The following is a 144,179-nucleotide window of genomic DNA, read 5'->3' as shown; positions in this document are numbered from 1 at the left end:
TTCATTTTCCAAGCCATTGATCTCCTAGTTTTCCTTGTTCGGTTACGCTTTGCTTAATCTAAACATGTGTGTGAGATTTGATTGTGGTCAGTTGTTGTCTAAGATTTACTTAATTTTTTGTGTTATTTGTGCACGTTTTGCACACAGTTTAAAAATAGTGCTCTGGAAAAAATATGAAAAATGTACTTTAAAAATGTAAAAACATTACTTTTTCTGTGGCGACTGTAATCTCTAGAGGAATAATTATCTGTGCCCAGCAAACACATACTCTGGTAAGAAACGTCATTGAGAGGTTAAAATAAAATGCACAGCATGTATTTGTTCAAAGCATCACACTTTCAGAATTGTGTTCATATGAACTCAAGGAACTTTAGGCTCCAAAATTCTTTAATTTTTAAGACGTATGGTAAGCTTGTGTTTGTACTGCATGCAGACTGTTGACATTTATTCTTCTGTGCGGTAGGCAGATTTCTTTAATTCAGTGCGAGTTGTGGAAATGTCTGTTTTGCAGGGTCTGTTAGTGACCAGGAGAGCCAGTCTCAAGGGATCAACTTGACCAGACACACCCTGGAGCAGCCAGGAAACACAACATCCCACAATGAAGCAGGCAAGAGATTTCATTCCCACCCCTCCCCTCTGTGTCTATCAAGCTTCATATCATCATTCTGTTCGGTATCTCTGTAAGCCTCAGATACATACGTCTTATGTCATCCACATACTGTATCTATTTTAGACATGTCCCTCCAGAATCTTTATGTTGCCAGAAAGATAGGCGAACAAATGTTTTTGAGACGTAAGAGTATAATCACTTGATTTGTTTTTTTCCGTTGACCTACAGTAGGGAAAATCTAGCACACAGGGCAAAAGTCTTTCTATAAGGGCTAATGGAACATCTTAAAGTCACGAGTTAGAAGTCGTGGTTCGAGCAAAATCTTCAAAGCTCCAAAGTGGAAATATTTGAAAGAGATTCCATCTCTCCCTCTGTGGCCATGGTCCATATGACACAGTCACTAACAAACCCTTCGTCCAGGGAGTGTAAATTAGCTGAAGTAGAAGGCCTGACATGTAAACTATTTACATTTGGAGATGAGGATCTCCCTCGCCCGGTTTCCGTTTTGACTTAATGAGGGTTGAGGCAGTTAGCTGAAAATTAAATGCTGTTAGTCTGCAGTGGCTAACTGAAAGTACAGGATGGTAGCATGTGGAAACACAGTGATATGTGCCTGTGCTGGACCAACTAAAGGTAAGAGGATTTCTTTATCATGCTGTTATTATACAGGAATCATCCAAACATCCGATTGGGTTATTTTAACTGCACAGTACATTTTTTCTGCGTATCGGAGCATTTGTTAGTGCCATTCTCTGCCATTGGGGCTACAGAACGTACAGTAGTGGCCAAAAGTGATGTCCTGGAAGACATATTTGTACCATTTTTGCTTTTAACGCCATTTCAGGTTGGATTTAACCAAATATGAGATATATGGTACAACAACACTGAACATTGAAGGTATAAGGGCAAACTACAGCATATGAGGTAATATGGCTTTTAGTTCAAGTTTTATTTCTAAAGCACTCAGTATATCAACATTGAACAGTGCGGTACAAACAATAAAACTAAAAACACAGTATGGACAAAAGGCACACTTTTTTATATTCAGACATGCAAGCTTTTTGTTCTTCTATGCATATTTGTAAGAAATAAAGCAAACATTGACTGCACGTTTATTAGTTAATATTTGCTGATCCTCTCTTATAGTAAAATATTGTTGCAATAATCTGTGCATCTGTTTTCCTACTATGGTAGTCAATGGGGTCGAGGAACTGTTTGGTTACATGCAAATATCTTTCTCTCCGTTCAACCAAACAAATAAATATATATATATATATATATATATATATACAGGTTTGGAACAACTAGAGAGTGAGTAGTTCATGACAAGATTTTCATGTTTGGGTGAACTATCCTTTTAACTTCAGTTTATACTCCCATACACACGAAATCAACATGCATGCACAAATTGTAATGCATCTTTAATAATACAGATGAATAAAATGCGAAGAATGGGCAAAAATGGACATCATTGCTGCTAGTCTTTATTGTGTACTATAAAGTTGGTATTGTTTTGATTGTACCACCAGTGTTAAGTGTCTTGTTCTTTCTCTAGAGGTTGGTGTGCAGCGTCGGTGCAGTACAACAGAACAGCACAGCACCCTCTCTAATGACAGGAAATTCATGTTGGACATGCTCTACTCCAAAAACAACACCAGCTCGGGAGGTCTGAAAAGTCCCAGTCTGGAAAGTGCTCTGGAAGACAATACCATCACCAGTGTGGCTGGACGGCTCTCCAGACTGCAGTCTTGCTCCTCTCAATCCTCAGATGACACGTCCAAGCGGGCTGAGTTGGAGAGCCTCGGAGGTAGCACTCAGGCAGCTCGTGCCAGGCTGCAGCTGTGTCCACAGTACAGCATTGAAGCGGAGATGCACTCACAGACTTTGGAGAAGACGATGATGACACCACTGTCCCGGGGTAGTCAGGATGCCTGGGGGCACCTGCAGCCCAGCTCCAGGCCTTTACGCATCAAAGATCTTGACTTCTCTGATTTGATGGAGGAGGAAGATATCGATGTGCTGGATATAGACACTTTTGACAATGCCTTGTCTAACGGAATACCACCTCCCCCTCCCCCAATGCCAGGGCTGGGCTCTGCTATCCCACCTCCTCCACCACCTCCCCCTCCTCCTGGGCCTGCTGGACTGCCTCCACCACCCCCTCCTCTGCCTCCACCCTTTGGAGGTATGAGTGTGCCCCCTCCGCCTCCAGGACTACCTTCTTCGTCTCAGGGGATTGATCCAGCATTTTTGACAAAACGGAAAACAGTTAAGCTGTTTTGGAAGGAGCTCAAACAGCCCGACAGTCCCAGGAAGTGCATGTTTGGGCGGAGCACGGTGTGGGCGACGCTTGATAAGGTTGCAGTTGATACAGCAAAGCTGGAACACCTGTTTGAGTCCAAGGGAAAAGACCTACCTGTAGTGAAGGTGCAACTTGCAAACCTAACTGAATAATTGATGTACTTATATATGAATATGTACAAATAGAACCCCATGCCAATTTACTTAAAGGAACAGTTCATCCAAAAATGAACCATAGTCGGAAAAATAGCTTTCTCTGTTCTGTTGAGCACAAAATAAGATATTTTGAAGAATGTAGGAAGGAAAACTGTTCTGTGGCACTTCTGATTACCAATGTAATTTTTCTACTATGGTAGTCAGTGGTGGCCAAGAACTGTTTGGTTTATAAGCATTCGTACAAATATCTCTGTGCTCATCAGAACTACGACATTTATGCAGATTTGGAACAACTTAAGGGTAAGTAAATTAGTATATCATTAAAATTTTCGGGTGATCTGTCCCTTTAAGTGTATTGAATTACTAAACACTGTTATAATTATGTTAAGGAACTATGGGGATGAGTGCTTTTAATATGCTGAATAGAGTTTTAATTTTTGAAGGTTATGCTATTAAGGAGTTTTTATTTGAATTGCATTTGTGTTTTGTTTTCCACAGAAAGGTCCAGAAGTCAAGAAAGGTGCCATTCTGGTCCTTGATCCTAAGAGAAGCAATGCCATCAACATTGGCATGACTGTTTTACCTGCTTTACATGTCATCAAGGCTGCCATTCTTAACTTTGATGAATTTGCCATCACTAAAGAGGGGATTGAGGTAATGCAGTCCTGATATCCACAGTGGGGCAGTAACAGCACATTAAAAAGACGATTTATCGCTTGCAGTCCAGGGTCCTGTAGCTTTGAAGCCATCTACTGTATTTGCTAATATACTACTAAAAGTGAATAAAAAAACTAAGCTAGAATAAAGAAAAAGATCAACTTTCCAAATTTGAAGCGGTTCCCTATATATTCACTGTCCAATAATCCAAAACTTTAACAAGCCATTTCATCAGGTTTTTTATGTTACAGATGTGAATGGATTCTAAAACGAACTAGAATGAAAACATTTTGTTCTCTTAACAAAACTGAGAAATGTGTTCTTTATAAACATTAAAGTGCCATCTTTTCTATTTAGAAAATTCTGACTATGACTCCGACAGATGAAGAGAAGCAGAAGATTCAGGAAGCGCAGCTGGCTAACCCTGATGTGCCTCTGGGTACAGCAGAGCAGTTTTTGCTCACTCTCTCATCCATCAATAACCTCACAGCCAGATTACAGCTCTGGGCCTTTAAATTGAACTATGACACCATGGAGAAGGTCAGAGCCATTTTTCAAAACTTACTTTTACTAAGAGTGAAAATACTTTGTCATTAAAAGTTCCTTTAAGTGCTAAAACACACGCACACGCCTGTGACCACAAATTCTATATGTATATGCCAAGTTGCAATGTTGCTTGGCAACCACAAACAGCCTGAAGTCAAGCTAATGAAATTTATCAAATTGTAATATTCTCATCACACTGATATATATATATATATAACCATTCTTTTTCAATCTCTCTCTGTCATCATCTTTCCTTCACACATGAATATTGCAGGAGATTGCAGAGCCTCTTTTTGACCTGAAACTGGGTATGGAACAACTTGCCAAGAACAAAACCTTCAAGCGTATCCTAGCAACACTATTGGCCATTGGCAACTTTCTCAATAGCTCCAATGTAAGTGCTCCATTTCCTTGATAGTGACTTCTTAAATGTATATGAGTTAAGGGAGCAATGTTATACATTGTAAAAACATGCATTCAAATTTTCCTAAACATAAAAAAATCTAACATTCAATCTCATTTGGTCATGACAAAACACGCATATGACTACTAGTGATGAGACTCAAGATTCAGTGAGATGTTATTAATGTGCCACCATATTTTGATCTGCACTGTTTTTGACAATGGATATGTGATATAAGACTCACTTAGTAAGCTCAGAATATTAATAGTTTTCTCTCATGAAATACTGTTTTAGTTCAGAGGACATTTCGGATTACTTTAAATGGCCAGTTCACCCAAAAAAGGACAACGAAAAAACGATACTTGGAGAAATGTTTGCAATTTTTCATTCTGGGATATCAACCATTACCATATTTGATAAAAATATTGTATTTTTTTCCATTTAACACAAAATGAGGTATTATGAACAATTCAGGAACAGAATCAGTTCTGGGGCAACTTTGACTACCGTAAAAATTTTCCCAGATGGTAGTCAATGATGTCAACTGTGATTATTTAAAATAACTTAAAATAACGCGTCTCAGGCTATATAAAACGCAGCTTTCACAGCATTCGGTTATTTTAAGACAACGATCAAAACATGAACAGAGTATGAAGGACCCAGATTGGAAAGCGGGTGAGAAACAATATTGTAAATCATAGGACGAATTATTTTGTAGGATATTACCGTGAGTTTTAAATATTTTTCTGTTTTTGTTCTTTTTTTATCTTGATTGCTATCTCGAGATATGTCAGATATGTAATGAACCAAGATACAAATAAGATTTTAATGACAATTTAAGATATTTAAAAAAGTCGAATCACTCACTAACAATATCTTAAATGATAACGCAATTTGTGCGCAACTTAGATAACATTTGATTTAGATTTGTCACCCCGGGGTTTAACATTAGATTGAATTGTTTCCTAACTCTGTTGCAGCACTTTAAAGGGCTGGCAGGTGGTCTTCAGTTCACTTCATGGTCTAACTAAGAGTTAAGCTGAAGTATGGTTCCCTTTTTAAGTGAACGGGAGGGACAGCATACTTTTTGTTACCTTCGCTGCATAATACACGAAGGCCGCGCATGCACATTACACTTCTTGTAGTAATTCCTTTAACCACCAGGTGGCAACCGTCTGCTGGAACTCGATTCAAGGTGGAAGTCCATTCTAAGGGGCGACTAGCAAAAGTACTGATAATGTTTCTCCTCGTCAATATCTCCATTTCTTTCACCATTAGACTGAATTCGCCATCCCTCAATTTCCTCTTCTTCCAGTAGCAACAAACAGAGCAGCATGTCTTTCTACTCCATTGTTGTTGTTCTTCTTGGTCTTGTGCTGCTGTTTCATTTGAAACCTTGTAAACAAGGAGAGGTATTGCAATGTGTCGCAACGTGTGTGTGTCAAAACCTGTATGTTCACGTATGAGTCGAAAGAAGTTAACTTTCCAAGGCTGTTAGGTTGTTTGCGGATCCTTGCATGCATGTAAAAAAAGCAAGCAGGGTCTGTACTGTAAGGTGGGTGGGTTGGGAAACCCTTGGGCAGGCCCTTGGTTTTTTAAGTATCTAATGGTGAACACTTATGGTCTTTTCAAGATCTTTTAAAAAATTATTTTGTGTGTCATGTTGTTTGTTGAGTTCACACACAGACATACACAGATGCCACATTGATTGGTCAATCTTTACATGTGGACCATTAATGGGGTTATTTCCAATAAACTGAATTACATGACATCAGCTAATCTCTTTACTCCAGCTTACATGCAGTTTTCATAATTCTTAATACTTGTATAGAAGATATATTAATTTACTCTTCCCATGCACAGTTCCTGCTTCTAAGGTTGCATTTGTCCACTGCATATGTCATTGAGGTTTATTATTTCAGAAAAGCTACCGTTTTATTTCAAGGTCAGAATTAAACTACACTGATGATACGTCTAAAGATAAATAACTGAAATGTGAAAACCTCAATTGTCACGGTTCTGTCTGTCCCCATGCCTGCCGTCATCAGCCTCGTCAATCAACACTTGATATTAGATTAGATTAGATTAGGTGCCGGCGAAAAGTTGATAATTTGCAAGTTTGTAAGTGCGGGGCCTGTTCCAATGCCCACACAACATACCACAAAATGTTTAATAAAACACAAACATTGTCAAAAAAAGAGCAATCTTCCTCTTCCATTGTCCTTGGGAGTCAAGCCCCCAAGAGGCGGCGTACCTCCCCATGGCACCCAACCCCTTGCCACGCGGGCCAAGGCCTGGCGAGCCATCCCCGGTGTGTCAGATTAGGTTCTGGGTATAATATCTCGAGGATATTCACTCCAGTTTGCTCGTCAACCCCCGCGCTTCCGCGGGGTCGTCCCCACCCGAGTACAGAACTCAAATTCACAAGTTCTGCGCACGGAGTTGAGGAACTTACTGGACAAAGGAGCCATAGAAATGGTTTCTCCAGATCAAACCGAGTCAGGCTTCTACAGCCGATACTTCCTCGTACCAAAGAAGGACAGCGGCCTCCGCCCCATCCTCGATCTCAGACATCTGAATCGCGCCCTTATGAAACAGCGTTTCAGAATGATCACGATGAAGCAGATCCTCTCGCAAATGCGCCCAGAGGACTGGTTCTTCTCTCTGGATCTGGAAGACGCATACTTCCACATCCAGATAGCCCCCCGTCACAGACGATTCTTGAGATTCGCCTATGAGGGGGTTTCATATCAGTACATGGTCCTCCCATTCGGACTCTCTCTAGCTCCCCGCACTTTCACAAAGTGTATGGATGCGGCTCTTTCCCCTCTCAGACAGAAGGGAATCCGCATTCTGACCTACCTCGACGACTGGCTTGTTCTAGCCCAGTCGGAGGACGAGCTACGGTCCCACAGATCCCTCCTCCTCAGCCATTTGAAATGCCTGGGCCTCAGGATCAACCTTGCCAAGAGTGCACTGTCCCCCAGCATATATCGTTCCTGGATACGATCTCTCAGCTGCTAGTAGCAGCCCCGTGGCCCATTCCCCTGAGGCGGGACCTCCTCTCTCAGGCAGGGAACACGATATGGCACCCCCAGCCAGAGCTGTGGGCTCTGCACCTTTGGCCTCTCAACGGGAGCCTACGGACCTCCCAGAGGGCGTCCTGAACACCATATCCCAGGCTAGAGCCCCGTCCACTAGACGTCTCTATGCCCTCAAATGGTCTGTCTTCCCCTCCTGGTGAAGCGGCGCTTCCCCGGTGTCCTGTGACATATCGCTGATACTGTCATTCTTGCAAGAGTTGTTGGATAACAGCCTTGCCCCTTCCACGCTCAAAGTCTATGTGGCAGCCATTTCAGCCTCACATACCCACATCGAGGGAATAGGAGTGGGCAAAAACGACCTCATCGTTCGTTTCTTGAAGGGCTCCAGGCGGCTACACCCCCCTCACCCTCTTACAGTTCCCACTTGGGATCTGCCCACAGTCCTGAGGGCTCTAAAGAGCCCTCCCTTTGAGCCTCTGCTATCTGTGGACCTCCGTTCCTTAACGCTCAAGACCGCTCTGCTTCTCGCTTTAGCGACCTACAGGCTCTCTCTGTGAGCCCATCCTGTCTTGAATTTGGGCCTAACGACGCCAGGGTCATCCTCAAACCAAGGCATGGCTATGTACCTAAGGTGCTCTCTACTCCGTTCAGAGCACAGGTTATTACGCTCTCTGCTCTCCCCTCCTCCGAGCGGGACCCAGAGCCTAACCTGCTTTGCCCAGTCAGAGCATTAAAAATCTACATTGAGCGCTCCGCCCCATTCAGATGGTCGGAACAGCTCTTTGTGTGCTTCGGTGACCGCACCAGAGGGTCTCGGTCTCGAAACATAGACTGTCAAAATGGATAGTCGAGGCTATATCGCTGGCGTACTCTTCCTTGGGCCTTCAATGTCCCACGAGAGTTAGAGCCCATTCTACTAGAGGTATTGCCTCTGCCTGGGCCTGGTCTAGCGGTGTCTCTATGGAGGATATCTGTGCGGCGGCCTGCTGGGCTTCGCCGTCCACTTTTACAAGATTCTACAGACTGGATGTCCCGGCCCTTCAGGCCCGGGTCCTTTCTGCTTTGGATTAGGCTGCTGAGCCCTGGCCGTATAGCCACGCCAGCACCTAATATTTTTTGGGACGATTAACGGACTAGGCCACCTACTAGCTTGACCACCTCCGCCTTCTCAGGGATTCCCTGTTCTACCCCGTCTCCGAGCAAAGGCTCCGAGACAAACTGTGTTTTCGTTCCATCTGTAGCACGACGTGATTATACTGGTTCCCCATAACGTCTTGCTACGCAGTACGAGTGAAGTATCGATAGGGAACGTACTCGGTTACTGACGTAACCTCGGTTCCCTGAGATACGGGAACGAGTACTGCGTTCTTTGCCGTGCTATGAGCTGCATTGTCGTCGCTTCAGTCGAAGTAACCTGAGGACCCTACGGCGACGCGTCGGCTTATATAGCCGTAAGCCCCGCCCTTTCTGGCGGGTACCATCGCCATTGGTCCGGCAGCTCCACTACCATTGGTTTAAAGTTTTACTTTTTTTCCAACCAATGAGCGTGCAGTTTTCACTGCGCTATTGAATTGCTTCTGTAATTGGAGAAAAATGAGTTTTCCCCCATAGCGTCCTGCTACGCAGTACTCGTTCCCGTATCTCAGGGAACCGAGGTTACGTTAGTAACAGAGTATGTTTTCTGTGGTCAGTAGTTAAGTAGTTTGCTGTCTGCTGACCCATTGAACTTTACACACACACACACACACACACACACACAGAAGCTGTCCGCACCACTGCAGATAATATTGTATTGTGTAAATAGTAAACCAGTGATTTTTTTCAAGTAATGCATGCAAGTACATATTTACACGTACATCATTACATATTTACATGAAATATGAAGACAAAACATTTTTCCTATAATATTATCCATGCAACCTTGAAGATATGGATTTGTTGAGATTGCTGTTATTATGGAAGATGATTATTTTGGAAAATTATTACTCTTTCACAGTTTCTGTACTCGCATTAATAGAGACTCAAATGTCCTGTTCTTAAAGGGATAGTTCACCCAAAATTTCTGTCATAATTTACTCGCCTTTAGGTTGTTTTAAACCTGTATACATTTCTTTGTTCTGTTGAACACTAAGATTTAATATATTATAAGATTTAAAATATATTTGGAAGAATGTTAGCGGTTTTCAGTTCTTGGACTTCTGGGACAATATATAATTGTTGAACACAAAATGAGATATTTTGAAGAATCAAGGAAAACAAACACTTCTGGGGCACATTTGACTACTGTTTAATTTGTCCTATGCAAGTCAATGATGTTGAACATTCTTCCAAAATATCTTTTGCTGTGTTAATCAGAACAAAGTAATTTATTCAGGTTTGAAACAACTCGAGGGTGAGTAAATGATGAGAGAGTATTTATTTTTGGGTGAACTGTCTCTTTAAGCTTTGCCCTGACCACATACTGTAGGTGGCATGTGTCTTTAAATCTGGTCGTCAGGAGTGTTATGGTTTGTGATATACACCATCTTTTTTTTTATTACATAAATAAGGCATGTAATGTTATAGGTCATACGGTTAGTAGCACTGCTTGTATAACCATTTAATCTTGAACCAGTGCACACACAGATCAAGCTTACATGACCCAGACTGAATTGAGATTCACATATGAATCTTGCAACCTCATGAAATGAAATAAATCTTTAGTAAATTTTTCATAAAGCAAATGAAGATAAGGTTAAACCATTAACACCTCAAAACCTAGGGATGCATGATGAATTATCAGCCATATCTGTATCAAACGATAAATGTAAATTTTTAATGTTATCGGCCGATAATAAAATGTATGCAGATATATTAAGGCAGATATATTAAGTGCATGATTTTCAGGGAAAAAAGCTAACTAATGGTTACCTTGTTGTCTGCAGTAAATGTTTTCAAAAATGTTGTTTCAGTCTCAGAAAAATGTACATTAATATTTTGACATACACATACTGTATCTTTGGATGGTGTGTGTCTCATGCAGGCTAAGGGTTTTGATCTCAACTATCTGGAGAAGGTAACTGAGGTGAAGGACACGGTACACCGACAGTCTCTGCTTCATCATAGCTGCAATTTTGTAGTAGAAAACTACCCAGATACAACAGATCTCTACTCCGAGATCACTGCCATCACACAGTCTGCTAAAGTAGGTGTCTAGGTGACATATTTTGTGTTTTATTGTTTTTCATGTTACCTCTTTAGTCTTCAACATTATTCATTATTAGCTGAGGAATTTCCATCCCTATTACTAGGCTTTAATAGTTTGGAGCAGCTATAATAGCTGCTCATAGCACATTTCTGTAGCATACTTTAAAAGTTGACATTTAAATATACCTATAATAACCACTGTGCTGCAGATTTCCCATTTCTGTACAGAATGACCTTCAAGGAAAATAAAATGGATCCAAAGAAATGCCGTTGTTAATTGTCTACATCTATCATCTCCTTCCTTTCCTGCAGGTGGATTTTGAGCAGTTATCTGAAAACCTGGTTCAATTGGAGAGAAAATGTAAAATGTCCTGGGACAACCTAAAAATGGTGTCCAAACATGAGACTAAAGCACTTATGAAAAACAAGATGACAGAATTCCTGAAAGACTGTACTGAGAGGATTATCATACTGAAGGTTGTGCATAGACGCATTATTAACAGGTATTGAATTTAGGAAAATTCAGGTTTTAAAATCAAAGTCTGAAGTGTAAAATTTCCATTGTTGTGCATTTTATTCATCATGTTTGTTTATACAGTATAATTACTTTATCTGAAAAGTGTGAAGAAAAGCGCTTATTGCATGAACTGGAGCATCTGTTGACAAGATTCCACCGCTTCTGTTCCCTGACATTGCAGGTTTCACTCTTTCCTGCTTTACCTGGGTCAACCCTCATTCTCGGTGCGGGACACAAAAATAACTCTGTTCTGTAAGATCATCAGTGAGTTTGCCCTAGAATACCGCACCACAAGAGAGAGAGTCCTCAACCAAAAAATCAAAAGAGCCGCCCACCGGGAACGCACTAAAACCAGGGGCAAGCTGATCACAGAGGTGTGTGACAGTAACTCTGACATACTATACATGGGAAGTTAACCAATAAATCTTACATGGGGCCTAAACTGTTAATATGACCTTGTTTTATATTATTAGTATTTATAGTTATCATATAAAGTAGCATAAGAGAGACCAAGAGATACAGTATCTTCATTTTATGTTTTTATTTTTTTTTGCTGTCGCACCATAGGACAAATTTCCATATTAGTCTTTCATCTACCCACATGTACATATCTTAATTTCTTAATGATCTTAATTACTGTAGGATGCACTTGTCTCAAATAACATTAGGTTGAGCTTTTCGAGTTGTTGTGTCATATCACTTGCTCAATACAAAAACTAAAACTTGTTGATAACTAATATTGTGTGAATAAATGTTTACAGACAGAGAAGTTTTCTGGAGCGGTCCCAGCTTTCTCTCAGGACAGCCCATCTTGTGTATCCTCAACACTAGAAACAGAGCCAGCCCAAGAGGAGCATGAAAACATGAAGAACTTGCTCATTGCCAGTGATGACCAGAGCAAACTGCGCAGGAGTCGTGCTGTCAGAAGTAAGATACTGTGAGGTTTTAAAAAAATCACCTGATGCTCGGCCTTCTAGGGGAACGTTATTGTAAACTGTGTTTAGGTCATGTTTTATCTGTATTTTAAAACATTCCTTGTTCCTTTCGTAAAATACTACTACCAGTGCATTAGGTGATGTTGAGCACAGACCGAAATTAAAATCTAGAACTGATTTGGTGTTTTTATTGGGAATTTGAATGTTTATAGAGATTCTGACCTCTGGTGTTGACACTTCTCCCACATCACCAACTCTTCATGTGGATGATGAAGGTAGAGCATGAATGTGTGCACAGAAAAACAGTTTTTGATATATAATAAAACCTAATGAGATTATTAAGGTTGGAACGTTTAATCTTACAGAGGAGTCTTATAACTCTGACAGTTCTCCTACTTCACCAGTAGAGAGCCAAACAAGAGAGGACTTTTATGATGAAGGTAGAGATGCTGTAGTACTGTATTGTTCAAACCGCATGAAGTGGGTTTACCTAACTAATGAATATGTCACATTAGTTGCATCCTTTTCCAGTGAGCGTTGAGAGAAAATAATTATTTTGAAGTGGTAAGTTTGTGTGTGCTAACAGTCTAATCAGTCATTGTCATGTGGATCAATCTGGATGCATTTTAACTCTTAATTTGTCTGTGTGCTACTTTCACAACCCACTGATTTCAGTCATCTTGCCGAGAAGTATTCCCAGCCCTCTGTCATTAGCTCATGCTCGACCTGTTTCTTCTGTTAATGATCTATTAAAATATTTCCTCACAGGTGTAGGCAGACTTAGTACAAACATGTTAGTAGCCAAAGAGGACACTGCCAACTCTCAAGACGACGCCACAGATGAAATCATGGATCGTCTGGTCATGTCTGTCACCCAGAATCCTACCGAGAGGGCGTCTAGCCCCAAAACACGCAAACGTTCAAGGCTTAACAGAAAGTCATGTGAGTAGCCTACGTTTTGAATTTCTGACCACTAGACTTTTTAACTTTTTCTAAAGGATGTTTTAATTCTAAACCTGGGGGATACGATTAAGCATTTAGTTCACTGTTTGCATTCAACACTATCTGTGTCCAAAACACAACATAATCCTTTAGTTTACAAAAGCCCCTAAATCCAAAAGTCCCTAAAGCCACCTCTTCTGTTTGTGCCAGATTCACCAGCTAGAAAGCCTTTTTGTAGCGCACGAGAAAATGAAATGACACAAATCTTCAAATATAAATAAATATTCTACTGTATGCATCTGAAACATTTGCATATAATGTAATACATGGAAGCGGTCTCAATATCGATGTGGCACAATATTATTTCATATTTATTTGAGGTGCTTTGCTTTTTAAAAATGCCTTCAGGGCTGTACGAATACTTCAGCTTTAACACTGATTGTTTTAATAGAAGTTTTGTGTATTAGTTGTAATGGTGTATTGTGTTTGTTGTAGTGCGGAGAACACTGAAGAGTGGGTTGGGTGTGGATATGGTGCAAGCGCTTGGCCTCAGCAATCCTAACGGGAAGGTTTGAAGATGGCAACACTTTTGGAAACACTTGTAGGGCAGCAATGAGGTTATAAAGAGACCTGCTTTAATGACAGGACGAACTGTGGTCACAAAGGGATGTTTACTGAGGACTGTTTCTGGAATGCCTGCAACTAAACCGTTCACTGGATACAGGCAATTGTGTACTTCTGGTTGTTTAGTCTTTTTTAACACACAAAGGTGCATTCAAACGGCATTACTGTGATGGCAAACACATCAGCTGCATACATGCCATCCATAAGACATATCATGTTTAGATTGCTACAATTTTTAATTGCATAGTATTAAAACAAGTCTAAATTTACTGATGTAGCATTGATGCTTATTATTCTGACCAGATGCAGGTGTATTATTTTGTAGAAAGCGTTTGTGTAATACATGGATAGGTGCGTAATGTACAGTATCAGTCAAAATGGACTGATGCAAGGATTTGAAGGGTGCAAGCCCATATAAAGAACATATTTTAAACAAGCAATTTTAAAGATGGGTCTCTTGTAGTTTTCAGATGTGACTTTGCTATTTCTGTTCTAATGGTTTAAGATTGGAAGTCAGAAACTGGTCCTGGATCAGTGCAATAGGGTAACTGAAACACACTGGGTTCTTGGGCAAATTTTATCATGGTGATAATGGGTAAATTTGTGTATAGAAGGCAAACCAATGTGCTTATGGTTAGTATGCAACAGTACATCCTGACTTCCAAAGGAGATCTTGTTTAATAGACGATAAACTAGCTTATGCATTTTATCTTTTATCACGGCTCTCCCTTGATAGGTTTGTTGATACTACAACATATCGCTGTATCATGTTTCTGTCCTATTATTTATTATTGGCTTTTGGAGTCAAGAGAGAAATATGTTCAACTGTTCTCATTATAATTCACCTAAAAAACTGTCTGACACTCTTTATTTTTAGTTATGCCACTGTGACTGTTATAAATGTGTGCATGGACCACTCTGCCTCAGATATCAGTTGTGTTGAAGGCAGAGCACATCTATTGGTGCTTTTATTCTGTTACACCATCCACATTTTGTTTGTTTGTATTGCTTTTTTTGCACAGGGAGTTCTGCAGGAGGAATTGAGAGTTCGGTGTCACTCCATTGTTTTATCAAGACTGTATTACTGGATTGTTTCATAACCTGTTTGCATGAGTGCATGCGTTCTGAATGTATCATGTTTAGTGTTCCAGTAATGTGCATATTCACATTCATCACCACTTCATATTCAGCACCAGTGGAACAGAAGTATAATGTCAGAACATGTCACAACTCTCTGCTATTTAAACATGTGTGAAATGTTGCCCTTGAATCCAAGGACAGAGCTTTGTTCAAAATTTTATGAAAATGTGTTTTTAGAAGCAAGGTATTTTGGTCTTATTTATGAATATTTTATGTATATCCTACAATGTTTGGTTGATGTAGCCTAACAATGTCCAGATGTTCAATGATCTATCTTGGAGATTTATAAATGCTTTTTAAGATGCATTCAGGTTTAGCGTCTTTCTGTAGGCTATGTCATATAAACTCCTCTTTCATGAGGACTTTTTAACGATAACCTGTGGTCCTCGTGCCCGGTTGTATCACGTGTTCACATACGCCAGCTGCACCTTCGCGAGTTACCGGCAAGTGGAGTGTGTTGATGTTGTAAACCGGTAACGGGGCGTCCCGCGGAAGGATTGCCTTCGCAACAGGAGCACATATAAAGAAACGAAGATGACAGACTACTGAACACGGTGGAAAATGCTTCTCTTGAGTCTGCTCCTGTCGTTAACGGTGACCGGCGATGCTGCGACTGACCTTTACGTCACAGGAGCATCGCTCCCGCCGGAGCTGGTGGTCGGTGCCTCATCTCCCGCCGCCTCCCGTTATTCTCCACAAGAGAACGGGCACCCAGGGATCGCGCTCGCCCGGTCCGTGGAGGAGCCGTCGTCCACGACCACGGAGGACGGAGAGTCTTCTCATCACCACGGAGGGGGTTACCAGATAGTGCAGTGGGAATGGAGTTACGTGCAGACACCCTACATTATAGCCAGCTGGCTTTTGGTTGCCAGTGTGGCCAAAATACGTAAGTTGCCACATGACTGACATGATCTAAGACTATATGTAAAATATGTGTTTAAATGGTCGTGTTTCCTGTAGCTGTTGGACTGATGGTAAAATATAGAAGATCAAAGACATAATGTCGCGTGTTTTAATAAAATCAGACCTGCTGTGTGTTTTTTGGCAGAGGAGATGGCAATGAAACCGAAGCGTCGATCGCGCAAGACACCTGCGCTTTCCTTCCACAGTCATTCGTTCTAAAGACGCTGGTGGTTGCCATAGCAATAAAGCTCGTGCGTTTCCCCAGCGACGTGTGGTTCGATAAAACGAGCAGCACCGTAGATGAGTAAACAACAGTTTTACGTCAAGTTATCGTATGTTAAGTGATCGTGGCGCCTTTCTTTGTTTGTATTGGTCGATTTTTACTGTCACTAGACATTTGTGTTGCCTTGAGCTCACCGTGTTCCGACGCTGCACCTCTCCAAGCGGCGCGAGGGTCCGCTGATAGCAGCAGCGCGCTCGGATTGGCTGCCTATGACTCATCATATTTCCTAATCGTCAGTCTCTCTTCGGTTATGTTGTAATGAGTGCCAAGGTGAGAGATCACAGTGGTCAGTCATTTTTAAATCGGATGCTTTTATATACATATGATATATGATGTGTCTCTCAGGCATCTCTCCATGGCTTATGCAGTCATATCTGATCGCTCGATCATCTGTTTCAATGTGATTCATTTAGCACAGTTTATTTAGCACCATCAGAATTCACTCAGAATATGTCTGCATCTGGATAAAGTAGCACTGCGCCATCGGGAGCACTTGCACAATGTTCGGCTGATTTGTAGTGTTGCGTGCACACGGTGTGAACAGGTGTTGAGAGACCGTAAACCATAATGAAAGGTTGTTTTCAACATGTTGGTCACAGCTGCACCGTGTACAGTGTATTTTCATACAAACCTACAGCTTTTTCATGGTTATAGCACCGCTGACGACTATGTGCTTGCTTGGCTAGAATGCCATTGTGTCCACTGTGGTGCTCCCTTCCACTAAACTGTTGTAACTGTTGTAAACGTCAAGAGTTATTCACAAAATAAATTAGCTAATGTTATATTCTGTTACTGACATTGCCAGTCTGTCAGTTTATCCACAGACACTTAATTAGAATTCTGTATGCTTACAAAATGTTAACTTGACCTTTTTTTGTCATATTTCATATTCTTATTTATCAAAGCAGTGCACTCTTTCCACACATTTAGAGAAAAGAAGCACACAAACATTTATGATCACAGTTTATGATTCATGCCAGTACACATTCACCTAATAATAATAATAATAATGGACTGACACTCCACTATTTACTTCTAATTAGCTGTTCAAAGGTTTTTCACTCTATCCCTCTTTGAAAATGAGTATAGTCGGATTAAAAGGGTTTATTCTTTCATTATTATTGTAATTATAGACTGTTTTCATAAGCATGTCGCAGTTTAAAAGCTTCAGATCCTGTGATAGGCTGCACCTGTGTATGATTTGGCGACATTTATTTAGAATTTTCACATTTGAAGGTCACATCTTTTGTAATACAGGGAGATTGGAGTGGGACACCGTGTTAGTATGCGTACATGAATTAAATATATCATGTGGTGTGTGGTTTTAAACATGTGCATGTGTACACACATAGGTTTATGTACCGTACAATGATATACGAATGTTTTGCAGTTTATCATTTGTATGCGTATGCATGTATGGCTTAAGCACTACGTTTCAGTTATTTTCTTTCCTCCTTGTATGAATGAGTCATGGCAGGCAGGGATTGTTATGTTCTTTGGCAGAGGTGTGTACTGTATTTCCCCTCCTACACAAAATCACTCTGAGCGTGGAAACATGAATAATTAGCGCCATTAGTCACTCATTAACCTTTAATGTGCTTTGGGACAAAAGATTACGACAGCGTTTTATTATTTGCTTTAATGTAAGTCAGAGCTGTGCCACAATAATCTTTTCTTCACCACGAGCGTTCTTAATAAACAACAACTTTCTCTCGAACACAACTACATTAAACATCTTCACACATGCATCAAATCACCTTCGTGCAATGTTTGCATGTGCATCTTCATGTGTTTGCTATCATTCTCAAACCTTCTGTGAAACAGATGAGATACCTCATGCTCAGATCAGTGGACCACTGATTCACAGTACCACGACCCTGTAACTGAGCATTATGCCCTGTTCACATTACAAGAGATATTGTCACTGCAAGTCACCAGTGATGAGCAGTTAGGTCGCTAGTGGGAACTGAGTGAAGAATAACATAAGTTCCCATTTTCTCTCCTTTTAGCTGTTGCTCCAAAAATTCTCTACTTATTTGCATAAAGTTCAACATAAAGACACGAAGTGTCGCATCGTTTGACATGCCCCCTCCAGTCGCCACCGGTTGCTACTGCTCGGTTCGGCGGAAGTCACCAGTTCTCCATTGAAATGAATGGGATCATGCCGCTTTGTCGCTTGTAATGTGAAAAGTTTTAGACTGGTGTGTGATTGATCTCTTCTAATAATGAATGGCTTGTTCATTTGATACCGTATGCCTGCTGGCTCCTGGTCATACACTGTCAATTGTTCTTTGCTGACTTCAATTTTTTAAATATAATCAAATTAGCGTTACAAGCCATTTTCAACTTGTACTGTAGTTTTTAATGTTTAACAGTACTTCAACTAATCAAATTCATTAAACTTTTCAATTTCGATGTATTTGATAAGTTACAGCAACTCACCGCTGGTCAAAATTTTAAATAGTAAATTGAAAGGACTTGTGAAGTCTTCTTTGCCAGCAAAGAAATACACTGTAAGTTTTGTTTTACAATTAATTTGTCAGCAGTCAATTCTCTGCACCGCCACCTCTTGATCAGGCCCAAACCCCAACACATGCTCGCTCTCTCTTTCTCCTATCTGAAGACGAAGTTTCCAATGTAATTTCTTCTAAACACCCGAGTACCTGCTTGCTAAATCCCATCCCCACTCATCTCCTCCAGGCCATCTCTCTATCGGTCGTTCCTGTTCTGACCCACATTATCAACTCGTCTCTCACCACTGGTACATTTCCCACAGTCTTCAAAGAGGCCTGTGTTACCCCACTACTTAGGACGCTCACTCTTAATTCTGCACTTTTTAAAAAACTACAGACCGGTATCTCTCCTCCCCTTCATTGCTAAAAATCTTGAACGTGTTGTATGTAAGCACTTTCTCACCCAGAACAACCTCCTGGACAACCATCTGGTTTCAAGAACGGCCATTCCACTGAGACTGCGCTGCTCTTTGTCAGTCAAGCCATGAGACTGGAAAGAGCACTAACTAGTTGCTCTAACTCATCTGTTCTTATCCTGCTGGATCTATCTGCCGCTTAACAACCACATCCTCCTATGTAAACTCAAGGCTATGGGTGTCTCTGGAATGGTCCTACAATGGTTCAGGTCTTACCTCTCAGGTAGATCATTTAGAGTATCCTGAAGAGGTGAGGCCTCTGAGTCCCAACATCTCGACACAGGGGTTCCTCAGGACTCAGTGCTTGGTATGTTGCTATTTTCTGTATACATGACATCCCTAGGCTCTGTCATTCGGAAACATGGCTTTTCCTATCACTGCTATGCAGATGATACACAACTCCAACTGTCATTTCAGCCTGACTATCCAACTGTTTCTGCACGCATCTCAGCATGCCTAGCCATCATCTACTGGCTGGACTTCCAGCTTGCACAACCAAAACCTCTACAGATGATCCAGAATGCAGCAACAAGAGAGGTTTTCAATGAAACTTAGAGATTACACGTCACTCCTCTCTTCATTTAAGTTACATTGGCTCCCTATAGTGGCTCTCATCAAATTCAAGACTCTGCTCCTGGCCTACAAGACCACCACTGATTTGGCACCCACCTCCACTCGCTAATGCAGATGTATGTACCCGCCAACTGAACGACGTCTTGTGTTGCCATCCCAAAAAGGTAAAAAATCACTCTTGCGCCCCTTCCCTTGTTTGAGCCACTTATGTGGAATGATCTGCCCGCTGCTACAAGATCATCAGATTCTGTAGCCATCTTTAGGAATCATCTGAAAACACATTTCTTCCGTCAAAACCTGACCGATCAGTTCTGACTTCTATGTCTTTTCTACTCTACTAAAGTTTTTAGATATTTTACAACTTGGCTCTGTATACTGTGGTAGGCTGTAATGAGACTAGGTTTTTGATTGCATTTGTGCTTTTTGTTTTCCTTATGCAGTTTCAATTGCTTCCATTGTTTACCTGATCTGTATGTCTAACAGTCATTTCAACTTGCTATTACAAAAAACATTTACATTTCAAAAACACTCTTGTCATTTCAAACCTGCATGACTTTCTAAACATAAAAGAAGATATTTTGAAGAATGTTGGTAACCAAGCAGTGGCGATACTAATTGACTTATTGGTTTTGTCTCCATACAATAGAATGGGTACCGCCATTGTTCTGTTACTAACATTCTTCAGAAGAAAGAAAGCCATACAGGTTTAAAATGGCAATTGGGTGAGTAAATGATAACAGAATTTTAAAGTATCACTTAAACTTATCAAATTTTTAGATCTTATTCAACTTATTCTATAAATTAAATCTAGTGAATAACTTATTAAATGTAAAATAATAAACTGAAATTTGATTATACTTAAAAAATTTAAGGCAACAAAAACATTTTTCAGTGTAGTAATGGATATTGTGATAGGTTACTGACACGCTTACTGTGTCATTGTGTGTCTTGAGTTGTGTGACATCTGAAACCATGGTTTGGAATAACAGCATCCACAATTTACAAGCATCTCTTTAAACAAGGCTGCTTGGCTGGCGAGTAGATTGAGCCGTGAAATATTCGGCTGCCCCAGCTGTGTGGTTTATGGAGGTCAATGGAGTTTCTGGCATGTGTGCACCTTGCTGCAGTAAACTCATTGGTTGTAACAGGTGCACATATTTTTATAACCACGTCTATGAAGATTGTAGTGATCATTCACTGAAACGGCTTACATCAAACAGAGCTCAGTATAAATGTGTGCAAAGTCCAAAATGGAAATGATGTCTACTCTATTGGACAAAGTTTTGTAGAAAGCACATTTACTATAGTTATGTCATATCACAGTAATTAATTTGTTAAGTAGTATTTGTAATGTCTGGTTATACTCTTGCCATGTTATCCCTCTCAAAATATCTCTTTTCTCTCTTTTTTTGCTCTGCAATCTTTAGTGTTCCATGTCTCTCAGCGTTTCACCACAGCTGTCCCAGAGAGCTGTATGTTGATTCTGCTGGGTCTGGTTCTGGGTGCAGTGGTCCTCATTGCCAGCAAGACGCAGCCGTACCAACTGGACCCGGGCCTTTTCTTCCTCTTTCTCCTTCCAACTATTGTGGGGGATGCAGGGTATTTTATGCCAGCACGGCTCTTCTTTGACAACCTGGGTGCCATTTTGATGTATGCTGTGGTGGGCACATTGTGGAATTCCTTCTGCACTGGATTCTGTCTCTATGGAGTTAAGATGGCTGGACTCATAGGTGAGTAATTATGTTGAAACCATTTCATTTCATATAAAGAGTTTAAAGCTCTTTGCTTTAAAGGGTTGGAATCCCAAAAAAATTAAATTCACTAATGCTCATAAATTGTTTAGTGGTAAAACAAATTCTCACAAAAATTAAATAGTTATAGACTTTCCACATTAGTGTTCAGTATTGATTTCAAAGTCAAATCAATATTTTATTAGATTGTTTTGTCCAGTGGCAGTCATCACTGGCTTTTATCATTTTTCATTTAATTATGTGACTTCATTTAACCTGAATCTGCTGGAATATGGTTATAGACCCAAGAGAGCTAGTTAGTCATTTAGCCTTCAGTTTCATTCAAAGCAACACCTGCTACAACAGAAACAGCCCATCTAGAGCATCCTGTGGTAAGAAGTATTACTCAAGGTCAAAATAGTGATCTCATCATGTGGGATTCAAACCAACACCCTTTCATCTACTATTCCAAAATGTTAACTGTGCTTTACAAGTGTGTTGTGAAGAACGAAGTCAGATTACGTTAAGTTTGTTTTGTGCCATGTATGTGTGCAGATGAAAAAGTGGAGGGAGGTTTGATGGAGTTTCTGTTGTTTGGAGCTCTGATCTCAGCTGTGGATCCTGTAGCAGTGTTGGCTGTGTTTGAAGAAGTCCATGTGAATGAGACGCTCTTTATCATTGTTTTTGGCGAGTCACTTGTCAATGATGCTGTGACTGTGGTGAGTCAAATGCTTTTGATGATCATCTTTACTGATTTTTTTGTGAACATGTGAGAGTGGTTTAAAAAGCTCAATGAGAGCTTTAAGGGGATGAGCAACAGTGTTTCATGCATTCTGACTTCTTAACAATGCTTCTTAAATAGTAGTGTTTCTGAGCTCGATAAACTCCCCGGCGTTCGTACAGGTTTTTCTGAAAGTTTTTTTCCAACATTAAAATCCGTTTCGTAACAAATTTCCTTAGTCCCTTATTGGATAATTCTCCCGGTAAAGCATGCCCACGCGTCAACCAAGGAGAGCGGGAGAAGGAGCATGCGCACACGTCAACTAAGAGCAAGAGAGAGAGAGAGAGAGCACTGCGTTCGCAAAGTGTTAGTTCACCGCATTTCGGTGAGGAATGTTATATAAACGCTGGATTTGGAGATCGTTTGAAACTGATTGATGGAGCAGACACGGTAGGTGAAACCGAGTCATATGTCTGTATTTTGTTGGAAATGGGTGCGCACATGTTTTATTTCCTGCACCACAACCCCCCGTGCACGAGGTTCTATGTTTTTCAAAATAATCATACATATAATATAATCTGTTTTTCATAAAGAATTTGAGTACTCCAGATTAACATGCATGCAGAAACTGGATGAGTAACAGCCACTTAAAGGTAGAAATGCTTTGTGGTCATCTGTGTTTCACTATACACATCTCTGGTGTAGGGTAACCTTATACAAGAAGACTGTTCTATAATGCTGACATGATTAAGTTATAAGACCTATCCAACAGTAATTTAGTTGCTCTGGCAAAGCAAATCGACAGGTAACTGACTTAGTCCAAGGCATTGCGACTGAACCATCCTCCATTATCCCATATCATTTGTGGATTAATACTCTGTGGATGGCTATGAGCTAAAGTGAATTAGTGTTACTTGTTTATACTGTATATTGTTGTTGAAATTAGATCTGGTTGAGCCATTAAGCTATTGTTTAATTGCTTGATTTATGTGGACTGTATGTAGAATGGTATTGCATGTGTTCCGGAAGATTCAAAGAAATCACATCTGTTTGGTTTGTGGATGTCTAAATCTGTGGAACACCGAAATGAGAATACAGCATGTTAGTGATTTGTGTTAACGCCAGTGTCCACCCTCGCCAATTTCAATAGGAGAAAACAAGATTCTATTAGCTTCTGCCACCATTTTATGGATGTAGACTTTTACACAGTGCTCTATAAATATAAAAGGAACGAAAAACTGCTGTCACATTTGTCTCATTGGCTCATTTTCGCACATAAAAGAAGTTGTAAAGTTACCACAGTCACATTTTTTACAGTTTTCTTGAAAGAGATTTTGAGCTTCTGGTTTCCAGTATAGAAATAACACAATAATTATAATGTGACTAACTGTAGGTTTGGTACTGGAAGATCAGTCAGCACAGAGAGGAGCTGCCTAAAGACTGCAGATGTTCTGATCAATGCTCTAATTAAGTGCTGTTACCTCAGTGTCTCTTTCTAAAAAAAGCACTTAAACTGAAAAAGCAAGAACAGCTTGCGCTTAATAGAGTTTTAATGCCCAGAAGCTGTTGCCACTTGCTAAAAATCCTTTCAATCAAACTAGTCAATTTTTGGACACTTGCCTTTATTGACAGACACCAACTGAACAATAGTACACAGTGCACAGGCATATTATCAAGAAGACGAATAGAGCGTCTTCTGATTAACGGGGTTTAAAAAGACAGCCTCTTCTTATTGGCCTAGTTGTTAACACACAGACTCATTAAGCGCTGAGGAGTACAGCGTCTTTACAAGTGAACAGGCTTGAGTGAAACGCTCATTCACACATAGCTCACAGATGTGTTGTGCTGTATCATTGGGCAGTTGTACTACTCAAGGCTATAAAAAGCTTTGTGAGTGATGCTCTTCACAAAATTGCACATCTTCTGTTTTGCTGCTGAGCTATGTGTCATATTTTCTACAGTTATGAGGATCTTTTTTATCCTCTGCGCTTAGGAACTGTTTTATTGTTTCGTGTTATATTTTTTGTTTCATTATTATTTGATCTTTTGTCCAATTTGTTGAGAACATAGACTAGTTAGTCAAGTGTATATGAGACATGTGCTCATTGTGCATTGTGTGTCTTAACAGGTGTTGTATAAAGTATACATGTCTTTTGTGGAAGTGGGACCAGGGAATGTTCATACTGCAGACTACTTTAAAGGAATCGGTAAGAGCTGAGTTTATATTTAAAAAAAATGTTTGATACCCTGTGGTAGATTTTTTTGAGTATTTTAATTTCCTATTTATGAAAGTGTATATATTCGAAATTACTGTTTTTTTATTCTCTTGTCTATCATCACAGTTTCATTCCTCATTGTCAGTATTGGAGGAACTTTGGTGGGTCTCATCTTTGCTGTTATTTTGGCCTTCATCACTCGTTTTACCAAGAAGGTTCGCATCATAGAGCCGCTTTTTGTCTTCCTGTTGGTTTACCTGGCCTACCTGACGGCAGAACTGTTTTCTCTCTCTGCCATTCTTTCGTGAGTATTAACATTCTATAGAATTTAAAAAGAGTAGTGTATATAAAAAATATCACTAGCTCAGTATGAAATTAATAGAAGTCAATGGACTGTAACAGGGAGTTTGGGTGTGTGTACTGTATATGGGCAGCTTTGTGACATACATTGTGGTAGCTCCCAGTTACAATGATGAGAAGGTAAAATGATAGATAGTAAAGCAGAGAGAAAGAGTAATTCATGTTTTAGGAGTCAACTACAGCGAGCGAACGAAAGCAACAGGGTCAGGGATCAATTATGCAGTGAATAAGAAATGGTGAGTGTCTGTTTTTGTAGAGCTACATGTGTGTCAATAAGGTAGAATGTCTGAATGTCTTTTTTAAGGTCATGTTTCGATTCTTTATTTCTAGTCATCTGAAGATGTAGAATGCATCCGATTATTTCATAAATCTTATACATTTAGCAGTTTCAAGTAGACAAATTATATTAATAATTCTGTTGCTTGGACATTTTAATGAATGTTTGGATTCAAGATGCTTTAGGGACAGAAATCTGTAGTACAGGATCAAATTATGATTTCTTCCCCTTAAGATTCAAAGTAAAAACGTCTTTGTAAGCAGATATGGGTTCAGTGCTTTGAGCGCCCCCTTATGGCTAGAGATGAAGTGTCCTGCTCACATGCTGGGATTAGATAAATGTTATTTATAATAATATTGACTCTATAATTCTTCACTTTCTACTGTTCCGTCACATCGAGTAATTCTTAGTGACTCATGAATGTACAATGAGAAAATAGGGTCTAAATCTGCAGTATTTAAATATGCAAATCTATTATTATCCTTTAAAACCCTTTAAATGTCTAAAGGTCATATTAAAAGGCACAGACAATAAAATAGTTTAATATGTATAAAATGTAATAAAGCACATGAATCATTGTGTGTTATTGTTCTGTCATTATTTTATAATATCTGTGTCACTAGTTTCTTTTGTTATCCATGACAGAATGACATTCTGTGGCATTGGATGCAAGAAATATGTGGAGGCCAATATATCCCAGAAGTCCCGGACCACTGTTAAGTACACCATGAAAACTTTGGCCAGCATTGCTGAGACAATAATCTTCATCTTTTTGGGCATCTCAGCTGTAGACAAATCTAAATGGGCCTGGGACACTGGACTTATTGTCAGCACTCTCTTCTTTATCTTACTCTTTCGGGCAATAGGTGAGAGAGAGCTCTGCTAATTCTATTTTGGTATGTCATATTGAAAAACATACAATAGTGGTTTGTATTCTATATATTTTGGCAATCTTTAATGACCTCAACTCCAAACCTTGTGGTGAACCATTTCATTTACAGGTGTTGTAGGGCAGACCTGGTTCCTGAACTGGTTCAGACTGGTTCCCCTGGACAAGATTGATCAAGTGGTGATGTCATACGGTGGCCTGCGAGGCGCTGTGGCTTTTGCTCTGGTTGTGCTGTTAGACAAAGAACACGTCAAGGCAAAAGATTATTTTGTGGCAACGACCATAATTGTGGTCTTCTTCACTGTCATGTTTCAGGTAACTTCTTTTACAATGTGGTCTATTATTCTGATCAGTTTATTTGTATGCATGTGTGTTTTTTCTCTCTCTCTGCCCTTTACCACACAATTATGTGATGATTAAAGTGTATTTCAGGTCTGTGTTTTATCAGGCTGTGGTTTTATTATTGCACAGGTGTGTGTGCGTCTGTGTATGCGTGTATGATTTGCTGGCGAGGATGACATTTCCCCACTGCTGTGTCAAATTGATGTAATTTCCATTGCTGCTCTGAAAAAGAGATGCTAGTTATGATAAATAGAGTGATTTTGGAGGTGCTGTGTGTGTATCCATATGGCCAATTACAGCCTATTCTACACTCATCAGATAAGAAAATTACTTCATCTTACTTCACACATATAATCTTTTTTTCTTTAAGAGCTACAAGTTTGATATACCATTTTATATATATATATATATTTATGTTTTCAAGAAATACAAAAAAATATAGTGAGGGTTGGGGTGATCGGGAGAAATCAATAGAGGAATCCAGTGCCATGGCAAAGCTTTAAGCATGTTCTGTCTTTTCAGGCACTATTGTTTTAACGTTACGCAATTTATCTGACTCCAAAATATAAAAACCTCAATAATTTTAATAAGATTTGATTATTATTGACTACTTGAACATCCAGGTTGACATTTCTTAAAGGGGTGGTGCAACGGTGTGTCATGGACATGAACCTCACACGAAAAGTGAAACTGATGTCTTTTCTTGACAATGTGTGCGCACATGCTATAGTTCCGCCCCCCCACATGCGTCGCATGTTTTCGGAAATAACCGCACAACTGTATCTGTCTTAATGTGATCAAACTAAAGACTCTGCAGATATTTGAAGGGTGCGATACTATTCTGTAAATACTCAAGATTAACCTGAGATATGCAGAAACTATCTGAGTTATGGCCGCTTTAAGATTATATTCAGATGTTTAAGATTTAAGATTTAATTCATGCATTAATCAATTTGCACATATACATAATCTTACAACAACTCTGGATCAATTGAAATTACAATTTATTTCCAATTACAATGTATTTGTCAGGTAAGAATAACGTGTCAAACAAGCCAATCATTAAAAACAGATACGATAATAGGATGATAAGATAAGAATTGCATACCTGACAAGAGAAATACATAGTGCTGTTTGTATCCAAAGGCACACACAGCACTATGAGTTAGTCTGGCGACAGAATCCCCAATTTAGTGTAAAAACAGTGCTGCATGTCCAAAGGAACATATACAGCACTAAGGGGTTCATCTCAGTAAGAATCCCCCTGAACATTTTGCCAGCTTGAGACCATTGTACCGATCTCACATTTAAAAAAAAATTTAATGATACCAAACATGCATATAAAGATTCTTTGTTCATGTAAGATATGTTTTTTTGTCAAAAAGATGCAAACCCTGTGGGCAGTTCATTGTATTGGATGAAGTTCTGTGTTTACCAGGAAGTGGTGCCCTTTTGGTGTGGACACCTTGGCTCCGGCCTTACAATTTTATGTAATATTGAAATTACTTCAACACACTAAAATCTTCACTACAATTAGAAATGTTTTCATGCTCTTTAAAGGGAGGGTGAGATTATCAGATACCTCACCTGCACCATCTCAGCATTAAATTCAGCATCAGGCAAGATTTAACATGGTCTTTGGGCTGCTTTACAAAATGTGTGCCTTGATATTTAGTTAAAAGATTTCATTGACATTTGCCTAATCCATCTCCCCAGGGTTTAACCATCAAGCCTTTGGTGAAATGGTTGAAAGTGCCACGCAGCACAAACAGAAAACCGACCATTAATGAAGAGATCCACGAGCGTGTAAGTCAATGTCACTCGTTTTACTTAAATTCTGCCTACAGTGTGTTTCTCTATGTCCCACTCTGTCTGACTGTCTTCGGTGAAATGTGTGATTGATGTTAACCTTGCTGTCTGTGTAGAGCTTGTGATGAAACAACAGCGTCACGACTGACAGTCTCTCACTCCAATGAATTAATCATCACAGCTTTTTTTGCCTTTCCACAAATAGATGTGCACACATAGGCAGAGGTCACACGGCCCCTCGCCGTTTAACGATCCTCTTTCTAAAGGTTCTGCACCCTGGGACTCGGGACTACCTGCTGAGCACACTAAAACCTGAGCTAAAGATAGACTGAGAAGTTAATACCTGAGTTGATGGGAACGTTAGTGAGGAAAGTACAGTTTGAGAAGAATTAAAGAGACTACTTTTTCCTGGAAAGGCAGATGTTATCTTTTCTCCGAATCAGAGCGGCACTTTCCTAAAACTCTGATGATTCCGACTTGTGTGTAGCTAAAGGACAGGAAATAGTCATGAAGGCAAACAGGGTTTTACCACCACATCTGACAGGCTAGTGTGCTATAGTTTGAACAGTGAGGTGCTCCACAATTTCTAATGTCCCAATGTCCTCGTTTTGTTGATTTGTCTGCATGTTTGCAAAGATTTTGTTTACAAAATTAGAATAGCCAAACATTATTTACAGATCCATTTAGTTGATTTGTCCTTCTATCTGTAGGCCTTTGACCACATTCTGACAGCTGTTGAGGACATCGCTGGTCTTAATGGCTACCATCACTGGAGGGACAAGTAAGCAAACATGATAACCGCAAACATTCTCATAATATCAGTATGCTGTATATACCTAAAATAATAGTTTTTCTATTGCTGGGCCTAGGTCCAACCAAAGCTATTTTAATCTCTGCTATTTTTGTCCTTTAGGTGGGAGCAGTTTGACAAGAACTATTTGAGCAAGGTGCTGTTGAGAAAGTCTGCATACCATAAGAGTGAGCTGTGGGAAGCATATCAGAAAATCAACATCAGAGATGCCATCAGTGTCATTGATCAGGTAACATCAGCATTATCTTCAAAAGTGATACAAAAGAAAAGTTCCACGGCTGATGTATATCATATATATAAAAGCTTGTAGTAGGGCTTTTGGCAGCTTGTGTATATAAATACTATTTTGTAAGATGTTCCTTTTCTGTATTATTATTGCACTTGAAATCTAGACCGCTAGATGGCGGCCACACTCAAAACTGTATATCTGCTATACAGGTGAAACTTCCCTGCTATGCTGTTTTAAAACCTCTCTTTTTTTCATCTCTATAAAGTGTCTGTTTCCTCTTTCACGCTCATACATACCTGTGGAGTCTAACTGTCAGCATGAAAACACTGAGAATGTATCTCAGTTGTTTGAGAAGAGCGGAGGATAATTCCTCTCTTTGTTAGTTAGACTGACGCTAGGGCGCCTCTGCCAATACTGGCCCTTTGTAAGCACCCGATACCCGTCGACTGCAACATCAAAACCATCTTCAGACATAGCATCACACAGAGAGAGCAAGAGATAGAGAGATACTTCAAAATTAAATAGAAATGTGTATATTCACAGGAAATGACATCTGATTTTTACAACGCAGAGATTCAGGTGTTGCTCTTAAAGATTTTACATTTGATAATACAGCACAGTATGTAGTTGAGAAATCTAATGTTAATTTGTCTTTTTATGATGTAATATTAACATAAACATAAACATGTTACTCTCCTCTTCTTTTTTTAATTGCGTAAAATATTGTGGGAGCAAAAACGTTTGTCATGCAGAACTTTTGCCTCCCAGTGAGATCATTTCCTTGAGTTTCATAGAGCTCAGCTGCCTGAGAGGAGTTATCAAGCTAATATTAGCACAAGATTGAACGATTGGGAAACCTCTGTTCTTCACATCTCTCTCTCTCTCTGTCTCTCTCTCTCTCTCTATTTCTCTAAGACCACCCAGTGAAAAGGCTAGTAATAATTACTAAGCACTAAATTAATTTGAGAAAGGAGAGAACACAAATCTGATATAATAAGGATACATATTTTTATGTTCTTATATATGGTTTACATGTAAAAGTCGTATTCTTTTAAGTTACCAACTGCTTTAAATTACGTGTGTACTGTATATGTATATTTGGTCTGTCAGACGTTTTTGCTGAATGTATTTCTATGCAGTTATATACAGTACAGTAGGTCATTTGGTAATAGAACTGAAACAGACTGTGTTTACTTTAAACCACAGTTCCTGATGCATGTCAAGAAAGATTACTTAGCCATATGCCAGAGTTATTTGTGGTAAGAGAAACTGTCTGTACGGTGAATGTTCAATGTGAATGCTCATATGACAGGATAGCTGGTTTCCATCTACACTGAGCCCTGCTCCACAGGGCACAGCCACGAAGGTCAGAAAGAGAGAGAGAGAGACGACCCTTGTGTGGAAACAGAACATACAGGAACATAACATTTATTTTATATTTTCTTTTTTCATTTGAACACACACACACACACACACACACACACAAAACATTTTAAGAACAGTTCTGGGGCACTTCTGACTATCATTATACCACTATGGTAGTCAATGGGGTCCATAACTGTTTTGCTACAAGCATTCGCCCAAATATCTTTGTTTGTTAACAAATACATTTATACAGATGTGTAACAACTTGAGAGTGAGTAATTCATGACAGAATTATCATTTTTGGGTGAAGTATCCTGGGATACTCCACCCAAAAAGGAAAATCCTGTCATGAATTACTCACCCTCTAGTTGTTTCCTAACATGTATAAATGTGTTTGTTCGGTTGAACACAAAGAGAGATATTGTGGAATAATGTCAGCAACCAACAGTTCTGAAGCACTACCATAGTAGGAAAACATTTTTTGTAATGTTTTGGTTCTGTTGAACACAAAAGAAGATATTTTGAGGAATGTAGGAAAACAAACAGGCCTGGGGCACTTTTGACTACCATTTAAATTCTTCCTACCATGTCAGTCAATGGTGCTTCCGAACTGTTGGTTGCTAACATTATTCCAAAATATCTCTCTTTGTGTTCAACCGAACAAAGAAATGTATACATGTCTGGAATAACTACAGAGTGAGTAATTCATGACAGGATTTTCGTTTTCGGGTGGAGTGTCCCTTTAATGCCATATCTTCAAACTCTACTTCATATGTGTATAGTTTCCAGTGGGCTCAAGTGGGGTGATATTGAATGGAAGACTAGAAAATTTCTACACAGCTCTTAGAAATACTTCATTTTGATTTGCCAGTTATGGGATTCTGCAGCCAATTGTTTTTGTGTGGGTATATTTTTTATAGCTTTTTCTCAACACAGTGTTTTATGCCAATGTGTTTATATACAGTACAGTATTTTTGTGCAATAATGACTGTCTGACTGCACATTATCCCTCATATGATAGAATCCTCTGAACGTGTGTCAGCCTATCAATATCAAGGATTTGGCACTCAGTATTTGATATATTCTCAGTAGAAATGATTTCTCATTCTCAGGGTGGGAACGTGTTGACCTCTGCTAGACTCTCTCTGCCTTCCATGGCTAGCAGAACCTCTTTCCAAGAGGTCACAAATGTTACCAACTACTTGTGAGTATCTGTTATGTGCATGTCTTTGTGTTTGAGGACATATTTTCAGAGGACATTGTGTATTGCAATGTGTGTTTGTGTATACAAAAGTCTTTTCATGTATTTCTCTGGGGCAACTTTTCATGTCTGTGTGTTTGTCCCTTTAGGAGAGAGAATGGCAGTGGGGTGTGTCTAGACCTCCAGGTGATTGACACAGTGCCAGGAGCCAAGATAGAGGAGGAATTAGAAACACATCACATACTCGCAGGAAACCTATACAAACCCAGGAGACGGGTATAAAACACCCACACAGCCTCACCCTAAATCGTGCTGATGTGCTCTCACTCATAATATTGAATCACAGTAAAAGCTTTCCTGTGGCTCGGTGGTTAGATCATGGTGCTAGCAACAGCAAGGTCATGTTCGATCCCAGGGAATTGCACATAGTTAGAAACAAATGTATAATACAATGCAATATAATTGGCTTTGGATAAAAGCGTCTGTCAAATGCATTAATGTTAAATGAGTGACATGTGTAATGCTATGCGGGCATCAGTTAAACGCTCATCTGTTTCTGCAGCACCAGTCCCAATACAGTCGGCACTTTATGACGGTCGGGGACAAGGAGAGGCAGGACAGGGAGGTGTTCCAGAGGAATATGCGTAACCGTCTTGAGTCCTTCAAATCCACTCACTACAAGCGCCATAAGAAGGACCGCAGTCAGAAAAAGGCAAGTACTCAAAAGTGCAAGACCATACACCCGAGTTAGCTGGACCTGAGGGAGGCCTACAGTAGGTAACTTATGAGAAGCAAGAATGTGTGTGTTTGTGTATAGGGTCAGTTACCCATAAGCAATGACTAGGCTAAAGTGTTGTTACTGGGATGTATCATGAATGATGGCTTGCGTAAACCCAATTTATCTTTGTCCTCTTATGTAATTGCATTATTTTCCTCTCACAATCGATAAATATTGAAACATTTTACAGAGAAAAGGGTCAGATGCTAAAGAGCAAGACACCAGCGATAAACCCAGACGCAATGTCAGCTGGCAGGACAAAGGTTGGTCACTGAATCTTGGAGATAATTATTTTCAATCGAATTGTATATACCGTATGTGGTTAATGTGTTTTTCTACACGTGTCGACAGATCCAGTTGTAGTTCCAATGGGGCCTGAGGAAGACAAACACGATGCCTCTGAACCAGATGAGGATGTGGGCATCATTTTTGTGGCACGCAGGGCTTCAGAAACACCAAAAGAGAGGCCAAAATCAGGTAAAATATACCACACAATTCTGGTACCTGAGAATTAATTCTACCTTTCCTTAACATCTATATAACATACCTTCTATTTATTTCTGGTCTCAAAGTGCCAGCTGCTTTGGATGTGTGTCAGAGCCCAGTTGCAGCCCCTCCTTCTCCTACATGCGGAGAAAAAAACCTGCCGTGGAAAAGCGGTGTTGGCTCCCTCCCTCCGTGCCTGTCTGTGGAGGCCACCAAGATTATCCCTGTCGACCTGCAGCAGGCTTGGAATCAGAGCATCTCCTCTCTGGAGAGTCTGGCTTCTCCTCCTGAGCCTCAGCACCCACGTGTTAGCGCCCTGTCGAGGCTGGGAGGACCCATGCGGACCACTGCAAAGGCAAAAAATGCTACAGGATCGGGAAGTACTGCAACAGACTCAAGTTCAGGGCAATTCCAGTTCCTTGTGAGGAAAGAGGAAGAAGAAGGTGTCATATCTCAGCAGCAGCAGGAAATACAGCCGCTAATGGCATCTTTAAGGCCTCCACCGCCTGCTGCTCAAGCTGCTGGAAAGAGGCGGAATCCTTGCGTTTACCTTAGGAGTCTGGTGACAGTGCCAACTTCTGGTGGAGAACCGCACAGCAGGAAGCCTACCCAACTGTAAAATCTCTTTCCTTAAATTTTTTATCTGTTGGCCGTTCAATCACCTTACCTTTTTAGCCTTGGGTGTTTCAGGCCAGACTTTTTGTCACTAAATTGACACAAACTTTTTTTTATTTCATTTCTTTTTTTAGCACTAATAGGTTTAGTGGATTTAGAAATGGTTTGTAGAGTTTGCTAACTGAGGATCCAGGTCTTCTCACATAGCAAAATAAAAAAGTTAAATCCCATGTTTGTTTTTAATTTTAAGTGATCTGCTCTATATTATATATCTCTGCATTAGTAAATGTCAATATATTAACCTATTGGACACATATAAGGCTGAACCACATTGCAAAGAGGTTTTGAATGTGTCTATAAAAACAGTGTTTTCATGTCCTATCTCACTCAGTGAACATCTTTTAATGATTATTCTTAAAATGGAATGAATGTTCTTTCTGCATCAAACAGAAGTACATCCTGTTTGTGCGTCTCAAATAAGCTAAACATAACTTTAACTAGGGTGTTATACGATCGTCTGATCAACGGTGGATGGATATGCTTATAAACCATAAATGCTGTTATATAAGTGCCACCAGTAAAGCTACACACAGAAAATACACAAATGTTCTTTTATTTCACAGCTTTTCATTTTCAAATCAGCCAGTACACTAAATAAATTGAAATAAAAGACATGTAACACATTCTCTTGCAGCTCATTATATAAATAAAGCACATGGGTCACGCAATAAATAAATTAAGTCATAACATCTATATTGATTTTTACATTTTTTTTAGTTAATATCTGATAGCTCTCAAAGATTTTAAATATGCATAGCAAGTCCACATCCACTGCTGTGATGGATATGAAACATTAGATGACAAATAATTTAGGATGATTGCCCCGTGATCATTTACTCTGTGAACAGAATCTATCAGCGTATATGCAGCACATTGTACCTGTTTTTGTTTCAGCAAAATAGCATTGTCTTCAAAATGTGTTTTATTTATTTATGTTTTTATTTATCACTTGTCTTTTGTTGATATGCTTGTTGAATAGTAGTTTTTTTGTACATTAATCTACCAGAGTTAATTGCTTTCTTTTATTTGATATATTACATAATCTTCATTTTATATGCGTCACTATATTTATCATCATGAATATAATCATTCAGTTCGATTCAATGAGCTTTCATGTGCTTTACCAGTAGAAGGACAACCGTATAAATCTGTGTCCCTCATCATGCTGTAGGTCAGAGATGTGCTGAAAAATACCCACATCATTACCTACATGCATTTTTCATGCATTCTATAGCACTTTTTTTTAGGCTATTTTGGTTTAGGCTATTGAGGTTTAGTTTGTCAAGCTATATGCAGTCTATGTGACTTTCGTTTCTTGAATGAATTCCAATGCTATTGCTTAGATAATTAGAAAAAACTTAGATAAATGTGTCTTCATTTATTTTAATGTCTGTTGATGTATCTTAAATTAATATTAAAAATACATTAAAAGCCATTTAGTCCAAAATGGACCTATGATATTTAAGCTACTAACCCTTTATTTTGTATTGCTGTGTTATTATCTGTATGAGGATTATTGTGCCTTGAAGGAGACAGTGCTACATGTTGAACCTGTAAACCGTATGAAGTGATTACATTGTCTTACTTGAACTTATCATGTTAGAAGGAATGTTGGAAATTATATTTCAATTAAATTACTCACTCATTAAATTAACATAGAATCATGTCATGTTTTATGTCAATGTTAATATAGGTAGCCCTATCTATTAGGTATCTATGTGCCAAACAATTATGTTTGCTCCCAGGAATAAAGTGAACAAAAAACATGACAGCACTTGTTTTTAAATATGAAGGTGTTTGTCCATTGCATCTTGATTTTCTGTTTCAAATATTTGCAATTCATATAAATTTACAGAATTTACAGTAGCCTATATATATGTGGTCATCTCAGCTGGTCCTTTTTCTGTTAACAAGGTACTGTGGGTCTTCAGATACCATGGAAAGAAAAGCTTTGGTCAGGGCTTCCCTTTCTGGCACTGCCTTCTGAAGACTGTTGCTCATTTATGTGCTAATGTGCCATTTTTATTTCTTAAAGCCTTGAACTGGGTCCAAGTCATTTAAATTGATTCAACTTTATGATTGGACCTATTTTTTTCTGGAAGTAAGGTGTTTCTCATAAAATACTAATTTATCTGGTTATGAAAAGACATTGCCGTCACTGAATGTATTTTTCCTGCTAGACGTACAGTCGGTTTCATCTTAAAAACATAAACCAAAAGTTAATGCGCATGCGCACTTATGTGACCAAAACTGAACTTTCGTACACATTCTCAAACAATAGAGTACCTGTAGATTATTTCTGATAATAATCAAAAGAAACCGAGAAGAACCGTTTCCTGGCTAAACTTGTCTCTCCAATATTTAGAATTTAGACTCCAGGCTCAACCGCAAGATGTCAGTGTATACGCTTTGTTTCAATGCGAACGAACTAGGATCCATTCCACAAATTGTATATTTAATAAAATAAATATACAACAAATTTCAACAAATCGGCGAAATATTAACACAAATTAATATGAACATATTTACAAATATAAATAGTTATATTATTAGACACCAGCCAAACCCGAACCGGAAGTTAATTTGGGGTCAGGCGCGCGCTCGTCCGATTAAACTGTCTGTAAGGTAGAAATATTCTTCCGCCATGTTGTGTAGTTCCCTGTCACTGACTGCGCGTATGTCCAGTCGGAACTATTCACTTTTATAAACAAACACTTAACGTTTTTAACGACAAATTCGAGCACTCCTGTTGACGTTGGAATTGAACTTACCTTGTTAGAAAACCAGCATCTATGCCGTATCTGACAACTCTGTAGGTGCCTGTTGCCCCAGGTAAAGAACTAGCATCGTTTTGTCTGTATGTTACATCTTTGAAAATTGGACTAACATGTATGTAAAGTAAATATTCACGCATTTGATACAAGTAAAATGTCAATAGAAAGGCGTATTTTAAACCGGCACTTTACAACCGAGCACGTGTAACGTAAAGATAGTGGGATGTAATGCTACGTTGCTTTGACGTTAAATTCTTTGCCGTTAAAAGCTGTCCAATCAATCACAATCATCGTGGGTCATCGTTTGTTTCACCATTGCCATGCCGTGTAAGAAAACGTATAAAGGTCGGTGAAAAGATCATGTGATTTTTTTACTCCTTCAGAAAGTTTTTTTTTTAGATTAGATTCAACTTTATTGTCATTACACATATACAAGTACAGTGTAACCAAATGTAGTTTAGGTCTAACCAGAAGTGCAATTAGCAAGTGCAGGATATACAGTTAGAATAAATACAGAATACAATATTAGGAACATATTATACAGTGGGCTTGGACTATGAAAATATTTTGCAGTAGGTATGTTCTATGAAAATATGACAGTAGGTATATACTATGAACAATATATACAGATGACTATATACTATGAACATTAATGTACAGACGAGGTTAAGCCTAGTGTCAAAATATTCAGCACACATTTATTTCCATTGGCTGTCTTTATGGTATATTCCTTGTGGATAGAGTGATTATTGCGGCAGCAGTGTGTAGGGTTCGCAGTAGCTGCCATTTGTTGTGCAGGCATCCAAGAACGAAGCTATTCTTTTAGGGCTCAATTGGGGGACTGTCCAGGGCAGATCATAAGAGGACAGTGTTCATCCAGCTCACTCTCTTATTGGCTGTGAGAAGATTGTTCCTCGGGGTGGAAACCTGCTGGCATTCTTAACAGACACTTGTATTGATTTGTCACATGTGCAGCAGATCAACGGATATCTGCCAGTGGGACCTCTGAACTGGAACTGGAATTTTCCATGTGGAGCGATTAGAGCTCCACAAGTTCTTTGAACGGCCCTTCTGGTGAATCACAGTGTGTGTTTTTCACGAGTAATGCATTGTATCACAAACATTGTATTCATGTTTAGCAAAGCATTGGCACAGTATGGTTCCTACATCTTTCTCACTCGATTAGCTTCAGTGCCAAAACATTAATGATTACTCGATTTATTGACTTGTATGACATGATTGTCAAAATAGGTCTGTTGTAACATTATGTCATATCATTTCATCATTTTGAAAAGTACAGCCTATGGCCATGTTTGCCCTGACATCTCTTTGCAGGTAATCGGTGATCACCACCTGTGATATTTCTCTCTCTTAGAACTATAATTTCTGGCATGTGTCTACTTGCCATCTAGGAGTATTTTTGCTAGATTGCATAACTAGATTGCTCTTCCTTCTGACATGCCTATGAAGAAGCATAAAGAGCACATTCCTGAGAGTTCCCACTTACATTAATGTGCATTTACTCCTGATTGTGTGCAGTCCAAGAGGGTCCTTTTAAGCCAAAAACCTGTGAAAATGCGAAACGGTCCTCTCTGCTCATCTCTTAAATGTTACGTTGGATTGATCGCAAATAGAAGCTAATCCCCAAACACTGAGGATTTTAACTCCAACAACAGTCTACAGTAGGGCTGTGCAATTAATCGAAAATGAATCGCAATCGTCAATTTTGGCCTCTTCAATTACTAAAACGAAATAATCGAGGTTAACGATTACAGCGCACTTTTTTCTTTACAGTGGTTCAGCAGTGCTATTTTTTACATTTATTTTTCAGTTAAATTCAGAGTTTTAAAGCAAAGTTATTTTCTTTTCTATGTTGTTTTAAAGGTTAATGAGTAATCGTGTTAAATAATCGGGATCTCAACAGTGGGGTAAAAAAAAATCGCGATTGTGATTTCTGTCATAATGGAGCATCCCTAGTCTACATGGCTGGAGCCAGAGGAATTTCAAATATGCATATTTTTGACAGGCAAAAAAAAATACTTCTCCTCAACTTTCCTAACAGGCTTCACATATTGAGTCTAGCAGGCTTTTGTGATGCTGTTGTTCTGCCAGCTTTATAAATCAATAAACCTTCTTTTTCAAGCAGTCAGGTCCAAGTTGATTTAATTTGTAAAATGCTTGTTAGCTGGATTTTAAAATGCCAACGATTTAAAGAGGCCAAGCAAATACAGAAATGTCTATTTCTGTGTTCTTTCCACATATTTGTGAATTCCACGTAGTAGTAATGTAGCATCTTGTTTCTAGTTGAAGGGCTTCTTTATTCTTAAGCTGAGGTGAGTTACTAGCCATGTCTGTCATATCTAAAATATTGAATTGCATTAAATGCAAAATGTAATTTAACAAAGAAAATCATAAAAAATTGCCCAAGGATAGTTTAAGACCTGTTTGGCATATAAATATTTACATTTAGACTAAAAAGGAGTCAGTAAGTGGTTTGAATGTTTTAATGGTGATGTTGCACTTTGTGTCAATGGTAGAGTGATTCCAGAAATCTCTTCCCTCAGGGAGTCCTGGTCAAGATAGCAGCACCAAAAACAACTACAGACATTTCAAACAATCAGCGGATAAATTAAATCATGAAGTTCATTCACATGTTTCATTCAAATGAATCTATATGATTTTCTAAAATATATTGGGCAATAAATTGTATAAGCCAATAAAAGCAATTTATTTGGTTTACAAACAGCCGATTGTCAGGGCCGATATATCCTGTCAATCAAAAGAGGACAGGAAAATACAACTAATTTGTGCCCTGTAGATAGAAAATGTTGATAAACATCACCAGTGTGATGTTTAATATTATTAGTCATTTTATGAAAAAATAACATTCAGAAAGTTACGAAATATTTATCTGATCTTCAGAATGGGTATCAGCAGATATTACTCTGAATAATCTGTTATCGGTATCTGTGGAGAAATGTAGTATAGGTGCATCTCTAGTGTTTATGTACTTTCTGGTGTAGAACATCCAGTGCTACTTATTATTCATTAACTTCAAACCTGTAAATAAATACCCTTAAAAAATACGAACAAGTTATCAATATTATGAAACCTTATTTCATTGAACATAAAAATATATATTCACTTATGTGTGATTGTCAAAACATGTTATGTTTTTCATAATGTTCAGATCTGACACAAAGGATGCAACAGGTTACAGACAGAACTGATGACCAGAACTATGTTGAGAATGTGTTAACTTGCTCCTTTAATAAGCTGTTTTCATAATGGTGAGACATCTGTTTTCAAAGTTGTCAAACATGGTTGTTTACTATCAGTGGACTTTGTTTTTATAATGTCTCTAAATCTGCGGAGTAATTTTGAAAATGTGCAGCAAGTGGAAAGAGCTTTTTTTTAAAGTGTGATGCTCTCTTTCAAGAGTGCCTTTCAAGATCAGACATGGCTTTCTGAAAATCACCACAAACATGAAGCAGACCGGTGCGGTTCAGGGTGAAGTGAGGGTTAGGGGCGTAAAAATAAAGCATGTTGTATTGCTCTTTGAAAGAGGCTTTTGTCCTTACTACAAAAGTCCTGACACTTGCATCTTTAGTTTTTGTCTCTGGTGTTTCTTCTTGGTTGTTAGGCCTTTAAAACCTTTTGGAGTGTGGCACTTGGAATAATGTAGAGGATTTACAGTATAAATAACAATGAAGTCCTAAACCTTCAGCCATGTAGATATTTATAGACCCCCAGACAGGAAACACTCTTAACTTGACACTAGAGCATAACAATAAATCTCTCATAATGTGAAGACCACATTAATGGAAGTTTTGCTTGTTGTAGCAGAACTTTAGTAAAGGAGAAAAGCAGAACACATTGATGTCATCTTCGACCCCCTTTATAAGACAGCCGTCAGCACCACAACTCTCCATTCACCCTCAGTGAAAAACTTAAACTTCAATTTGATGCCTTGTCCAGACCTGTGTGGTTTTCTTGTGATTTCTCTTGTGATTTCTGTGCAAGAATTGATCTGCAGTTGAAAATTATGCATTTATGTACTGTTATGTTTGATACAAGTTCCTAAAAGTATTTCAAGTGATGTGACACCATAAGCTAGGTTTATGTTTTTCATTCAGCATATTCCAATTAAAAAACAACTTTTTGTTGAAATATATAAATTTTTGGTTAAATACCCTTTTACTGAAGTTATAATAATGAATGAATACAATAACATTTCAGCAGATATGTATTGTCTGTATTCTACAGTGACGTGTCTGTTTTAAGTCATTCTGAAAGCAGGCTTCAATAGATCTCAGAATAAGGCTTTGTTTTTCACCTTTTGTATTTCTGTCATATCCACACCTCACATGGGCGATTTCTGTTGACATGCAGTGAAGAGGTGGGTCAACCTGCTCTGCCAGAGTTCTTACACTTTCCATTCATTTTGTGATCCATCAAGTGCACGTCTTAGTAATGTTTACATCAAAAGAGATCTGCCTGTAACTTGTATGAACTTTACCAGCCACAGACTGCGTTGTCTTTCTTTGTATTGGCTGGGATAGTTTCACTGACATGACCGGATTGATGCACAAAAATGGTTGATTTAAAAATACAGGAAGCGTCTTTCAGAAAAGTCGTTTGTCATAAAAGTGAAAGATTTCTTGAAAGATTACTAGCATTACATAGAAGCATCCTGTATTTTTATTTTCTTCTGTTGCTTTCCAATTTTCTTTGGCACAGTTTTCCATCTTTCATCCAAGATTTCATCTTGCTTATGTTAAGGCAAGTGTACGGAGGCAATGTTATGTTAAGGGTTGTATATCAAGACATCTTGTTCGTGTGGACATTTTCACAAAGTGTACATCGTTATTTGAGCATCATAATACTATGTTCTCTTGAGGGGTGTGGTTGGTCTGTGTGTAGTGTCTGTGGTTATTCTAAAAACGTAGTGTAACTTTACAGCACATAGTGCCTCAAAAGGAGAGTCTCGCATGCTCCAACAGGCAGATTTGGGAAGAGTGGGAATCATAGAGCTGAACAGAGGGGTTTACACTCCCCGAGAGAGAGAGAGAGAGAGAGAGAGAGAGAGAGAGAGAGAGAGAGAGGGAGGTTTTACAGAAAGGGAATAGGGAGGAGCATTCTCCGGGTGAGTTACCACAGTGACAGGCAATCCCAGTGCGTGTTTGTGTATGCTCATACGATGTGCATTATCTTTCTCTCTTACATGCTACCAGCATTCCCGGGGAGGGTTTTTGGTATCTGGCTATGTTCTGATTCTGTAGAACTGAAGACTTGGGATTAGTGCAGAGGTGCAGAAATCCACTGAGGGTGAGTGACTCTTACACCGAACTTTCTGTCTGTCTGTGTTTATCTGTTTGACTCTCTCTCTCCACCTGTCTCTGGAATTCCTGCTGTCCACTCGCTCAGCCTGCAGTCAATGCTCTCCATGCCCGAGCAAGTCATCCTGACAGTTTCTTTCCCCCACTTTTGTTCTGCATGCCTTCACTCTTCCCCATCTCTCTTTTTCACTTCACTGAAGTTGCTTGCTCTCTCTCGCTCTCTCTATGTGACTTTGAGTACTAGAAAAATTACAGATAACATGTTTTTTCAACATCAAGATTTTGTTTAAAATTGATATGGATGTGTAAGCGGGAAGTCTGTATTGCAGTTGTAGTGGTTGCTTTATCTTGTATCTTTCTTTAAGATATTAAATCATGTGTGCATTGTGACAAATTCATTTTTAAAAGAACAAAAATTTCATGTGGGCTGAACTAATATGTGTATATGAAATTTAGAAAAATATTCTTTCAAATATGGTAGTACAGCTGTTAAAAAAAATCTGTGTCAAAAAATGAATTACTATTTTCATAGTTATGTGTTTAGGTAAAATTACTACTAACAATATTTCGTCTACCAAATAAAAAGTACGTCGTAAAATATTGAAAACTGGAAAAATACTAGAAAAGATGCTCTGTACTTTTCAAGTTCATAATAATTTTTAAGCAATACAACAGTACATTTGTACAAGTATTTTAGAAATGTTTTTTTTATGTGATACATTTTTTATTACAATGTCTCACTCCTTGATTTTGTTGAAACTCAACAGACACTGGACTGGAATGGCTACAATACATTTAGAAATGCTGCTTAATTGAAAATTTGGAATAGTCTCTTCATTTTTCTGTGAATGGATATCTCTATAAAATATGTAAACTTTCATATTTGATGTTAATTAATCATTTCAAAATAGATTTTGTTTAATTTACTGAATAATTCATAATACCGTACCCATGCATTATCCAGGCAGCTTATACCGTTTTAGTCTATTTAGGATGCTCAGATGTATAGTAGCCAATCTAGCCAACCAGAAAGTGAGTGGTGGTGTTAGTGTTGGAATGGGACGCTGTGTGTGTGCATGGACAGATGCCCACAAGGCTCTGCACAGTGTTATTGTTTCAAATAGCCCTGTTAAGACTTTGTGTGCCGTGACTGCAATGAGTTCACACACCATTAACTTCCCACACGTAAAGATGACTGTTCATACATCAGTCAGGCTAGTCTCAGAGAGAGAGAGAGGAAGAGAGAGAGAGAGAGAGATTATACAGAGAATGAGAGTGAAAGGAAAAGAGCAATGTTGTTCAAATGATATCAAGTTTAGATGAATGGCTGTTGAACATTTGGTAAGGGCAGGAGGGATGTGACTATGTTGATGAAATACTGTTACAGCCCATTTGACAACCCCGTCCAGAGCACTCATAATTTACACATGCACAGTGCATGATGACGGAACCGAGCGATTTCTCTGTGATTCTCATCATGTGTGTAATCTATAGCATAGCTGATCCTAAAACAGGATGTTTTTTAAATACATTCACTGGATAATCTTTACCTCCCAGGTCCTGGATTGACAAATACTAGTTCTCCTCCCACCAGTGCCATTAGTTACACTGAATTAAACAACACAACCCTTACTTTTTTTGTGTATTTGTTTGAAGATATGCCGTTTGTTTAACGATGATGTTAAGATAGGTGCAATGTCTGCATTGGACCTGAAGGTAAAACATCTGACGCAAAGTTTACCGAAAGTGTGGGAACATCCATTTCTTTTGGTTTTGTCTGACAGGCTTCTTTTCAACACTTTTAAAAAAAGACGACCTTGTGAACCTTAGGTGAAAAGGCTTGATTTATGTGTATGACTTACTCGATGAAAAGGTACTGTATGTTTTGCAATTTGAAGTTTGTTAATTGTTGTGGCTCAGTGTGTGGATTGTACAGACACATTAAAAGTATGTATATAGTTTGAAGGCATTTTTTGGACCGCCAGCAGCATCAGAAGTAATCTTATTTTTTTTTTACATTTAGATAAGAGACTGTGTGCAAACTATATGAACCTCTTGACAGGGTCGTTGCTGAAATTGAAATGGACAAAATTTTGTGGTGGGCCCCTTCTGGCCAAATGTGTAGTTCATGCCGGTGGTTATCAAACTTCTTCGTAGTAAGGTCCCCTTTGTTTAGATTGCATCTCTTTGCGGACCCCCCAAATATATGTATAATCTTTAAAATTTATTTTTAATCAAACAAACTAAAATGAGTTCTAGTATACAATGCTGAAATATCAGATCTTTTTAGATAAGATTAGATTCAACTTTATTGTCATTACACATATACAAGTACAGTGTAACGAAATGTAGTTTAGGTCTAACCAGAAGTGCAGTTAGCAAGTGCAGGATATACAGTTAGAATAAATACAGAATACAATATGAGAGAATATAATACAGTGGGCATGGACTATACAAATATTTTGCAGTAGGTATGTTCTATGAAAATATGACAGTAGGTATATACTATGAACAATATATACAGATGGCTATATACTATGAACATTAATGTACAGGTGGATATGAACAGATAATAATTTAGACTAAGATAGTGCAAGTGACTTAGGTATGCATAAATTATTGACATTGGCTATTAAAGTTGCAGTGCAATAGGTGAGTTAATGCAGTTGTTTGAAGTTAATGCAGTTATTAAAGTTACGGTGCAGTATATGAGTTAATGCAGTTAATAGTTTGCAGTCCAGAAGATGAGTTAATGCAGTTATTAAAGTTACGGTGCAGTATACGAGTCAATGGAGTTATTGAAGTTACAGTGCAATAGATGAGTTAATTTTGTTTGGTGGTCTTAGTTTTCTGATGTTTGATTGCATAAAATGTATGATCAATTTCTATATTTCAAAAAATGCCACAAAGTTTGTGCCTCCCCTGGATCCATCTTTGGGCCCCCAGTTTGTGAACCACTGATCTATGCCATAAATGTGCTTTGTGGGCCCCCTCTCATCACAAGGTCCAGAACAATGTTCCAGTTATCCTCCTGATGACAGCACTGCTGCCTGGTATTAGGAGTGGTATTTTAGTATTTTACATAAGCAGACAAATGGACAGAGAGGCAGTGGACAAGAGAATACTGGAGAGACGCAGGCACAGGATATTACAATATGTCTGTTCAAAACAATAGAGTGAGCGCATTGCTCTCAAACTTTAATTTCCTCTGCTAAAGCTCCAACCATCCGCCTTCTTCATCCATATCCCAATAAGCCCTTGTGCATGGAGGTGAGAGAGCCAGAGAAACTCGGGTTATTAAATATGTGCGGAATAAGAAGTGGGTTATCTGAAGTTTTCACTTTTGCCTGGACTCTTTGGTTTTCACAACCTCAGGTTAAATTACTCCTCTATTCAAACAGAAAACATATATTCTCTCGTCTTCTCGCCTGTATTTAATGTTTAGATTAAACAAACAGTGCATTGTTTTCCCCAGTGATAGGATCAGTTCTCATTAGATTTGCGTAACAGGTTGTCTGTGTGTGAATCCTCTGGCTCGATAGGGGAGATCAAGTGGGTCCATAGAACTGCAGACAGGGCCAGAAGAGAGGGAATGTTTGGAGTTGTTCCCGCATGGGTTGTGTTGTGTGCTGAAATAAGGACTTGTTATTAAGTCTGAAGAGTTTCATTTTATCATACTATAGCTCAGTCATTCAGCTTGATACCTGGATCATCCACTTGATTTGATTTTAAATCATGGCTACAGAAGACCGTTTTATGCTGCCGCTTCTGGATGGCGCATGTTTTTCTGCTTTTATTCAATCATACTGTACGGCTGATCTAAGATCAAGTCAGCAGCAAAATCTGTGTCCTATGATAGTTATTCTGTCTGTTAACCTTCTCCAATTTGACAACAAAACCTTTTTGTCCTCAAGCAGTAGCACACGAATGACAAACTTGAGCGGGTTTCTTGGACATGCGGAAAGGCTCAAATTGTGTTAATGGCTACTTGTTGTTTATGAATTTTGCATTATTTGTCTGATAAAAACAAGTCAAAAAAAGTCAAAACACTACAGCACGAGCAAGCAACACATCATCACATGAATCCCTTTGTGTTTTGTGCATTATGTGATTGCCAACAAAACACAAGCGTATGACTTAGTTTGACTTACCGCGTACAGTTCATGTCCAGCATCTTTTAGCACTGCCACCGTGCCATCTATCAATTTCAAACGATCTCCAAATCCAGTGTTATATCCGCTGTTTATATAACATCCATCACTGAAATGCCGTGAACAAACAGACACAACTTAACTTCACTATCGCAAGAGTAACGAGCTGCAGCGCAGTCCATCTTGACGCAGCACAGATAATCTTGACAGTAAACCGTCCGTTGGAATTTGCAATTAGACAGAGGCGTAATTGGGAGGACCTGCTCAATTACTCAGTGATGTAACATTGAGTCTCCCTGTATGTTATGTGATTATAGGCACTCCTCGCTTTCTTCTCTCTCCTCTCTTCTCACTTATTCAGTGGTTTGGTGATTAATAGTCAAACTGGTTTTCTATAATCTTTTTAAACTCGCAGCTTTTTCCAAGAGTGCAGATGTTTAGTATAACATCACTCAGTCACATCACTATTTCTGTCTGTGTCGTTTCAGACTGGTTGTGCATTTTGTGTTGCTCTGTAACATGCACAGAGCCGATCCTTCCTATATGCAGACTACGCAGGTTGTGTAGTACCGAATCAAAAACTTGCATTCAACTTTACAGGAATAATTTCAAAATTTCCTTTTTAACACTTAATTAATTAAATTACCATTACATACTTGGATATCATGCAGTGGGCGGCAGGTAGGCTTGTGCAGGTAGTATATTTTTATGTGGCGCTAATTGATGAAGCTTCTATTAGGTAGACGATTGTATCCCGTTGATAACATGCATTACAAAAGCATAAACCAATATCAGTATAATAGTCTCAAAAACAAATGTTATAACTTTTTCAAATATCAACCAATAATAAGAAATAAAAGATTTGATTGTGTTGCGTGTTATTTTCAACATTAAATCAAAACACTACCATTATTAACCACATAACTAACGATTAGCGCATTCAAGTATTTTATTTGTTAAATTACGAGATGCAAACTTTAGCATAGCTAGCGGACCAATCCAACTCTTCAACTGTCAGGAATGTTAATGGTAATATATAATCCATGCTATTTTGGCGCTTTAGTATGGCTATTTGTTGTGGTATGTGGTATTCAGAAACAAGTAAATATGAGAGGTGGTGTGACATCATTTATATTTATGCGCTCCGCCTTCCCCATTCTTCTCCATGTGAGTGTTATCCAGGCTGTTGTCAAGTGTGCTCGACATTTTTCTAATCATCAACATTGATTTAACGTGCCCGCAATAACACTACCGTGGTATACCGTATTATATGTAATCTGGCTGTTATGCGTGTCTGAGTAAATGATCTACATATGTTAATGTGCTACACGTGTGATGCTTGTGGATTTGTCTGTATCTGCACTGTAGGACGACATAAACACATGCACTTCATCTCCATAGTTGTTCTGAGTTATAGAACAACTATAGTTGATGCTATAGAAAATTGTAGTGCCCTTGATAAAGTGTAGAAAACTCTGTAGTATACTCTAGTAAGGTTCACAAACACTGTAGTATTAAGGAATTTTAAGTTTACAAACTCCTTTAAAAAAATGTAATCGTGTTTTTGTTTTAGTTAGCTGTATTGTATTTAGGCAAAAAAAATGATATGCCCCTAATTTATCCGTATGTCATTTATCAGTTACCCCCTATTCATGTGGTGAACTGCACTTATATACTTTTAATGATGACATCATTTTATGACGTTTTATACTCGTGCTACAACTGTTTGGCCTGTGCTATAAAACTTTAAACCTCTGTAGCACCAGTGCTATGAGCAAAAAAGTTAACGTTAGGGATGCTCTGATCAATCGGTCACCGATCTGTATCGGTCGATAATCACATTTTATGACTCGATCAGTACTTACTAACTTAGCTGATCTCGTGAACCGATCGCAATTTGATGACGTCCAGAATGCGTGAGGACGTAAATGATTTGGTGCCGCAGTCATGTCATCACCTGTGTGGAACTATTACGATGTTTCAAGAAACAATTAAAAATGTGCAATTTGCCTTGTATGTTCCAAATAAATCTCACGTGGAGGAGCATTGTCCAAAGCGGAAAGGGCTCGTGTTTCCCATTCATTACTCATAGACGCCTCGCCCATTCAGGGCCCATTCACCCCCGCGTGGGATCACTGCAGACTCGCGGTGCTGAGCTAGCACCGTGTATATAAACAAGGCATTATAGACTACGACAGCTCACCACTGTCTAATTTGTTTGACCATAGTTTCAAAACAAACTGAAAATCTTTTTACCCTTTTCATAATAACACAAGCGTTTATTCTGGATCTGATTGTGCAATGCATTCATCTGTCACTTAATCAGACCCCTAAGTCGCGTGCTTACACATTCATACAGGCGCGCACAGTGGTGCGGTGTATACAGACTTTTTTCCTACAGAGAGCGATAGCGACTAGCGTAATTTGGATAAACCTTAACTTTTAAGCAAGTGGAAAAAATATTCTCTCCGTTCATTGAGGGGCAGAAGCAGCACATTCATAACCAAACGGCAGCTTAAAGTTACTTTATATGTGAATGAATAAATGATTACAAAACAGCGTTTACAAGAAAATGTCATTGTTGGGCGGCCATAAATATGGGCGGCCTGTATCATTCAGACCCTCACATTGCTGGATATCTTTGAAGATGGATCATTTATCTCTTATGCGTGAGTGATAAGAATCAGGGGTTAATGATGTTTGCGAGTCTTGCTTAAAATGTAAGATATCTTTTTTATTGCCCTTAATTCCGTTTTTTTATAATCAATACTAAAATGTATTCTCTACTGTTGACTCAATAGTTAACCTGCAAAGCATCTATAGAAATAAAAAAATAGAACTGAATCTATACTACTCTAAGAAGATTTGTAATATGTAGTAATTTAGCATATGCTACACAGCTGCTTCCAAAGGGGTTCATTATTTTTCTCAAATTTAGAATAGTGTTGGCTTACAGGATTAGGATTGAACTGTGAAGTGAAATAGACTCCGCAGTCACCTGCCTGCTCTCTTTTTTAATGATAGTTATAGTAAATGTAATAGGATTGTGTGAAACAATTGCAATAGCACATTTTTATTTTGGTCTTTGTGGAGGCTTTAGCTGACAGGCATACTCGTCGATTAACAGAGTTAAAGTCAACATGAATGCCTGGTGTAACCCCATCACCCTGTCTCTGTGTTATCTGGGGAAATCCTCTTTTACAATAGACTGAAAGAGGTTTGAAAAGCTCCAAGAGTCAAATAAAAAAGCCATCGCCCTAAATCTTTGGAGGAGTAAATATCTGATTTATTCTAGTCTTAGCTGTTTCAAAGAGATTTTAGACTTGTTACTGTTTTATACGGATTGAGTGGGACAGTCATAAAGGCTAGAGTACATTAAATCCAACAGTAATTGTAAGATGGTGGGTGGTAAGTAATAACATTTGGAGATGGTAGCGATATTTATGTAAACAAGACAGGTGTTGCTGTATGTTACTCAAGCCCCTTAGCACCAAAAACTGCACATCCCTTTTAGACAAAGGAGTTACCTGGTCAATGTCACAACTGCTTTGATAAGTGCGGCGTCTGACACTGTGTCTACACCAAACGCGATGTGGTGTTGGGATTCTTGTCGCGCCGCATCCAGTGTGGACAAATTTTAAAATGATAACTTATAACTTAATCATAACTTGTATTAGGTGCAGATATTTTGAGATACAGTTTTGTGCATTTCTGAGTTTGAAATTGTGTGGACCCCCTGTGTATATAGGGCCATATATTTCTATGGAGGAGCTGAAGATGTGCTCATTCCTCTAGTCATCATTTGGAAACTGTTATGTTATTGTTATCTAGACAGATGCTGAAGGCATTGATTTCCCTGTGTGTGAATGATATGGGATCCTCTTTTCTTTTTCTGGCCGTTTCTGTCAAAGGCCATGTTGTAACTTGTATTGGGAGTTATTTAATGCCAGAATTTCCTTTATGGTGAGATACATGGTGAGATATATGATCTTAGCTGTCTCCAACTGCGATGGTTCTCGCACATCTTTTTTTTATGAGAACTTTCTTGCTCAACATTTTTACATGAAAACATAAGGCACGCCACATTTATCCGACATTCTCCTCATCAACAGTGAATTTCACATGTGTGTTCTGTAATTCATCTGTTTAATCCTTGTTTTCATTGCTGATAAATCTGGGTGGAGTTCTGTATAGTTTTTGGTCACTGCAGATCACATTATAGAGCGATTCAGTTCTGCATTTGATGGATCATGTTTTTCTCTTTCGCTCTCTCTCCTATTCTCTTGCTCCGTTTGAATAAACAGTATAATCTAATAAATCTAAAAATAAATCTGTTCCTCAGTTCTCTGAGCCAATCAGAAAGCAGAGGGTTTGAGGTTAACTGGTATCAGCAGTGCATTAGTTACTCATGCCAGACAAACTACGTCTCTTTTCATGTCTAATCACTTAATCAGATTGAGTTTGAAGAAACAAAGCAGGACAGTCTTGCGTTTTACAATGTGTACGTTGACAAATGTGTACCTGTTTGTGTAGGCAAAAGATCTGAGACGCAAAAAATAAGACTGTTAAGAAACTGCTGTTTATTTCTTTGAAGGAAGACATTAAAAAATAGTATAAGAAATTGGTGCATGATAGGGAAATATGTAGTAATCTATGTTGGTTGGGTTGTATGGGTTTTTGCATTTTTAAACGCATCATTAGATCAGCTCCACCATTTATTCCTCACTTGTTGGAACTTAGCTCTGAGCCACTGCCAGAGGTCCGAACACCTACAAACACACACAGATTTTTATCTCTGGCATGTCTGGAGAAGCTCATGGCCCTTTTCACCATTATCCACATAAAAAGCAGCTCTACTAGTGACCTATTGTCCCCATCTTTGCCCATCTCCCTCTTCACATTCTCTTTTTTCCTTTTTCTCTGGAACAAAGAATGCTAATTAGTCATCATGTTATCAGACCTGGTAATGCACCCATATATCCATTAAAACAAAACTTCTACCACTCACTCAGTCTTGCCTGTAGAGCTTGTAGATGTTCTCCGGAAATTTTCTGTAAGTGTTAGTAGCTTTTGAGATTTTCTTTGGTGATAAATCCACACTCCCACGTCTGATTGCTTAGTAAACTGAGAAAATATACAGAGATATTCTTCATTTTGGTTCTGTTGAAAATAACGGCTACCTGAATGTATACACTTTTATTTAATACATCAAGTTCCCTTTATTTAGGACAAAAAGTTGCTTGTACTTTGCACAGCCCTATACACTTTAACTCCTAACTTTACATAAACTTGTACAACACCATCCCAACAATAACCAGCTCAACTGTTTCTTTACCTTAATCAAGTGATTTAGTATTTTACTGCAAACACACACACAGACACACGGGAACTGAGAATTACTCCTAATCATTGCTTTAAGTCGTGGACCATTAACAAAGGTTGTAATACTAAAGGCTGTTCTTGCCCCTGGCAGAATATCCACTCCTCTTCACAAAATAACTGAAATAATGTTTTACACATTTCCTGTCATATAGTGACTTTTTGGAATTCATGTCATTTTTTTAATAACAAAACACATCAGCCAAAATGTAGTCTGCAGACTTTTCACACATATTATCAAAATCCATTTACGGAATTTGTGCCACTCGGCAGCCCTGTTTGCAATACCTCTGGGCAGCTATTTCAATCATAGCAAGTCCCCAGTCCTATCTTCTTGAATTGGGGAAATCGCTGGTAAATGTCACAATTAAACAGCATAGTTCTGACCAATAATTAAACATGACATGAATTGTATCATAAATTTGGTTTGCTTTATTAAACAAATAAAAAAATGTTAATGAATTACAGACGTGCTCAAATTTGTTGGTACCCCTCCACAAAAAAGAAAGAATGCACAATTTGTTGTGAAATAACTTGAAACAAACCAAAGTAATTGGCATCCACCATTGTTTATTCCACATTTAATAGAAATCAGATTTTGCTTTTGATTTTTTTAATTCAACATAATATTGTAAATAATAAAAAAAGGGGTACAAACAAATGTGTCCAGGCCAGTTTAGAATATCTTTGCAGAATAAGCAATAATACATCTCTTGCCACAGCTTCTTTGCTTTATTCTATGACATATCAAAAGCATGCAAGTATACATGATACAATAGCTTTTAATTTCATCACTCTTCAGAACTAAAGAAGCATTATTTCAATGAGCTGAAAGGGTACCAACAAATTTGAGCACATCTGTATATTATGCAGTAATAAACAATATGTCAACCCTGCAAAACTTTTTGTCAGAAACTCAACTGAAAAATTATGTTTTTTTTGGTGCAGCTTTAAAGAGCTGTATCTGTGTTCTCTATATGCTTTTGCATAGTGCTGGTTTTAGCAGAGGTGGCGATCATATCACACTGTCAATCCTATCTACGTGAGAGACATCAACCAATAGGCAGAATACAGACAAAAGAATAATTAGCAGCAGTTTACAGGCGATAAGCATTTTCTGTTACAAATAGAAAATTAATTGGCATAATCATTCTTCACAATGGGCCTGTTTTTGCAGAAATTTAAAGGGGTCATTCGACACGGCAAAAACGAATCTTATTGTTTGCTTTAGATGTAATGCAATGTGTATACACGATTTACGGTTTAAAAACGCAGTTTTTTCCACATATCGTGCATGTTTGTATCTCCTCTTTGCTCCGCCTCTCTGAAACGCGCTGATATTTTACAAAGCGCATTCGCTCTGAAAAGCGAGGTGTGCTATGATTGACCAGTTCACTAGTGCCTAGTAATTGGTCGAATGCTGCACGGAAATGTTCCATATTCGGAACATCAGGTTCCAAAACTACTGACAGGTGATAAAATGGCATCGATCCTTTCTTATCAATTCAAGCCTGAATCTGATCCGGAAAATGAAGATCAAGCCGATACAACTTTGCCAGCGTCACTCGAGCAGGATGTAAAGGATTGGTTAAGACAAGGCACACAGCGTCTCCGCGACATGGCTGCGATGTACCGGTACAATGATATTTACAAGACCGCCCACTTTACTTGCGTTTAGATTTGGGTGGTCTTGGTCAAATCATACGGGCTGATGTCAATTAAGTACCTACTCATTGAGTATGCCATTTCAAATTCAGCCAGGGACGTGATTTTTAATACGGATTTCCATATTTTGTTTACCTCGATGGATCACCTGTGTAAACTAGATAAATTAAATTTATTTTAATTTGTGACTGGATTAGAGGGGGTTTGTGGATGTGCATGTAGTCATCACACAGCCGCCCAACAGGATCCTATCTGCGGTCTCTATGTCCCGCACACACTTGTTATAAATGCAGAGACGTAATTTTGCAAGTTATCTTTATGTATCTAGAGAGTCTGTAAAAAATAGACGCCAAACACAGCTGTTTTGGGACTCATTTTTAATTAAGTGAGGAACTGAACAGCGTTTTGTAACTTATACAGAAAATCCTGAGTCTGTAAATTGAGACGTTTATATGATATGCTTTAACATTAAAACATTCAAAAATTATCGATATACATAGACTAAAATAGGCCATTCCACGATTTAATGGCTTCAAACTATACAAATGGCTGATCTAGTCACTGTCTAAATACAAAAAATAAATACAAATACGCGTTTAAGTCTCCATGGAATGCATACATTTAATTGAACTAAAACTACAACATGCAGCATTTGCAAATACCTTTATTACATGCAGATTTTTACCGACAAACGCTGTATGAATAACGTAGATGCGCCATCTAGTGGCTGTGTATGGAAGTCTCTTGAGGCCACAGTATTCTGTTCTTTGTGTGTTCAATTATTGTTTAATGTATTATTGCTGATTACAATTAAAAATTTAGGCCTAATATAAACTACTCAAATGGTGCCATTCGTTAATCCCATTTTATTTGACATGAGCATAAAATCCTTTCTTGTTCTTGTGGCACGATTTGAGAGCATTCCCTGGGCAATCCACTCTCGGGCTTTGTGCAGGCGGTGCTGCGCGGGCCGGTCTCACGGCACAATTTGAGATCCTTCATGGAGCAGTCCACTCTCAGGGTGTGCGCAAGCCAGTCTGCATGTCCCAGCATGGAGTAGAACACACCTATAGAGCTCAATTGACATACTCTTCCAATGTAGACAAAGCAGGTTTTTGCTGGCAGACTCCAAAGTTTAATATTTATCAAAAAATGAGACTGCTTCCATTTGTACCTCTCCAGGCTTTTTAAAGAGTCTGGCTTGTGAGATCCATTTTCCTGTCGAGTTCAGCCCCAACTCTGATAAAACACACCTGAACAAGCTAATCGCGGTTCTTTAGTATCCTACGCCAAGCAATCTGTAGAGCCCCGCATTATAAATCCAAAGGGACATTTTCTTGAAGACTTTGATTGGCTTGTTCAGGTGTGTTTTATCAGAGTTGGGGCAAAACTCTGCAGGAAAAAGTATCTCGCAAGCCAGATTTGAGAATAACTGCTTTATTGATACACGTTAAAAGCACACTGTGATAAAAACCAATAGAAACTATTAAGGTGTTTGTCATATTGCATCTCGCCGTATCCAGTGGCAAAATGTCTTATTATAATGGATTCTATAGTAATATTTTGCATTGCGTCGTGCGTGTGGTGTAGACAGTGTGAAGCCCTAATAGTGTGTTCACACCAAACGCGAATGAAGCGTTAAGTGCGAGTGATTTACATGTTAAGTCAATGCCTGGATGCGATGACCTTCTTGCGGTGCGATTTGCGCGAATGACACGAATTGCACGACTGAAGCGCATGACGAGAGTTGAAAAATCGAAACTTTTGATGAATTTTCACGCCGCGTTAACCAATCAGGAGGTTGCTCAAAACGTTCAAGCGTACAACAACACGTGAATATCGAGATTTACCGCGTTTGGTGTGTACACTCTATAAGTGTGTATTCTGATGCTTTTTTTTTTTAAGGTCCTACGTTGGTTTATGGAGTGTTCAACAACAAGTTTACGTACATATAAGGTGTAAAAACACTTTAATTTTCTAATAATATGCAGTTATTATTACCTTACTTCTTCACTGACTCTCAAATGATTGGTTCGGCGATTCATCTGTCTGATCCCCTCCTTTCTGACAGCCTACTCTGATCGGATTGGTCAGATGGTCTAGTCTGCTGTGATTGGTCTACCACATACATCATCTTAGTGTCACAAATGGACCGTAGGCAGGCATTACACAGAGCGACGCAAATCTGAAATTATAACGATGGATGAAAAATTTGTGTGACTCATAGTCGAGTCCTTTTTTCCCAAGCCAGTAACTTTGTTATTTGTTTATTTTCGTCCGCTGTACAACTTGAGTCACGGTCAAACACAGCAACATTACACACTACATGAAATGTAATTTTAAGGACATTGTAATAGTTACTCTTTAATGTTTGGCATCCGAGCTCTAAAGTGCACATACAACAGAAGACACGTGAAGCTTTAAATCAGTGCAGAATTGTGACGCATGTCGATCTGCAATGACGCAAAAGTTGAATGAAATCCGATATGACCGTTCACACTGGGGTTGTAGGGCTGTGAAATAAATCGAAAATGAATCGTAATCGTCAATTTTCCCTTCAACAATTACAAAAACAAAATAATCGGGGTAAAACGATTATTGTCCTAGATGCCATTTTGAATCCTCTCTTTTCTTGTGGTATAAATACACAGCTCACATTTCCTTCACAGCGGTTCTGATCAAAAGTTTATTTTATTTTTCCTATGTTGTTTCAAAAGACTGAGTAATCGTGTTAAATCGTGCTCAATATTGACCAAAGTAATTGTGATTTCGATTTTTGTCATAATCGAACAGCCCGATGAGACCTGTATCTGATTTAGGACCACATATGGAAGTGGCTCAGATCAGATTGAAAAAGAATGCATTCCATGTGGTTTGTCCTGTTCACACTGTAATGCGATTAAAAAATCTGCTTTTGGTGGCAGTGTAACCATAGTCTTAAGTTTATCTTACTGTGTGAGGAATCTTTCCCCACACGCCATCCTGATGTTACTGTGTACAGCTGGAAGGTTAGTGTGCCTGTTCCAACCACTGCAGAGTGCTTTGGCTCCCCCTGTTTACTGCTTTTAATGCCTTCCCTCAATCTCAGCTTTCTATAGCGCCCAGGAGAAATACAAACTTTTTTTAACATTGCAGTTGCAGTGTCATTTATACAACATTAGTAGCATCAAATAGAACTGCAAAAACACGGTTTCCCAAACACTCTTACCGCCCCTTCGCTTGCCCTTTATTTAACATGGTTAGGGCAGGCAGATAGTCAAAGATTAGTTTAGCCAATGTTGCTATGTTGAACAGGCTGAACAACAATTTTAAAGGTGCCAGTGTTGACACTCTTCATGCAAATCAGCTACAAATGGTATGCATATAGTTACCTCTGCAAAGCTGGGATATAAAAAATTATATTTTAACATGAAAAAATACACGTTTGTCTTTTGAACATCAGCTGGACTTTTTTTGGAAAATAAAATAGCCCTCAAATATATCGAAAAATGTTGGTGCTTTGAATGGTTCATTATGTCTTGCGGTCCAAATGGAACAAAGAGGTCCATATCCATACCGCTATCCACCAAGTAAGGATCACTGATATAAATAGATGAACTCAACCTAGTGATGAAAAACACACAGACCCACATATACTGTACAAATTTGATTTAATATGCTCTTCAGATCAGGTTTATATGTTTACATTTAGGCATTTGGCAGACGCTTTTATCCAAAGCAACTTACTTAGCATTATCCTATACATTTTAACATAGGTATCTGCCATCCCCTGGGATCGAACCCATGACCTTGCGTTGTTAATGTAATGCTCTTACCACTGAGCTACAGGAAAGCTGTTTAAAGTTTACATAATATATGTAAATGTTTGCAGCTTGGTGCCAATTTTCTTTATGTGTTAAAGATCGGTTTCAATAAAGAGGCATTGATTTGTTGTCAGCTACATGTCGTATGTTGGCTGAGGAGTTTGACGCAATCTCAAAACAATGCCCTAAATGCCCTTTTTTTGCATACATTGTATTTCATAGGAGGAAAGAGAAAATCAAACAGTCATTGTGACTAAATATCTCGTTTCCTTGAGTAAGTTCACCCTCTCTGCACTTTGGAAATGAAGATTAAAGGTTGTTAATAAATGTGTACAATTTTAATTTAAGGCTCTACATTAATGAAACTGTGTAACTGTAGATTGAACCACAGATGGAACAGAAAGAGATTTAATTGAAAGGAAAGGGGCCGAGATAGAAATAATTTCTCAATTATAAAGGTTTTTTAAGATTCAAATTAAGTTAAGTGGTGCTTTAATACCTAGAGCAGCTGTGCTTTTGACTGAGGCACTGACCCCCTGTGCACCATGTTCACTTTACCCACATGGCTGGTCTTTCTCATTATTGGCCCTTCTCAGCTCAGACAGGGTAGAGCAGATCAAATGTCACTCACTCATCTTGGACAACATCCTCCCACTAGAGCTGCCTGCTATTCACTGGCAGTGAGGAAGTCAGCAGGGTGTCAGAAGCTGAATGTGTGTGCCTGGCCCACACTCTAATGCCAGATTACTGTGATTACTACAGTTTGGGCTGTAGAAGTAAATTCTATTTGATTTAGTGAAAAATTGGGGCAAACCTATTTATTTATTCATGGATTCATGTGCATTGTGCATTGTGCAGTGCTTTCAAAATAGCACGTTAGCGGCTCACTCCACTCCTCCCCCTTCCTTTCGAAGCACTACGGTGGGTCGGTGGCTGACACAGGACTAAGACGTTGTTACGTTTTCGCTTCTTTACCGAAGGAGATAACGTATATAGGAAACGTGCTCTGTAGAGCAGTTTGTCTGTTTAGGGCTACTGTAGAAACAACACGGCGAATTCCATGTAAGGGGGCGTGTGTTTTATGGAGATAGAAATAGCTAATTCTAAGGTAATAAAAACATAAAGCTTCATTATGTAAGGTCTTTATACATCGCTGAACACATAGTTATGTATATTACACTTCATTTCTCTCAATAGATCCTGCTTAATCTTTCACATTGCACCTTTAATGCAAAATGCATAGAACCAAGCTAAGCCTAAGCTGCTCTGTTTCTGCTCCACTCTGATAATGCAAAACTAGTTAAAGTGAATCATCACTGCCTTGGGTTCCAACAAATATTTGTGTCTGAATTATTTTTTATAAATGTGAAATTTACTTTTTACTTTCTTATTTCATGGTATACTTGTATATGTTTATGCAAATCAGCCAGTTTGTGTATCATTGTTTAAATTCAGCTGTATCTGTTTGCTCTAGCAGCCTTATTCAGAGTGTACTGGGGAGGGGCTTTTTAACTGGGGTGGGGCCAGAACTGTTTGAGTTACATGCAGGCAGGCCGGGCGATGTAAGAGGGGAGGAGCATAGAGTGAGGGGCGGACTCTACCTCGTGAGGCGCTGCAGTGTGTGGGGAGTGTGTCAGTGTGTCGGAGACCTGCAGTTTGAAAGGGCTTGTGAACAACACACGGGCAAACTTGCCCGTTCAGCACACATGTACTCACACACGGACATAGTCGCATCAGCACGGGATGCCTCGGGACTGGCTGGAAAATGAATCTTGTTAAACAAAGTGTTGGAAGGACAATCAGCCTGCAGTATGGTGAGTGCAATCCTGGAGGTTAAAAGAGTTTGGATGGTGGTCCTGAGGTGCTAATGACTTTACCTTACGGGGGTTGTGACGGGGGGAGGGGGCACTGTTACTGTTTTTATAGTAAGGCTGTTTTAAGAGAAACGTCCTACGGCTGAATGCCTGTTTATAAGTTACTCTGGAATTGAGTATGCTGTAAAGGTTGAACTACAGTGAATAGTGATGCAGTTTTCTGCGATTCTGCGTTCCTGACGGTTACATGTAAGCAAGGGTTGTAATTGTTATGTGTGTGTGTGTATGTGTAAGCATTGAATAAGACTGTGTTGTCCTTGAGGCAGGTATAGCAGCGGAGGCGAGGGAATGTGCGAATTCAGCATAAACGAGCTCTACTGAAAGCTGACGGCGTACTAGTGTTTTTTCAGAGAGTAGCCATACTGAATGTGCCTGTGTGTGACCTTTCTTCATGACTATCCAAATCCAAATGTGAATGCGTGTGCGTGTGTTCAGGCATGTCACGCCAGCTGTTCTTTGCTTTACACTCTTCTGCTTTACATCTCTGCGAGCCTATAAAGAGGTCAGCCATGCAGAGAGGAAGTGTTTGTGGATAGAACACTTGTGGCCTTTCACTCCCTTAAAGGTGAAGACTTCCCAACACCATGCTCTCCCATCCTTAAGTAGTTTGGGTGTCTACAGTAAAGGCAAAATATGCTGCTTGGTGCACCATATAGCCACGGCGAGTTTGAATGTATTGTTTAACGTACAACTGTACACAGAGGGATATGAAACGGAAAGTAACTGGAAAAACATCCTGTTGCCATCTGATTGTTGTTGTCTTTGGTGATTCTAACGAAAATTCTGATTTACAGATTTATTGTAGTCTTCATGTCCTATGGTATGTTCTCTGATCATCTGCTATATGACGCTCTTGATCTCTCGGGGGCTAAATGTACACAGGACCTTCCGTTGATTCGCCTGGAAGTTCTGACTTTGTAAGACTACGGTACTGTGTAAAAGTGAGGAACAAAGCTGAAATTAAAATAAGAAACAAGAAGAATATCTAAGTAGAGAGAGTAACCTCATCTAAAAACCATACTCCATTTTTTTCTTTTCATTTTTGTGCATCCATCTGGGATAGAGAACACTGGGATGTGTGGATTCAATTTAGCCTCATCTTCTGTGTTTGGGTTTACTCGAGTTGATTTTGAAAATGGGCCCAGCAAGAATAGTATTGAGAGCAGGAAGAGAAGCAAAAGTAGAGGCACTGAATGTGAGTGTTTACATTACATTGTTATTAGTATACTCATATACTCATTTATCAGACCAAACCACAGCTATTACTCTGTGAGCAGGTTGCTCAGTGCTACATCTGCTTCTTGACCAGAAACATTCGTAGTTCAGACTCTTTATGAGGCACTTCCTCTGACCTGAAGCGTGTCCTTGACTACGAACACGCCGCTCTTAACCCATTTCTTCTCTAACTACGCTACTGGGCCTGTCCTGTTAGCAATTGCTCTGTCCTTGTAATTGAATGAGACGGGTGCAATTTTAAACTGGGTTCGATTAAACGTGCTTTCCCATCACATGCATATGGTTTGGTTTTTCAGGAAACACTGCAACTCTTGCTCGGTGATCTTCGGCTTACAATAACTGGAAACAAATGCTTTGAAAAGAAAAAGCTCCCGGACGGTCTCGCTTGTTCATTCAAAGCCGCTTGTGAAGATGTCAGAGCCCTAAATTAGGCCCATTTATAGTCTCCTTTTCCCTTCATTGCTTTTTTGTGACCAAAGGCAGTTTGGCAGTGAGACGACCTTTAATTCAATCCACCTCGCAGTAGAGACGTTTGTCCAAGGGCGACTGGGTTATCTAGAAGCTTTGTTTGAAGGATTATTCAGTGTGTGTTTATTGAGTGCTCAGAGAAGAGAGGTCTGAGTTTCGTCTGTATCCCTTTTTCAGGTTTTGGACTTTCTTGACCCTGCTCTCATGTGTTAAACTTTAACCCTTCAGAGTCAAGCTGCATGCTTGAAAGATCACATGACTTCACAGGTTTTGTACACTGTAATGGGTTTCATGAGAAAGGCAACATGTTTTTGGTAGAACAGGGGACAGTAATAACAAACACCTTGTCTGTGATATAGAACGTATAGGCATGTGTGTTTAGATGTGTGAGCAGCTGCACGCTGTTATTGTGGGGTCATCAATCAGAGTGTTTACTTTGGAAACACATCTGTCAAATCCTCTGCTTGGAACTGTTGAATAATTATCTATGGAGAAATATATAAAAACTAATTGGGAAATGTGAAAAGTTCTCTAGTAGTGGCAGGATTTGGGTTACAGTTGGTCTAATGTCCTAGTTTAGTTAGCATGGTAAACAAACATGTGTTTGTGTAATGACATTGTGGAAGGTCTGTGAGCTTATTGCTGAGGTAGAATTCTCTCGATACCTCTCCTGATCACACTTGTAATACAGAGTATAAAGCTCAGTGCATTTTTCTCTCTCTCTCTCTCTCTGGCTGTCTGTAATCTGTTTATAACAGATATCGCTGAAGTAAACAAGATTTATGCTCAGCTCTCATAATATCCCATTTTTAGTCCATTCCTGTGATGCCCTAGCATACAGTCACATGAGTAGCTGGAGATTGGTTGGTGGGGTTAGATAGGTCCTGTGATTTATAATTTGATAAGTCTGGTAATCATCAATTAATTCAATGTCACATTCAAATTGTATTAAGCAACAGGTCACACGGGAGGTTACGGCATGTTTAGAACAGCCGATTTACCTTCATCTGCTCAGTGCCTTCTAAACGCTTCTGAACTTTGACCCTGTGATGCTTCATATTCTGTGCACAGATAGCATGCTCTCATGTTGTGAGGTTCAAAGATAGATCACCAGCGTCGGCCTGACTTTGAATAGCTTTTGGTAGAAGGATGCAGCAGAGGTCTGGGTAAAGGTTTATATTGTGAGACGGAGAGAAAGCTGAGATATGTTGACTAAAGACTTTAAGGGTTAATTTTGTCCTACGTGCTTGTAAATCACTGTCCACTGGCTTTCTCTGTGACAACCGTGACATATAAACACAACTCAAGTCGTGCTGTTTAAGGAGCCGTGAGAGAAAAAGCACTGCGCAACACTGAGGGATTTCACCAATCCCATATGTACACTATGGTAAGCTAACCAATTAATGTATGGGATCAAGCCATGGCTTTTTTATTGTGATATTTTCTTTAATGGTTAAGTTGCACTTTACATTTTCTTCCAGATACAATTGAGGTAAAAAAGTCATCCTTTATCTGCACCACATCTGAAGGTATTGTCTCATTACAGTTAGTCAGCGAATTCCATGATACCAACAAACTCATGTTTATATTTATGTACTCATGATTAAAACAGCCTTGTATGTAAAGCAGTTGTTTCTATCAGTTCCAATTTGGCAATTAGTTGACGTCATCGCAATTATTTATTATAACAGCAATTATTGTGAATCCTTAGAAATGGTGATCTGCAGTCACTTTTACATTCAAATGACATTGCTCCATCATTTGAGTTGTATTAACTTTGTATTTATTTGTTGTGTATTTGTTTTGTTTCTAGACTTGCTGCATCTACACGACTTAAAAATTGTTCAGGGAGCAATAAGCGATATGTCATAAAAGAACACTAGTACAATAGGTGCTAATACAAAGTTACTAGTTTCAACAAAAGCTACCTGTTTAGAGAAGAGAGAGGGTTAGTGTACTTTGTTTTTTTCATTTGTCTGTCAAGTATTCACAGAAGAGGTGTGTTTTAAGTAGTTTTTTGAAGGTTGTAAGAGATGTGGTTGACCGGGCCGCGTTAGGAAGAATGTTCCACCAGGAAGGAGTTGTGAAGGAGAATGAGCGGGAAAGCAATTTAATGCCCTTTTGATTGTAAAAGTTGTTAAAACAAGCTTTTAAACTTATCTGCAATATAGAGTTACAAAAACCATTAACATTTGTCATTGAACAGAGCCTATACTATAAAAACATAATTACATTCAGAAGCAAAACTAATCCAAGTCCAAGAAAGGATAAAGGGTAACTAAAATGCCCTTCAAATGTGATCTCATGAAGTTTGTTTATTTTCTTCACAGATGGTACGCATGCATGTGCCAAAGTTAACCATACACAGCCCTTCCACAAAGACCTAACACTGTCACATCCTGCTGAGTTCAGGCCCAGACACCGGAGTCACACAATCCTGCTTTCAGCCAATAGAGTGTCACTTCACAATAGAAGAGATGAGGACTCAATCCATCAGTGGCAGAGGGCCAAAAGTCAAAGTTTTTTTGTGTTTGGCTCATGAATAGGCTTTGATCTCAGCGCAGCCGCTCTGGAGTTGTACACCGCTCTGGAGATTAACCCCAGAGACCCAAGGATTTGAGATTTTGAATTGTGTATTAGTCTGATTATTTGCCAGTGGGTTTAGATAGTGTCCCATCTAAGGGTTTGGATTTCAAGGAAAGACTGATTATAATTAGATGGGATTATTTTGAGAAGACACTTGAAGCTAGGAGCTGCCGGCCCCTGTGAGACTGGACTCCATGTGCATTTGATTTAGATGTGCATGTATCGTTTTGCCTCTGCCACTCAGCCGTGTCTTTACATATTCTCTCGCTTAGGATTCATTGGCATAGTCATAGAAACGTGCTTGTTCCTAAAAATGAATTGGGTTAATCATGGCCACCTATCAAGCTTTAAGATTACCATACCCACCTCAGTATAGGTTTTGTGATTTATGTAAGAATTATGCCACTGGAGTAAAAGTTGCAGATCTCTGAGGGCATGCACATAAACACAAACACACCCCCTGGTCACACTACAAACCCTCAAACAATGACTGTCTCCCAAATGGCACTAATGCTACACAATTGATTGTTTTATGTAGACAGCTGTAGTGGGACAGGGCGTCTCGTGACTTCTGATGGCACACTGTTTCATCCTGACGCCAGTGCCATGGCAGTATGAATCAGAATGAGCACTGCCCAGACGCCTGTGGGTCAGCATGTGGGCCGTCTGATGAGTGTCACTCTTCAAGCATTCAGAGAACGCCAACGGGATACTTCAGAATGGCTGGCGTGATTTTAGAGCAGTATTTGAATGCTTCTGTCACTGTTCATCAGCGCTCATGACAGTTTGAAATCTGGTCTGCAATGCTGGGGAATGAAATGAAGAGAAAATTTGAAAAAAAACAGTTGACAAGAGAGACGGCTGCTTTCTCCATAGCTGAACTGACAGCTCGCTTAGTAAATCAGTTGGAAAGGACATACTGTATGTTTTTTTATGTGTTTGAGGGCTTGAAACAGAGTGGTTTGAACATTTACGGCTTGCGTGAGCAACAATTTTGATATCCTGTGGAATGTCACACCACATTCATTTTCTGCTTTGCTCACACTAGGAATGTGATCACCTCTGCATTAAAGTGATGATAGTTAACGCAGACATGATGAAAGAATTTTCATTTTTGGTTAAACTATCAAAGGTTTGGTGTATGAAATTTAGTGGCATCTAGCGGTGAGGTTGCAAATTGCAACCAACGGCTTACTCCACTGCTCACCCCTCCCTTACAGGCACTACGGTGGCTGACACAGAACTAAGATGTCGTCACGGGACGCATTTACGAAACACGCTCTGTAGAGTTGTCTGTTAAGGGCTACTGTTGAAACAACATGGCACATTTCTATGTAAGGGGACCTTACATCGGTATATGAAGATAGAAATAGCTCATCCTTAAGCCACATTCAGATTGCTTGCAAATATTCGGCGCGAATGTTCGTTGCGATAACATTCTAGAACAATAACAATAGATTATTATGAAGTCTTTCATATAGACTGTGTATATCCGTGCGTGGAAAATACAAAGGTTTTTTTCCGTCAGTGCAACAAATCTTTCCCCATTCGCAAAGCGAAGAAACGGACCGTCCAATTAGAATCGAGCATTTTAAGTTACTCGCCTAGAGCTACTCACTATAAGCTCAGAAAGCTATTGTGAAAGAATGGATGTTGAGTTGTTTTACTGTCGTTGGTGTCAGGACCGACAGAACTTTTTGAAAAAAGTCACAGCGACCACAAAAACCAGGACAAAAAAACCCCATATCTGTTGACCACTTCTGCTGCCAGTACCAGTTTTATATTTACTCATTCAGCTCATCTGCCTGAACCCTTATCCTGTTCTCTTTATAAAAACAGTTTCTCTGGAGATCCACAGGAAATGAATTTTTATGGAAAATGTCTATTAAAGTACCATTTGTCCGGTGAACTTGTGGATAAATATTTCCTGAATGTGTTTTTCTACTTAAATGCTATATTTAAGCGCTAGAAAGGTGTTACAGGTAGATTTGGTTCTGATGTGCTTACTGGGCTTTCTAATAGGGTAAATGGAGCAACAGCTGTTTCATCTCTTCAGGAAATGGTTAGACCTTTAATGTCCTCGTGTCTGGAACCTTATTCTTAACAACCTACAGGGTGAGGAAATGTGTGTGTGTGTGTGTGTGTGTGGGGGGGTTTATAGGTGGAGATAAAGAGTCTTTATAACGTGCTTACATTATATTGATCTCCCACTTAAGTTTCCACCAATGTTCATGTACAATAGTCTGGTCACCTGATGAGCTGGCACAGGACAAACGTTGAAAATGGGAAATATATTGTCGCTCTCTTTCACTGTCATTCTCTTTCACAGTCATGTCTAATGGACAGCTGGTTCATTCTGTCGCTTGTGTTGGGGTAAAAGGGCAGGTCCCCAGTGTTCTGCCCTGCCATACACCATCTCTGGGTTTGTGTCTGTCGGTACTTGCCTGCAAATTTGACCATGTCTCTCATGACTTGCCTGTAGTTTTAACAAATGCAGTTCAAAGAACAAGTCTCTTTCATATTGACTCATATTCTGTAATCTCTATCTATATGATGGAAGATGTAACTGCTGCAGTTTTTGAATTATTCTGTATTTTCATTCAATACCACTTTTTTGTTTTTAAGAACAAGATAGATATTTTGCATGACATGCCCACATGGAATATGCATTTCAGCATTCTTCTTTTTACACAAATTTGAAATCTTCTGGCCCTTATTTCAGGTAATTTGCCTTATTTCAGGTAATTTGTTAATGCTTTCAGTTAACAATAAGAACGTAGTACTCTCAGCTTCTTTACACACGTTGTATATGGTTACATTCATTTCACAAGACTGCACCTTTTCCTTTAGTCAATGCAGAAAAATTCTGCACATTTTATTGGTGACTCCTTATTGTACATGGAAATTGTTGCACGTGTCTTTACAATCCTCACTTGTTTGTGTCTTTAGTTTTTTTATCATAGCACTGTAAGAGTTAAGCAGCCAATAGATTCACTGTTCCCTTGAGACCGACACAATTGATTGTTCACCAGTGAGAGTGTGACCCATAGAGATGCTTTATTAAAGTAATCTAATATTGTCTAGCCAAAGGCCAAGCTGTTGTCTTAAAAGGGGATAGGCTTGATTTAACAAAGCCATATGCCCTGTGCTCCCATGTGTACTCCAGTGTCATGATTATCATTGTCAAAAGAGCCTGTATCATAAATAACAAAATTCCAAGAAGAAAACAACATCCCCAAACAGAAACAGCCCTTATTAGACGACTTATTGTGAGTCATCATTGAGATTTTACAAAATTCATTTGATCGTGCTGTTTTTTTACACTGTAGGATTCGAACACATTTTAATTTGAATCTGTTTTGGGAATTAAGCCGATTTTTTACACAATCAGCACAGATGTGAAAAATGTCTGCTTATTTTGTTTGGGTTCAGTGCAATCTACCCAATGCAATGAAGTCTACAATATATCCCTCTGAAATATTAGCCGGGTTTCCATCACCCTGGTTTTATGGGCATTTTGAAGTTTTGCATCAGAAATGAGTCCGGGAAACACCAAATTTCGGAAAATAAAAACCGTTAATTCACCAAAAAAGTTTTTACGCTCGCTTGAGGTGTTTTTTCTTTTTGCGAACAACAGTTAATGCGAATAATGGAAGATGAAAATGTTTGCTTTGGCACAAAAGAGGAAGTCTGTATTGATTCACCTTTCTTGCTGGGTCAGAGCATAAAGAGTAAAACACACGCCAGACACAGTCATGCTCATGACTGAGCATTTCGTCAGGAGTACATTACATTGACATTTAAGCATTTGGTAGACGCTTTTATCCAATGTGACTTACATAGCATTATCCTATACATTTTTTACATAGGTATTTTTAATCCCCTGGGATCGTACCCACAACCTTGGTTGTTAACGCAATGCCCGTACCACTGAGCTACAGGAAAGCTAGCATGAAACCACTGCCTCCTCCAAGAAAGCTAGCATGAAACCACTGCCTCCTCCAATCAACATCTTCCTCTCATGCTGTGCCACTGTGTTGTCAAGGATGTTTTAGTTGGAGCTCTTAAAAAACTGATATTACCTTGTGATGATGGGTGGTGGTGTGTGTTTTTGTGCCAGTTTAAATGGGGATCCTAATGATGTTATGCATAATTCATCAGAGAAAGTCTGCAGAACTTTTTGTGGGCCCCGAGAGTTTTTCCCCAAGTCCCAGTGCCTCCTCTTTGATTGATGCATTCTTTGCACCTTGGTGGGAACTGTATGAGAGGAAAACCCCTCTGTCTGCTTTTGAAGGCTGTCAGGATGCCAGACTAAAAAAAGTCTTTACTCATCTCAAGTTCCCAGCTTAATGATGTATATAATTGGCTGAGGCTTCTTCGGTTCTCTGTAGCACACTACTCTCCTTTATTCGCACATAATGGAAGCCAAACACCTCTCCATCACACATCGTTTCTATATGGATGCATGATATATCAAATTCTTAATTTTACAAATCAAAGTTGAAAAATAACAAACGGCTCACTCCACCCCCTCCTTGGAAGTACCACGGTTTCTCTCAGGACATAGATGTTGTTGTGTTTTTGCTTCTTTGCCGAAGGAGAAATGTTTTATGAAAAATGCTCTGTAGAGCAGTTTGTCCATTTAGGGCTACTGTAGAAAAAGCATGGCAAACTCAATTCAAGGGGACCCAGAGTGTATGTAGATCGAAAAAGCTTGTTTTAAGGTAATGAAAATGCTTCATTATGTAATGTCTTTATACAGCTCTGAAGACAGTTATGTATATTATATTGCATTTCTGTCAGTAGATCCTCCTAAATATTACTCAAAGCTCCTTTAAAGGGGTCATATGGCACGGCTAAAATGAATATTATCGTTTGTTTTAAATGTAATGCAATGTGTATACACAATTTAAGGTTAAAAAATGCTGTGCATGTTTGTATCGCCTAAACCCCCCCCCCCCTTTTTTACAAAGCTCATCACTCTGTAAAGCGATGTTTGCTATGAATGGCTAGTTAACCAGTGCTTAGTGATTGGTCGAATACTGTCTAATTACATGCATGGGCAAATTATAACACACCAAAGACAACGAAAAACACTTATTTGCGCCATATGAACCCTTTAAGTGTGTCTTACATTTTCTGTTATATTGCACATTAATTGTTACTTAGGCCTGCCATTTATCTGCATCACTAAAAATCAGTTCCACATTAATAACATTAATAAACACATTGATCTGAACTTTATTATGTTGCATTATCCATCATATTGGCAAGTTTGACATGTCACATTTTCTATATTTTATGACGGAATTTTAATTAATAACACGGAATAAAATTCGTTACCACGGAATAAAATGTCAACTGTAAGAGATTGTTTTATTCTGCGGAATGTAAATAAGTAGGCGTAGTGTGACTCGCCACTCTGCAAGTTGGCCGTTATTATGAAAAAAATGTGTGAATTAATTCACCCATAACAAATTATCAAATCAAATACTCTTTTGACCTTCTTTTAGTCTGTAGTTTCTGCTCTAGTCCGGCTCTTGCAGGGGTGCAGTGGTCTGTGCGTGCATATAAAAAAGCTAATTCTCGCATATTTCAGAAGTCAGGTCGCTTTGTAAAGCTGTTAATAGTTGACGCTGAAACCCACATTTTAACTATGGTGAGCAAAAGAGGTGGGGATGAGAAAGAAAAGAGGGAAACTAGATAAAGTGAACTGTGAAACGAACACAGATTTATTGTGAAAAAGGCCATATGACTTACAGCTAAGTCCGCACAATAGGCCATATGACTTACAGGTAAAGCAACCAATCACGTTTCGTTTTGTGCCGCGTCATGTTAAGAGGCGTTGAAATGCCCCGCAATAACTGACTGGTGAAAATTCAAAAGTTTATGCCGTGATGCCATTTTCCCTAATTTTACATCTCCCAGTAAACCATGAACAAATCGGACAACATATGCTACTTTTTCTTTTGGTAAATGAAATGAAATGAATACCTGTGAGAAAACAAGCTGAATGAATGAATGGCTTAGGCAGCAGTGCGGCAGGAAAAACTTGTACCCTACTTCCGGTCGCCGCCACCATATTGTGAAAGAGGCCTGTTACACTAGGTCTTTCAAACTTTTAAAAAATGTATAAGCTTAACAATATGTCTCTGGACAAGCAAAGTTAGTTATGGTGTTGAAGCTCCCTTTGGTCAAAGTTGTCCTTTTAGAGAAAAATGGTTGTTCTGATCAATATGTATTTGGCAAGACATTTCTGTGATCAAATATGTTGAAGACATATTTATCCAGTTCTATTTAGTAATTTGTCATTTATATATATATACCACTTTACTTAGTAGGTGATGTTCATAGTTTGTCTTGTCATCTGAGACTAATGCAATGTAAATACTGATGCAAACTGCAGAATATGTGCCTTTGATCTATTTTCAACCATTTTTTTTGTGCTGTGTTTTCTTTTGTTGTGGCTGGCTATCACATTTCATCCCTCTGTTAACACACGTGTAGACGTGTTTTTTCTTTAGTAATGTTTTTCTGAATTGGGCAGTGTTTTGTGTGAGAGAAATTCTTTCTCATCCCTCCTACATGATATCTCTCCTCACGCATGTTTTTTTTAGTGCTGGTGGAATTAAAATACGTATCCACCGTCCAGCTGTTAGACTGTGATGCTTGCAGCTGTGCCGTGTTTTCCTTCAGTCCTGTCATGTTCTTTGTTTCTTTATCTATTCTTTATCTCTGCTGCAGTTTTACTGTCAATGCAGTCTTACCCCCTACATCACAATCTATGATCAGAAGGTTGTCGGTTCTAATCTCAGTGCCAGCAGGTCATGACTGAAGGGCCCTTGAGCAGGGCACTTTACCCCTGATTGCTCTGCAGTAATGTGCCACTGTATTAAACTACTTGTAAGTCGCTTTGGATAAAAGCGTCTGCCAAATGAATAAATGTAATGTATGTAAATGTTGTTCAAAAAAAAAGAGAAAGAAGGTTTTCTGTTTAATATAATTACATTTTGCTTTAGTTTTTCTGAGCAAAAAGTAAATATCATATATGTTCCCTGATTTACAGAAGACGCCCACTTAAATTCCATTCTGTGTAACAATCTTGTCAGGCATACTTACCACAAAAATCTATTTATGACTTTAAAAGACTATTACTTTCGAAGGAGCCGATGATTTTCTTGCTCTGAAAAGCAAGGTGTCCTTTAATTGAACAGTTAACCAGTGCGTAGTGATTGGTCGAATACCGCAAGCGAGTGACGGAAATCTATCGCCTCTTACCTTATTTGGAACATCAGGTTCAATAGCATGTACGCCCTTACTTGCTTAAAAATTTGGGGAGGCCTTAGTCAAATCATGCCACAAACTAACATAGATTGGTGGGGGTGTGGTTAATCGAGGTGTTTCAGGCCGGTCTGAGTGAGCATTCGCTTTTAGATAGAATGCATAATTTGTTTCGACACTTTAATTACAATTTTACGTGTCTGATACATGCATGGACAACTTATAACACACCAAAGACACAGAAAAACACGTATTCGCTTCATATGACCCCTTTAAAGCACAATAAATTTTAATATGCTCTCTTATTCTTTTACATATTTTAACATACCAACATACTCACCATAAACATAAATTTTCTCACTCTTTGGGTTGAGGAATGAGTGAAAGATTTGGGTCACATCATTGGTGACAGCTCATCAAGTTTGTGTGTATATGTGCACACAGGCTTGTTTGTTGTCATCACCTGGTTACAACTGCATGTTAAATTAACATTACATGTTTAAGACCAGTAGAAAAATATCAGGTATAAACTGATTTGCTGACCACAAGTACAAACAGTACAAACACCTCTTTATTCAACCAAATAGCGTTAAGGGCAGATGATGAGATTATGCTTATAAGAAACCAGCCAAACTGAGTAAAGTTCAGTAGCCTGTTTCCTAAAGTGTGTCTGGAGAGGCTGATATTTTTAGCAGCTTTTTGGTTGGTCTGCAAGAGTCATGTTTCACTGCCGGTTGCTGTGCTCTTCTGAGCTTCCTCATGGTGAAAGGCCCATCATGGAGGCCATCCGGAACGCTGATCAGCTGCTTTCTGAACACGTGGACACAGCAGAAAAAAAGCTTTGCCTGGGCATTGACAGACAAGAACAAGGCTGGGTGATTTAGTGTGCTTTTAAAGTGCATTTGCAGGAGTTGCAAAATATATCTTGCTGTATGTGGTTTGATGGACAGCATTGCGTTTCATGCTGTTAGGATGATCAGTGGCCAACTAAGGTTATCTAGCCTTCTCTTTATGTTACTAGAACTTCTTCTGAAAGTTGAGAGTATTTCTGTGTTTTTCTCTGCAGGACTCTGAATCTCTGGACAGCTGTATCCAGGGCACACTCTCGGCTCTCTACCCTCCTTTCGAAGCCACTTCGGCCACCGTGCTGTGCCAGGTGTTAGACGTGGTCGAGACGACATATCGCGGGGACGGGCTACGCTACATCATTGACTTCCTGGTGCCTGCAAAACACATCCTACAAAGCATTCAACAGGATGCATGTGTAAGTGCCAATGTTTCTTTTCAGTTTAAGAAAATGAATAGACAGATGGAATGGAGTTGGGTTAATCCAGCATGAATTTTCATGTTGGTCCCTGCTGATTTAAAACAGGTTGGGTGTGGGTTTAGCTCATTGATCTATATAAATGACAGGATTGCGCATAGAATGCTAAACCAACGGCAGGAGGTGAAGCAACGGGAAGTGTTTGCTGTCAAAAGTGTGCCATTGACTAGTCAAAATAACGATCTAAAATAACTTGTTTTGCAGCATACCATGCGCACAATTTGTTTTTAATTTACATTACATTAATTTATTGTTTCTTCTTATGTTTTTTCCAAAGTTTATATTCATTTGGGGCAGAATTGTGATGTATTGAAAATGGTAGTTATAAATGTTATGAGCACATATCATGTGTCTCGTCCATCTGCTGATCTGTTATCTACGGTACTGTAATGAAGATGAACTCACTCAGAGATTTTTACTTTACATAAATTAACATTTATATGTCTCAAGACATTTGCATTGTAAGAATGTACTGGAAGACTTCAGTTAGAAAAACAAGGACTGGTGAGGTACTGTGTCATCATTAAGTAAGGGATAATGTACAGGCAGCCTTCGCGATAACAGCGTTTGGTTTAATATAATGTCATATATGTTATTAAAAGACATTGTAAAAAGTGCAGCATCCGGGTTACCATGTGTTATTAGTTTTGAGCGGTTGTTATCTGGGAATAACAAACCTGCAAATTTCTTGTCTGGCCAATCAGAATCAAGGATTCCAACGAGCCGTGTAATAATGTGATAACTCCCTATTAATTAAATAGAATGTTTAAGCATACCAGCATGGTGGCTTCAGTGTAATGATGTTATGAGCAATCCAGTCATTTATATAGCTCAGTGGTCTAGCTACATCACCAAAATAGATGTTTTGTTTGCCTACAAAATATAATGAAGCTATAAGACCAAAATAGACCTGCTGTTAAGTTAATAAGCTTGGCTGGTATGACCATACTAGCATTAAGCCACAATAATGGTTTGTGATCATGAATGCTGGTCTTTTAAACACAGAAGGCAGCGATTGGATGGATCAGTGTATTAGATACACGCAAGCTAATGAAATGTGTAGACAATGCATTCCCATGCCATTAGTAGGATGCATGAGTTACACATTTCCCATTCATTTTATTGCTCCCTCTTACTCACTACTTCATTCATTCTTTTCATTTAAGCATTCCCAACTGTATTGTCTTGGTGTGAAGTCAGGATCTCTTGTTGTGTTCTGTCATGTCCTCCTCTGAGTGTTATGTTTTGTTAGCTGAGCCCCCACTCATCTTTAGTCATCATGAGGGTATATCCAGAACACACATGCATGTTAAACAAAAGCGATGGCAAGCCTGTTGGCCTGAGTGTTTGTGTTAGCTCGTCCTCTTTCGGTTATTTTAGAAGAAGCCCCTAGAAGTTCTATCAGCGTGGCCCTCACGCACAACACACATACACATGTGCTCAACACAGCTGTCCACACACACACACGCAAGCTCTTCACGCTCGATTTTAGCTGCTGGTTCCTTAGTTAAATTTTTCAATGTGACACCCCCATATGCTATACTTGACTGAAAATGACAAAAGGACAAAAGAAAATAATGGGGCTGTGGGGGATTGGCTTGTAATGTTTAGCAAAACTTTCAGCATTTTACAAAGAATCAGTGGGACCCGATGGCTGAGACATCTGAGAGACCCCACAAATACTTTCCATCATTCCTGCTGTGCACTCTCACACAAAGGTCAGCGCAGGTGTAGAGAGAGCTGTTCTTTAGTATGCACCTGAAAGTAGGCCCCTAAACAGAACCCCTACCGGTTTATGTATATCAGTTTTTTGTTCTGTATTTGTGTGTGTGTGTCACCATGTGCATTTATGTTCTCTTGAACACTCTGGGAACAGCTGCAGGTAACTGCACCTGGGGTCAGTGGAGTATCTCCAGATCCGTCTCTTCCTCCTCTGTAGGTGGGGGCCACAACTTGGGCTGAAGGTGAATGAGGATATAGTAATGGGAAACAGAAGCTTGAACTGAGAGGTCTGTGAATAAAGTCCTTTCACCTCCCCCATACCCCGAGCACAAGGCCACACAACTCTCATTCCTCCCTCGGCCTGTTCTGACTTTCAAAGGAAATGGGTCATTTAGCCGACCGGAGTCAAACTTAGAATATTTGTTTCATCTCTGGTATATCCGAAAGCATTTTTCCTAATGTAACATAGAACAATTCAATAGTTAAGTCATTTAGGAAGCAGTAAACTATGGAGTCATTTTGGTATTTAGTGGGACTGTTCTATAGCAAAGAGAACATTAATCACTAAACTTGTTTTGTGGTGAAGTCTTTTTACTGCCAACATTATTTATTTAAATGAAATACACACATTGACTGCAGGGCTCTGAATTGAGTTACAATAAAAGGGCTTATTGTCTAAACTGTCTTGGTGACCTAAAGAAGCATCCGGATTTAACAACAAAAGAACACGTGTCCTTTTATCCCTGTCTTCTCTAATCCCCGACAATTTTATTAGCCTATTATTCACTGTGTTGCATAAATTTAAATGCATACCAAAACATCCTAGAAGTGACCGAATGTTCACATAATATCTATTATGCAAATGATGCAGGCTTAATTGCATTAGTTTAGCTCAAATGTTCTTGAATAGTGCTTTTCACAGTGCATTCACAGTATTCACCGAAGAGCTGTTAGATACGTTGTGCACACAAACAGTCTTCTACAACCAAAATATGCAGAAATCTGTCGGCGCTGAGAGAACCAAATAAGTGACACACCCTCAAGTCAAGGGAACATCTTTTCTAGATTTATTATTTTACAAACAGAGGCTTTTATTCAGCTATGCATCCTTGAAAAATGATATGTAGAGTTTTATCAAAAGAACAGAGTTTTTTTATCAGAATAGAAAGTACTGGCGCTCAGAAGACAAAGACAAAACATGTCTGAAGATCATAATACAAAAATAACATTCGGAACTCCGATCATAAAAGCCATGTAAGCATTAATATTTAACATTGGCCACTTTAATGATTTAACGCTCTTAGGATAACACCTTAATGAGTATAGTTATCATTACAAAAGAGTGTAGGATAATTATAGGGGTGACCCCAAATAGTCAAAGATTTTATGCTTCCATAGGTGAACCCTGATTAGACTACCAATCTCATCTTTGAAGAGGTGTTATGCAATGGCAATCATGCCATTTTGTTTATATGGGCAGTTGCGTAGCAGACGGGCCACCAACATTTTTATTTATGATGTAAAGAAATGGGACATTTTAAGGGTTGGATGCCGAAACCCCAGCGCAGGGTCGCATGACTCGTCTCTCCGGGTCTTCTGTGCTGTGACACCGGTAAAGAGAAGCAGCACATTCCTCACGCACCCGCTGATGATTCGAAAATGAATGTGTTTCCAAACATTTGTCACTTACTAAATGTTTGGGCATATAAATGTGAATTAACACTTTGTCTGTAAATTCACGTAGTTCTTTACTTAGACTGAATTTTTTCGCTGCATGATACAAAAAATAATAATAAAGTAATATAACCTAAATCAAGGCATATAGCAAGCACTGTGCAGACCTTCTGAACTTGTCATTCTCTGCACTGAAAGCAAGCGTACACGTGTCAGGTAGATGGAGAAAGAATGCCCAGAAAAAAAGGTGAAAGGGACTTTTTGACTGTTTAAATGTAAGATGCTTTAATGCATTCCTCATTTACATGCGGTAAATAAATAAACTTTATTGGTAAATGCTAGGTATTCTTGTTTGTAAAAAATAATTCCTTATTTTCATTATCTTTGAAAATAGCTAGGAGGCGAGATCTTCTAGTATTGTATGGCACAGCATTAACTTGAATATTTATTGTGGCTTGTGTTTTGAATATATGTTCAACTGCATTTCAAACATTTTGCCTAAACACATTTATGTTGCACATTGTGATTTGAATCTGGCATATTTTATTGATTGTTTTTATTTATTATAAAGGTACATTGTTCTAGACAAATTCTGTAAATTAATATTTGATTGTTTTTTTTGGTGCATCAATGGTGCGCTGTACCCTTGTTAACCACCTGTATCAATTGACTATATAACAATATGACAATTCTGATTCGCTATGTGCTAATCCTTAGTCGAGGTCACCCCTAGATTATAATCAGTCCACTTGACATTCTCTATCCCGAACTCGGGGTACACTTTCCAAACAAAGTCATTGTCCCACACTCTTAATGGCTCACGCAGACCAAACGTCCACCCCGGCCCCATTTTCTCTTTTTCATGTTCTTTAATTTTCTTTTCCTCTCTAACAGACAGGGGGTGGCAAATGATCCACCTCACCCTATTCTCACATCATATAATCATCATGCGTATGATTTTCCAGTCTCATCTATGGATCAGTGCGATAACCCATCATATGAAAGACATTCATACTTCAATGAATAAAAATCTGTGCAGGTGTGTGATGTTGTATCCACAAAGAACAGAAACTCAGGCCTCATTTTTGGAGCTTGATGTTGTCTGCGCAGTCGGGATAGCCTTCACTATGCTGGCGTGAATGCGAGGTTTAAGGTCTTTCAGAACACCCGTCCGGGTTACAGCAATGACAGTGGCAGGACCCATGTACTTTGATTCTCTGACTTTCACCGCCTTCAGGCTCCGTATCAGGACCTGCTGATTTGGCCCAAAGTTATAAATTGGTTTATTCGTTGAAAGAGGAAGAGTTAGTGACACATCTCCATGAACAGAATTGAATTAATCAACCAAGGCAGCCACGTGATCTGCCACAATGACCTCCATGTCTCCTGCAGGGGAAGCACATGCGTGCAGCCTTTGACCCAGAGGGTCAGGAGAAGACTATCCATCAACTTTACATTTCAATTGTTGACAGCTTAGTGGTTGAGGAAGGATTCATTCTTATCTCAGATAATACAGCGAGCAGCACAGCTACCCGACATTCCATATTTATTCATATTTTAAGATTACATTATTTTAATGACCATTTATGCATTTTCTTTAGCACAGTAGACACTTGATTGAGAAAATTGATTAATCTATGTGTTTCATATATGTCCTTTGTAAATGCTTACTATCTACAGTATATCTGTTAGATTAGCAACATTGTGTTAAATGTTTGAACATTCTTGCGTGCATTATATACCTTTTACTGTGGCATCTTTGGCCACTTTTACCACACGCTATAGATCCCGTTTGCGCCGACGTCAAGATTACGTCACAGCATTAGCTGGATGCACAACAAAGGGAGAACTTGAGACGGCCAATAAAAAACAGCACAGATTCGGCTGCACAAGGAGTTTAAAATATCGTCCTGTGTAGTTCTATTCTCAGTGCATATTTTGTCATAAGGCCCTGAAAGTTGCAGAGGCAAGTTTATTGTAGATTACAAAGATTGACTGTCTTTGATGGAGGATCCAGAAATAAGCAGATTGTTTGCTTATTGGAGGAGGCATGTCTCAGGTGGCAGTACAGTGTCAGCAGCCAGTGAGAACACTTACCCTGGAAGACGTGACCACAAAGAACAGTGTCGTTTAATCCCCTATTGAGCAAGTCTGATGTGACGGTAGCAGGGAAACAAATCTATAAGATTGAAGTTTATCAAGACTGAAACCACTCTAAGACAAGCAGGTTTAAACAAATTCAAGCAGTAATAAAAGGCAAAAAACATGGTGTGTGTTGGACATGTGAAATATTCTGCAAGGTTAAACACTAGCTCCATGTGCTATGCAAAAAACATATCTGGGAGTATTAGTTGAAGATAATGGTTTGCCACACTTAGACATTTTTTCTTAAATTTTCCCATACTTTCCATTTTATCTGATCTTACTGCTTATTATGAGGGCCTGATCAAATAATAATCCTGCCACTATCTTAATTTTTTACTTTTCAGTGTGTCAAAACGTGGAATGTTTTTATTTATTTAAGGCATATAGATGGTTTCATCGGACGCATACGCTTGGCCCGTAGGTAACTTGCACTTTGTAATATTAGAATTAATTTGATATTTAATTTGAATTAATATCAATTTATATCAATATTTTATTGTATATTAATTGTATTTAAATTGAATTAAAACTGATTAACAGTTATTGAATCTTTGCTGATGTCTACCTAAAGTTAAGTTTGGCCCACACAATGTTTGTTTTATATAACTGGCTCCTGTACAGTTCTTGTAGATTACAGTATTTCTGATAACAGAAAAAAAGAAATAACAATTAAATTACATTAGCTAGCAAGTTAGAAGTGTGTATCTATTATTTTGAGTTACAAAATAATACAATAAAATTCAACAAATTTTTTATTTAATAACTATTTTAAACTATTAAAAAAATGTAATACTACAATAAAATATTAAAATGAATATATATTGATACAAATATAAATATGTTTATTATTAACTACTAGCAAGACAAACATAGACTGGAAGTTAACTTCAGGCCAGGCGCGTGCATCCGATGAAATCTCTATAGATGAGCAATGATAGATTCCCAGACTGATAAATTCTCTCTATTCTCTTTACAGTTTCCATATTGTGGTTTCCTGTTTCGCCACGAAGGTTGGCCACTGTGTGTTCACGAGAAGATCATAATCCAGCTTTCCTCTTTGGACTGGCGTGTGTTACGGCCCAGTGACTTCTACTTGCAAGTGACACCTTCACCTAGAAGCCCCCCTCGTATTACAGTGAAGTGTTTGGCAGTCAGCGGGCAGCATGTTGAGGAGTTGCACGTGCCGAAGCTAGCACACAGTTCTCTATTCACTATGGACTGGCTGGACTCCATCAATCAGGAAAGGAGTGCGGTCAGAAGAACCGCCCTTGAACACTGTCTTTTATCAGCAGATAATGACATATTTAGGGTACCATGGGAGGATATTGTTCACCCAGAATTTATCAGCAGACCCCCCAAAGTTTTGGACCAAGGAGCAAGTATGGCGGTGGTCAAAGAGCAAGGAGACAGAGAGAGGAGGAACTTTGCCGGAGATCTGGAGGACAACCCTGTTGACATGGAATGTAGTATTTTTATTGACACTTCCACAGACCAATCAGGGGGGATGGATTGTCAAAACAAGGATGTTAAGCTCCTCCCTGCTCTTGATGAGATCAATAAAGATAACAGTGGGCGGAGCTCCAGCTGCACAGCGGAGGATTCTGAAGGCGAGTACGTGGAGCTAGCCGATATCTCCTTACCGCGCTTTTCCCCACAGAAAGGGTCTCTCACTCAAGCCATTAGCATGAACTACAGAAATCTACATAAACCACAGACTGCCGGGGGCTCCACTAATGCTAAAGCTCAACTAGCAGAGAGTCTCCTGAAGAACGGACCGTGCTCGCAAAGCATGGTGTGTGCCATGTTAATTGAAGAAAATCTGAATGACACCTACAAACCTGTGATCTTAACCCCCACCGTGCCTGCTGTGGTAGAGAGTGCGCATCAGCAAGTGGAAGGGCCTGAGCCCACCTGTGATACAGGTACAGCCCCCTGTGACTGTGTGTTTAAGCATGCGCCTGACAAAGAGTTTTTCGTTCAGCACTCAAACTGTGATTCAGCTCTACTTTTAGATATCCCAGCATGCAACACATCACAATTGGACAGCATGTTACAGGTAGATGACAAACCAGTCAGCACATCACAAGCAGACAGCAAAACAGTTAACACATCGCAACCAGACAATGAGCCAGTCAAGGCTTCACGTCAAGACAAATCAGCTTTCGTATTAGACAAGAAGCTAGTTAGCACTTCAATATCGGACTGCAATACAGTCGACACAACACAACCAGAATGCCATTTATTTAGTGCATCCCAAACAGACAGCACACTGGTCCATGTGGCACATCCAGACAGCAAAGTAGTTAACACATTACAACCAGAAAAGGAAGTGTTAACCAACACTAAAGAAAGTGAAAACTCAAAACAAGCTATTGTTGAATCCTCCATGTCCAATTCAGCTGAAGAACCAAACATCCGTTCTGAATCTGAGCAGATGAGAGGTGACAGTGATTTGGGAAGCTGTTATGACCAGCAGAACAAGTCATTGTCTATTTCTGAGTCCAGCCAATTTCAGATACACTCACACATCCCTACAATACCTGAACAGGACCATGTACTTCCTGTAGTCCAATCAGTCACTACTACAGTAAATAAGTGCCATGAGACATGTAGTGATGCTAGCTATAACACTGATGGTAACGCCAGTGCTGTGGAAGAAGGCTGGCCTGTTTTAGCTGCTCTACAAAGCAAACAGGTAGCCTTGGCCCCTGTCACCCCAGCGCCTGGGGAGGATCTGGTTACGACATTTTCACAAGCTCCGGTTAGGACAGAGCCCTGTGAAGACAGAACAAAGACAGAGGAAGCAATCCCGGAGGTAGACGGTTGCCAGACAAAAGCAGAACATGTAGAAACGGAAGACGTGGAAAAGCCACCTAGCGAGGAGGCAGAACAGGTGGAACTGAAAAGCAATGTAACAGAAGGAAAGACAGAGAGATATATAGTAACCATTAGTACGACTGAGGAAGTTGAGACGGCTCAAACCGGTCTGGTAGATTCCACACCCAAATTTCACTCCACAACAACAAACGTTCAAGTTCACGTGGAGGGCAGTTCCTCTGTAGGGACAGATATGGAGAAACCAAGTGATATCGAAATTATATCAGAGGGCAGTGTTATGAGATGTCCTGTGGTTATGGGTGAGCAGAGGGCCGAAAATAGAGTTGAGCCAGCATGCTCTCAAGTCTCTGATCCAGCCTCAGAGGTGCCAAACACAAACGGACACATGCACCCAGAGCAAATAGACACACACGCTCATGACACAATTGGCATGGGAGAAGAAACAACCACTGCAGGAGGGTTAAAAAGAGAGGAGGAGAGAAAGGGAGAGAAGGATGTGAGGAGAGATGATGAGAGTCAAGAGGATGGCTCTTCAGCAGAGCATCAACAGCAGACTGACATGGAGTCCCATTGCCATCAGCAAAAAGAGCAAGGTAGCGTCATCTTCACCAAAATCAATCTCTGTCTCACCTTTACTTTGTTCATATGCTTCTTTCTTCTGGGAATTTATTTTTATTAGTTCCCTTCCTGATTCAGTTCCTCTAAACTGCCTCTGTTGCATCTAGAGACTCCATCCTCTCCATAAGCTCATGAAGAAGAGCCCACTTCTCTCACCCCTCTCTTCCTGATTCACTTAATTTCATATACCTTTTCACCATCTCATTCTTCAATTATTTCCCGCTTTCATGTTTCGTTCCTCCTCACTTTTGTAATGAAAGTGTTTAATGCGTGAGTTGCACTTTAAAAACCGTCTCAGTAGGCACTCTTCATCTATTGCCATGTCCACCTAGTACATACACAAGGCAGCTGTGATGTAGTGAATGTAAAGGTTTCTTCAGTCGCAGACTTCTTACAGGTTGCAAATTGCTCTAAAATGGCCCATGCCACGACCTGCGATGGCTGCTTTTCTCTTCAGGAGAAAGAGGTCATATACCGGTCTGTAGACAGTTTGTTTTCAAATTTAGACACACACATTCATTTCCAAGATAGACAGGGTTTTAGATGCGAGCTGTAAAAGGAGACGGCAGAGAAGCCGGGGTTATGTGAAGGATTTCTACTTTGTGTGCTTTGCCAATGCAATATTGCTTGAATTGAGAATAAACTCTGTTTCTAGATGCTCAGTGCCGAGAGTATGTTTAAGATGTATGCAGTCTGAGGGAGTTTTGTATGATCTGGAACTACCTGACTGCACACTAGTGTATCTGCAGGTAGGGAGAACACATTTTTTTTAGTATGGTATGGCATTATAAATATCTGCTCAGGTTGTTATTAGAATCCCTCTTTCTCATCATCTTGAACATTTTGGTTGTGCCGGTTGTTCTCACCTGGCTCAGGTGTGAAGTGATATATGAAATAAGGTGAGGTGTGTGGGCTTGAACACAATCCCTGCTGTGGTACCTCAGAAAATGTAGGGGGATTTTTGGTGGTTATGGATGAAGTGTTTAAGTAACAGAGAACGGGTGGGGGTTGTATTGCAGACAGAATCAGTGACAGTGTGTTTGTTGTGGTAGTCTGACTATGATAGATCTTATTCTTTCTCTCTCTTAGTGGGTGGTTCAAAAACCCAAAACACTGTTTGTGTTTCAGTATTAAGTCAGTGCTAATACCGTTAGTACTGAAATGCACACAAAATTTATTGTATGTTTTGTTCGTTTATTTTTTTCAACATCCATCCATTTAGTTTTTTTAGGTGTCAGGTTTGTGTACTGCTAGGCACACTTTCAGCTGAATAAGTTAAAGTCTAAACTCTTACTTTAGGCTACAAATTGGAAATGAAATATTTAGTGTCAGCAGTTTGAAACGTAGGACTTGAGTATGATTTGTTCTGAAAGGCAAATCACCTTTTTTCACAATGTTGTTAAAGGAACAGTTCGCCTTCATCTTTTACTCACCCTTAAGTTGTTCCAGATCTTTATACATTTCTGATGAACACAGAGAAAGATATTTGGAAGAATGCATTTAACCAAACAGTTCTTGGCCACCATTGACTACCATAGTAGGAAAATTAGCTTTGTACATTTCTTCTTCTTTTTAAAGATCTGTTGAACGCAAAAGAAGATATTTTGAAGAATGTAGGAAGGCAAACAGTTTTGGTAGTTATTGGTGCCCAAGAACTGTTTGGTTACAAGCATTTGTCCAAATATCTTTCTCTGTGTTTATCAGAACAGACATTTATACAGATTGGTACAACCCGAGGGTGAGAAAATTATTTTTGGTTGAACTGTCCCTTTAAGCAGTACAAAACCTCTTAAGCATGAAAAGCAGCATAGACTTAATGAGAATTCGGGCTGTGAGAGAGCTGATGAGGTAGGCAGATGGAACACGCATGTATATAAAGATAGAGGACCTAGGTGCTATAAGTAACTATTCCTCCAGGGAACCATATATGACTTGTGGACACTTGGCCAGAGTCTTGTGTTTACGTATGTGTGTCATCTTAAAAACCGACACACGTGCAGTATATGCTGTACAGTACACATTCATAGGAAGGCACCTTTTATGACAATACACATGTCTGTGTTTAAGAGACGTCCCAAATGACGTTCTGGCTCCACGTCAGAAAGGAAATGAAAATCAGATAGAAAAGAGAAGAAATGCAAAAAGAATCAAGTCAGAGTTGATAGCCCGTGGGCTTTTCCAGGCCGCACTCCAGACGTGTGGTGAGCGAGTGTGAAGCCAAAAACCCTCTCCACTCTGCCCTGTCTGGGGCAGCACTCAGGCCCTCAGGGTTTCTTATGCTTGACTTCCCCTTTTGTGTGAGCAATCTCTGACAAGGAGCACATTGGATGGGTGAGGAAAGCGAGAGCTTGCGGGGGAGTATGGGGTATATGGAGAAAGTTTAATAAAGACTTATTTCTCAGATTTACCGTAGCTTCTACCTAACTGTAGAATAACATTCCACTGTTTAGATTCCTCAGAGCCTCACGTCTGCTGTTTCAGCCCAAATCCCTTCTGAAATATAGCAGTCTTGTGCAGATTTTGCTTTAGAACATTGTATTCTTGTTTTCCTTGTCTTTGTGTAAGCTGTTTTACGAGTCCTGCGCTACATGGAATTCCCAGGGCTGCAAATCATGTTTTTGATCTCAGTATCAATTTTCTTCAACAGTAGCGGCAGTGCACTGGAGCAAAGCTTTAGTTTTATGACTCTCGGAAGCAGATCGCTACTTATCTCTGAGCCATGTCAGGCTGTTAGGTATATGAGGCACAGATCCATGCCTCCCTATGGTTCGATGCACAGCATGATACCTGGAATGCTTTGAAATTGGCTGACAGTGTGTGTTTGAGAGAGATGTTGAGGCCAAGCCACGTGCTGGTACAGATTGGGCAAATGCTTACACTTTATGCTTTGTTGGAGGTCTTCTTTACTTTGGTGCTTGTTAGTTGAGGACTTAAGATTTATGGATCCAATGGAATAAGACCGATAGTCTGAACAGTTTTTTATTTGTAATTTTATATGATGTCTTGAGCCAAATAAAATGATCACTTTTTTGTGTGTGTGAGCAGTCAAAGTTCACCACAAACTAACTCACATTGATTAAATCTACATTATCTGTGCTCATACAGAGGAGTAGAAAGATGTGTTGATGCCAAATTAGATGGAAAATAGTTAACTTGTATTTTTTGTATTTATATTTAGGCGTTTGTTTGTGTGTGTGACCCAACTAATCTTCATGTTTCAGCTTGCAGTGAGACAGTAAGCGAAAGCAATTGCAACCTGTCTGATACTCCTTTGTCAGCTAAGAGCCAGAGTGAAGATCCTTCTGCAGCTCCTTTACCACTGCCAGCCATCTCCCAGAAAACCCAATCTGCTTTGAGCAAGACCCATGACATCAATCCTGAGGTCCTGAACTCGGGAGTGCTCTGCCTGCCTGGTGAGGAACTGATTCAAGGACTTACATAGACAAACGTTACTGCGCATGCATGCATTTGTGGGCTGTAGTTAACTTCCGTACACATTCTCAAACAATAGAGTACCTGTAGATTATTTCTGATAATAATCAAAAGAAACTGATAAGAACCGTTACCTGGCTTAATTTATCTCTCCAATATTTTGAATTTAGACTGCTATGCCAAGCTCAACCGCTAGATTTAATTGTACCATACGGTTTCTTTAAATGCGACCAAACTACAGGACCCATTCAACAGTTTGTTTATTTAATAAAATGAACAAAACAAAAATGGTTTAGTTAATACAATTATTATACAATAAAATAATAATTCAAATGAATATTAACATAAATGAAATAAAATATAAACACGAACCGGAAGTTAACTGCGTGTCAGGCGCGCATGTACGATTAATTGCTCTATAGTTAAATATAGGTTTGAGTTCATATGGTCCAAATGTCTTCCTCTTTTTTTCTTAATCATAGGAACAAGAGATAAATCAGGCCATGCACTTGTGACAGTGACGATGAGGAATACTATCTGGTTAAATCCAAGCTGCAACAGTGGAGAGCTGGTGCGGATCATGGTCTACTTCTACACTACACTCAGGTGAACTACTTTTAAGCTGTCACAAATCTAGATGGAAACAAGAGACCTTTGATTTATTAGGTAACAGATATTTGCTGTTTTGAAATTTGGAAAACAACATTTTCCATAAGTGTTTTTATCTGACTTTCATTGTGTGTTACAGAAAAGAAGTCAGTGTCTTGGGTTTGACTGTGTTGGTGGATGCCCGCAGGTGTTCTCCAGTACCTGCACTCTTTAAAGCCTTCAACATCCTCCAGGTGAGAACGCCTTAACTGTATATGATGTGTTAAATAAGGGATATGCACAGACACACCTTGGTTCATATCCTCCAGTGAACACGCCACTCATGTCCTCAAGGCATTTCCTCTTTAATATTTGCTTGAAAACTGTGTGGAATGCACACATGTCATAAATTTAAACATTTTACCTCGACTTCTAATCCTACATCTGCTACTGAGGAATTCAGCAGCCAGCAAACTAAACTGCAAGAAGAGTTTCTATCAACAAAATCACAATTATTATTGGCTAAACCTTGACAGACCTGCTCCCTTCAGGCTCTAGTCTAACATATGAGAGTCATGGATGAGGTAAGAAAAAAGAATCACTAAAATACAAATACATTAATAAATAAATTAGGAATTAATAAAAATTATTGTTTATGTAATAATTTTTATTGTATATATAAACCTTTAAGAGCAAGCGCACGATACTGTGACACACATGCGTTTTATTTCCCAGCCGTTTGTTCACAAAACTGACTACCTTTAATATGGGACTTTTGACGTAATTTTTGGAGAACTGATGGGTTTTAGGGATTATACTTCATGAAAGCTGCCTTGATACACGTTTGACTTTTATCCGTAGCTACTCACAAATAAAAGGATTTAACGCGATTTATAACGTACGTTAACATTTTGAATGTTTTTCAGTATTGTTCGAGTGCTTCATACAGTAATATAGTGCTTAAAGCTTGGGGGCGGAACTAAAGCATGTGAGGATACATTGCCAAGAAAACAGTATCATGAACCGCGTGCTTGATATGAAAACCCAAAATCTTGTACATATTCTGTCATATTTAATTACCTACGTCAGTGTTTATGAAGAAAGGATGGCTTATCTTATATGAGTGGCCTCACCAAATATGCTTTGTTGAGATATAATCACCTCACCAGCCATTTACAAGAAAGACTTGAGGAAACCAGTAAACACTCAAAAACAATTCTTCAGCTGCTGTAGGAACTTGATCCCTGAGCACTTTTAATGGAAGTAGCTTCTGGTTTTGTGCCAAGGACCTTAATGCAGAGTGAGGCCATGCCAAGTCTGACTTCACCAACTGCCCGATTTAAGGAGAGAGTTAAGAATCAGCAATGGAAAAGTAAAATTGAAGAATGTTTTTAATCACAGCGTTGTTTTTGGACAGCTTTGATCTTCGTCCGTATCATCTGTAATCCATGATGAAGAGCATACAAGTGCTGTGTCATGGAAGAGGTGGCTTTACACAGGACAGGGATGATTTAAGCAAGTCCTGAACAATGTAAACGTCAGATGCCCTTGAGTGCATTCAGGGTCAGTGCTGATGCTGACAGATGAGAGGAATCTGAATGAATGCAGTACCTCAGTGGCTGGTCTTTAGAGAACTGACGTGGGCCGATACTATCATTTTATTATAGATGTCCTTTAGAGCTGACAATTACACTTTTTCCTGGGGCTTCGGTATTCATATCAATATGTTTGAAATGTGGCCAACCGACGTATTGATTTTTCTTCTCTTGCTTTATAAATTGATTTGTCAACAAGATAGAAAAGCCCTGGTTTAAAATTATGCATCACTTTTTCCAACCCTTTGATACATTCTAGCTTATGAGATATGATCCTATTATTATCTGTTATTTGCCAGACTTGGGTTTACTTTGATCAAACCCCACATTAGCCATTCCTTATCATCAGCTTTTAAGTTTCTGCATGGCAGAGAAATGCCAGAAACCTGACCCAACCTCAGTCATATTCATACTTTACACGCACTAATGCATACTAAACAATGCTTGGTGAAAGAAACTGCATCAGGGAGTAAATATGTCTCAGCCAAGTTTTTTCCCAAGTTGTTGATGTTTCTGAAACATTCCTCAGTAAATGCTATTGTTTAAAGTTTTTTTCTTGCTACTGTTCTGATGTGGTTATGATCATTTTGCATGACTCATGTATTATGAATTGTAAGAATACAAACAGCCCAGAGTTGACCCGACAATTTTGCCTTGTCTGTTTTTACATAGTGCTGTTTTTTGGTTTTTACTTGCGTTCTAGTGTATGTGACCTGCATAATTAGGCATTATTCACACTGACAGGAGGCTTTTCTCGAGGCTCACGTCTGGTTATATAACCTTTGGAAACTATTGTTGAATGACATGAATCCATTGTAAGGAATAGTATTGGTACAAATACAACTTGAGCTCTATTGAAAGCATCTGTGACAACAACTTTCACAGAAAACGATTATGACTCATTTCTCAGTGTTAAGAAAATCGAAGGTTTAGGACACATGTGCATCACGGGAATAAACATGTAAAAAAACACAAATGTTCATAAATTATGGATTCAGCAATTTGAGCATCCTGTTATTCAACTCACTTTGTTTTAACCTGTTCAGCAATCGGAAAGAAACCACGAAGGATAATGACATAACTATCCACAAAATACTGTTTACATGGACCAAACTCAACCCACAGGAATTATATCGGTCGTCCACTTCTAGTTTAAGCAGCCATCACAGTTTTTAATAACATAAGAATTATTCGCAGCGGATTAGCAATAGAGAGCACGGCTGCAGTTTAGTCAGAGACATGCACCACTCACAAAGCACTTTATTATAAAGTCTACTCAATTTCTGCAGGAAGCCATGCCTGGATGCATTCATACAGTACTGCTGCTGGCTGACAGAGATCTGGCTCTACGCATGGAGAAAGCTTCTTCTGTACAGGTAACATACACATAGGCAAGATTGTTGTATTTTTGACGTGATGCTACATAAGGTGGTAATGGGAGCTGTGTGTTGATCCACAAGTAAGGGAAAGAGACATTCACCAAGGGACTGTTCCTTTAAGGGGGTGTGTTTTGTGTTAGACAGAGGTTCCGGGTTTACCGGTGTGTAGGAGTATACTCTGACTCGCTGTTTGTATATTTATTGTTTTAAGTGGAGAGTAAAGTTGACTCGACGCATCGCCGTCTCTTGTCTCCTTATTTATCGCACTCCACAGCTACATATTTACTATAAGGATGAGGAAAAAACAAACATAATGTAAATATGCTATAAATATGAATAGGAAATATACCGTAGTTAACTCTAGAAGGAGAATTTCCATAGTTCGTTTTAAAGATAAAAGCATGATTGTCTTATTAAACGGTGCTAAAGGGTATTTACACCCGAGAAAGCACAGCATTCAGTTTGATGAAACAAAAACTTCCATCCAGTACAGAGTATTAACATCGGATGTCGATAGGAAAACAAAACGTTGCTGTCTAAAAAAAGCTATTTTAAACACAAGTGTCTAATCAGAGGGCCAAACATATTCTTAGCTGAAGGACTTTCCTGCTTAGCTACAAGAGTCTGTAACTAACAGCTGGACAGGATCTATTTAAACCCATACTGTAGCCAAGATTTTTATCCAAGCTATTCTAACATAGCTTAGTGTTTCAAATAACGCTACAAAACATATATTCCCCTTTAATGCCGAAGCATGTTGTGTGTTTTTTTTGTTTGTCAGGTGGAGTTGTTAACTTCCATGAAATCTCTCCATAAGCATGTGGACATCGCTCAACTTCCCACAGAGTTTGATGGCACTTTCCCTTATTCCCACAGCAGCTGGGTCTGCTTCAGAATGGTGATAAAATCCACACAAGCAAACATTTACAGACATGTTATCAAAAGAAGCACATTTGCAATAATCGTACAAAAAATAATGTAGTCCATTTTTGTCTCTGAATTAAATTTATTTTGCACGTCAGAGGTTGGAACAGTTGACCAGCCATTGTGAGGATGCTGTGAACCTGCTTCAGAACACCATCAGCCAACTGGAGTCCACAGTGCTGCCACCTACAGCAGAGGTACTTCAACAATAAAATGCAACGCTCAATAAAACACTGTGAGACGGCTCCTCTATATCCCCCACACGAAACACTCAGCATTTAATGGATTCCAGCTTGGATCCACAGCTGCTGTTTACACTTTGCTATGATCATTAAAAAAGTTTTAAAAGAGGAGTAAGCGATTCCTGAAATAAATCAACAGATATCAATAGTGTTTCGCAGAAATTGCTTACTGGCCCTTTAAATGCAATGCAGTACAGTACATTACTTGATGGATTCCCCACAGAGTGATCTAGGGAATGTAGCACCATGGCACTGAAACAAATGACTAATGAAATCACTCCAACTTGAACTGGAAACTGTCCATCAGTCTGTACCTCCAACCTTCAGTCTTGAATAGGGCAAACTGAAGCTTTTAAACGATTTGCCTTTTAGCCATTTAGTTGTGTATATTAAAGTCTGTGACACTTAAGCTTTTATGGGCATCTGTATCATTGGTGTGACAGTGAACACTCAGGGCATCACCATGACACGAAGGTCTTCTATTCGGAGTCTGAATGACGTCTGTTATGTTTCCATGAAGTACAGCAGTGGCACCAGTGTCCAGTTTCAGTGATATAGGGACAGATCTATTTAGGAGAGATGTTGAGTTTTGAAAAATAGTGTGTGGTTAGGGTTAGTGTGTCAAGACTTTGACTGGGTTGACCTCTGGCTGTCAGTTGAGGTCATGAGGAACCTTTTTATCCACAGGGTCCGGCCTGAAAGCAGGGCCTCCGGAGAAATAATGATCTCCCAGAGGAGTTTTTTTTTATCTGCGACCATCTTTAAAATCACTTACCGAGGGTTTATTTGAAGAGAGACAGAAAGGGTTTTGTGGGATGGATTTCTGCCTTGAGCTGAATGTTAAAACAGCCTCTTTAGGATGAAATGATGCTTAGATGTTAAATGACTAGAAAACCAGAACAAGCCTCAGCCTGTCTTTTATTCTCTTTCCACTGCTTTGTCTTCGGTCCTCCATCATTAATCTTAATGTGTCCACTTTCCTTTTTCATGCGTTTTACCAATAATTCTAAGAATATATTTTTTCATTGTGTGTTTCCCGATACACCTCACATGTCTCCTTTATGATAGTTAAAATGCCCTCTTATACCTTACTCTTTCTGCAGGAAAGGAGTTTTAAAGCAGTTTTGTACTCTTGAGCAAGTACTTCATGTGATGAGCGCTTATTTTAGAGCAAACCGTATCACCCACAGACAGCTGAAGGTGTGGCAGTAATGTCAGTTACACAGAGAGCAATCGAGTTTAAGCCCATTTGATCATTAAATGAGTACAAACATGACGTGGGATTAGAATAAAGGAGGTGCAGATATTATTTAATGAATAATGTTGTGTGTGTGTGTCTGCGTGGGTGTGTGTGTGGTCCTGGTCAACTTTATAGTGTGAGGACCAAATGACTCCCCACAAAGATAGGAAGACCAGTATTGACCTTGTGGGCTTTTTTGTCCCCATGATGGAAACATCTTATCTATCAAACTAAATGATGTTTATTCGTAAATGTTAAAATGCAGCTTGGGGTTAGTGGATAGAATATACAGTTTGTACAGTATAAAAATCAGTACATCCATGGAAGTCCCCCATAAAACGTGGACATTTTCTGTGGGCGTGAGTGCATAAACAGGTAATAACAGTGTGTGTATTGCTAAAGCTGGCACATGTATTATTCCGTAAGTCCAGGGAGATAATTGTGGGACAGGACCGTAATGATGGGGTGTGCTTGCAGGCTTTATTCAGTGAAAAGAGTAGACGTGATATGTGTGTATAATAACAAGGTGTGCAGGTGTGTGTGAGCAATTTAGGGAATTGGAGAGGAGAAGGGCACACATTACACACTACTGTACCACGTTTCATGTGGTTACCTTTTGATATAAACCTTTATTTTTTAAATGGTTTAAATTGTTTTATAGACCACAGTAGATTTTTAGTCTGTTAGAATTTCTTTACATAACAGTTTTCTATGAATTGTAGTGAATTGTGAAATATTTTTTATGTAAGTGTAGTTTTGCTTTTTTTAAACATTTTATTCATTTTTACATAATTCTCACTTATTAATGTGAAAATGGATTTGTCTGAACTTTGACCATTGATTTTATAATGATAAGTCAAGTGTATGTGTGTGTGTGTGTTTGCAGGAAGCTCAGATCTTGTTAAAAAAGTATAGAGAACTGATGAGAAATGTTCTGGAAGACAGCAGGCTGGTGCGGCTGCAGCTGGAGGGAGGAGCTGCTTTGTCCCGTCTGCGAAAGGAAGAGACCAGCGTCAGCCTAACAGAAGACTACAGGTGAGACAAGACTGTCAAATCGCAAAAAAATGAAAGACACTATATACACTTGAGAAAAAATGGTGATGATGATCAGGGTTGGGTTGCCGAGCAAATATAAATGCCTTTATCTGCTATACATGTTCACAAGTCTCAGAGGTAAAAGTCAAGTCTCTAAAGTGGAGTCCAAGTCAAGTCTCAAGTCTTTAAAGTGGAGTCCAAGTCAAGTCTCAAGTCTTTATTGTGAAGTCCAAGTCAAGCATTGCACGTTATGCAGTGTTAACATTGATAAGTTAAGATTGGCATTAAAAATGTCCGTACTTGCCTTTCTAATGAGTTTCGGGGGACTCGCCTGCAGTCGCCCTTTAAGTTTGCGGCGTTTTATCAGTGATTGTGAAGGAAAATAAGACACTTTGTAAATCGCATGGAGACACAGAATACGTATGTCTGTGCTCCCTTTTTTCCCAGAGCAGAGACTTCTCTCTACCGCTTATATGAGATAAGTAGCACATGAAGCTGAAGTCCGCCAGGTCTGACAAGAATATTTTATATACAAGATGACGAAAATGTCAGTATATTTTTATTATTACAGTTTCTGTTTTAATGCATTCATTTTTATTTAGTTATCGTATCGTTTTCGTCAGTAAAATTAACACTGATGTAAACTATTTAAAGTGAATCATGCATTATCATATCGGCTCCACTTAAATGTTCTGGACAGGATCTACTAAAGTAAGACTTGGCTACATTTTATTTGTTTATATAACTATACCCTTAATGTCTTTGCACATACATAAAAAATATTTAGCATGCGTTTTTTCGTATTTGGCACTCGTTTGTAGTGTGTCTCTGAATTGTCAAAACGCCTCTCAAAATGCTTGCTACAGATGCAAAAAAAAAAAACATCTGATCCAGTCCTAATTTTTTTATGACGGAGGAAAATATCGGAGGCAGTGTGTAAATGTGATTGACACAATGTGAGGTCATATTTATTTTTTAACGTGCAGAAATTGCGGATTTGCAAATTGCGGACTAAATGTGCAATGGCCATTCCTCCAGATGCGTCACGCATGTATATAATAATGCTGACTTTGTGTGTTAAGAGATGAATTGTTGTGACATTTGCTGCAAAACATAATGGATTGGGAATTAATAGAAAAATGTGGTGTATGATGCTGTCATGTGGGAAAGTAAAGGAAGAATGTGAAAGGAATGACTTTTAATGACGTTTTATACAAGTCTCATGAGTCACAAGTCCAAGTCAAGTCTTGAGTCAGCTGTCCACGAGTCCAAGTCAAGTCGCAAGTCTCTCTTTTTGCAACTTAAGGGCGACTTGAGTCCAAGTTGCGGACTCGAGGTTCCATCTCTGTTAACTGCACACAATGATTTTCATCCTGAAACATACACACATAATCTCAAATCCAAACAGACACCAGTTTGCACATGTGTCTGTGTCTGATAAAATGGTCTAGTTTGGATGCAGCGGGGCACTTGTGCTACATCCTGTTTGACTTTGTTTAAACATGCAGGCGTGTATATGTTGGCTTTGTGCCCCTCCTGCTCAGACATACAGTATAAACACTTCGAGCCCAATGTTCATGAGGGTCTCCTGTGAATGATTTCTGTCTCATTCATTTTAATGTCTGTCAACAGTAGGTTCACACAGATCCTGCACACTATTTTACTTTTCGCAATGGATTATAAGAGAAAATGTGTGCAATACTATTATATTAAGAGTATGTACAGTGTGTAATTTCAGCATTGAAAAGAATAGAAACGAACTGTATGGGGCTGTATAACTGAACATGGAAGTTATGTCTTACTGCTCAAATAACCATTGCAATATTGTGATTTTGCTACAGACAGTTAGCATCTGATTTGTCCAAAGAATTATGCACAACTTGCAAGATCTGGATTTTCACAAACTGAGTGAATCGAGTTCCACAAAGGTTTAGTGGATTTGTACGATGTTTCTGAGGTTCAAATGCATATTTGGTTTTTCATTATCACATTTTCCTGGTAAGTTTTGTAAAAGTTTAGTTGTAGGGCTGTGCTTGTTTTAAAGTTGCTCAGTTATTTCCAAAATGAAACCTTAGATCAGGTGTTTTCAAACTGTGGGTCACGACCCACTTGTGTGTCGCACAGTGATATAAGTCACTTGGCTTAAAACCATTTAACTTAAAACCAATTCACACACACACAAGAATCAGAAGTCTGAATCAACACAGGACTCATTGAATGACTCAATGAATAAATCATCTGTTTCATTTGTGTTGAACTGTCACCTGTTCACCTCAGTAACATACGCTGCACTACAGCATTCAAGCAGCGCCAAACAAAACATTCTGCATACGCCAACAAAGGGCGATCTTATTTTCTTCTAAAAAAAAAAGAAGAGTATCTTCGTCCACAAAGACGATCAAAGGCACAACCAGCATCACAGGAAAAGCACTGCGAGCCTCATTTTTAGCTGCATATTGAATCGCTATCCAAAAGGCCACACTCCATTGGAGAGGAGCTTCTTCTGCCGGTGTCCCGGAATTTCATCCTACCCGTCAGATTATCCTACCAGGCATTTGCTCTATAAAATCATCCTATCTGTTTATTTAATAGTGCTACGGTAATCAGATTGTATATTTTCCACGTTAAATCATTCTACATTTATTTAATATTGGTGGTACAACTTGATAGGGTGTTGTGTTGTAAATTATTCCTACATGTTTCTTTTATGCTGGTAGGATTATCTGACGGAGTATTTACGCTGTACATTTATTTGTGTTTATTAAAGATAGTGGGACTAAATGACAGTGTATTTTGCATTATAAAATCATCCTACCTGTTTATTTTGTCAATGTGGTTAAGATTATATTACGTTTTGCTGACATTTTTGACTACTTGAATGGATACATAACAGGCGAGGCCTTACAGTGGGAAAAGTGTGTAGGTATATTTCATTCATATGAAAAATCTCTTGTAAATCTGGATGCGTTTTTTCCGTTTAAAAATAATATGGTGGGTCTTGAGATTGATTGTAGTTGTCTTGGTTGGTCCCGGAATGAAATAATTTGGGAACCCCTGCCTTAGATGAACTGTTCACACACTAGCACATCACCTGAATGCTGACAGACACACAAATACCTAATCTCACAGATGGACAATAGGGAACAAATCCGGCTTGTTTTTTTGCCCTTTTTCTGTGTTGGTGACTGACGTTTTGACACATAACATCTATCAGTCTAGACTTTGTCGTCTTATCACTTCCTTTGGATCCTAAAGATGAACTATGACCTCTTCCCTTTTCACTGACTGAAATGATGGCGCTATTACCAGTGCTTTTGACAACCTGCTGTTTTTTGAAGTTTACATAAACAGGAAACAAAGAACCATTTATTTACAAGTATTTGAAAATGTGCCAAACAGAGTTCCCTTTAACTCACTAGATGTGATTTTGCTTATTTGGCCCAATAGTTTTACATAACTAATGTAGTTACTAAATGTAGTGCTAAATGATCTTTTACAGATAAATAAACACCATGAATATAGTTATTTTTGGGAATCTCTTGCATGGCCTTGATCATTTTTAAGCTACCAGACATTTTGACAGATTCCTTATTCAGGGTCCCAATTGTCAAATTATTTGCTTTCTTTGTAAGTTTTCTTTAAAACTAAAACTACTAAAAAACTTTTTAAAACTACATTTTCCTACACAACAACAGATGTATTACAAAAGTAAACGGAAGTGTGGGTGCAGGTCCTTTTTCCAGTGAAATTACCTCTCATCAACTAAACTGAAATCTTCAATCAACTGTACTTGAAATATGTTGCCTCGATAGTGCATTAGTGCTTATAAGAGGCTTTTTCGCATGCATATTAATTCATTTCACCAGTGTTTGTGAAAGGTTATTTAGTTATACATGTGAATGATGATTTTCACTAGGGTTTGTACAATAATATTTAGTAATACATGTGAATGATTATAGCCAGTGATTGTAAAATATCATAGTAATACATATGAATGACTTCACTAGTGTTTGTAAGATGCATTGCATTAATACATATTAGGGATGCACCGATATGTAAATTTTGACCGATACCGATAACTGATCATTATTTCACACTGGAAGCTGATAATCGATATATTGACCGGTATACAGTATCTAAATATTAATATAACATTTTCTGAGACTGTACCAAAAGGCAAAAAGTTGACAACTGCTTTTATTTGAAAACATTGTATGCAGATAACAACCATTAGTTCTCTTTTTTCCCCCCTGAAAATCATGTACCAATCCTTCTTTAAACTAGTAAACGATTCTTTAACTTTTAAACTTTTCTGGTATGCTTATTCAATAAAAAATGTATAGATGTTCTTCCAGAACTATGTTGTTTTAAGGGTTAATGAGTAATCGTGTTAAATAATCGGGATCTCAATATTTGCCAAAATAATTGCCATTGTTTTTTGTCATAATCGAGCAGACCTAATGTACAGTATATATATTTTGAGACAGATTTGGAGTAAAAAGAAATAATTCAGCTATAATAAAACTTTAATTTTAACAAGCACCAGCACTATGACTAAATGCTTTATTGATCTGGCACTGAGGCCTTTTGATTTTTTATACATCCATCTTTGAGTCTTATCGTTCCCTCTTTTTTGTCATTCTCTGGAATGTCTTTGATATGGCCTGCATACTGTGAAAGGCAGTGTTTGCTTTGGGTGTGTACTGTGAATAATTGGTGGGTCTCAAACTGACTCCGGGGTCAGGGATTAGCCTCTTGTGCCGCTCATTGTGCAGCTCTAAACCTTCAGCAGAACCCTTGCTAACTCTGAAGACTGTGCCATTAAAGTAATCTGTACTACTCAAAATAGTCTAAAATCATGTTTATCTGATCAGGGCCACATTCCTGTTTTGACTGCCAAATATCTTATCAAACATTTGAAGTGTGGATGTTAATATTGACATTCATGTTGCGAGTGATGTGCGAGTGGATAAGCATATGCTTAGATTGAATAACTGTTTGACTGAGTTGCGATATCATTGAGGGGAAACGTTGTATGAATGTTTGACTAGAGCACAATACAGTATTGTGTAAGTGAGCTACAGCAGAGATGAAGTCATCCAGTAGACATCAACCACTGTGGCTTTATACAATGCCTTTGACATTTACACATGCCTTCAAAAGTCACATCTCGCAAATGTACATCCATAAAATTAAGAAATTCCCAGACATAGTGTAGACATGCACTCACAGTCCACAGTCAAGTTTTACTCAATATTTCTCTTTTAGTCTTTGTATTCCCTCTCTCACACACAACACATGCACACACATGGCAGCAGTACAGCATTCAATCTTTGAATGCCTCATCCAATCAATGTGGTCTGTTAGACCGTCTCAGCCAGTGAGATCACAGACCCGCATTCAGTGTTTTCATTCGGTTCCTCTCAAGGACTACTATCAATCTCAGGTCAATATCTGGACAGTTCTTATATTTAATACGCCTACTAAAGACACCCTCTATGTTTGTGTTGTAGAGATGCCATTGAGAATGCAGGACATCTGTATAACCAAGTGGACGAGTTGGTTCACAGGCTGGTGATGCTGTCCAACAAATGCACACAGGAACTGGAATTCATCATGGAGTTTAAGGTTCTGGAGGAGGGATTCACAGAGGTGAGGACTGAAGCTTCGTACTTGTTGTTCTAAATTCTCTTTGTAACTGGTGATAATAACAACGTACTATCCATGCTCGGTGGATGAGACAATATTTCTTAATGTTTCGGGTTAAGATTTATCTAGCTATTAAACAATGTGGTCACATTCCTTAATAGCTAGATAAATCTTAACCCGAAACACAAAGAAATATTGTCTCATCCACCGAGCATGGATAGTTTCTTCATTTCTCATGCCAGCTTGCTTGCATGCACTCATAGAAGCAGAAAGGGGACAAAACAAATACTAAATCCTGTAAATATCTCCAAATCTGTTTTGACTTTACTCAAATTGTTAAGCTGATAATATCATTTGTAATGCAACTTTCTCAATAAGCTTATTAAGCATTTTTAGAATTCGTCTTTGTCTTACCATGACTGCACATGTGCTCAGTTTATGTCTTTTAAGTTCATTTGTGGTTATTTATAGCAATAGTTTTTCCTACATTTTTTCTTAATTGCCTATAACACAATACAAATAGAGAGTACTGGCTAAAATGCTACAAACTCTCATAAACATCCTGGCTAAGATAAACACACACACTCTCTTGTTGACTTCATCTCATTGTTTCAATGACTGATTGTGCCCAGCAGGCAGAAAGTGAAAAAAATATTGGCATGAACATAGTGGAAATTGCTGAACAAACTTTACTGCCACACAGAACACAATGTAACGGAGTCAAAATCAGTCACAACTACACATGCATCATGTTTGAATTCATGTACATTGAGTCATTTAGGCCAAATCTGATGTGTTTGTGTGTGTTGTGTTATCTCTAAGGTGAGTCAGTGGATAGAGGTGGTAGGCGAGTCCCGTCTGAAGACACTCGGTGAACTGGAAGATTCCTTGGAGCAGCTACATCATAAACAGACTGTTTTCAGAGATTTTTACACGGCCGCATACGTACGTCAAGTCTTATTAAACACACTTCACACCGCACCTTTTCCCCTCGCCAGCAAGCCTGCATAGTTCTTGTATTTTCTTAACAAGTACCTGTTTGTATCCAGTGTGAGATCTTAAGGAAAAATCTTACCACAGCAGTCAAACATTTGCTTAATTGTGTCAACACAAGCTTCAGGGTGTTTGTGACTGTTTAAATCTAGTCACCTTATTCATACCGTTTCACTGTGTCATACTGGGTGTGTGTGTGTGTGTTTAGGAGCACTGTAAGAGCGGTGAAGCTCTGCTTAAGCGTTTAGAGAAATGGGAAGACATCTCCTCGGCAGAGCTCCAGGTGTACGAGGTGAAGGTACGTTCTTTCTGGGTCCACCTGCACAGTTTCTCCCAGCGAGTGGAAGACACAAAGGAAAAAATCTACAAGACTGTTCGACTCTACGAGTTCTTTGATAAGGTGAGTGATCATAATATCAGAATATCATATGTGCAACTGCTCATAATCTCCACTGGTTGTTCTGTTTTTTTCTAAGATTAGATTCACCTGTATATAGCCAATAAAAAACAGTTAGCATCGAACCAGACGTGCAAATAACAAAATGTATGTAAATGAATAGAAATCCAATGTGTATATAAGTGTGTATATACAATAAATATTTTTATGGAGTTTTAAGTTAGAAGACAAAGAAGCCGAGACCAATTCAAGGCAAGTGTCTATGAATACAATACCTCTATGAATAGAAGTCTACATTTTCATACTTTCACATTGTTATATCTTTGACACATGGGTTAAAATATATAGTATTTCCTATGAGGTGTATCAAGTATTCTATTGTTAGATTTCCATCAGGCTTTTTGACAGGTGACTAGTCGCCTCTTCAGAGAAGAATGCCGTGATTCTTTGGCACCATCTATTATGGAAATGTCTGACAAGCAGTGATGTCAGGCAAACAAACACACAAACACACACACACAATTGTCTCTGGGATCAGACCATCATGAAAAACTCCTTGTGATTCTCTATAGTGGCACTGGATCAGTGATGCATGCTTTAGTCTTCAGTGCCCCCTCCCTCTTCCCAGCAGGAACAGATGGTCTTGTTGGCTGACCACTACTCGATTTTATCATTAGCATAATCATAGTCCTTTTTCCTGACTCGTCATAACATCCATACACAATCTCCTTGCCCTGTTGGCATGGCGACCTCATCTAAACCTCTCCTGCCATCTGTTGGCATATTCACAAATGTCATCCGCGTGACAGATTTTGTGTTTTGTAACTAGTAACAACAGGGCAGGGAATAAAGTAAAGCTGATTTAGTTTACAGACAGCTGCAGTGTCATACTCAACTCTTAATTCCTGAGGCTGTCTTCACAGGTCTGAGATCAGTGGCATGCAGCACTGCAGAGTCTTTGTGTTGTTTTGTTAAGATGTTTTCAGCACATTGACACTTGTGGAACTCACTGGCATCGTTTTACTTGCTTACTCGCTTATTTTTATTAACACACGCATATCATTGAATTACCACACCAGCTGTGCTGTGCTTTACTGTACTTATGCTTTTCACCTTATGTTTGAATTGAATCACACTGTATAAGTATATCAGACTTGTTTGAGCATTGTGTGAATATAATCGTGTGAATGCGCGTGCATATGTGTGTTACACACGAATGACCATTGACAGTCCAGAGCCTCTGCTTTGGTTTTGTGTGTTTGTTGCAAGTCTCCACATCCAGGGCTCTAGGGTTTGATTTGTCTTTGATGACAGACTGGCCCATCCCAGATTTAGACGATGGCTGTTTAAGCATGTTACCTAGCAACCGGTCCAGCCTGGGTGGGGTTGATTGTGGTCATCCAAGACAACGTGTGATATGACAGCTGAGGCTGAATTGGCCCTTTTCACAATGACGTCATTTAACTTTCGCCTTTTCGCAAAGCAGTGTATCATATCTTCCGTTTCGGGAAAAAAAAGAAGAACTACTTCTGTTTTGCCGTCGAACTAGAATTTAACAACAATGACTGAAAATACGAGTTGTCAAGACATCGGTAAGGTTATTATTGTGTTAAGTATCAGGCATGTTAATACTTTGTAACGTTATTGACTGACAGAACACTTAGTCGAGTACTTATCCTAGCACCTTCGCTACTAGAACACTTACCTTCATAATCAAACAGGTACTGTTCAACAAAGAATTTAAATCCTTTATCTCGCTTTTGATCTTGTTGTTAGCGACTTGTCATCTAGCCGTATTTGTGGCAGCTGTGCAATAAACTTGGAAAACTCCATTCTGAGGCCCTAGTGGAAGTAACGATACACTGCGGGCCTATTAAACCTACAGGAGAGGAGACTTTCATTCTGAAGCTATGATAGGCGGGACAACTATACACAACTTACATAAATGATGGAAAAAATTTACAGTAACACATTTTTCATTATACATGTAGTCTTATTTTAAAACTTAAAAAATTTCCCTGGGATGAAAATACATTTTTTCATCCCAGGGAAGTTGGTGTGTTTAGTTGCTTTAGGATAAACCCAGAGCCGTTGAATATGAGAGTTACGACACGTGTGGTCACGTTGTTCATGAAGCACTCATTAGTTCCAAACAAATCCGCGCTGTCAGGCTATTTATTTTAGCGGGACAGATAACTGCAACTGTATTTGCAAACATTTTGCTCAATATTAGCACATTGTGCACACAGATTACTGACTACATTTGAAACCTTATTATTACACCTTCTCTGTGGGCATGTAGTCCGACTGTCACTTCACCCTCTTTCTTTCATCAAACGACAGGAATCATTCCAGTGACTCCCCTCTCTCTCTCTCTCTCTCTTTCTCTACAGTTTTACACACACAGACCATCTGGAGCAGAAACGATTCACACATCGGCCTCTACTGTATGCAGCATTTTATCTTGGGAGTAATGTGACTATAAGATCAGACTTTGTGTTTAATTTTAACATTTAATTTCAACTGCCAAATCGTTAAGATGTAAAAACATGCAGTTATTTCAGTTATTAAATCCATTTGGGAGACACTGAAATGTATGGGCTTCAGTGCAATGTTTTGAACTATCGGACGTTCTATGATTTCAATTCACAACCTCACCGCTAGATGCCACTAAAATCTCCACATTGCTCCTTTAAGGCATTCTGATCTTTGTCTTCAGATGTTTTCCTGACCCTTCCTTTCTGTGGTTCTTTCAAAGGAAGAATGCCCAAATAATGTAAATTGAAAGAAATTTCACTTATGTGTGACCTATATAGGTTTCACTCCAAACAAACAGCAGAAGTGAATGTGAAAAATGAATTAATTCACTCTGACCTTACCGAGCCCTCTATGAGCTCACTGACACACATTGGGTGACAAACATAATATTGACAATCTATTGTCTGGATCAGAGCCCTGCAGGCAATCACAGCAGCCAGCGGTGCAGAAGGTGACAGGCGAGCTGTGAGCTTGTGCCCCGGGGCACAGGAGACAGTAGAGGCCGAAGTGTGAATCGTTTCTGCTCCAGATGGTCTGTGTGTGTAAAACTGTAGAGAGAGAGAGAGAGAGAGAGAGAGAGAGAGAGAGAGAGAGGGGAGTCACTGGAATGATTCCTGTCGTTTGATGAAAGAAAGAGGGTGAAGTGACAGTCGGACTACATGCCCACAGAGAAGGTGTAATAATAAGGTTTCAACTTTACAGCTCGCAGTTAATGTGGGTTTAGTTGATTTCATCAAGACAGATATGCCAAACATCTTTTCTTTCTCAATTACCTCTGTATGTAGGAGGTAACTTTCCTCATTTGTCCTTTATGGTTTCAGGACAAAACACATACAGTAGCACCACACATTGAAAGGCAAGGGAAATGGCTTCTCTGTGTTTCATTATAATGCATCATTATAATGATAATAAGACAGCCCTTTAGTAAAGAACAGAGTTAACACTCTATAGACCTCTGAGCAAGAGGATTAGCAGATGTATACGTCTCCCTCTGTGGATGAATGGATGAATCGCACGAAAACATGGCTCGGTTACATTGCACCAACTAAAAAATCGATCATTTTAATTTATATATTTGTGCAACATTGTGTGTTTTCCATAAAGGACAAGAAATCAGTTTTTAGGGGCAATGCAGTGTTTTGTTGTTGTTGTTGTTGTTGCTTTTTCTTGCTTGATTATAGATCAACATTTCCCAGTTTTTATTTCCGTATCTAGATCATTTATATTATTAAATACCAGTGGTATTATAATAGTGTTTAAAAGGGTGTATATTTTTTCTGTGAAATGAATTGTACGTCTCTTTTATTATGTTCATTTAATAGTACTTGTAAAATGAGAATTGTAGAAAATATCCTTAACTATCATTTATTTAATGTCATAATGCCAAATTGGCAAAAGTAATAAGTGAATAGAATTGTATTCATTTCAGTTTACAGTGAGTTAATGACCAAGACATGTTTTCCTGTTTATAAAAAGATCCATACAAATACTGTCAGTTTCTGTTATATGACTGAAGACTAATAAAAGCATTGAATGCTAATTTGAGTTTTATTCAAATGTTTATTCATAAAGCCCTGACATATGCAGCAGTTGGTGTATTAGTATTGTGCACGCAACATACTGTGAGCGATTGAGTATTGATCGTGCTATTGATACTTTCATGTCTCCAAGGAACAAACTCTTTCGCCACACGCCTTCTGCTGTTCTCTCTTTAATCTCATTCTAACTGAATGTCAGCAACATAACAACTGGCTCAACTACACAGAAAAATGTATATGCTAATAATACACTTCTGTGTACTATTGAATTCTGAATATTGACCCTTTAATACATCATTTCCTGCAGTTTTGTCATAGAGCAAGCAAGTATGCATCCCATCCGTGTATATCATCACATCTGCTTTGCCTAGCACAATTTTACCTATTCCATCTCCTCTGGATTTTTCACTCATGCGGGTTCACACGGTCCAGTTAGCACCACTGTGCCAAGTTTTGGTCTCCCGTGCTCCCCTCTTTCCTTTGCCCTCTCTAGTGAGGTTCTTTGTAGTGTTGTTGACAGACACCCTCCTGTCCCATCCCCCTTCTCTCTCCGGCTTCGACCCCCTCCGTCCCCTCTAGTGAAGTTGCTGGGGCAGACCCATCTGGTATTTAGACTTGCATTTGCCTGTGAATAGCAGGGAGGTGGGGAGAGGAGAAGAGTGGGCGCCACTTGCTCTCTCTCCCTCAGTTACTTTGTCAGTCGGAGAGAGAGAGAAAAGATGACTGCCGCCGCTCCGTGCTCTGGTCACGGGACCACCGGCGTCTTAGCCGAGCAGGAAAACGGATATATCCATGAAGAGGTAGGAGTTTGCCGAGCTTTGGGATGATAGAACAGAAGAGTTTGTCTAATCTTAAATACTTTTGTGTTGCGTGCAGGAAGTTTTTGAATTATGATGCTTTGACACAAGTGTTATGTTTGTTGTTGACAGTGTTAGTGTTACAGGTCTTTCTCTGTGCTGTTTCTTAAATGCATATGTGTATGATTGTGATAAGGTTAAGAACTCAATTGAACATTCTTTAAAACCCTTTGAATGGAGCTTTTTGATTCCATTGAGAGTTTCTACTCTTTCTACTCTCCACCCCCTCTTTCTCTCTCTCTCTCTTTACTATCTCTCTTCAGTCCCTTGTTTAATCAGGGTACGGTTGGTAAAGTGTGTTGCTGTAGGTGTGTGAACTACAGTGTTTAATAGAGTTTCCTCTCTGCATGCGGTAGTGCCCTGCATTTTTCACACAGCTTACATCGGACTTTGCTGCCCTGGGCAAATGGGTCTCATCAGGGGGTTTATGCCTTCTATTATCTCTGTGTAACTTCACACCTTGTTAGTCAGATCATTATGGAAGTGGATTCTTTTACGGCTTTGCCCCAGGAGCACGTTCATATGAGTGATGATCTACACACAGGCTAATATTCTGTCATTCACATGGTTTTACTTCTGTAGTCTGTGGATGACATCAGTGATCGTAATGTCACTGTTTCCTTACTCCTTTTCCAGCCCAAAGGACTTTTCTGCTGTTGCGTGTCAGTAAGGTTTTGTAAGGCATCCTGTCATGTCATTTGATACTGTGAGAGATCGGTATCATGTACTTTCCCTTTAAAAATTAAGATGAACACAAATATCTATATTACCCGTAACTCTTAATGCATTTTATTGTTTTGGTGACCAAACAATTTACACAGATTATACAGATTCTCTATTCTATTTACATATTGGCCACGTTCATGGGTGCATGTTGTTATACGTGTATCGATATACGTGCAAGACAGCATTTGAAATAAAAAATATTTCTGTTATTTTGTCTGTGGTGCAGTTGCCATCTGCAATCTTTTGTTATTAGCCGGGTTTCCATTACCCCGGTTTGCAGCGCATTTGGAAATTCCAGCATCAAAAACGAGTGATGGAAATGCCAAATTCCGAAATAAAAACATTTGCCAAAAGGTTTTAACGCTTGCCTTTTTTTTTAGGAGGAATGGGAGAGGCAAATTCTGACGTAGCGAACATTAAAGCCACGAGACGAAACGGCTGTAACTGTTCTTTTTATTTACTGTTGGTAACTAGTAGGGCTTGATATCGATTCTGATGTTCCGATTCGATTCCGATTCACAAGCTCTCGATTCGATTAAATTCTCGATTCAAGTCAACGATTATAGATTTAATACAAATCCCATAGATATTTCTAATAAAAGATCAATAAATATCAGATTACAACGAGAATGAAATAATTAAATGAAGAACACACTTAAGTATATTGAAACAGAACAGGTTATTTTCCATGTAAGATACAGTCTAACAAACACAATTTAGTTATAAAGAGAGGCTGCTATCATATGAACCTCTGCCTTTTATGTGAATGTGATGTTAAATTCGACGACACCCGATAGTAGTAGCAATAACATTCACGTTAATGAATGTACAGTGCTTGCAGAAATATGAAATAAAATATCTTTTCAAGGCTTTTGAGAATCGATATTTGATTGACCGCATTTTAAAAAACGATAAATATATTTTTTTGCCCAGCCCTAGTTACTAGGTTACCAATACCACTGTGATCCGCTCGAGGAACTTGATTGAAACGCACCAATTTCGCATTAGTCTTTCGTCCTGTTATTGCAAACTTCGAAAAGATTTGCATCGGTATGGATGGTATTGTCAAAGTGTAAATAAAAAGCTTACACCTTTATTTTCATTAGGTTTTTATACAGAGCTTATTTTCTTGAGCTCAGCTGGCTTTTAGTAGCTATTAAATGGCTTACAGCTTTGCTGTTTTTAAAGGGATTGTTAACCCATAAATGAAAATTCTGTCATCATGCACTCCCCCTTTGAAGACTTTCCTTTAACCTGTATGACTTTCGTTTGCAGAACCCAAAAGAAGATATTTAAAAAAAAAAGTTGATAACTGAACAGCACTGGCAACCATTCACTTCTATTGTATGGACACAAAACCAAGTCAACGGGCTTCCAGTTAACAACATTCTTCAAAGTATCTTATTTTGTGTTTTGAGAATGTAGATAGAAATCGTAGGGGAATCCCTTATTGTCTGATTATTTCCAGCATATGCCCACCTTGATGAATGTGTGTGTCGCATTTAATGCTTTGTGTGTGTGTGTGTGCATTCCTGGCTTTACTTGCAGTCAACGTCTCACGTTTCTTCTTATCATTATTCGCTCTCTAATAACATTTCGAGACCACTACTACTGCTGCTGCTTGACTGGGCTTGAGGTATGTTCCCCCTCCCCAAAATGTTGTACCATCTCTGGACAGTTCCCTCCAAAAACACAGGACCCTAACTCCCCTTTTCTACTCCTCATTACCCTCCGAACCCCCAATGGACAACAGGAGACAGCGTTTAGAAGGACAAAACTTGCCTATGCTCTGTTAATTAGGTGTGTCTGTCTTTTGTAGAGCTTTGACCCTGGCCTCCTGTCTCTGAGTCCTTGTGTCCTGCTCTGTTAGGGCAGAACCTGGGGTTAGCACCTGTGGACACGAAACTCCGACCTCCACACTTGTTCAGCGACAAGAACGAAAGATGATAAACTTATGTGTGCGATGCTTGACCTCCCATGATGTTCTTACAGAACTGGGCGATGAATGGGAGGAAGACTGACAGTCACTTTTCTTCTTACAGCTTGTAATGACATGTTGTTGACTAATCGCTAGTGAGTTTGCACCTTGCACTCATTAGCCACCTGGATAGCATGTGCTGGCTGTAAAAACTCTTTAGCACTCAAGAAGAGTTTAGAAATTGTGTTTTTACTTATGGGTCGAAACACAAAAGAAAAGAAAGAAACACAAACAAAACTCACGAAAGTTTAATTACATTTTATTAACTTATGTAACATATATTTAAAGAATATATACTTTTTTTCTTTATTTAGATTTTTGTCCAAAACAAGAAATAGGCTTACAGTTGAATTCTGTGTAAGCTAAATTTAACTTATTAATTCAAAGTCAATTAATAGTTTGCCCACAGATAAAACTGTGTCATCATGTATTCACCCTCAAGTTTTTCCAAATCTGTATAAATGCCTTTGTTCTGATGAACACAGAGAAACATATTTGGACGAATGCTTGTAGAACCAATTGACTACTATAGTAGGAAAAAACAGTGCCCCAGGACTCTTTGATTTCCTACATTCTTCAAAATATCTTCTTTTGTGTTCGACAGAACAAAGAAATGTATATTCATTTGAACATCTTGATGCTGAGTAAATTAAGACAGAATCTTATTTTGGGGTTGAGTCCCGGTAATTATATTTTAAATGTAACGGCAATTTTCTTTGAATTAAAGCTTTTGGTCTGATTTGAGGATTTTCATTTGTCTTCCTGCGTTGGATAATGTGTATTCCCTTAGGGTATGCCCGTGTTTGCATGACCTAATATCCTTTTGCAGGGCTGTGTGGGTGTGTGCGGGGCATTTAAGTAGCCACTCACTCTGATCAGTATTGTGATTGGTTGTGATTAATGCCACTCTGATAGTTGTAATGCAGTCTGATTGGCTTGCTCTGCAGATTGTGTCTTCCCAGCCCCCTCCAGGGTGCAGTTCAATCAAATTACACTCACTCAGACAGAACACACAACACACCCCTGTGATTTTTGTGCCCACTTGCTACCATGGACTTCTTGTTTTCAAACCTTTTAAGTTAAGTACTTTCTGGGGTCTTATTTACTTCTATGAACAAGCTGGTTGGCCTGAATGTTATAAAACTCCACATAATTGGACATGGATCATCGTAATAACTGCTGAGTACTGTAACTAGTAACAAGTTCCTCTTTTAGTTCAAAATGCAGATCATTTTCATGTAGAACTGTCTGGATCTATGGAAGCATAAAGACACAACTGCCTGTGTTCACTTACGCTGTAGACCCGCACCCCTGCTAAGCAAAATGATTTCCTGTTCGCCTTATAAAGTTGGACTAATGGGCAGACGGTGACTATTTTACAGCCCTCACCTAAGCACGCTGCCAACCAGGCCAGGGCAAAAAAACACATCAGCCCCCAGTCCTCTCAGCTTCATTTTCCAACCCGTCATTACCCCTGATAAAGCCAGCAAACCTCCACTATATTAAAAACAGTCCCTCCACTGTGCAGCACAATGGTTTGTTCCACATCTGTTCTGTATAGACGTACATCTAATGCCGTTTGAAGTATCAAACAAACCAGCTCAAAAGCGTGTCCGCACTCTTTTCTTTTCCTGAACTAGAGTTAAACCAGAGAGGAAATGGAAAGCTCGCAAAAGCCCAGCACTCCAGACAGACGTTCAGTTTGCATTAAGAGTTCATGATCTCCTTCCGTCTGGAGCAGCTGCCGTGCGTCTGCTTCCCAGTGCTCTACATATGCAACATGTGTTTGATTTCTTATAAAGCACACATTCTATTTTAGACCAGAGAGAAGACTATGAGCCATGCTGTTCCACCCTCGTTTGTGTTTGCATGCCATCGCTGAACTCTTCTTTCTTCAGACGGATCGCTCAGGCTTTGACATTCATGAGTCTTTTTAGGAAACACGGAGACGTTCCCCCCGCAGCAGAAACGCGCATACTCGTATGCGTCACTGCTGAGACGCACAACAAAAGAACAAAAAGGAGCAGAATTGCACTCTTCTTATGCGTTCCTCATCTATCATACACCCGCATTAATTGATCGGTGTAAGATTAATGACTTTTATTGGCCGTCAGGATTAGTGAATGTGATGCACCATTATATTACATTAAATTGCATTAGATTGAGTCAGTCCAAATCACAATGGGCTAGTTATCATACAGGTGCCATCTCTCTCTAGCTTTATTATTCCTTCTTTTTATTTGCATTTCTTTAGGTCGGAATCAAATGGAGGATAAGATAGCCGATGGGGCCTGGTTTGTTGTCACAAAGTTGAAAAATATATTTTTGGGAGTTTGGTCATAAGCGGTTTCTCTGTCCTTTTTGAATAGCATAGCAACAGTAAACGGTTTAGCTACTGTTGAGAGGGATTTAAGAGGATTTTTTCTAAGGTACTTGTCTGTGGTTGGTCTTCCGACACTCAGCAGGGTGTCTTCATTTAAAGGGTCTCGCTCGCTCGCTCGCTTTCATTTCCTGCTGACTTTATAGGTGCTCACCCAGATCAACTTATTATGTCTATTAACTATTGTTATCTCAGTCCTTCACATCATTGTAGAAATGAACATCGATTAGCAATAATGTGTGGCCGCAGTGCTGTGTTTCAATCATTTCTTTCAATTGTAAGTTTACGTTAAACAGGCCTGCCTGTAGAGTGCTACTGTGAGTTCAACTCTGTCAGGAATCTTAAGCCTGTGCCTTCTAAATCTCAGTGCGGGTCATACCAGGCTCACAGCAAAAAAATTCTTGGCATCGCTTAGACATGAGATCAGAAACTGGCTGATGTCATGAAAACCTTTACCCCTTTTGCTGGTTTTGTATTAGAGGAAATAATAAAAGACGGTTCCTTTCAAGTTTAAAACGCTCCTCTTGACCCGCTTAAACTGCTAAGAGATTCATTTATGGGAGTGTACAAAAGCTCATTCCAAATCTGTCTCCCGCTATTCTGTTTTAGCACATCAGACTCTCTCCCTCTCTATTGCGCTCTGTTTCTCTAGCTCTTTGTGCGGGGATGAATAGTGTGGGGCCTTCCCTCGGGCAAACTAATTCTGCTCTCACCAATCAGAGGCCTACCACACACACACCATTCACACTTCAAAGAGTCTTACACGCTAACCAACCAAACGATGATGTCATCCCCTGCCCACAGTATTGTGGGTATCATCAGATAGAGTGTGGAACTATATTGAGCTATAGATCAAAGTGTTTGCTTTCTTCCACTAAAGGGGGTTATTATTTTCACCGAGGGGGGCAATCTGAGAACTGGATTGGCCTGTGGTCCTCTGCAGAACCTGTGGATGAGTTTAGCGCCAAAAACGGTGGATGCTGTTTTATAACAGGAACAGAGCGCTTTATATTTGTGCTTCCCGTGTCTGTTTTACACATCTGGGGCCAGGTTCACGAAACCTGGTAAACGTTCTTAAGACGGAACATAAGATTGTTCTTAAGATAAATTATTGGAAGTTCAAAGAATGTTTGTAAGTGCGATTCTCAAACATTCCTTAAATTGTTCTCAAATATTTTCCGAAGAACATCTTAACTTTTGTTGTAAGAATAAAATAATATGATTACACTCGCTTGCTCAAGTGGTAACTGTATATGTTTATCTAACAAACTTTGTAACAAGCACATCGCATTCTTATATAGCCTATATATATTAGCATGCAATGTGTTGAACGGCATTTACGATCGCATGTTAGCAAGCGTTAAAAGAGTAAAATACTTATGACCCTCTCTGTTTTTAGTCACTTTATCCCTTAATAATGTAAAAAGTTGAATAATTCCTTTTGATATTTACTACAACTATGAGGCTGTCGTAATTTTAAGATATTTATGACAGCTTTTGTTTAGAGAATTTGGAATTTTTTACAAAGATCAATCTTGAGAACTTTTTTAAGAACTTTGTTTCAGGAATACATAACATTCCTAACTTTTTTCTTAAATAAGAATTTAAGAACAAACATGGCAGTTAAGAATGAGTTTGGCAGAACAGGAATGTTGATGGAGAATCAGGGATATGTGACGGCACCTGTGATGCAAAGCAATTTAATTGGTCAATTTATTCTGGATTAAAGAGTTTTGCGTTTATAGCATGCTGTCAATAACCACAGAAAATGATTTGTTATTACAAACAAAATATTTTCATTAATTCCTTATTTTCATTACATGGCATTTGCATGTTTTCTGTCTTCTTTGTGGGTCTCTCTCTCTCTTTCTGTTCTCCATTGCTCTGTCACTTTTTGGCAATTTGTATTGTTAGTGTGGACTGCTGACCTCTGACTCTCGCGGGAATCTTTAGTATCTGGGTGCTAGAGGTTTTTACATTGGCATGTGGTCTCCATGTCACCCTAACCTGAGAGTGAGGAAAGAGTCAGTCTGAATAAGAAGGCAAAGGATGTCACGATGTAAAATTCCAGCAAAGAGAGAGTGTTGAGGGGAGAAAGAGGTTTTGGTTGTGAACAGAAATAGATATAAGATGGGACTTTTGCTACTTTCTCAGGAATGTCTAAACACAGGCCTGTTTTTGCAGCCAGCGTTGATATGTGTGGATGGGTGGGTTGAACTTGATTTGTGTGAATCTCCTCTGAGGTTTAACCACTTATTTCACTATTTATTATGCAAACCTGTCAAAAATCATGAAGAATTTCGAAAACCCAGAGGCTGTGTGGCTACAAGAGCTTAGAAAGAGTTAGAAAGGGGCATTTCATTTTTTGGTTAGTACAGAGGTTGGCATTTGTCTTTGTGGCAGTGTTCTGTCACACATAGCTGAAACTATAGTCTGTCCTGCTGCTAAGCTGCACGTTAAAGCCCTCTTACCCAGACCTCCCAGCTCCTGACTAAAAACCTCTTTATTGTCCATAAAAAGGTGCTGGAGGTTTCCCACTCTCTCTATCCTTTCCCCATCCCTTTCTCTATTCTTTCCAGCTCTTTCATTCACATTGAAAACATAGTTTTCGTAAACGCGTAAAAAAGTCTTACTGTAATATATTGCCTTCATTCTCTATATTGCTTTCTTCTCAGAAGGTGCCGTTTACCACACACAAAGTCTTGTTTTCATGTCTTTCTCACAGATTGTTTTTTTCACTTTAGTCCCTTTCATTACATCATCTGACTCATTTGTGCTCTCTCTCTATTTCTCTCTCTCTCAGGCTTACGAATGGGCACTAGAGGGAATGCGTCATTTAGCATGTGTTAGTATGGAGGACTGTGGCACGACTGAGAAATGCCAGAATGTGATCACATGCTTGGAGACCTATAACAGTCAGCATCCACCGATACCAGACGCACGCTTTCAGGAGATGAAAGACCTCGCAGAGGAGCTGAGGAGCGACCAGGGACTCAAGCAGTGGAAGTTTGCCTGGTCCAAGTGTCAGGAGACCAAACAGATGTTTGAGAAGAAGCTGGAGACGGCGCTGCGAACCCGCCGTGAGAGTGACTCCAGATCCTCCTCCAGACGAAACTCGGAAGTTAGTGGCAAAGTTCAAGAACGCAGCAGCAGCATCTCCTTCTCGTGTCGGAAAGTATTTGGTGGAGTTTGGGGACGAGATAGACTTTCCTCTCACTCAAGCACGTCCTCAACACCCAGCAGCCCATCGGGCATCCGTGTGGACGCCCGGGATTCTTCTATCCAACCCTCCAAAGGAAGTCCCTATAGCATTGAGCACAGAATCCCCCACAGTACACCCGTCAGATCCCACAGGCTAACACGCAGTGTCTCAACGGATGACCCTGCACAACGACCACATCCTGAAGGGCAGGAGTGTGCACCTTCATGCTCCATCAGCCCAAGCCTTTCGTCTATAGAACCAAACCGCAGGGTTCTGCGGAAGACTCAAAGCTTTGATACGGCCGGTAGTGAGAGTGTGTCACGTTACGGCACCTGTCAGAGAACTCTAAGTGAACCTGCACGGAGAGGGAACACAGGGGTGTTTATTAAGGGTCTAGAGGTGAGCAGCACTGAGGTGATCGATCGGCCGTACAGCCCACGACTGCCGCCCATGCACGGGTGGTCTTCTCTTGATTTGCACCACAGTGGGAGTCCTGCTCCGGAACCCCGCAACAAGGGCAGGTGGGTCACACAGCGTGCACGTGCAAGCATTAACACACACTCACCTGTTATAACATGAATACAATCGACTGTGGAGGTCTGTGAGATCAGCGTACTGAGAAAAGCATTAAGGATTAAACATAAGACTATATATGACACTGTATAAATGGTGTGTAACAAGAGCACACACACACAATTTGAGCAACAGTGCTGCCAAGACACACAAACAAAAATATTGAACCTGTCTCTCAGGAGAATACAGTAGGAATACTGACAGGTTTGACAGCTGCATGCTTAGAATAGATATATACTGTACAAGAAGGCCAGATTTCAGAAGTTGCACAAGATCACAAAAAAACCACACTTTTCATAGACATACCCTGTTGAACTTTGTCATGCGTGCTAAAGCAACTATAAGGGGATTGTGTGATTATTAGTTTCATATTAGACGATGACAGCCCCCATAATTCTCTGAATCCCTGTGGATGGCTTTTCCAGCTGTGGACCCTTCTGGTCACCTTTTAACCCCCTGGGAAAGAGCCTGATTTCTTTCCCAGGTGGGAGCTGCTCAGCTGGGCTTTGAAGTCGTGGGGAACGTTTTTTGTTCTGCTCCTCCACATAAAGGAGATGGATGAAGTGACTATATAGATCTTTAGAAGCGTTTTTACTGTACATCTGTGTCTCTCAAAACACATTCTTCAGGTTAAGTTTTGTAGATAGATCTAGCATAGAGGAGATGTTGATACAGATTTTTAGAAACAAGGCATTTGGTCCTGTGTGGTCCTGTAATTGTAAATATTTAAGGAAGAAACTGATAATGATACTGTCTATGGTTCATGTCAGGACAATAGTCATGTAATCCTCATTTTGTTCAGTTGGAGCACAGTATGAGCACTTTACTGGTGAGAAGTTAATGTGTGCAGCTCATTTAACATTTTTGTACTAAACATGTTCTGAAAAATCACCCCCGTCTCTGTGACATGTAAATAAAACAGTAAATCTGACTGCAGGTTGCTGTTGTTTAGCCAGTCTTTGATTGGTTGTGGAGTGTTTCAAGGAGAAAGCATCTGTGTAATGGCATCGTGGTTGAGAGTAAACATCCAAGTGTGTGAACCACCTGTCCTTTAAAACGTCTGGCAAAGCTATTAGACCCAAATTTACTGAAACTCATTTATCATGTGCATTGAAGTGAATCGTAGTACTCGTGTAGTACTTACACTTGTTATTGTGGACATTTTCTGTCCTACAATGATGATACTGTAGCTCCTTAAGAGGTCCCATAAGAAACCTTATGACCTTTAAACAATATTCTCTACAGATATAATTGAGGACTTTAGTAATATAAAAGGCTTTTTTGCAACTCAGATTTGGCCCAATAGCTTTATCTCATAAAATGAAATCACACGTTAACTCTTTTCGTGTCTCTGTGTCTGGCCTTCAGTAAACTACGTCACATTGTGGATGAGATGGTGACAACGGAACGGGAGTATGTGCGATCTCTGCGGTACATCATTGACAACTATTTCCCTGAGATGGAGCGTGCTGATCTGCCACAGGACCTGCGTGGAAAACGCAGCGTCATCTTCGGCAACCTGGAGAAACTGGTGGACTTCCACAGCCAGTTTTTCCTCAGAGAGCTGGAGAGCTGCTGTAACCACCCACTACGTGTCGGACACTGCTTCCTTCGACATGTACGAGAATCTCTTTATTCTTAATATCTCATCTTTTTTTATTAACACAGAAAGGTTATTAACTTAATAACTGACTAATGATGTATGATTTTTGTTTGCTTCCGCATTGGATATTTTCAGTTCCAATAGAGTTGCTTAATCTCAAATTAAATTTTATAGCTAGACATTTACATTTAACTTTTATCCAAAGCGACTTACAAATAAAGCTTGAGTAACATTTTCACTGGAAGTGCACTATTGAAATTACTGTTACCTTTAGGCATTTTGCATATTTGTCTATTCGAACCTATTTACAGTGCAATGCTATACATTTTATCGTTTTTAGAAATCAAAATGTGGCACAATTTGTATGTTAGAAGCCGAGGTTAAAGTGAACGTTCACCCAAAAATAAAAATGCTGTCATCATTTAGTCAACTTCTTGTCATTTCAAACCTGTATGACTTTCTTCTTCTGCAGAAAACAAAAAACATTTTGAAGAATGTTGTTAACTGGCACCCATTCATTTGCATTGGTTATGTTTTCATAAAATAAATGTGAATGGGTGCCGGCGCTGTTCGGTTACCAACTTTCTTCAGAATATTTTCTTTTGTTTTTGACAGAAGAAAGAAATCATACAGTCCTAAAATAACAAGTGGGTGAGTAAACATGGGTGGGCATTTTGGGGTGAACTATCCTTTTAAAAGTCTATGTTTTTCAACAGAAGTGGAAAACCAATCAAAATGTGTTGGCCATTCTCTCTTTTAACCACTATGTGTATATAAATCAAAAGGCTCGTATGTCTTCAAATAAGTTAAGGACCACCGCCCTGCACTGCTTTATTTCTTAGTTGTTGTGAACTCATATTGCTGGCTTACATGAAGATCTTTACCCTATGACGCTTTCAAATACATTAATTCACGAGAGAGAGAGAGAGAGAGAGAGAGAGAGAGAGAGAGAGAGAGTGAGAAATACACACAGATGCCGGCTGTTTGACCTACAGCAGAGTATGAACTAAGATGAAACAATTTTGACATATTACTGGCCCAACATTGAATATATGGCACACTCCACATGAACCAAAACACGTTACAAAGCCATTAAACCTTTCCAAACAAAAGTGCACCTGGAAATGATTTGGTAAAATTTCCCTTCAACAAGAGTTGTTGTTCATCAGCATATTAATATAGAAAGGTGGTTGATAACACTGACATATTGGTTTTGTTTCCATTTAAACCCATAGCATGACCAGTTCAGCTTGTACGCCTTGTACAGCAAAAACAAACCAAAGTCAGATGCGCTTTTGGCCAGCCATGGAAACAGCTATTTCAGGGTAAGCAAATGGATAATACTTACTGCAGATCACACAGAGCATCTGCATATTGTTGATCTACATCACCACATAATTGATCTCAGCGGATTGTTGTCTTTCCAGCATAAGCAGCTAGAGTTGGGGGATAAGATGGACCTGGCGTCGTACCTCCTGAAGCCTATCCAGCGCATGAGTAAGTACGCCTTGCTTCTCAAAGATTTGATCAAAGAAGTGAGTGAGGTCCAGGAGCAGGAGCTATCGTGCCTACGTGCCGCCGCTGAGATGGTCAAATTCCAGCTTCGCCATGGGAACGATCTGCTCGCCATGGATGCCATCAGAGACTGTGATGTAAGTGTGAACGATTCAGTGGATACGCAAGCCTGATCCTCTACACATTTTCGGATACTGATACATTCTCTTGTGTGCTCTCAGGTGAATCTGAAAGAACAAGGCCAGTTGGTTCGTCAAGATGAGTTCACTATTTGGTATGGCAGGAAGAAGTGCCAAAGACACGTTTTCCTGTTTGAAGACCTAGTGCTGTTCAGCAAACCTAAACGGATAGAGGGTGGCCTGGATGTTTACATATACAAACATTCTTTTAAAGTAAGTTCCTAAAGTTGAATGTGTGTTTGTTATAGCATTCAATATGCGACAGTGATCATATTATATATTGGTATATTATATAATATGTCTTTTACACTCCTATTCTCTCTGTAGACGCCTGATGTAGGGATGACAGAGACATCGGGTGACAATGCTTTGAGGTTTGAGATCTGGTTCCGCAGGAGAACATCCAAGAATCAGTCCTACATTCTGCAGGCAAGCAACGCTGATATCAAACACGCATGGACTTCGGACATTGCACGGATACTATGGCAACAGGCCACACGAAATAAAGGTGAGAAAGAATTCCGATTAATATGTTAAATACACTAGAACAAGCTGCTGTGAATGAGATAGAGAAATATATCTACACGGTTTTGAAAACAGTTATAGCCCTAGGCTAATAAGAGGCTGTTTTAAACAAAGTCACACAACTATTATATTTCTTCAGTTCGGCATGATTCGGCATGAGTGAATGATGCAAATTAGAGGCACCTTCTTATATTATTTGCTTTGCATATTTATTTTCATCCGTGTGAAGAAACCAGTTTTACACTCGTTCTAATGTCTGTCAGTATCTTAATGTCAACATTTTTGTGTGTGTGTTAATACATAAAAGAAAATTAAATCCTTATATAATGTGTGTGTGCATGCAGAAATTCGAATGCAAGAGATGGTCTCTATGGGGGTGGGCAATAAACCCTACCTGGACATAAAACCCAGTGATGCTGCTATCAATGACAGAGCCATCGATTACATTATGAAAGGCAGAGGTGAGCCTGTTTACTGTAACATGATCAACTAATGAACTAATGTTGATTTGCTGGTTTGGTTTGCTGAATTCTGTCTTGTTTTTTCTCTAATTTAAAGCTAAATTGTGTCATTTCTAACATCATCTAACAGAATTTATAAAAGGAGTTTCCGAACATTCTCATTGTTTGCTGTTGTTTGAGCAAACTCTATTGGTTGAGACAATATTGCTGAATCTGGCTGGTCGGGGGACTCTGAATCCTTTACTGAAGGATTTTTTGACACACTTTAGCTTTGAGTTTATTGATATAACTTATAATAGACTTTAAGATCAATTGAAGAAGAAATGAAAGCAAAAATGTGTCCTAGCTTCATTCTTTTCCCTTTATTACAGGGGCTAGGACAAGAGCCTCCATTGCTGTCTCTCTGTTTGACCACTCAAACCCATTCAAACGAGCGCCGGTAAATGCTCCTGTTAGCGGGACCCCGGCAGCCGGCGGACCCTCTTCCTCCACGCTGCTGGGGCCATTGAATCTTCACATGTACAACAGCCAAAGTCTGTTAGAGAGACCTCTTATCAGCCCCTGCATCGAGGAGGATGAACTGGAGCATGAGACCAGCAGTCAGCCCTCTATGAGTACGTAGCAGAAAGTGTTATTAACATAATATAAACATGGTGCTTGTACTTTTTTGTCTCTTTGTTGTATGTGGTTCAATAGTACAATGCCTGTTCTGTTTTCAGATATCAAACTACATGCGATGTTGAGGGTTTGAACTGTATTGTGTCTGTCTTTAGCTACAGAGAGCTCAGGTTCGTCGTCTCACTGTCTGTCTGGTAGCGGCTCGAGTGGCTCGGACAGCGGATGTGTTTCCAGTCACCTGCCCGAGGCTCTGTCCGAAGAGCCCAGCTCACCATGTGACTCCTCCTGTTACTCCTCCATCACCTCTCCCACACAAGAGAAACCCTGTTACAACAGCCAGTACATTTCAACGGTTAGTATTGCAGTACATGAGGCCTTGGCATAACCTCGACCGAACCACAATGAAGGTGACTTGAAACTTTTAACATACAAATACTGTAAACACAAAAAAGGTTATGACAGCCTTTTAATGCCATTAATATTGATTGATTTTGGTCGGTAAGCATGTTTGTTTTCTCCAAAATACCAGAACAATCAAGCTAAAGAAATATTAGACCCAGTGAGAGTGGATCATCTGTAACAGAACTAACCACAAAACTGCTATTGCATAGATGCATAAATGAATGCATGTACTGATCAGTGTGTCTCTCTGACCATTAACATTTCATAACATCTTGCTAATGCTAGCACTAGCACCAATGCAAACAGCTGTGCAAATGTCCATTTTAACATGCGATGTAACCCCTGCACCCCTCTCGTTTTGTCACAGGGAGAAGCACAGGTGATAGGTCCCTCTACTATAGTATGAGCTCAGTAACCACTGCTGCAGTAAGTTTGGCTTTCGCTTCATGACATCACTCTGCTTGTGCATGTTTAATCATCATTCAATCATGCTTGTTTATTCCAGGATGCTGGAATGCCATGTAACATGTTATTCTTGCATTCCATAGGTTTAATATCTGGTTTGAGAATGACAATGCCGCGTTACCACGCCGAAGAGGAATACAGAGCTACTATTTATTGTTCCTGTTGAGTGCCAGCAAATATCGTGTCACACTGAGTTTATAAAGCGCTCGAAATAGCACTGTTTCTTTCTTTTTTAAGCCACTTTTTCGCTTTCGTATAAATTTAAAGATTATCTATAAAACTGAATAAATATTCTTGTATTTATCTTCTTTTCAAATGTTTAGAGCAATAGTGTTCTTTGCTGTATGATTAACTGTAAATAATGACTGTAGCAGCGTACGATATACGTTTTAGTTAAGCAGTTCCCACTGTTTTTCTTTTTGCCCACTTTGCTGCAGACTGCAATAGATTTGATTCTGAGACCGTAGGCCCTCCATTTTTGAGCATCAGTTTCGTGTTTAAAGCCTTCGTTAACTGACCACTTGAGGGTTGGTTTCTGTTAGTTGAGTTTCTCTGTTCTTTACAGTATTTCCATAAAGACTGTGCCCTGTTTTAAATCTGACCTGTGGTCAGTCACTTCAGTTTTCTGTTATGCCGTGGAGTACCTGTATAAGCAGGGGTCACAGCGTCAACTATCCCATGACTGACCTAAGGCCAGCTCAGCCCTTGCTGCTCTTAGGTGCTGGGTACTGCTGCTGCCTGTTTGGAAAGAGTTTTTTTTACATTCATTAGTAAAACGAGACAAAAATGTATATTGTTGTAAATAGTTGCACCAGTGGTGCTTTGAGGAGGTATCGTTTAGGAGGTACAGGACCGTGTTAAGTTTATACGTGTATGAGGATCACTAAAGTGCCATTCGTCGTCACCAATACAAATCGAAAGTGTACAAACAACAACATGAATACGCTGCAGGTTCCACTTCTAGCTGGAGCATGAATGTGTACTTGAGTGTTTTATTTTTCACCCCAAAAAGTTCACACAAAATGTAATAAAGACAGATTGTACTGAAAACGGAAATGAGTTTTTGTTCTTCGTTGTTGTCTTTAATGATTTTTGGCATACAGTACAGACACGCATATCTCACACACCCTGAAGGATGATATTCAGTTTCAGCCCAGCACTGACTGAGATAAAATAATTCATTGTTGTTATCTTTGTATCTCGTGAGTGAGAACTGTATTAACCTAAATACCTGGAAACACATGGAGGGTGAGATACGATGCTCTGTGAAGTTTACTCTACCGTTTAGCCTGAGGAACTATGCTCCTTAGAGAAAAGCAATGTTTGTCTGTAGATCTGTTTGCTTTGATAATGCCAGTGTGAGCTGAATCAAATGAAACAATAATGTCGTTTGCTGATTCTGTTAAGCTTAAAGGGAGAGTTCACCCAAAAATGGAAATGCTTTCTTTTTTACTGCACTTCATGTCTGTCCAACCCGTATGACTTTTTTCTTCTGCCGAACACAAATGAATATATTCTGAAGAATGTTGGTAACCAATCACCACTGGTCCCCATTGACTTCCATTGTATGGATACTTCTTTTGTGTCATATCGCTGACCTTCTATGTCCATATTTTGTGATAAAAAAATCATCATTCTTTGTGGCCGTACTATACCTTGTAAGAGTTACAGTATGAACAGCAACTGTACTTGGCCACACAAAACATAATAGCAACAAATATTGAAGTAAATGTAGTGCATTAACTTGAATGAAACTGTAATGTTTGTGTAAACTGTATTTCTGGAACTATATTTCATTACCCATGACAGTAATTTCAAACTCTTTTTGTGATGTTTGTGTCTTTAAAAACATTTCTCTTAGCAGATGGTAAAGTGTGCTAAACCCTTCGGAAAACGCAAGCAATGCTGGTCCAAAATAATTTCCTGTTTCAGTTTTTTTCACAAACGATTGAACAAAATACAACCAGCACAACATTTATAACCAAATCAAAATATTGAAAGAATATCGTTCAGATTTGTGTAAGATTTTAATCTTGCAAAGTGGTCTATACTGTGGGTAAAATAGATTAATGTCCCTTAATCTTTATGATCAGGATATTGTTCTTCAAGCCAGTTCACGAACTGTTAAAATTCCGCATAATGGACTGTCTATTGTCAGAATTCAATCTCTTGAGTCTGACCCTGAAGTGAAAAAATATCCCTGTCAGAAAAACATATATTTCACATCATCTCAACGTCAATGCATATGCCAAACCCACATCTGGGCATGAAGAAATGAATGAAGATAAGTTGTTTAGCATATTCACAATACCACAGAATTTTCCAGCATTCTTTGTTTCCTGCACACACAAATGAAAACCACAAACCCATGAGAGGAATGAAATGAATGAGTTGTAATTGGCTGAATCATGAGATGAGTTTTGATCAGAGGCTGCATGTGGCTGCTCTTGCTCCCCCCCAACTGTTTTCACCATCAATCTGAAAGATATTACAGCCAAAACTACAGCAGACTAATGTATGATGGAGGAAATCATTTTTTCCAAATGTCAAGATTGCTTCATATAAAGGGTATTTGAGGGAGAGAGAGAGAGAGAGTTTTAAAACAGAATCTGATTATTAGCTAATTTAACCTGGCCCAAACAAACGCACATGTACATATTTCAAGAGAATCCTTTTCAGATTTTCTTCCATTTGTCCCAAATTAATTTGTTTAGCATGTAGGAAATTAACCCAGAGTAAACAACATTAAAGGTAAAGAATACTGTTGATTTTGGGCCTTTACCACAAATCCACCACCAGGTCTTGCTTGCTCGTGACTCCAGCAGCTTCCAGAAACACACAAACGTACTACAAAATGTAAAATTTTACAAGATGTACATTATTTTAAATACCTTTAAGTATAATGTAAATGCCATAGTATATCGATATGTTAATCATTTAGTACCATGATATACAGTACATCAATCACTTTTGCTGCAGTGTTGTTCCGGGATTTCTCACCTACCCGTGTTTCAGCATATGCATCATACCTGTCATGTGTCCTACCAACACTATTTACAGATTATTACAGTGACTTGTTAGCGCTTTATGGTTCATGGCTTGCATTAGTCCTGTTTGTTTTGTCACACGGGTGGCAGACTCAGAGTTCTTCTTTCTGTTTTGTAAATGGTCCAAGTCTTTGTATTGTGTGAATAGTGCTTGCCGACTGCCTCGGTTCTTCTGGTGTAATGGAGACAACTTTGAATCAACACGACTGTAATTATAGTCTTTGTTATATCTGACAAGGTCTTCAAGCATTTGTTTGGGTTCCGTCCTTGACACCGCTAAGGGAGGTGAACACCAGCAGTATGTTCATCTTGGGAGCCATTTATAGCCTCCAGAAGTTCTCATATGCACTCTTCATATAGCCTACATCTAGTGCTGTTGTTGCATCTGAATCAGGTGGTTGAGAGGCTACACTGGACGGTAAGCTTTTGCCTGCTCTTCACTGTTAGAGGCACACACTGTAGATTTTGTTCTGCTCTGTGAATGATGCTTAGGATAACACCTCATCTGTTTGCTCTCAAGTCCCGTTATCTTTTTCACACTTTCAGCATTTGTTATGGATTTGTTACTTACAACATTTAGTTTGGATTGGGAAACTGATGGCTAAAACGTCTTTCTCTTTTCTCCGATTGAACTAATGCAATCACGTTGTCTCTCACACTCTCAAACTCTTTATCGCAGATTTCACATGAACCTTTACTTTTGTCATCTACATTCATTCTTCCTATGGGACAAATAATGATGATCTGCTAATTGAATCATTTTCCCAGTGCGACTCTGTCTAGCCACTGTGTTTTTTATTTAATTCCACAGGCACGTTGCTGCAGTTTATTCTCAATGGCAGATACTGTAATCTCAATCTGTCACATGAATTCTGACAGCTTTACGACCCTGTCTTAAAATGAGGCATGAAACAGTGAGTACATTTCTTTGCCAGATCCATTCATAAATTTAATTTGGTCTCCAAAATATGTGCAACCGCCAATGCTCAACTCTAAAGTGTACACAACGGGGAAGATGGTCAGGCACTCACTGGAATTTTTAACTTTACATGAAGAATTTCAGAGACAAGCAAATTAGTACAGTTGTAACAGATAGAAAATAATGTAGCCTGTATAGCAGTCAAGATGTTAATTACCTGGCCAACTCTGTATGTTATGAATTGTGACCAGAAGATGGCGCTACTGTCACATTAATCTGTTTCCGACTGAGCTAATCGGTCTCATTGCATTTACAGATGTGCCACAAAGAACATTTAAGAGGAGCCTTTCATTTGAATAAAATGGTTATCAAATAGACATTACATACGTAGGGAATAATTGCCCATTAAACCGAGACAACCCGTTGTATTGTTAAAAATGAAAAGTGGTAACATATGGTCATTTTCAAGAATTGAGAAGTCAGGAGTAAACTTTCCCGCTTATAATACGGTTTTATTTGTTGTTGTTTTTATCTCAGATGTATTTCAGATGAGAGATAGAAAATGACAGAACGCACGCTTTAACTAAAATAAAATAACAGATATAAAACTGCATTTCAGGCTTTCTTTCATTCTTTTTTTCTTTCTTTTCAAATAGTTCTCACAGCTTGCTTCTTCATACGACATACTAAAACGATTTCAAACGAATAAACTGTTGCATCACACATGTCAGAAATGATGACACTATTTCCAGAAGAGGCCTATGATGTGTTTTTATCAGTAACTGCTCTGTTGTATGAATAATATGGGCAGCTGACTTGCCTTGTAAGCTAAATCATAAGGAACTTGAAGCCAGAGAGTTTCACTCTGATGTCTGATAAATTGAAACCAGACAAACACAAACATGTCTTCTCTTTACAGTGCTAATGATACAATACCGGCCAACTTGCCAACTACAGAGAACACTATAGCTTGTGTGATCCTGGGTCTGTGTTTCTTGGTGGGCACACCCGGGAACCTGCTGGTGGTTTGGACCATCCTGAAGCATGTGAAGCAGCGCTCGCACACGGTCGTGCTCATCCTTCATCTAGCAGCCGCAGATCTTCTGGTGTTGATCACTCTGCCTCTCTGGGTCTACTCACTGGCTCATTCCTGGGTGTTCGGAGAAGCTGCCTGCAAAGTCATGGTGTACATCATCAATACCTGCATGTACAGCAGCGTCTTTCTCATCACCATCATGAGTGTGGAACGCTTTCTGGCTGTCAGGTACCCCTTAAAGATGTTGTACTGGCAAAACAGGACATCCATATCCAAAATACTTTCCGTGACCTGGATTCTGTCATTCATTTTGGGAATTCCAGCTATCCTATCTCAATATGTCAATGTTGATGATGATGAAGGGAAGCACTGCTTGTACCGTGAGTATAAGTCTGTATCTTTAGAAGTGTCCTGTATGTGTTTGGAGACTCTGCTGGGATTTATTATTCCTTTTTCCATCCTTGCAATCTGCTACTGCCAGGTTGCCAAAGTGCTCCAAACCGTGCGTTTCAAGATTAAACCGAAATCGCTCTTCCTCATTGGTGGAGTTGTAGTTGCTTTTATTTTGTGTTGGTTACCGTATCATATTCTCAACATCATAGGGGCAGTACTTCTTCTTATTGGGCAATCAGATGAACTGTCGTATATCATAAATGTTGCCGGATTCATTTCCGGAGCTCTGGCTTTTATTAGCAGCTCAGTGAACCCTGTGCTGTATGCATTTGCTTCCAAAAACTTTAATGGAAGTCTAAGGAAGTCAGGGATAGTGAGATTTTTTCAAGACTTAGCATCACAGACTCACCAAGCAAAAGGTGATGTTATACAGGATTCTGAACTGCAGCAGAACAAGAATGTGGAAGATCCGAATGGTGATGAACAAAACGAGCTCAGAGATATATGAGTTGTTGTTGTGAGACACAAGAGTTTTTTGGCTATTTCACAACTTGTTTAACTGTCTCAGTACTGTATTTATCCAATGCTTATGTGTAACTGTAACTTCTGTGAAAATCTAGAATCTTTGTTTGATAGTCTTTGAGCGAGACTAATTTAAGAGCATATCACTGTGAAATATAAAAAAGTCATCTTTCTAGATATACGATCACAATAAAACAATTTTAAAGGACAAATGACTGTGGTACATTATTGCTCCTCCCATACATATTTTAAGTATCTCTCTGCTTTTCTTGTCTGGGTTTTGGAGCTCCGTTTCTGGGGGGGGTTTTTCACAAAAGGGAAGTGAGTTTTTGCTGAGGTATACTTCTTTTGTAGCTGGGCAGTTAAAAATCCAGCTGACTGAAGTGGTGCTGAGAGCAAAACATGAACGATACGGATTATCTTCAAGAAGACATGGAGACTGAGGTAGGCCTGGTGGGGGCCTGTGTGATCCTGGGTCTGTGTTTCTTGGTGGGCACACCCGGGAACCTATTGGTGGTTTGGACCATCCTGAAGCATGTGAAGCAGCGCTCGCACACGGTCGTGCTCATCCTTCATCTAGCAGCCGCAGATCTTCTGGTGTTGATCACTCTGCCTCTCTGGGTCTACTCACTGGCTCATTCCTGGGTGTTCGGAGAAGCTGCCTGCAAAGTCATGGTGTACATCATCTATGCCTGCATGTACAGCAGCGTCTTTCTCATCACCATCATGAGTGTGGAACGTTTTCTGGCTGTCAGGTACCCTTTCGCCTCAGCTGGCTGGAGAAAGAAACAAGCACTGAATAAGCTACTACTTGCGTTGTGGCTAGCTTCGTTTGCCTTGAGCATTCCTGTTATTGTAACTCATACTTTGGGTCGTCCACCAGAACCAGTTCAGTGTACATTTAGGCAGTACACATCTGATACGCAGGAGGCTGTGTTGCTCACTTTAGAAACTCTTATAGGCTTCGTCATTCCTTTTACCACGTTAGTGGTCTGTTACGGCTGCCTCTTCAGTCGCATAGCGCTCATGAACTTCAAGTCCAAGCGTAAATCCACGGTTCTAATCTGCAGCATAGTGGTGATGTTTGGAATCTGCTGGATCCCACATCATGTGACAAACTTTCTTTCCCTCATTGCACTCGCTGTCAAGTCTTCATATCCTCAAGTGTCAAATGACTTGGAGGACACCCGTATGACAATGAGCTTAATAACAGGAGCTCTGGTGTTCATCAGTAGCTCCGTCAACCCGATGGTTTACGTGTTTGCTGCGCGTACCTTCCGCAGTTCTCTCCGGGAAACTGGAATTCAGAAGTTGTTCCAGCATCTATCCAGTACAGCCTCAGGTGAAAGGAATAAAGAGTTATCATTTGTTTCTAAGAGACAAAGTTCACACACCAGCACCTCACAGTGTCTCACAGAGACAAAACTGCCTGTAGATGTGACTATGGAAGATTTGTAACATCAATTAACAATAAGCAGTTACCCTCAAACAAAAGGAAGTGCATATAACTTTTTATCAAACAATTACTGTATTGAAATTGTGTTTAAGAATTGTATTCCAATTGACATAAATTAAAATGTTTGTTTGTGTTTTGTACTCTTCTTCATGAGAAACATGTGTCTCAAGTAAAAATTCTCATACATTTCTTATTTTAATTTTAACTGAGATATTGTTACATAAATTAGAACCTCATTCTTTACAATGACTTAGTTTTTTATTTGTCTTTTCTGTCTGGTTAGGCTTAAACTGTGATTTCTTTCTGTACATGTTTAGCTGAACCACAAGAAATTTCCTTAATTAAGTTTTTTATTTGGAGTGCTTCACTGATTTCAGCATATCCCAATTCCTCATATTGCAACATGTGTGTGTGTGTTTGTGACTCTTGTAAGTGTGTGAAAAGAGGAAATGGGCATCAAAAGGAACAAAGTTTAATACAGAGGAGGAGTCCATCTTGTATGACTCTTTTTTTAATAAGTGACTCAAACATTTGCTCAAACAGTTCACACAATTGTGTAGATTTATGCTTGTATCCATATCTGATAAAGTTTTGGTTTAAATGTTTAATTTACATGTAAAAATATGATCGATATCGTGTTATCGCAATAGAAAATTTTTCTCAATATTATCGTGGTCACATGAGTGTATGAAATGATAGGTCTTCCGGGCCTTCGGCAAGGTCCGTCTGGTGCAATTATTTTATTTTATAAAAGGAATTTTTAGGTCATTTGACCCATCTCATACTTTAACTCATAACTCTAAGCAAAAGTAAAGATTTGAGGATAAAGGAAAGAGGATGCTTATGGCACGTTTACACATCATCATTTGTCATTTTAAATCTCGCAATAAATATTGTGCCGTGGACTTTATACCGAGGTATTATCGTACTGTGAGATTTTATATTGTTACATCCCTATTTACTTCTGCTCTACCTTATGGCACTCTATTAATGAGTCTCAAATACCCAATCTATGTTCCCAGGCACTTCAATATACATTTCATATGCATTAAAACTTTCTTTGTAACAGTTTACAATCTTTTGAGTTCTTGCAGAAAGTAAAGCAGTAGATAACTGAATTTTTTACAGCATTCTGAAAATCTTTGTTTATCACTTACCAGTTACAAACAAATTTGTATTTTAGTAGAAAGGAAAAGCTACGAATGGTGGCATACAAAAAAATGTATAGAAGGCCTGTCTGTTTCTTGTTTCCACTTTCTCAAGGAAGTCTGTTTGTAAGCATGTGCTAAGGGGCAAGAAAAAGACTGCAGCTGTGGTTGTGTTAGATTATGAATGACATGCTCATGTTGAGACCTGTGGTTGGTCTCTCTTTTACAACACAAACGTTATGTCCTAAACAATCCATTAATGACCAACGGTCAAGGTGAAAACAGCGAAAACATCCTACATTTTGCATTGGACATTGAATTTTTACTTAGGTTTGGCACACAATGAAAAACAGTCTCTGTCTGGCTCTTCATCTGACTGAATTGTAGACAAACAGATACAGTTGCTGTTTGTTAGAATTTATTTTCTTTTCTATAATATAACTTCAAATATAATCGTATAACACATAATAAGATTTAGACATATAAAACATTAAAGGGACAGCTTTCGCCCAAAAGTAAAACGTCTGTCATTATTTACTCATCCTTGAAATGTCTTTGTTACTCTGATGAACACAGAGGAAGTTATTTGGAGGAATGTTTGTATCCAAACAGTTCATGGCTATCATAGTAGGAAAAATGTAAATGGTAGTCAAAAATGCCCCAGAACTGTATGCGTTCCTACATTCTTCAAAATATATTCTTTTGTGTCCAACAGAACATATGTATAAAGCAATTTTTCGGTCACGAGCATTCTTCCAAATATCTTTCTCTGCATATCTTTTTCACAGATTTGGAACAACTTGAGGGTGAGCCGATGTAGACAGAATATTCCCTTTTCGGCGAACTGTCCCTTTAACCCAGTTTTTATCAAAAAAGAAAGAAAAATAGAAAACGAAATAAAGTCAGAAGGCAATAACACATGAAACCGGAAAGAGGACCTATATAGGTAATCTGCAGTTTACCAGGACAAAATGAAGTCTTATCTTTCTATGACTTCCTATCGCACAACAGACCAATCAGCGCCTATTACATAGGCGCTTGCAGCAATACGCCCCGCCCTCACCTTTACAAACCGGCCAATCGGGGCGCTCCGTGGGGAGATTGACTCCAAACAGGGAGGACGAACCAAAGGCAGGTAACCGAGAAAAAAAGAGAGACAGCGAGAAAAGCCTTCAGGGTTTGTTATGGGGTTAGCGTGAGACGAACCAGGACTTTTTCTGCCGTCTTTTCCAGTCAAACCAGTAACTCTGGATAGAGAACGCGCAAGTACCGCAACAGGTAGAGTCTCCTGCCGCACTCTCTGTCGTGTCTCTCTCTCCCTGGAGTTCTCTTCTGTCCTTCCTCGTGTACTACAATTGAATTTCCATTTCTTTTGTTTGCTTCTCTTGGAGAAAGGTGAACCCTCGTGTTACTGTTTTATTTGATCTTTGCTCTTAATTGTAGTTTTTACCCTTGTGGTCCCTGATGGCTTCGCACAGTGATACTCTGGTGGTGTTCTTTGGGGCAACAGCTGGTGCAAATGGGGGTAAACTGGGGTCGGATGAGAGGGAATTAATTCTCTTGGTGTGGCAAAGTGTGGATCTACATGAAAAGAAGGTACGGACCTTTTGACCCCGTTGTGAGGCTAGCGACCTCGTAATGGTTACACTATTCTAGTGTTAGAAATCACCTTGACAGCTGACATTAGCCAACGAGGTACGCTTTATCAAAGTAACCATTTCTACAGCGCTAAGCTGTCCTTACATCAGGATTAACGCTTGGTTTATTTATTTGGCTTCTTCGTTTAAATGTTATGCGGGTTTAAAGCCCCGAGAGACGAAAGCGTGCCATGTTGGGTGCATGTCATCACCTGTAGGTCAGTAACCCTGCCGTGTCTGCTTTGCATTTACACCGACACGCAAACACACCGCCCGAGATACCGTCACCGTGTAAGTGACCCAAAACCGGAATTTAGGCTGTCTACCTACACAGCGTTAATATGCACGTGGGGAACGGGAACATTGCGAGGCCGGTTGAAAGAGTTGATATTGTTAACAGGTGGGCAAACTTCAGCGGCGCCTGGTGAAGCCGGACAATGTGGATCTCACAGAGCATTGTAAGGAGGAGACCAGACTCACTGCAGAGGAACTGTGTGAGGCCGAAGAACCGCTGGAGAACGTCCTACAACAGGTGAGAGAGACGTCTGTATCCTTACACTCACCCACCCATGTGTATGCGAATGGCCTGTTTGTTTTCTACTTTGATGAAATGACAAAAAAAGAACATCAAGGCAGCATCCTAGCAAGTGGGTCAGAATGATTTTCATGACACAATCTTTATTAAATTTACAATTATTTTAAAGTAGGAAATCGCAACCAATTTTTGCACTTAAAAGGTTCATTATAGACACGACGCAGTTTAGTTCAACTGTATTATTATGGCACTTTTCACAATTAGCATTTTTGCAAAGCAGCTTTCACAAAATGTTGAAATAAACAGTAAAGACGTAAAACCGTATAGAAATAAGTATGTGTAATACATGTACGTGCCAAATAAGTTGTTTTTCCATGCGAGTGTAGGTCTTCAGTGCACATATAATTGTAGTACGTCAATGTTTAGTTATGTTTTGGTGGGCTCATCAATGTGTGTGTGGTTTGGGTGCGGTAAGGATGGCACAAGCACGTTGCTCCAGGGGAGAGTGCAGGTCTAGTCATGTTTTGGACTGATGTTTTCAGCAGACATCTGGAACACGGAATGTTTACCTGCGAATGCACCTATACCCTCACATTTCAGCAGCAGGAGCGAGCGCGAGGGATAGAAATATAAGGGCAAGCAGAGAAAATCGAGCCAGTTCCTTTTCTCCCGTTTGCTATCCGTGTTAGCCTCATTATCGAGCCGGATACGGATAGTTTCGGGTTCCTCCTGAGTTCTGCAGGTATGTTTTGACAAAGGGCGGTTGTTGCCAAACGGGTTTCTCAGCCCTGACGTGGAGAGATTTGTTTGTACTTTGTAAGCCTTTTCCCACCCCCCACTGTTTCACACCATCGTTGCTGTGCCACAGAAGGAATTTAGAAGTAGAGCTCAGTTGTGGGATTGTTTTGTGGCTACTCGAAGCGTTTATTATAATGATTGGCAATTACAATACATTTTATATGTTAAAGTGCAATTAAAAGACTTAAATGTGAATTGAAAGCGTCCCTCTTAGAATAAACATTTTGAGTTGTATTGCACACTTCGTGCATTCACTTAGTGATATTTGCATGCTATCACTATTCGGTTGTAGCCTATCCCTAAAGGGCTCTGTAAATATTAACTAGTGAAATCAATTTGTCCCGGCCAGCTTTCAGATAGTTAGAAAGTTGTTTTTATTCTTGTTGGTGACTGTGAATAAATCTAAAATGAGTATTTTCTGTCACATTTACACAGAGCTCTATTTGAACTTGTCATGTCTCACACACTGGGCTGGAAAACAAGTTAACAACAGGCATTTAGGAGGATATACGTAATGTGGCTCATCCTTTCTTACTCACGGATTTGAGTCAAAGCTGTTTTTTTAGAGCTTGTGGTTTCTTTGTGCTGTTTCGTACAGGGCCACTGTGTCAACAGCGGAACAATAAGGAAAAGAGTTTGCAGGATATATTGCTTTGGCTTTACACCTGCGTATGGAGGCTAAGGCTGTGGGAATAAAGGGAAGCTTACACACCTGCGTGTCTCTGTGTGTTACTTTGGCTGAGGGAAATTTTATGAAGACTTTATGAAGCATTCATTTTGTTCGTGAGAAGTGTTTGTCAGAGAAAGTCAGCTTGGGTGTGTAACCGAGGGTGTGTGTGTTTGTGAGCTACTAGAGTGCAGCACAGCCTGGCATATACATGTCAGTACCTGTGTGTGATGAGCCGAGTGCTTTATTTCTCCACAATCTGTCAGTGCTCAGGGAGGATTCTGGGAAATGCACACAAACACCAGAATGTATAAGATGAGCGACACGTTCATCCGTTCTTTCGTTCTGCCTCAGAGCAGAAAGAAACAAACTTTTCATCAGTGAAATCAATAGAGATGAATTAGATGTGGTACAAAACACTTTACTTTAAATGTATAGATTAATGACGCATAAACATCAGAGACGTGCAGCAGGCACATCCTCTTACCTTATCTCGGAACACTCCCACTTTGCTGAATCTGGGTGGATCCTAGGGCAGAAAAATCAATTCAATCGTTTTAAAAAATGCGGTCGATTAGATTTTTTTTCTTTCATATTTCCCCAAGCACTGAACATTGCTACTACTATCCATTAGATGACACTTTTCCTGTTACAACGGGTGGATGTTACAACAGTGAGCATATCGTTCATGCATTGCTTTATTAACATGGCAGATGTTGGTGCAGTGGCGCAACTGCACATTCTCCGAGGGGTATGCGAGATCAGTTTTGGTGCCCCCCATATTTCATAGAAATACAACAATAAAATAGTAGCCTAGCCTATGTTAAACATACTTTAACTGAAACTTTATAATAAAACTTTAATTGAAAAACAAAATAAGACTGATTGAATCTAACGATCAAATTTAACATCACATTCACATAAAAGGCAGCGGATCATAGGATTGCAGCGTCTCTTTACAGCTAAATTTGCAAACATTTTGTTGTTATGCTGTATCTTAAATGTAAAATAACCTGATCCTGTTTGATCAAGGTATGCGACTGTTCTGTTTCAATAAACCTAAGTGTGTTTAAAGTTTAATATACAGGTTTGTGGCTCCTCATTTTATAATTTACCCATGTAATCTGATTTTTACTGATCTTTTTTAGAAATATCAATAGGACTTCTTGTATAAAATGTATAATCATTGACTCGATTCTAGAGCTTGTTAATCTGAATCGAAACCCAGCCCTTTTCAAAGTGAGCTTTACTGTCTCCGTCTCGTGTTGCCTATTTGGCACTTTATTTTGAATTGCAACGATACCTTACAACAGCCACCAAATTTGTGTTTATCATTGATAAGATATAAAAAAATTAAATGTTAATTAAATTTAGTAATATTTTTAATTCAGATTAATTTAAGTTGGTATGCTTTCTTTTCATGACGACACAGGGATCCAGAATTATAAATAACTTTCTAAAACAAGTTGGAGTACTGGGGGAGTGTATCAAGTACCAAAATACAACGTCATTCGTCCAACTTGTCTTTGTTTTTGCTTAGCATTCATGTTACCTAGCACAGCATGTTACCTCCACTTTAAATATCTTTGGAATGATTTAAAGCAAATGTTTTGGATTAAAAGTGAATATTGAGGACATGCCGCAAAAGATGACACAATAATAAGTAATATTTTATCAAGGGACTTGAATGAATGAATGTGTTACACAGTGTTTAGAGCGACTCTTTGTATGGAGTTCCATTCCTGCATTGCCCTGTGGCATTTGGAATTCGCCCTTTATGTACACACGTGTGCGCACACACACTTAAGCGAACAAGCTGAACAGAGGAGAACGATTGATCATGTAACCCAAAGATCAAATTTCTATCTTGCTCTCAGTATTGCAGTGGAGAATGTGAAACTGAAACTTGCGTGTCCCAGTCGAAACACGGCAAAACATTGCTTTTCATGTTCCTCTCAGTACTTCTGAGCGTGCTTTACTCTGTCTGTCTTAAAGTTTGTTCTTCTATCTTGCAATCACTTGGTGTTGTCACCAGGGTGTGTCTCTGTTTTAGCAGAACGTTTGTGTTGCAGAATTGAATGCGCTAACTAATTTGTGGAAGGTGGGGCTGTGCAGGGAAAACCGAAATTTACACACAATACACACAAAAATATCTCACGCAGTAGAGTGCTAAACAAATGCATTTGATTGCAGAAGAGTGCTATGTCAATACAGGGCTATTCTAAGACTTTTGGTAAACCTGTAATGACTATTTGAATCCTTGAGATGAGGTAAGGCCGGTTATAAAACAAAACCTCACAGCTCAGGTGCCTGTAAAATTAAAAAAGGAAGTAATTGTTTTGTATTTCTCTGAAGACAGGCAAAGTTGGGTTATGTCGTCAATATAAACCATAAGAACACTCCGGTAGACCATAAAAGTATACAGAATCTTTTTTCCATTGCATGCTAGGATGAGGCACATAGAATAACACTTCATAAATCCACTAATCTGGAATTTAAATGAATAATCATGTCGGATATCAGGCCTTTCAGTCTCCAGTGGATTTATTCTCCTCTTAGATCCTGCTATTCTGATCCGGTATCAGTTGGATTTCTTCATAATATTTGAGTGTTAAATAGCCATGTGTTAGAGATGCTGGGATAAAGAAATCCAGAATCTGGGACATTTCCTCTCTTTCTAAAGCCTAATTGCTTTTCTTGCACATTATACAATATTTCCCTGATTTAATCGTCTCTTGTAGCTTTGGTGTTTATCGTTAAAAAAAAATATTTGTGAAAGGCACTTATTTGTATAAATTATACAAAGCTATTGTAAAATAGCTGATATGTGCATGCTTGTGGACGTGACTGCCATTGCATTAGTTTAATTCTAATATTAATATGATGGACTGCAATGTTGTTCGGCAACTGTGAACCTATAAACTCCATTTACAACACCTTGCAAATATAATAGATATGAACAAGATGCTACTTAAAGAGACATTGAATTTTCCTTGACTTGAGCTGCTTTGTATATCTATGTTTGTTTTAAGCATTTGTCTCTCTTGTGGAGTGAGCTTGTATGTGGCATCTGAAAGGTCTGTCAATGTTGACAAGACATGGAAGACCTCAAAAGAACTGTAAAGTTGGTGGTTAACTGCTTCTGTTGTTGACCGATGCATCGATTGACCCGTTTACTAAACATCTGAAGGGAATCATTAAAGGCTCAATGTTTCTTGCTTAAAGCAGGTGTGTGTGGGAGCCCCATAGCTGAGAATGTGCAGGTGCTGTTCGTAAAGCTTTGTGTTTGTTTTGTCATCGATGTTGCTGGTTACGTGACGCGCTTTATCTAAAATGACAACGGCAGCGGACACGGCTCACTTCCTGTATTTTCACCAAACCCGTCTGACCTGCTGCTTAATCTGCATAACAAGATGACGCATGCGCAAACACAGGAAACACTGTGTACGCGTGCCTTACAACATACATAGTGCCCTTGACATTGTGGTAGAAAGTCTATGAGCTTTAGCTTTCAATGTGTTTGGAAAGATGTTGATTTGAGAATCTAAATACACAAACAAGTTGATCTGTTTCGTGTAGGTTTATCTGATGCTGTGGACTGGAAATAAAATCTTAACTGTTGATTTGTTCGTATTCTTTGTTTCTTTAGTTTCATCAGTCTGTATCAGCTGAACTCAAATCTTTGGGCAGAAGCTCATACACGCTGTGTGTGGACGGCCCACTGGTTGTCCGACAGGTGCTTCACCCTGAGGCCTCCAAAAAGGTAAATCCACAACCACTCTTTCATCCTTATTGGTATTCTTTTTCCAGTGTCTCATGCACAAATGACTTTGTTTTATTTATTAGAAAAGAATATTGCATGTTCAGCAACTTTCGAGTAAGATTGGTCTGCCATTCTCTATTCTGGCGTTTTTATATGAGCTGTCAGTTGTGGTGTCATCTGTTGAGCACAAACATGTTTTAATCTTCACTGGAATGCTGTCCCATTCAGTCCTATATCCCTCTTCATCGCTTGCTTGTTCCTTGCCCATCCCTCGGGCTCCTCCTGAACATATTTTCCTTCTCAAATCCCCCTCATTTGCCTCTGTGTGTTGTAGAATCTGGTCTTGCCGGAGTGTTTCTACTCGTTTGTCGACTTGAGGAAAGAGTTTCACAAATGCTGCCCCAACGCAGGCACTGTCAAAGATCTCACTCTGCCCTCCATGCTGGACTGTATCCTGCCTCTGAAACTAATTTTACAGTGCTTTATATAACCGATCTAAATACTCGAGTGTAACTCTTGATGCGTAACATTCATATTGAGCCACTACATTTTTTTTATCAGCATTAAAAGTTTTGAATCTACGGTCAATTGATATGAGATTTAAAGGAAAATAAAAATGTTTGGACTTCAGCTGTTCAGTATGTATATATGTATGCCATGTTTGTATTGCTGTTTGTGCCTTGACCTTGTTCTCAGATGTGTGTGTTCCCGAAGTGGTGGATCAGGAGGCAGGAGTGAGGGAGGTGAAGAACATGGTTCTGCTATTGTTGCACCTCCTGGCTGAACCTTACAGTGAGTTACACAGCATGAGAAATTCATCATTTAAACACAGTGATTAAACATCATGTTACATTTGATCTCCCTAATCTTTTAACTTTTAATCTTTGTAGATCACACATTCTCAGATTATGAGGTTGTCAACTACAAGTTTGAATCCGGAGCGTGGTATGTACTCGATACTACTTCTTAGATTCTTCCGTTTTTATACGCTGTAAGGGAGGGTCCATCAGCGCTGCTGGTGCCCGGTTGTCTCTTGTTGATTTGGCATTCCATATGAATATTTCTTGTAAAAAACTGTAAGGGCTGCTGAGGATGTGTGATGGATACCTGTGTGTCTGCATGTGTTTTCAGCAGTAAATCCGAGGCTGTGGACAGCGAGACGGTCATCAGAGCCCGCGGGTTGCCATGGCAGTCTTCTGATCAGGACATCGCCCGGTTCTTTAAGGGTCTCAACATTGCCAAGTGAGATTACAGCTCAATGTAGCACTGAGACGACACAGAGATTGTGCTCAGGACAGACCCTTAAGTGCACATTAACAGCGTAATGTAAAACCTCTCTTATGTATTTTTCTATATCTGTGTGTATCAGAGGAGGCGTTGCTCTGTGTCTAAACGCTCAGGGCCGGAGGAACGGAGAGGCTCTGGTGCGATTCATAAACTCAGAGCACAGAGACATGGCACTGGACAGACATAAACATCACATGGGCAGCAGATACATAGAAGTGAGTTTATTTCCTCGCAGCATCCAAACACATGTGAATAGAGATTGATGTAGTAACAACACCCACATTGGACACCTAGTCTATGCAAAACCAATCGTTCATTTCACAAAATGTTCTATAACATTTATTTTGGCAGAAAACAGTAAATCGCAGTAAAAAGATTTACACCATATGATTAATACAAATGAAAGTCATGACGGTTGTGCAGTTCGATTTCCCCTTACGTTGTTTACCTCTCGTTTCAGGTGTATAAAGCCACAGGAGAGGAATTTTTGAAAATCGCTGGAGGTGAGAGACTTGAAAGTCTTGACATTTAAAATGAGTTTAGGACTACAATGCGATCAGAAGATTCTCAAGTGTTTTTAGCGTAAATCTCCATCTGCAATTCCCTGGTGTGTGTGTGTATGCGTGTCTCATTTTTTTCCTGCTGGGAAAATGAAAGACTCTTTGTCAGACTCTTCATGTTGCTGACTCATGTTGGTCAGGTAGAGAGGGAAACTCTACTCTGCGTGCCTCCTGCCCCCTCTGTGTCCAGGCCAAAAAGAAAGAGCGCTCTTCCCTTAGGGAGAAAGATGGGTCAGGTGCCTCTGAAAAGCCTCACACACAGCAGGTGTAAAAGACCAGCAGCTCGCCTAGATATAATTACACCTGCGTGTGTTGATGCGTCTGCTGAAAGCTTTTAGAGTAGTTGAAAGCCTCCAGAGTGGATGTTCTGACATTCTGTACCTTTTGTTGCCCTCAAATAGAGTTACACTGCTTGCATGCGGGTACTCGCTTGAAGATTAAAGCAGTCACTTTATACTGTAATCATGCCTATAACATTTTCTTACTCGACAGGCACATCCAATGAGGTTGCTCAGTTTCTTTCTAAAGAGAACCAGATGATTATTCGTATGCGAGGGCTTCCGTTCACTGCAACTCCTCAGGATGTTCTGGGTTTCCTGGGGCCGGAGAGCCCAGTGACGGACGGGATGGAGGGACTTCTGTTTGTAAAGTACCCGGATGGACGTCCCACGGGGGATGCGTTCGTTCTCTTTGCATGTGAAGAGTATGCCCAAAATGCCCTAAAGAAGCACAAACAAATCCTGGGCAAGAGATACATCGAGCTGTTCCGCAGTACTGCAGCTGAGGTCCAGCAGGTATACATGAACCCTTATTTAATCAGGAATCAAATAAAAAAATACTAAGCGTCAGTCAGTGTTGACAGGTCCCCTTAAAATGCACCCAGTGATAAAGCAAGGAAGTTGCATGTCATTGTCAGTAAAATATTTAAAAACACACAGCTTTATTTAGTTAATTCTGTGCGCATAATAGTTTTTTGTTATAAGATCTGGTAACACTGCCCTCGGTTATAATGAAATAAATATAATGCTAAATATAGTATTTCCTTCCAGCCATGTATAGGGTGTTATGCGGTTAGATTTTCTTGGGTGTGTTAACAGAAACTACCTGCCATTACGGTGGATTGGGTAATGTTTTTCTTGTCCAGAATAGTTGTCATTGTTTTCCTCTGTGTGTTTAAAACTAGGTACTGAACCGCTACATGTCCACTCCACTGATCTCCACTCTTCCTCCGCCTCCTGCTCCAATCATGTCTTTGCCTGTTCTGGCCACGCCTCCCTACATCACCACTGGCAACACACGAGACTGCGTCAGACTGAGAGGGTTGCCCTACACCGCTGCCATCGAAGAGATCCTGGAGTTTATGGGGGAACACACCATTGACATCAAACCACATGGAGTGCACATGGTCCTTAACCAGCAGGTGATATAGAGCGAGAGGGACACAACTTTATCATGACCGATAATAGACACAGGCCACAATAGTCAACCAGTCATCCTACAAATAACTAGTGACATCGCTGTCAGATACATGCTCAAAATCTGACATTTCCAGAATGATTTCTGACCACTTTTGGGTCATCTAGGGTCGTCCATCCGGTGATGCCTTCATTCAGATGAGGTCGGCTGACCGTGCGTTCATGGTGGCTCAGAAGTGCCACAAGAAGATGATGAAGGACCGTTATGTGGAGGTGTTCCAGTGCTCCACCGAAGAGATGAGCTTTGTACTGATGGGGGGAACTCTGAACCGCAGCGGCCTGTCACCACCTCCCTGCAAACTACCATGTAAGAGAGACTCCACCCCCTGTCCTATCTGAACCTTTACTATCAGCCAAATGCACGCCCTCTGAGCCATAAACCTGGGACTTGTGTTAAGTCATTGTAGAAACCGATAAGATGAACTATGGTATTAATAGTTCGTATTCAGCGTGAGCCAGCGGCTGTAATCTGGTCCTGCTCAAGAGATGCAGGTTTGTGTTTGTGTGCCTCTACTGTTCTAGTCGGATGCTATATTAGCTCGACTCTTTGAAATCAGATTTCGGTGCAGGAAAGCGGCGCGATCACCTCTGTCACCGATCTAAAGGTGCAACTTTTTGACATTTAGACAGAGCAGGACTGTAGCGACACTAAAGGAAAGGCTGTTTACTTAGTGATTTGATCTGCTTGTCTGACCTTGGCTTGAGAATAGGACGAATGTGCTCACGCCACACCAGAGGAGACCGTAGTAGTCCCAGTGCCAACTGTGTGTGTGTGTGTGAGTGTGAGTGATTTGCATACCCACATTACCCTTTATAAACTATTAGTATATTTAAAGGGATAGTTCATCCAAAAATGAAAATTCATTCAGCATCAACTCATCCTCATGTCATTTCAGACTTGTATATGACCAAACAACATTGGCCCCATCACACAACACGGAGACATTTCTCAAAATATCGTATTTTCCTAAATGCTTTTTCTTTTTGTTTTGTCCTCAGGTCTCTCTCCACCAGCCTACGCTGCATTTCCTGCAACCACAGCTATGCATCCCACCGAGGCTGCATTGTATCAGCCCCCTCTGCTGGCCACTCCAAGAACTCCCCAACACCCTCAAACACACAGCCCTGGGCCTACTTTAGCCTACTACACCCCACACCCACAGCTGTACATGAATATGAATATGAACTACACTGCCTACTATCCCAGGTATAATAAATACACATGTGGTGTGGTCCGTAAACATAAAGTCCCATGTTTTTTATATATATATATATATATATTTACTTAAGTTTCTCCCCTTTCTTTATTTAAGTCCACCGGTCTCTCCCTCCACCGTGAGTTATTTTGCGGCCCCACCGGGTTCAGTAGCAGCAGCTGTTGCCGGACAGCCAACCCCTACCATCCTGTCCCCTCAACATGGAGCGCTGGTGAGAATGCAGGGCCTGCCATACAATGCCGGGGTCAAAGACATCCTCAGCTTCTTTCAGGGATATCAGGTGACTTTTCATTCCATTATTCACTCCTTAGTAACTTTTCTCTAGGGACATAAAAAAAGGAATTCGAGGATTAAAGTTTCCTGACTGGGAATCGGTCTGCTCATGTGTGCTTGTTGTTTTTGTTGAGTGCAGTTCTGATATTACAGTACAACTTTCAGAATACACACATACATGTTTTTTTAGGCTTTTAGCGACTTGTTTGTTAATGATTTGTCTCTTTTTGGCTTCGTGACTAATCTTATAAATGGAACTGTTCAAAAGTCACGAGTTATTCAGCACTAAATTATCAAAGTTTTTTCTTAACAAATTATATTATCAGCAGCATCATTTCAAGTAATGATTTTTTTTGCCTTGATGACATGTAATCTTGCTGGCATTGACTTCACCAGTTTGTGCAAAACTTCATCCATGTCTGTGGTTCCCAAACAGAGGGTTGGGACCCTAAGAGGGGGTGTGACAAGGCATTCTTTTTAATAGGATACTAAATATAAGGAAACTAAATATTATTGCATGCTGTTAAGAGCTGGCTCATACTTTGTCTGCATGTACAAATGAAATCCTATTAAAATGAAACAAATCCAATTGAATTCAAGAAATATTATATGAGTTTGCAGGGAAATTATGTTTCTTTATGTAGGTGGTGAGGATCTGGTGGGGCACGAAAACATGTTTTTCTATAAAAAAAAGGGGTGTGTGGTAAAAAAGTTTGGGAACCACTGATCTTCCATGTTTATTATGCATATTTATCTTATCGTACTACTTTCTAATTAGATATTAAGTTACAAAAACACAGATTTGTGGTGTGACCTCAGACGTTTGAATGGTTCAGTACTTTATAGAGTAGTTCTCTAGGATAGCATTTTGCTCAATCATTTTGTCCCTCCTCTTCCCACCTCTCATTAGCTGACACCTGAGTAGGCGGAGTCTTCAGAGGACGGTATGACACCCACTGTACACTGTGTAGGAGGGAAAAGGGTTTTTAAAGATGGAAGGATGGTTAGACGGACGTGAATTATGCTTTGTTATGGGCACGGGTCTGTGTGTGTTTCTTCTCTCACATCTAGTCCCGGACATTTTTCCAGTAGCTGTGATTGTTTATATTTTTGTGAAACTGTCTTCAGCATGCAGTGTGTCTGCCCGGCCCTCTGAGGTCTGAGTTGTGCGTGTATCTGATGCGTTCACAAAGCGTATCACGGTGGCGCGTGTGTGAGAAGCTGAATTCAGGTTTGACTTGTGGCTGAACTGATGAAATGGATCCGAGCCCAGTTCACCCTCCAAGTGTGCTTTTAACCTCTCTGACAAAATGCACACTACAGGGCTCTGTGTCGGGGAAGTGATTCTTTTTGGCAGGTGGTCTAAACCCCCTTTCTCTTTATCTATAGTGAACTCAGGCTTTTATATCCTATGCGCAACCTTATATAATGTGTACTTCATTCATTCCTTTATCGTGCAGTGTATTTTGGGTGGTGTGTGTTCCATGTGTTGTTTGTTTTAATGGATATGTTTGGGGTATATTGGTGTCACCTTTTGTGTTGCGCTATATGGGAACATAACACATTCTTTTTTTTGTAACTCTAATTTCTCCAGTATATGAATATGCCATTTTTGTCTCACCTTTAGTAATAAAGCTACAAAATAGGGGTGTGAATATGTGCTACAATCTGATTCAATAATGATTCAATTATTATTATTATTATTATAATTATTTGTATTATTAATGAAATGACCTTTTTACTAAAATCCATTATCAACATATTTAAATTGATGCATTTTACACCCCGTTTACGGTGACGAATGAACCGCTAAGAAAAGTGCTGACTGTTCAGTTTAAAGTTCACTTAAAATGAAAATGTGGTCCCCCTCTTTTCATTTCAAACCCATATTACTTTCTTTCTTCCACTGTACAAAATGAGAAGATATTTTGAAGAATGTTTCTTAACTGAACAGTGGCGGTACCCATTCACTTCCATTGTTTGGAGACCAAACCAATGAAGGGAATTGGTGCCAGCGCTGTTCAGCTACCAACATTCTTTAAAATATCTTCTTTTGTGTTCTGTGGTAGGAATAAAGTCATACAGGTTTGAAATGAAAAGGCGGTGAATAATGACACAATTTTCATTTTTTGGTGAACTCTCACTTTAAAGAGAGTCGTGGATTACTGACTGTGGCTCATTGTGCTGTAGTATGTTCCTGAAGACTACAGCAGCTTGGTTGGAGTGAGTGATCAGGGCCGGAGTCTGATTCAGTCTAAAGAATGGCTGTGTCTGTAGGGGGAGCTCCTTGAGGTAAGGTCCCACGATGCCCCCCGACCTGAACCTGTCGCTTGTGCATGGACTAAAACTCTTAACTCCTCCACTCACTTCCACTGGTCTGGGGTTGCCTCCAATCAGAAGTGGAATCCATTAATGCTCTGTTTTTTTGCATCAAAAATCTAACACACTTTCTCTTTGTTTTGGTTGTTTAAGTAGTCCTAATCTGCTTGAATAATCTGTATGCTGCTTTTAGGTTGTATGATTGGTTTGGGGGTGTTTGTTGGGAAGCAATGACTGCTCTTTATGGGTTTCTTAAAGGGATAGTTCACCCTGAAATATAAATCCTGCCATTATTTACTCGCCCTTATGTTTTTTCAAACCAAAAAATATATTTTGAAGAATTATGGTAACTAAACACCACCGGCCCTCATTGACTTCCACTGTGGACACAAAACCATACAGTCAGTTCTCAAAACATCTTTTGTGTTCCACAAAAAAATAGTTATACACGGGTAGTGAATGACGTAAGGGTGAATAAATGACAGAATTTTCATGTTTAGGTGAATAATCTCTTCAAATCATGAATGAATAGATTTTTTTGAACTAAACTTACTTCTGTTTGTTCATGTTTAATGAAGGAATGCTTTAATAATACCTGATTAACTCAAATCCTTTGTCTACTTAGCACTTCTGTGTCTAAACATGTGGAGGGGTCTTAACCTGTGACAATGCATCCCACAGGTGGCATGTTTTGTAGTAACTTTCGTGTGTGTGTGTGTGTGTAGCTCCAGGCGGACTCCGTGCTCGTGCTGTATAATTGGAGTGGTCAGCGCAGCGGGGAGGCCCTGGTGACTTTCCCCAGCGAGAAGGCGGCGAGACAGGCCATAGCTGAACGCTCCAATCTTCCCCTCGCCGGTCACCCCATCCGCCTGATCTGTTGCGAGTGACCAAACACGGACCGCTAAACCTTCAGAGGGAGGACCGCACTTGATCTGTCTCACCCCCTTTCTTCCTCATTACCTGTCTTTGGCTTGCAGACAGTCCCTGTTTCTGACGCAAAGCAGTAGTTTTGGAGGGGACTTGACAGAGAAAAGCTGTATATATGTTTGTATATACTTACAAGTGAAACATCCGAGTAACCGTGCCTTGCTGCTTATTTACAGGAGCGTGTGTGTGTGTGTGTGTTTGCGCTTGTGTGTGTGTGTGTATGACAGAAATAGAGAGCAATTGCATGCATTCTTTACTCCGTTCGTTGTGTCTTTTGATGTCAAGAAATCTTCTATCCTTATTCAGGCCTAACTGTATGTGAAAAACATTGCCAGCCATTAGTTTATGGAACAAAGATGTCAGCAAGTTCTTCCAGCATTTATATTATATGCGTGTTAATATCTTTCCTGAAGCACTGGGCAGTGCTGTACACTAATGTTAGGCCTTCTTAGTCTTTGTCTTGTGCTAGGTAACCAAAACGCAATGCAGTACTTCATACTGCTGTTACAGATAAAAGGGTTGTTTTGGCTTGCAGTGTGATTGTAAGAAGCCAGATACTGTACATGCTATAAAGACTGTAATGCTGCATAGGAGGTAAAGAGGGCATGATGGGGTTTTCTGATGTACCTCTACACTGTTGGACTGAAACAACCTTCAGAGCTGTTTCTTTATTTAATAGAGCTCAGACCAAGTGTGTACTCCATAGACTTTCATGAATCGATTTTTAGTTGAATCCAGTCGAAAAGGGAACTTTTTATTTAAAGAGAAAGATGAGTTGTTTGTGTGATCTGCATGCTTGTTCTTTATAGGAAGAGGTGTGTATTCTGTTTCCCCAATGAGAGATTATGTGCAGTCTGAACCATGCCGTGGCCTCGCCTTGTTTTGGACTTGCAAGAAAATGCAATCTACTTCAGTTGTTTTCTACTGATATCAGGCTGAATCATAATCTTTTTCTTTCAAGACTACATTACTCCGAGTGCAATACAGGCTGAACAAACTGGCACACCTCTCAAGTGAAAGAGGGGGAAGTTTTTTGTTGTTTTCTGAAATGTGTATGTATGTGTATATGTGACTCTTATATGCAACCAATAAATTGATATTGCTCTGACATAAGCATATCAAATCCTGTTTAAGAGATAATATTTTCCTTGTAAAGCCACAGAAAGCTGTGCTGTTTGTGGTAGGGAGGATTATGCGTTTAAAATAGAACTTAAAAATGTTTTAAAAGAAATTCTCAATTCTATGTCCTTAATTATGGTATAAAATTGGATGCAGAATAAAGAAACAAGCGAACAATTGAGTGAATTTGAAAGCTAATCAATAAAGTCCAAGACTTTTCAAGACACCTACTTGCAAAGCTACCGTACTGTGAAAAGTTTTAGGTACTTGCGTATAACTCTGTAAAGTGGGGATTCTTGCAAAAATTCTGTTTTATAAATAAATTGTACTTATTAATTAACTTCAGTTACCTAAATCAAACCAATATTTGATGTGTCCCTTTGCATTTAAAGCAGCTTTTGAACTAGGTACAGTTGCAGCTGTCTTGGGGCATCTTGAAGACATTGCCACTGTTTTTCTGGATTAAGTCTTTCAGTTTTTTCTCGTGGCTGTGGATACAAAAATCTTACTGTCTCCTTACAAGTAATGACATAAGAAACGTTTGAAAATATTAACCAAAAATATTAAAATGAAAAACAGCATTTAGTTCTTAAATGCCCAGTTTCACAGTCAAGCGTATCTAAAGCACGGACCAGGCCTTAAATGAGGATATTTGAGTTAATTTTATACATATGTCATAAAAACATTACTGGCACTGACATGTATAAAGATGTCTCCTTATCTTCATTCATTTTAGCCTAGAACTAGCCTTAAGCCTTGACTGTTACCTAACTCTGGGAAAAGTGTTTGCTTGTATGTGTATTATGTTTTGTTATGCAAGGATAATGTATAAATTAACCCTGACATGCAATCAATGCCCTGATGTAAAGCTCATGAGAGCTCATTGTATTATATCATGGCTGTTGGGTTAATGGCCTCTTCTGCATTTATCAATGCATTAAAGCTTTATATAATACATGTTATGTTGGCCTGCTAAAATGGGCCACTTTTGTCTAAGGCCCGGTTTCACAGACACGGTTAAACTTAAACCAGCTATGGTTTTTGTTGAATTAAGATATTTATGTCGCTTTTATAAAAATGCATTCAAAGAATACATTGCTGGTGTGCATCTCAAGACAAAACAATTGCACTGATATATTTTAAGATATTTCTGAGCAAAGTTGTATTCAGTAAAAACAGGTCACACATTTGGATCTGGGACTAAGTCTCTTCTGAGATTAAGTGGGCACATCATCAAATTGTTTCTTTTTATGTCAGATCTCTTATGTTACTCTGTATATGTAACGCATAATGTTTTTGTTCCACAGTAGTTAATGTTTCACAAGTCCCCCTGGAAGACAACTTTACCATTAACACATTAAAATGGGCCAGAAAAAATCTACTAAACATGCCTATGGATCAAGGAAAAATTAAATTTCAAAACAATCGCATGACAAATTAAACGTTAAAAACTTGTTCTTAAACGTAAGACAATCAAATTTAGATTGAATCACTTTAATAGAGGAATGAGCTACAGTTCACCTAATGGTTAG

The 144,179-nt window shown here is 39.3% G+C and overlaps 6 protein-coding genes across 23 annotated transcripts in view; all 6 read left to right on the top strand.

The window, feature by feature from the left end:
* The window catches only part of fhod1 (formin homology 2 domain containing 1), a 43,850-nt gene extending 28,483 nt beyond the window's left edge, over positions 1 to 15,367 (top strand). For 9 of the 14 annotated variants that reach the window (XM_079460326.1, XM_079460331.1, XM_079460325.1 and 6 more), the window contains 12 exons: positions 512 to 607; positions 2,166 to 3,037; positions 3,566 to 3,721; positions 4,082 to 4,264; positions 4,545 to 4,664; positions 10,740 to 10,901; positions 11,216 to 11,406; positions 11,602 to 11,794; positions 12,182 to 12,347; positions 12,568 to 12,630; positions 13,124 to 13,297; positions 13,793 to 15,367. In XM_079460326.1, coding sequence (XP_079316452.1) covers positions 512 to 607; positions 2,166 to 3,037; positions 3,566 to 3,721; positions 4,082 to 4,264; positions 4,545 to 4,664; positions 10,740 to 10,901; positions 11,216 to 11,406; positions 11,602 to 11,794; positions 12,182 to 12,347; positions 12,568 to 12,630; positions 13,124 to 13,297; positions 13,793 to 13,872 — 2,456 coding nt within the window. In that variant the 3' untranslated portion in view covers positions 13,873 to 15,367. Of the gene's footprint in view, positions 1 to 511; positions 608 to 2,165; positions 3,038 to 3,565; positions 3,722 to 4,081; positions 4,265 to 4,544; positions 4,665 to 10,739; positions 10,902 to 11,215; positions 11,407 to 11,601; positions 11,795 to 12,181; positions 12,348 to 12,567; positions 12,631 to 12,720; positions 13,014 to 13,123; positions 13,298 to 13,792 lie in introns of those variants that run through there. The other 5 variants (XM_079460324.1, XM_079460323.1, XM_079460334.1 and 2 more) reach the window with 2 other exon arrangements.
* Positions 15,368 to 15,622: 255 nt separating this feature from the next.
* Positions 15,623 to 35,290, top strand: slc9a5 (solute carrier family 9 member A5; the record flags this gene model as incomplete). The annotated part of the gene is made up of 16 exons (XM_079456720.1): positions 15,623 to 15,947; positions 21,177 to 21,479; positions 22,035 to 22,198; positions 24,329 to 24,407; positions 24,543 to 24,720; positions 25,699 to 25,919; positions 26,055 to 26,257; positions 28,001 to 28,090; positions 28,804 to 28,874; positions 29,007 to 29,133; positions 31,611 to 31,702; positions 31,849 to 31,975; positions 32,262 to 32,411; positions 32,668 to 32,740; positions 32,829 to 32,954; positions 33,050 to 35,290. 16 exons carry the CDS (start codon positions 15,623 to 15,625, stop codon positions 33,580 to 33,582), a joined length of 2,862 nt encoding a protein of 953 aa, XP_079312846.1. The 3' UTR covers positions 33,583 to 35,290.
* A 35,623-nt stretch (positions 35,291 to 70,913) lies between these two features.
* Positions 70,914 to 118,602, top strand: plekhg4 (pleckstrin homology domain containing, family G (with RhoGef domain) member 4; the record flags this gene model as incomplete). The annotated part of the gene is made up of 24 exons (XM_079469185.1): positions 70,914 to 71,069; positions 71,261 to 71,458; positions 78,036 to 80,490; positions 83,794 to 83,928; positions 84,430 to 84,553; positions 84,696 to 84,789; positions 87,420 to 87,506; positions 88,291 to 88,407; positions 88,532 to 88,630; positions 90,802 to 90,950; positions 96,464 to 96,602; positions 97,422 to 97,544; positions 97,801 to 97,992; positions 110,810 to 111,729; positions 113,150 to 113,399; positions 114,620 to 114,709; positions 114,812 to 115,036; positions 115,121 to 115,291; positions 115,406 to 115,586; positions 115,948 to 116,064; positions 116,436 to 116,678; positions 116,838 to 117,034; positions 117,452 to 117,510; positions 117,633 to 118,602. 23 exons carry the CDS (start codon positions 70,914 to 70,916, stop codon positions 117,488 to 117,490), a joined length of 6,501 nt encoding a protein of 2,166 aa, XP_079325311.1. The 3' UTR covers positions 117,491 to 117,510; positions 117,633 to 118,602.
* A 3,815-nt stretch (positions 118,603 to 122,417) lies between these two features.
* On the top strand, positions 122,418 to 123,667 carry LOC306901439 (leukotriene B4 receptor 1; the record flags this gene model as incomplete). Its single annotated transcript, XM_079469169.1, has 1 exon — positions 122,418 to 123,667. One exon carries the CDS (start codon positions 122,418 to 122,420, stop codon positions 123,450 to 123,452), a length of 1,035 nt encoding a protein of 344 aa, XP_079325295.1. The 3' UTR covers positions 123,453 to 123,667.
* A 162-nt stretch (positions 123,668 to 123,829) lies between these two features.
* On the top strand, positions 123,830 to 126,101 carry LOC306905754 (leukotriene B4 receptor 1). Its single transcript, XM_079476632.1, has one exon. The coding sequence runs from the start codon at positions 123,869 to 123,871 to the stop codon at positions 124,922 to 124,924; it is 1,056 nt and encodes a 351-aa protein (XP_079332758.1). The 5' UTR covers positions 123,830 to 123,868; the 3' UTR covers positions 124,925 to 126,101.
* Positions 126,102 to 127,131: 1,030 nt separating this feature from the next.
* Positions 127,132 to 142,867, top strand: esrp2 (epithelial splicing regulatory protein 2). Of its 5 annotated transcripts, none has more exons than XM_079457274.1 (17): positions 127,165 to 127,348; positions 127,514 to 127,666; positions 128,108 to 128,239; positions 133,357 to 133,470; positions 133,805 to 133,919; positions 134,167 to 134,262; positions 134,361 to 134,415; positions 134,602 to 134,712; positions 134,840 to 134,972; positions 135,218 to 135,260; positions 135,810 to 136,111; positions 136,501 to 136,737; positions 136,901 to 137,099; positions 137,792 to 137,999; positions 138,106 to 138,289; positions 140,473 to 140,574; positions 141,327 to 142,867. In XM_079457274.1, exons 2-16 carry the CDS (start codon positions 127,535 to 127,537, stop codon positions 140,557 to 140,559), a joined length of 2,148 nt encoding a protein of 715 aa, XP_079313400.1. In that variant the 5' UTR covers positions 127,165 to 127,348; positions 127,514 to 127,534; the 3' UTR covers positions 140,560 to 140,574; positions 141,327 to 142,867. The 5 variants fall into 5 exon arrangements, with proteins under 5 accessions (XP_079313399.1, XP_079313400.1, XP_079313398.1 ...); XM_079457275.1 differs by having other exon boundaries at positions 127,214 to 127,348; positions 134,605 to 134,712; XM_079457273.1 differs by lacking the exon at positions 140,473 to 140,574 and having other exon boundaries at positions 127,132 to 127,348; positions 134,605 to 134,712; positions 141,327 to 142,659.
* The last annotated feature ends 1,312 nt before the right edge of the window (positions 142,868 to 144,179 follow it).

The sequence above is a fragment of the Barbatula barbatula genome (genome assembly GCF_947034865.1).
Source record: "Barbatula barbatula genome assembly, chromosome: 1".
In the NCBI taxonomy this organism is placed as follows: domain Eukaryota; kingdom Metazoa; phylum Chordata; class Actinopteri; order Cypriniformes; family Nemacheilidae; genus Barbatula; species Barbatula barbatula.
Note: the sequence above shows the minus strand (reverse complement) of the source record. Positions and strands in the feature narration are given on the sequence as shown.

What these genes read in the sequence shown, in the direction of transcription:
- LOC306905754 (XM_079476632.1), top strand. Translation starts at nt 123,869, where the DNA reads ATGAACGATACGGATTATCTTCAAGAAGACATGGAGACTGAGGTAGGC.
- esrp2 (XM_079457272.1), top strand. Translation starts at nt 127,535, where the DNA reads ATGGCTTCGCACAGTGATACTCTGGTGGTGTTCTTTGGGGCAACAGCT. An exon ending in AAGTTTGAATCCGGAGCGTG is followed by an intron (nt 134,416 to 134,601) that starts GTATGTACTCGA and finishes ATGTGTTTTCAG; the next exon opens with CAGTAAATCCGAGGCTGTGG. An exon ending in ATTTTTGAAAATCGCTGGAG is followed by an intron (nt 135,261 to 135,809) that starts GTGAGAGACTTG and finishes CTTACTCGACAG; the next exon opens with GCACATCCAATGAGGTTGCT.